Genomic DNA, 144,179 nt, shown 5'->3' with positions numbered 1-144,179 from the left:
ACATTATTTTATGTGTTTGGCTTTTATTTGTTTTGTTTCTTTTTGAATATTAAAATTATGTTTTGATTGTGCGCCGGTTCCCGCCTCCTTCTTCCCGATGAGTATGGAGTTTCAATATTATTACAAAGACAATTTTCAAATAACTATTATGATGACTTTTGTTCCACCCACTTAAATGATAAAAGTACTTGCGCTGTAAAATCTATTAATACTGTGTCTGTTGCCCGATTAGTGAGGTCAAAATATAAATTGAATGTAGGATCTAGAAAATTTTTTATTGTGATTAACACAGACACATGTAACTTAAATGAACAAAAACTATTTTTAAAGTTTGGGCTCATAAATATTAGATCACTCACACCCAAAGCAGTTATTGTAAATGAAATGATCACAGATAATACTTTTGATGTACTCTGCTTGACTGAAACCTGGCTAAAACCAAATTATTATTTTGGTCTAAATGAGTCCACTCCACCAAACTACTGTTATAACCATGAGCCCCATCAGACTGGTCGTGGCGGAGGTGTTGCAACAATATATAGTGATATTCTCAACATTAACCAGAAAACAGGATACAGGTTTAACTAATTTGAAATATGATTGATAATACAAATGATGCATTAGGACTTGCGTTTACTGACCTAATAACTTCTTTTGGAGTCAAGCAAAATGTCACTGGGCCCACTCATCGTTTTAATTTACACTAGATTTAATTATATCGCATGGAATGGATCTTACTGCTATAGATATCGTGCCTCAAAGTGATGATGTTACAGACCATTTCCTTGTATCGTGCATGCTGCATATCACTGTTATTAACTATATGTCTCAGCGTTACCGTCTGGGCAGAAATATTGTTCCAGTCACCAAAGACAGATTTGCAAATAACCTGCCTGATCTATCTCAACTGCTATTTGTACCCAAAAATACACATGAATTAAATGAAATGACTGACAACATGGGCACTATTTTCTCTAATACATTAGAATCTGTTGCCCCCATCAAATTGAAAAAGGTTAGAGAAAATCATACTGTGCCATGGTATAACAGTAATACCCACTCTCTCGAGAAAGTAACTCGTAGTCTTCAATGCAAATGGAGGAAGTTTTTAGAATTGCATGGAAAAACTCTGCTAGGGCAGAACATATACACAAACTCATAGAAAATAACCAAAACAATCCAATGTTTTTATTTAGCACAGTGGCTAAATTAACAAATTACCAGACGCCACCTGATTCAAATATTCCACCAACGTTTAATAATAATGACTTTATTAATTTCTTCACTGATAAAATAGATAACATTAGAAATGTAAGAAATGTAGATTCTACAGCGTCAAACACTTCAGTTTCATCCATTGCACCCAAAGATAAACTGCAGTGCTTTACAAATGTAAGAGAGAATATAGTATACCACGTGTCAAAATTTGATTGATGAGGGTCATAAAAAGCCATCTGTTCTGGACACCTGTTTGTACACCCCCCACCCCTCCCTGTACACCCCGGTGACCTAGATATGAACTTACGACCCTAAGAAGGAATTTCGGTGAGGGAGGGTGAAAATGTGTTGGGATCTATGTGCTTTTTTTTAAAAAACTGTGGAAAGGGTTGAAATCATTAAAATGGTATAAGGGAAGTTTTTATTAAGGTTTTAAGTACAAAGTGCATTTCAAGAAAAAAGGTTATAACACAAACAAAATGGGAACGATGTAATGATTGTTTTCGTAGTTGGAAAAGTGTAAAACGTTGTTAAAGTTGTAACAAATAAAAAAGAAAAACTACTGGTTATTTATCTAAAACAACTAAACAAGTCAAAAACTATCAGATGTGTTTTCGTTAAGCAACACGTGAAAAAGATGTGAGAGCTTGTAAAAATGTAAAAAGGTGTTTTGTTACCAGCTAGAAAAGAAAGCATTTAGCATTTGTACCTTACCTCAAACTAAAAAAGAAAGGACCCCCTTGAAAACGAGATGCTTCATCTCAAGGGGTTATCCTCAACAATAAAATTTCAAAGAAATGAATGTAAAGCGGCGATACAAACCAGAAAACTTGGTGTTTGTCACGATGTTATAAAAAGTTAAAAACAAAAGAAAAAAGATGGTAGGCATTACGCGGATCAAAAATAAAATCCATCAGACAAGATACTTCAAATCAAATCTATGTTGTACTTTACCACTAACTACAACTTTAAAAATCTAGACTATTACTGACAGAGAGTTAGACGAAAGAAAAAAAAGATCTCACAGCAAAGTGTCAAGGCATCTCCGTTGAGCGATCCTGACAGCATCGCAGACACACTTAGAATGAGGCTCGGGGGAATGCTCCGGAAAAAAACCACGCCTCCACCGCTAGAGACTGTAGGCGTGATAGCAGCGTCGAATAGATTTAAATGTTAAAATAATTAAACTAAGTAGTTTTTAATAAATAGACATCAGTCCTTAATTAGTGAAAACTTTAAATCCGTTTAAACATAAGATCAATTTGTACTTTTTAAATGATGTAGCTTTATGCGATTTTTATTTACTTTTAGTCTTAAAAAAAATACAAAATAAAAAATAATAATAAAAAACAGCACTGAAAAAAGCATTATTTGTTTTTAATGTATTAAGTTAATTACTCTAATCTACGACTAGTCTAAATTTAGACTATTGCCATCGATATATCTTTTATTTTTGTCAAGCTTAATTTCTCAAGCTATGACAATTAACACACAAACACACACAAACACACTTTCCTTCTGTCCAGTTTGTAAGTTTGTGTCGCTTTATCTAGTAAATAAAACAGACATATGTAGTTAAAAGTAGTCGGTTAACAATATGACAGGGAAGAAATATCTCGTCTCAGGTCGTGCAGCAAAACGTGACCGCGCAGGGCATCTGGTGACTGTGTGATTACTGTTGCCTGCATATCAGTTAGACATCAGCGGGTGTAAAACATCTAAAGGTTTTTGGGGGTTTGCAACTCAACTGTATTCTAATTAGTTTTCCGGGGGGTTCTGGTGTTGTAAATAGTGTGCTACAGGTCAGCTAAAGGTAAAAAAAAAAAAATTGTGTGTGATCAAATTCAGTGATTTAATTTTTATTAACCCCTAGATCTTTCAGCCTCAACATAAATGTACCGAGAATGCAAACAAGTACACAAACACAACCACACAATCATAAACACACACACACACACACACACACACACTTTCCTTCTGCCGAGTTTGTGTCGTGTTATCTAGTAATTAAACCATGCATATGTAGTTAAAAGTATCACCCATTTAACAATATGACAGGTAAGAAATATCTCGTCTCAGATTGAAACGTGACAAACTTAGTAGTGATTCTTTAAATCCTGTTTATCAACTCTTTGAGATACTTAATCATTGAAACATTTCTATAGTCACATCTTTATTTAACATTTTCTAAAATGAGATTTGGCTTATTTCTATATTAAGTGTAAGTAAGTTGTATTCTTTCGTTGTCATATCTTTTACATTTTATTAAAATAGGTTCAACTGATTCAGGAAGATCACATTTAACACAAATTCCAGACACATGTTTTTCTTCTTATAAATAATGACTGATTAAGTGCAATGTGTCCAATTCTATGGCGAGAGCTTCCTTTCTATCCCCAAAATTCTCCTTTCATTAAATTTGATGTCTGACATTTTAATGTTTTTATCTGATCCACTACCTTCTATTCCTATATGTGCAGGTATCTATAAAAAATAAATATTTGTTTTTGGTTGTATTCTGAACAAACTTTGTAAAATGAATGACAAATTGTCTTGTTGAAGATTCGCCACACTTTAAACTTGGTAGTACTGCAAATGAGTCTGAACATATGACTGCTTTAGGTATATTAATGTGTTCAACCCACTGAAGAGCCAAAAATATGACATCATTTCTGTAGTATGAACAGACGGATGATTAGATGTTCTTTCAGGTATTCTATATCTACCCACTTGGAACATATGTGTCCTGTTTCAGGATCTTTAGATACATCTATGTATATGAGTTACTTTAAAACTATATGCTCTTTATTTTTCATCTAAACAAAAGTCCTTGATGTTTTATTTTATTTTAATAAGCCACTCACACTTACTTTAGTAGCCTAAATCATTGAATATGTCTTTTATTTTGTCAATATTAACTTCTGGCACAAAATTCTACATTCATAAATGTATGTTTTTCAAAATCCTCACGTTTAGTGTCATTTAAAGAGGAATGTGATGTATTTGGAGACGTTAAAAGAAATGAAAAGTCTCAAAGCAAGATTTTTGTATTCTTCATTAAAGGACTTTGGTTTTTCTTAATGTGAAAATCTGTTACTCCCCTACTTTTTCGTTCTTTTTCTTCAGTGTTGTTTTATTTATTTTACATTTTATTTTGTTTTATGATGTACAGAGTGTGAACGAAAACTGAGTGTAATCTCAGACCGTATTTGTAAATCTACCAGTAATGTACGCCTTTATGTTTTTAATGTTTAAAGCATCGAATAAAAAAGAAAAAACACCCACTAACACATCCCCGTAACACCTCCCTAATAACGTTGGTCACAAAGGTTTAAATGTATGTTAAAAGAGTTAAACAAAGTAACGTGTTTTAATAAAAAAAAAACATCAGTTCTTATTTGATGAAAACATTCTACCTGGTTTTAATATTAGACCGATGTTTTTACTTTAAAATTAGGTTAACCTATACCATTTTATTTTCATCTCAACTAAAATTCCTTGTTGGAAAATTTTTTTTGTTTTATTTCATTTTAATAAGTCACTCACACATACTTTAGTAGTCTAAATCCTTGAATACGTCTTTTATTTTATCAGTATTAACTTCTATCATTGGTATATCGTTGCTATATCAATTAAAACATGCGTTTAGGCATACACAAATCTAACTGGAATGAAATGTTTTGGAATGTCTTTGATTTTTTTGCCAAAGAAACTTTAACAACATTACAGGAGAGGATAAATATTTCATCTCAAGTAGTGCGTAGAAACGCGTCTGGTATCTGGAATCTGATGTCTTTGTGTTTACTGTTACGACCATGTCAGCGAAGATTGTAAAACATCTAAAGGTTTTTGGGGTTTGCAACTCAGCTGTTATCTAATTAGTTTTCTGGGGGTTCTGGTGTTGTAAATGGTGTGCTGCAGGTCAGCTAAAGTAAAAAAAAAAAAAAATTGTATTTATTCAGTGATCAAAGGGTGACAATTTCAACTTTATGGCTTAGGCCTGTGATCGCAAGGTTAGCTGTAAGTTCATTTACTGGTCAAAAGGACGTGAAATCTTTTAAAAAGTCAGACCATATAGGAAGATGTAGTTTAATTCGAGTTAATTTAGTTTATTTTAGTTACATTTATAATTTTTATTAACCCCTAGATCTTTCAACCTCAACATAAATGTACTGAGAATGCAAACAAGTACACAAACACAACCATACAATCATAAACACACACACACACACACACACACACACAAATGTAAACATTACAGAAAACATGAACATGCAAACTAAATAAATACTAATATACACTCAAACAAGTACAAAAATACACAAACAAACAAAATAGGTCACAAACACGAACATATCTATATAAGATTGAAAATGAGTTGTCCTAAGTTTTCTTTGAAACCAAAAGTGTTTGTTGGTACAAATGTCTGATAGAAATGTATACAATAGATTAGACGTCCTTTTTCACTTTCCAAATGGTGTTGTTAACCATGATGTTTAAAATAGTTTTAAAAAAGTATTATTTTTTAGCTTTCATGCAGGATTCATGTCAGCACTCAAGTGTTTTTAACAAGAGTCCGGAGACAGATGAAAATAGATGTGTGAAGATAAAAAAAATGTAAGAGGTTTTTAAGGATAGACTAAATGGTTTAGATTGTTTAAAACAATTGAGTTTACGCATTTCTCTTGAATGTGTGTACGGTAACCGTTGCATACATGAAGCAGAACAAATACATAACTCATAAACGCATTGTGGTTAATAAAAAAAGACTTATTTATCTAGCGTAACTTACTTTCTTTTCATAACAATAAACATTCTTACGACTTTAACAACTGCAAACAAACGGTTTGGTTGGAAAAAAAAATAATAATAAAAATATATTGTGTTTTCTTAGTTAGAATGCTTATAGTTTGTAGTAAAAAATCACATATATAAGCTAAAAAAAAATTCTTCCAAACCATGCTGCTTTCACACACACACACACACACACACCTCACAAAACTGTCAACAAGGACCTTAAGTTTTTGTTATAACGTTTAGCTGTAGCTGAGACCTTGGTGGAATTATTTATGTACAGTTTTGGGGAGGTTACTATGAACGTTGTAATAGGTTATAGACCACAAATTAACCCAATTAAAATCTAAAAGTTTAAAAAGTAATGTAACTGATAACATTTGATTACATGTTTTAAGACTTGTAATGTTTTCAACCGTTAATCTTTTGAAACGTGTAAACAGGACAGGGGTTAACATTAGAGTACTCAACAACTAATGACCATCAGACTTTTCAAATCCTTCATCACTTAAATTAGGATTGTGATCATTTCATTTTAAAGCATAACCACCACGAAATCAGATTTGCTTGGAGATTAAATACATATTTAAAAACACAACAAGAAAGTTTAACAGCTATGATACTGTTTTTAAATCAGGTTTTTGCACACCTATGAAGGGAAATGCCATGGCATCTAACAACGGTTGGTAAATCGGTTCAATTTAACAAATAAATACACATCGGCCAAATAGGAAATAAGCATACGTCTTTAACTCATGAAACATCTGACTCATATTTTAGAGTATTTAAGGTGGTTTATGAAATATATCAATGAAATCTGTAATCTGTAAAAATATTCAGATGTAACATTTTCATAATTAACCGCAATTTAATTATTTTTCTCACTGACTGTAACTGATTACATTTATTTTTAATCAAATGATATAATTTAGCTATATGTAACTAGTTGACCCCTAACACTGATTATGCGTTCTAACAAGAATAGTTGGTGAAAGAGTTCATTACCCTCTTTAACTTTAAAAATGCGTACAATGTCCACAAACAAGGGTTTGCTCTTAAAACAAGCCCCAGACACCGACTTGGAAGCACCGTAACAAGTATAGCCATTGCAGGAATTTGTTATAGAGATTCAGTAAGTTAAACTCTGGATGCACGATTGACCGACTTACGTTTGCCATATTATTACTTTTTCTAAAGATAAAGACAATTATTTGGTTTCAGGACACACAAATCCTAACGCCCAATGGTTCACAAGATAACATGACAACGGTTGCTCCATTACAGCATAGTCAACCCATTTTAGCCTGTTTTAGCACATGTATATCGTATTATTGTTGAATATAGTCGTTTGGTCTAAATATGTGTTAACAGTTATTTTATTGTTGTTATATGTATTATATGTTCTTGTTTTACAAATTTAATATGTTTACCTAATACCTCATTCAAGCTATGTAGATCTTCAGGTCAGGGAACTACAATACCCATCACACACCTCAGGCTTCAAACATGCCCGTCGTGAATACATACTCATATTGTATGTGGCAACGCTCTAAATCATTGGACATCTGATTAAACGCATACGCAGATAACCTAAATAAAAAGACTCATATTCTTTTCTGTGATCTGTTTTAGTGATGCAAAGTTCGATTCACTTCAGAAAAATTATTTATTTGGACAGTTTGGTTCAATGAACCGATTCATAGGGTCCTTAAGTCAATGAGTCTGAACATATGACTACTTTAGGTATATTAATGTGTTCAACCCACTGAAGAGCCAAAAATATGACAAACATTTCTGTAGTATAAACAGACGGATGATTAGATGTTCTTTCAGGTATTCTATATCTACCCACTTGGAACATATGTGTCCTGTTTCAGGATCTTTAGATACATCTATGTATATGAGTTACTTTAAAACTATATGCTCTTTATTTTTCATCTAAACAAAAGTCCTTGATGTTTTATTTTATTTTAATAAGCCACTCACACTTACTTTAGTAGCCTAAATCATTGAATATGTCTTTTATTTTGTCAATATTAACTTCTGGCACGAAATTCTACATTCATAAATGTATGTTTTTCAAAATCCTCACGTTTAGTGTCATTTAAAGAGGAATGTGATGTATTTGGAGACGTTAAAAGAAATGAAAAGTCTCAAAGCAAGATTTTTGTATTCTTCATTAAAGGACTTTGGTTTTTCTTAATGTGAAAATCTGTTACTCCCCTACTTTTTCGTTATTTATCTTTTTCTTCAGTGTTGTTTTATTTATTTTACATTTTATTTTGTTTTATGATGTACAGAGTGTGAACAAAAACTGAGTGTAATCTCAGACCGTATTTGTAAATCTACCAGTAATGTACGCCTTTATGTTTTTAATGTTTAAAGCATCGAATAAAAAAGAAAAAACACCCACTAACACATCCCCCTAACACCTCCCTAATAACGTTGGTCACAAAGGTTTAAATGTATGTTAAAAGAGTTAAACAAAGTAACGTTTTTTAATAAAAAAAACATCAGTTCTTATTTTATGAAAACATTCTACCTGGTTTTAATATTAGACCGATGTTTTTACTTTAAAATTAGGTTAACCTATACCATTTTATTTTCATCTCAACTAAAATTCCTTGTTGGAAATTTTTTTTTGTTTTATTTCATTTTAATAAGTCACTCACACATACTTTAGTAGTCTAAATCCTTGAATACGTCTTTTATTTTATCAGTATTAACTTCTATCATTGGTATATCGTTGCTATATCAATTAAAACATGCGTTTAGGCATACACAAATCTAACTGGAATGAAATGTTTTGGAATGTCTTTGATTTTTTTGCCAAAGAAACTTTAACAACATTACAGGAGAGGATAAATATTTCATCTCAAGTAGTGCGTAGAAACGCGTCTGGTATCTGGAATCTGATGTCTTTGTGTTTACTGTTACGACCATGTCAGCGAAGATTGTAAAACATCTAAAGGTTTTTGGGGTTTGCAACTCAGCTGTTATCTAATTAGTTTTTCGGGGGTTCTGGTGTTGTAAATGGTGTGCTGCAGGTCAGCTAAAGTAAAAAAAAAAAATGTATTTATTCAGTGATCAAAGGGTGACAATTTCAACTTTATGGCTTAGGCCTGTGATCGCAAGGTTAGCTGTAAGTTCATTTACTGGTCAAAAGGACGTGAAATCTTTTAACAAGTCAGACCATATAGGAAGATGTAGTTTAATTCGAGTTAATTTAGTTTATTTTAGTTACATTTATCACATTTAGTTACATTTACATTTATAATTTTTATTAACCCCTAGATCTTTCAACCTCAACATAAATGTACTGAGAATGCAAACAAGTACACAAACACAACCATACAATCATAAACACACACACACACACACACAAATGTAAACATTACAGAAAACATGAACTTTTGGTTTCAAAGAAAACTTAGGACAACTCATTTTCAATCTTATATAGATATGTTCGTGTTTGTGACCTATTTTGTTTGTTTGTGTATTTTTGTACTTGTTTGAGTGTATATTAGTATTTATTTAGTTTGCATGTTCATGTTTTCTGTAATGTTTACATTTGTGTGTGTGTGTGTGTGTGTGTGTGTGTGTTTATGATTGTATGGTTGTGTTTGTGTACTTGTTTGCATTCTCAGTACATTTATGTTGAGGTTGAAAGATCTAGGGGTTAATAAAAATTATAAATGTAACTAAATGTGATAAATGTAACTAAAATAAACTAAATTAACTCGAATTAAACTACATCTTCCTATATGGTCTGACTTGTTAAAAGGTATCACGTCCTTTTGACCAGTAAATGAACTTACAGCTAACCTTGCGATCACAGGCCTAAGCCATAAAGTTGAAATTGTCATCCTTTGATCACTGAATAAATACAATTTTTTTTTTTTTTTTTTTACTTTAGCTGACCTGCAGCACACCATTTACAACACCAGAACCCCCGGAAAACTAATTAGATAACAGCTGAGTTGCAAACACCAAAAACCTTTATATGTTTTACAATCTTCGCTGACATGGTCGTAACAGTAAACACAAAGACATCAGATTCCAGATACCAGACGCGTTTCTACGCACTACTTGAGATGAAATATTTATCCTCTCCTGTAATGTTGTTAAAGTTTCTTTGGCAAAAAAATCAAAGACATTCCAAAACATTTCATTCCAGTTAGATTTGTGTATGCCTAAACGCATGTTTTAATTGATATAGCAACGATATAGCAATGATAGAAGTTAATACTGATAAAATAAAAGACGTATTCAAGGATTTAGACTAGTAAAGTATGTGTGAGTGACTTATTAAAATGAAATAAAACAAAAAAAAATTTCCAACCAGGAATTTTTGTTCAGATGAAAATAAAATGGTATAGGTTAACCTAATTTTAAAGTAAAAACATCGGTCTAATATTAAAACCAGGTAGAATGTTTTCATCAAATAAGAACTGATGTTTTTTTTATTAAAAACGTTACTTTGTTTAACTCTTTTAACATACATTTAAACCTTTGTGACCAACGTTATTAGGGAGGTGTTAGGGGGCTGTGTTAGTGGGTGTTTTTTCTTTTTTATTCGATGCTTTAAACATTAAAAACAAAGGCGTACATTACTGGTAGATTTACAAATACGGTCTGAGATTACACTCAGTTTTCGTTCACACTCTGTACATCATAAAACAAAATAAAATGTAAAATAAATAAAACAACACTGAAGAAAATGTGGTACCCGTCAAGGAGTAAATCTTTATGGTTTGACTACGCCACCCCCTGATGATGGGCAGGAGGACCCACAAGTCTTCCCTTAATGTAGTGTAGCTAACTCTATATTTTCCCCGCAAAGGGACAGTTGACAAGAGGCAGGTATATAAATGTATTTCAAATTTATTACAATTTAGTACAAAAAGTGTGGAAAAGTTATTAAAATGGCTCTTAAATACTGCTATACAATTGGTGGATTCTCCTCAGTCTAGGAAGGTCGGATCAGCCAATGCGAAACCCCTGCTCAGGTGGACCCTGGTGAGACAAAAAGAAACAGGAGACAGCAACCCAGCACCAGAAGAAGCATGCAACACAGCAAGCACCACTCATTCAAGATCTTCAGATACCACGACAAAAAAATCTCACACCGTGTTATGGTTATAAAGACACCCCAAACCAATGTCTCTAACAATGTGGTCCCTTGGCAAGAAGGGGCAAAGCATCAGTGTGGATCCGGCCTTGTACAGGGATAGCCTAATCAAAAGACATAGTTAGGGAGGAGACCCACCAGCACGGATAACACCAGTTTAAGGAACAATGCTACTACAAGTAGGGCACATGGGTGGTAGGCCCAGAAGCAAAATCACATCACACAAACAAACCAACAAAACAATAAAAAAAATGCACATTAATCACAAGAAAACAGTGGCTGGCCTGGTCCCTTTTGGGAAATAAACAATCATGTTAGTTGCCAGCCTCATTAAACAGCATATCATAGTCAACTCAAACATGGCTAACAAATATAGGCCTACTTTTCAGTATGCTCAACTGTCCCACAGCTCATTGACATATGAAGACAAAGGTGAACATTCCGTTGCTACAGATAGAAAAAGTATTTTAAAACATGTTCCAATGCAGATATAAAACACTCGATGGCATATTAAGGCATTTACCGATGCAGCCCAGCAGCTCAGGTCACAATGAGGTGATCACAACACATTTTAAAACTCCATGCAGAAGCCTGTGTCCTCCATGAAGAGTAGACACACACTTCTAGAAATTACCCTGATAAAACAAAATAAATATTAAAATTCAAATGGCAGTGATTAATCATGCTCTACCATGACCAACAGTACCTACACTGAAAAGGAAGCCCAACACGCACAACAGTGTCCAGCACCAACACAAAGAGAATCTGCCTTGCAACCAGCAGACACTTATCACTTCCTAATTGGTCATGTGACTTTTCAAAACATCATGTGATCCTGGGTGTGAACGTGATGCAACTAGGTTGTGTGCCTGCCTATGTAGATCCCCACACTCACTCCTCCCAAAAGGTGTCGTCGCCCCCGACGATCAAACCTCAGCCCCAAGGAATGCTGCAGCCCTTACCACCCCCACATTGGCACTGGATACTGTGGACCTTGGCAGATTGTGAGGATTCTTGTGTCTTCCAGCTGTTACTCGCCTGGTGCGTCTAAGACCTGGTGACCTGTTTTGAAGTAGGGGATGCCCTTCATCGCTGTCATCATCATCATCGTCATCATCGTCATCCTTGTCCCAACCCTCATCCTCCTCCACAAGTACTTCTGCAACTTCATTGGGGGCCGTTGGTGGCGGATCTGGAGTGACAGCAGCTACTGGAGTAGGTGTTGCTGCTTCTATCCAGGTAAGGACATCTTCGTCACTGCAAGTTGAATAACCTTCTGGGTAAGCAGTTTTTGTGGATGGCTGAGGGACCTTTGGTACTGATGGTATAATATCCAACTGTGATGCTCTAATCTCTGTTCTGTGGACTTGCCGGACATTACCAGTTCCATCAGCCAATGTGACAGTGTAGGGCCCACCAGGGCCAGTTGGTGTCCTGACGACTTTGTACAGTGCTGGTGACCAGACATCTTGGATCTTGCGACGACCTTGGCAGCGGTGATCTTTTAAATAGACCAGTTGGCCATCTGTAAAACCCTTATCACACACCTGTTGGTTGTGGTTTCGCTGCCGGTAATCTGCTGCCTCCTCCATGTTCTTGCGGGCTAGTTCACGAGTTACCTGAAGCCGTTCCTGATGCCGTATGACCCATTCATCCAAAGAGCTTGTTTCTTCGATGTCGTTAGCCCCCAAGAGGAAATCAATAGGGAGTCGAGGTAGCACGCCAAACATCAACGAGTAAGGGGAATGACCAGTGGAGCGGTGGGTAGAAGTGTTGTATGCCCACACCAACTGAGAGATGTACTTTGGCCACACCCGTTTCTTTTCCACAGTGAGCGATCGGAGGAGGTCATGGAGGGTCCTGTTAAATCGCTCACATTGGCCATTCCCTTGGGGATGGTATGCTGTTGTTCTAGACTTTTCAATCCCATATAGCTGACACAACTGTGCAATGAGTACACTCTCAAAGTTTCTCCCTTGGTCGGAATGTATTCGTTTAGGCACCCCGAAGCGGTTGAACCAGCAGTCAACTAGAATCTTCGCCACTGTTCTGGCACTTTGGTCTTTGGTTGGGATTGCCTGGGTGTATTTTGAGAAAACATCGGTCATGACCAACACATTTTCCCTGCCATCTGTTGCAGACTCAAGCAGGGTAAAGTCTATGGCAAGTACTTCTAATGGCTGACCTGCCAGCAGAACCCCCTGGTAAGTCTTGACTTTGGGCTGGACAGCTTTAGACAGCACACAGCGTTGGCAATTCTGACAGTACTTCTCAATTTCTGCTCCCATCCCTGGCCAGTAACACCGTTGCCTCACCAGGTCAGTGGTTCGCCGTACTCCTTGATGTCCATGTTGGTCATGGAGACCCCGGAGAAGTTCCTGGCGAAGACACTGCGGCAGGAGTAGTTGGGTATATGGCTCTCCATGAGGGGCAGTTGTCTTCCGGTACAGCAGGCCATCCTTCTCCAAGATACGATCCCACTGCCGGAGGAGATGTTGTACATCCTTGGTGAGTTTGGTCTGCTGTTCCTTGCTGGGAGGCCTTCCTAGTCTCCAAAGAGACAGAAAGTCTTTCAAAACAGGATCCACCCCCTGCAACATTGCCAGTTCGGCATTGGATCGACTTGGAAGGACTCCGATTTGGTGAGATATAGCTCCCTCAGCCCTATCAGGGATGAGGGGTTGGTAAGGTTCAACTCTCAGCTGGTCAGTCTCCAGATCTGTGGTCTCTGCCTGCATGCTGTACTGGCGAGAGAGAGAGTCAGCATTAGCCTTATTTTTTCCCGGTCGGTAGTGTACAGTGAAGTCGAAAGCTGCCAACTGGGCAACCCATCTTTGTTCAGTAGCCCCCAACTTCAGGGTCTGAAAATGACTTAAAGGGTTATTATCAGTGTAAACCTTACATTTGCTGCCAAGCAAGTACTCTCTGAATTTTTCTGAAACTGCCCATTTTAATGCTAAGAACTCCAGCTTCATGGAGCTATAATTCTCCATGTTGCGCTCCGAACCACGCAATGAGCGACTAGCATATGCCACCGGTCTCAATTTTCCCTCCTTCTCCTGAGAAAGGACTGCACCTAGCCCTTGATGACTAGCATCTATCTCCAAGACAAAGGGCTTTGTGAAATCAGCAAATGCCAAGATGGGAGCACTTACAAACATGCTCTTCAACTCAGTGAAACTTCTCTCACATTTTTCAGTCCACATACTGGGAAGGATGGCAGCTGGCCTGGTCCTACACACCTTTGCAGTTTTAATTACATCTGCCACTAGTTGGTGAAGTGGGGCCGCTAACCCTTTAATGAAGCGGCGATAATAGCTGCAAAATCCAAGAAATGATCGGACTTCGGTCACATCAAAAGGCCTCCTCCAGTTACTCACAGCAGACACCTTCTCTGGATCAGTGGCCACACCTTCTTTGGACACGCGATGTCCCAAGTACTGCACTTCCTTCCTGAAAAAATGGCACTTACTCAGCTTTGCCTTAAGCCCTTTCTGTTGGAGTCGGCTAAGGACCATCTCCAGTCTCTGCAAGTGCTGGGCCACAGAAGAAGAAAAGATTATGACATCATCCAGATATAAAAGAACTGAGTGAAAGCTCTGATCACCAAATATTCGCTCCATAAGCCTCTGAAACGTGCCGGGAGCATTACATAGCCCAAATGGCATCCTTTCAAATTCAAACAGGCCAAAGGGGGTACAGAATGCAGTTTTTGGCTTATCCCTCTCAGCGACAGCAACTTGATTATAGCCACTAGCCAAATCTAGAGTTGAGAACCACTGGGCCCCTGACAAGGCATCCAACGACTCCTCAATACGAGGTAATGGGTAGGCATCCTTTCTTGTCTTGGCGTTAAGCTGACGGTAATCGACACACATCCGCAGCTCTCCAGTTTTCTTTTGCACCAGGACAATGGGTGATGCGTAAGGGCTGCTACTCTCCCTGATCACTCTGCTGTCCAGAAGCTGTTTTATGTGGTCCTTTACAGCCTGCCACTGTGTAGGGGGTATTCGCCTATATCTTTGTCGGACTGGGGCATCATCTAAAAGAGGTATCTCATGTACAATCTCATCAGTGCAACCCAGATCTCCATCATATCTAGCAAAGACATCACTATACTTCTCTAACAGCTGTTTTGCTTGGCCCTCCTCTTCAGGTGAAAGCTCTGACCAGTGTAAAGCTGCAAGAACTTCTGAGATGGAGGCAGGTGGCCCCCCAGCAGTATGTATATTAACTAGGGCAACATCACCATTCTCCCCTTCAAACTTCAGCTCCTCTGCCTGAATGTCAACCACTGAGTGCAACATCCCCAGCACCTGCTTTGAGTGGACAGTAGCACCAGTGGCTCCTACATTTACTACAGGAACATATGTCACACCATTGGTAACACGGAGTAGCGACGGGGACAACAGCAAACCTGGGGCAAGATCGGAGCCTCCAGGTTCCAACAGCATTGTGGCAGGTGGCGTATGCGGGACTTTTGGGCAGGTGACTTTAATAAACTTAAGTGACCCAGCAGGGATGAATTCCCCACCCCTTTCTAGGACCCGCACCTGACCCTCATGAGTTAAATGGCACACATCTTGGCGGCGACAGTAGCGGAGCACAGACTCCCAACAGGCCTCTGCCTTAACAGCACCTAGAGAAGCAAATAATTCCTCACCCTGTTGTGCAAACAACTCCCTATAACACTGAGAAATGACATTCATTCCTAACAGCCCAGGAATGGAATGTTGTAGTGTGCCAGGGGCATCCTTCACCACCAAAACCCCCCGCCCTGGAAAGGTTCTACCCAGTACCTGGATATCCATCTCTAAATATCCAACATAGGGGATATTTAAACCATTTGCAGCTTTTAATGCCAACCACCCACATGACTTGAGCCTAGGTGCTCCCCAATGTTGAAATACTTCCTTAAAAAGGGACTCTGTGATTGTTGTCACCATAGAACCAGTGTCCAGTAGACACTTTACTTTAACACCCCCCATCTTTACCTCCACTACAGGGCATTTACCTACAAGTGAGATTGACTCATCTGAAGAGAGCAAGACCTGATTAGAGGGACTAGGATTGTTTGTCACAGTGCTTGGATCAATATGATGCATACCTGACTGTCCTGTAACTGCAGGATTTTCCTCGGGCTGGACATTGGGTAAACTGGCTGTTCGCTGCCTCGGTCCCTGTCGACACTGACGGAGGACATGCCCAGGCTTACGACATCGGAGACAGATGGGTTGGCCTTCTGGGGTAAACTGGTAATTGGGGTTATAAGGACGAGAAGTAGGCTGGTTTAACACAGATTCTATCTTAGACTCAGTAGTATTTTATTAATCTGTGACTGCTGTTGGTTAAGCTGTTCCTGCAAGACAGAAACTTCAAACCCTTTTCCCACCCCCACTGCATGACAAGCCCCTTCAACATTTAGATCCACCCCACAGTGGTGAAGCTCAGCTCGAGTTTGTTCAGATGGGCGCTCACCCTCTTCCATCCATCTAATTGCTTCATGCCGTAGTGCTATAAAAGCAACAGCCGGATTTTGACGCACAATGCTCTTTAGCTCTCATCTTAAGGAAACATCACGTACATGCTCCATGAACTGATCTCTGACTAACATATCTGGGTCTGTCAACCTATTAGGGTAAGCACGTTTGATTTCTTCAATTAGAGCCCACAAACAGTGAGAAAATTCTTTTAAAGACTCCCCATTTTTCTGTTTTCTGTCAAAGAATTTTCTTTGCAGGCTGACAAAGGAGGAGGAGGAACCATAAACTTCTTTTAAAATGTTTAAGATTGTATCCGGATTTTCCCGCTCAGCTAAAGAGCGGAATCTGATTTCAGCTTTTGCTTCTCCTTCCAAATGATCATAAAGGAAGAGGGCCTTCTCCCTAGCGCTCATATTCCTATCCCTCATGCATGACTCAATATTTTCTATCCAATCATAAATCAATATATCAGATTTAGATTTCGAGCCGGAGAAGTGGGGGCACTTTCTCTCTCTTTGAATATAAACAAAACGTTCTGGTCTAGGTTGTGGACCAGAAAAATTTTGTGAGCCCAAATACACCAGCAGTAGTGCCATTACCAGAGGTACCTGCGCTGGCACCTCTTCCTCTCTGAAGTTGTTCATTAGCCACTCGTAATCTCTGCACTTCTTCCCGAAGAGTCAAGAGTTCCTCAGGTACATGTTCCTCCACCTCAATCATCTTACCAGTTTAACAACCTCACTACCACAGAAGAGAATATGGAACAATGTCAAAGACATGGAAATCAAACAAACACTTCAGTTGAGATGTAGTAGTCACTGGCTGTCGATTCCCATCGATTTTATTTTTTGTGTTTTGGCCATCCACTTGTAGTCTTCTGTTGTCCAGAACCAGCCACTGTTTCTATTTTAACAAATAAAAAAAGATACAACAAAACCATGTAGACAAAACAAAATATCAATGCCTCATTTAGACCCTGCCGACTACGCCATAAATGTGGTACCCGTCAAGGAGTAAATCTTTATGGTTTGACTACGCCACCCCCTGATGATGGGCAGGAGGACCCACAAGTCTTCCCTTAATGTAGTGTAGCTAACTCTATATTTTCCCCGCAAAGGGACAGTTGACAAGAGGCAGGTATATAAATGTATTTCAAATTTATTACAATTTAGTACAAAAAGTGTGGAAAAGTTATTAAAATGGCTCTTAAATACTGCTATACAATTGGTGGATTCTCCTCAGTCTAGGAAGGTCGGATCAGCCAATGCGAAACCCCTGCTCAGGTGGACCCTGGTGAGACAAAAAGAAACAGGAGACAGCAACCCAGCACCAGAAGAAGCATGCAACACAGCAAGCACCACTCATTCAAGATCTTCAGATACCACGACAAAAAAATCTCACACCGTGTTATGGTTATAAAGACACCCCAAACCAATGTCTCTAACAATGTGGTCCCTTGGCAAGAAGGGGCAAAGCATCAGTGTGGATCCGGCCTTGTACAGGGATAGCCTAAGCAAAAGACATAGTTAGGGAGGAGACCCACCAGCACGGATAACACCAGTTTAAGGAACAATGCTACTACAAGTAGGGCACATGGGTGGTAGGCCCAGAAGCAAAATCACATCACACAAACAAACCAACAAAACAATAAAAAAAATGCACATTAATCACAAGAAAACAGTGGCTGGCCTGGTCCCTTTTGGGAAATAAACAATCATGTTAGTTGCCAGCCTCATTAAACAGCATATCATAGTCAACTCAAACATGGCTAACAAATATAGGCCTACTTTTCAGTATGCTCAACTGTCCCACAGCTCATTGACATATGAAGACAAAGGTGAACATTCCGTTGCTACAGACAGAAAAAGTATTTTAAAACATGTTCCAATGCAGATATAAAACACTCGATGGCATATTAAGGCATTTACCGATGCAGCCCAGCAGCTCAGGTCACAATGAGGTGATCACAACACATTTTAAAACTCCATGCAGAAGCCTGTGTCCTCCATGAAGAGTAGACACACACTTCTAGAAATTACCCTGATAAAACAAAATAAATATTAAAATTCAAATGGCAGTGATTAATCATGCTCTACCATGACCAACAGTACCTACACTGAAAAGGAAGCCCAACACGCACAACAGTGTCCAGCACCAACACAAAGAGAATCTGCCTTGCAACCAGCAGACACTTATCACTTCCTAATTGGTCATGTGACTTTTCAAAACATCATGTGATCCTGGGTGTGAACGTGATGCAACTAGGTTGTGTGCCTGCCTATGTAGATCCCCACAGAAAAGATAAAGAACGAAAAAGTAGGGGAGTAACAGATTTTCACATTAAGAAAAACCAAAGTCCTTTAATGAAGAATACAAAAATCTTGCTTTGAGACTTTTCATTTCTTTTAACGTCTCCAAATACATCACATTCCTCTTTAAATGACACTAAACGTGAGGATTTTGAAAAACATACATTTATGAATGTAGAATTTCGTGCCAGAAGTTAATATTGACAAAATAAAAGACATATTCAATGATTTAGGCTACTAAAGTAAGTGTGAGTGGCTTATTAAAATAAAATAAAACATCACGGACTTTTGTTTAGATGAAAAATAAAGAGCATATAGTTTTAAAGTAACTCATATACATAGATGTATCTAAAGATCCTGAAACAGGACACATATGTTCCAAGTGGGTAGATATAGAATACCTGAAAGAACATCTAATCATCCGTCTGTTTATACTACAGAAATGATTGTCATATTTTTGGCTCTTCAGTGGGTTGAACACATTAATATACCTAAAGTAGTCATATGTTCAGACTCATTTGCAGTACTACCAAGTTTAAAGTGTGGCGAATCTTCAACAAGACAATTTGTCATTCATTTTACAGAGTTTGTTCAGAATACAACCAAAAACAAATATTTATTTTGTATAGTTACCTGCACATATAGGAATAGAAGGTAGTGGATCAGATAAAAACATTAAAATGTCAGACATCAAATTTAATGAAAGGAGAATTTTGGGGATAGAAAGGAAGCTCTCGCCATAGAATTGGACACATTGCACTTAATCAGTTATTATTTATAAGAGTAAAAACATGTGTCTGGACTTTGTGTTAAATGTGATCTTCCTGAATCAGTTGAACCTATTTTAATAAAATGTAAAAGATATGACAACGAAAGAATACAACTTACTTACACTTAATATAGAAATAAACCAGATCTCATTTTAGAAAATGTTAAATAAAGATGTGACTATAGAAATGTTTCAATGATTAAGTATCTCAAAGAGTTGATAAACAGGATTTAAAGAATCACTACTAAGTTTGTCACGTTTCAATCTGAGACGAGATATTTCTTACCTGTCATATTGTTAAATGGGTGATACTTTTAACTACATATGTATGGTTTAATTACTAGATAACACGACACAAACTCGGCAGAAGGAAAGTGTGTGTGCGTGTGTGTGTGTGTGTGTTTATGATTGTGTGGTTGTGTTTGTGTACTTGTTTGCATTCTCGGTACATTTATGTTGAGGCTGAAAGATCTAGGGGTTATAAAAATTATAAATGTAACTAAAATAAACTAAATTAACTCGAATTAAACTACATCTTCCTATATGGTCTGACTTGTTAAAAGATTTCACATCCATTTGACCCACTAAATGAACTGTCAGATGACCTCACGATCACAGGCCTAAGCCATAAATTTGAAATTGTCGCGCCTTTGATCACTGAATTTGATCACACACAATTTTTTTTTTTAACTTTAGCTGACCTGTAGCGCACTATTTACAACACCAGAACCCCCCGGAAAACTAATTAGAATACAGTTGAGTTGCAAACTAGCCTTCTACCACGTTACAATCCATCATGCTCCCTAAGGTCACAAAACACTGGACTTTTGGTAGTTCCTAGGATAGCAAAGTCCACTAAAGGAGGTAGAGCTTTTTCACATTTGGCTCCCAAACTCTGGAATAGCCTTCCTGATATAATGTTCGGGGTTCAGACACACTCTCTCTGTTTAAATCTAGATTAAAAACGCATCTCTTTCGCCAAGCATTTGAATAATGTTTCTTAAATTGTGAGTATAGTTGCATCTGATCAAATGCGCATTCTTATTCTTTAGCTTGGGTTAAACTAATTAATTTTACTTTGTTGGATCAGCAGCTATGCTAATGATGTCTCTATTTGTTTCTATGTTTTGCCACGGGATTTACATAATCACAGAACACCTGAGAAGAGATGATGCTGACCCTCAGAGGACCCCAGATGAAGCTAACCCTGAATCAAAAAACAGAACTAACAAATATTGCTACAAGTGTGACTGCATCATATAATAATTATTAATTATTAAAAATATTAATAATGTTCATCATCAGGCTGACTACGTCTTGTATTAATTTTTCTAAAAATCCTGTTATACACGCACAAACTGACAGTCACCACTTATAAGCTATTACTAAATATTGTAGAAACATAATTTTCTGTGAAGTTGCTTTGTAACGATTTGTATTTTAAAAAGCGCTATACAAAAAACTTGAACTGAATTGAATTTAATTAAATTAGTTAGCAACTGCTACATAACTTTGAATTTTTAAAAGTTTAGTACAATATACATGTTTATTAATTAATGTTAGTTTAGCTAGCGTGCTTTAGTTGGTAACATTCCCCATTGACACAATCTGCTCATTTGATTTCAGAGTCTCCAAACACTGCAGCTGACTGGTGTGAAATGGTTTGTCTTCATTTGTTAATATATCAAAATATTTAAAGTGCATTGTAAATTTCACCTGTTTTGTTTTTCAGTGTTCTAGTTTTAATTTTTAGAAATCTACAATTTATTTTGTTTTATTTTGAGGTGATTTAATGTATGTTTTAATGTGTATATATATTTAATGTTTTTTTAGCAAATGTTGCCATTCTTCTGGAAAACTGCTGGTCCTTAAAGAATAGTCATCAGGTAACTTGAACACAGTTTTTTAATTACCATTCTATTACTAAAGTTATCTTTTATTCATTTACTAAATCACTTTAACTAGCTTTGTTAGTTTTTTTTTATTTTTAATTAATGGTTTATTTTAAAGTTTAGGGGAAAAAAATCAGATAATCCAACCAAACAGCATCAGAGGAAGTCTATATATCGCCGCTTTTCTCACCTCCATTCCCAGTCAACAGCAGGCCAAATGTGCTTATTCTGTCTATTATATATACAAGTACATATGTGACCGTGCTGTATAGTTCAGCTAACAAAATAACTGCCTGTTTTTATTACAGTTGCATTATCATGTTATGTTTCATCATTCTAACTTGTGTTTAAACAATGTAAACTGTACAATGTATTTATATAAAGTGTGTTTTATTATATTTTTACAGGATCCTCTGTTCCCAGACCCAACCATTCATCTGTAGGACTGTGAAACTATGAACCCTTTGAACCACCGGTGACAGTTTCCACATGATAAATACAAAGGACATGGCAGAGTATGATAGGGGTATTGACATTTCACTGACATTAAATATAATTTAATTACATTAATAGTGTTCCATGAGTCCTTTAACAGTTTAATTGACCCTCCAGATTCTTCACTTTCTCAGGTTTTCCAGCATCTTTTGCATATTTGAACCCTTCCCAGGAATGGGTTGATGAATGTATGATTTCAGATCAATTTTTTTACACTGAGGACAATTGAGGGACTCATATACAACTATTTCAAAAGGTAAACGCAATTGATTTTCAAGAAATCAATACAATTTATTAAGAGCATCTTCCTTCTGGAGCATGGGTGAATGTTTTCACCTTTTACAATAGTTCACTTAATTTTTCCTCAGAGTGAAAAGATAGATCTCAAAATTATTAGTCATTATTGGACAGGGGCCAAATATGGAGAAGAAAATAGAAAACCAAAGAATTTGCTGGACTTGGGGATTTTTCTAAAGAACAGCAGGCAGTTGAACTGCTCTGGACTCATGAAAAATTATCTCAAAACAAAAACAGCTGTTGGGCATCCAGTGTTATGTATACTTTTGAACATTGTTATAAATTCTACATTTAAATTGTATAAAATCAGTAAATGTAAATATCTATTATGAAAAATTGCTTATTCATGAAGGTACTAAATATAAATTGCGTACATTATGATCCGTCTTAATTTGTTAAAATGATTGAATATTCTGCTAGGGCACAGAGGGATAAACTCAGTCCTGGAGGTCTACCATCCTGCAGAGTTTTGCTCCAACCCTAGAAGGCCACCACATTCGTGTGGTCAAGACAGAAGCCCACCAGGGTGGCGCAGAAGACCACCACAGCCGTGCGGTCGAGACTGAAGCCCACCAGGGCAGCGCAGAAGACCACCACAGCCGTGCGGTCGAGACTGAAGCCCACCAGGGCAGCGCAGAAGACCACCACAGCCGTGCGGTCGAGACCGAAGCCCACCAGGTCAGCGCAGAAGACGACCACAGCCGTACAATCGAGACAGAAGCCCACCAGGGCGGCACAGAAGACCACCACAGCCGTGCGGTCGGGACAGGAGCCCACCAGGGCGGCGCCGAAGACCGCCACAGTGGGATTGATGACACAGGAGAGCAAGTCTGGTTAGGCAAGTCTGAAACAGATAACATGAACAGGTTAAGGGTGGCCTCTGTGGACACGACAGGATAAGTCGAGTGCTCATAGAGTTCGCCTGAGACGTGACGAGGCTCTGGAAGTTCCACAGAGATGAGGAGAGGCTCTGGTAGTTCAGCAGAGACGTGGAGAGACTCTGGTAGTTCAGCAGAAACGTGGAGAGGCTCTGGTAGTTCAGCAGAGACGTGGAGAGGCTCTGGTAGTTCAGCAGAGACGTGGTAAGCAAAGGTCAAAATCCAGGTAAGCAGTCAGAACATGAAACAAACAAGAAACTAGAACCACAAGGGAACACGAGGAAACTGGGTGACGGAAAATAAGGACTCCGTGACACAGACAGAAAACAGACCGGTTTAAATAGACAGGATAATGATGATGAAAGTGAAAACACTTGAGTGCAATTAACAGGTGTGCAATTAACGTGATGAAGGGACAAGGCTTTGTGGGAAATGTAGTGCTTGCAGTGAGGTGCCTATGGGGAAGTGAGACCACTAGTGCACACCCAGGGAAACACAGACCAGACACTGTGACACTTTGTTGACAGTTTTTATAAGTGCATATGACTCATTTTTGTAAAGAAGAACCCATAGCATTTAAAACATACTAAGTGTACAGTGATTTATAGATTTTTACTGAGACACGAGTGTCCGTTTACGTAGATTTAACTGCCTGGAGTTTGCGGAGACTATTGTCATGCACAAGGATGTACATGGATTTACCGGCGAGTGAGTAAACCTTTCCATCAGAGTCTGGGAGATTATCATGTTAGTGAGCCGAATGGAAAACTGCCGCATACAAAACAGTCCGTTTCTGTCAGTGTCCAGAAATCAGAAACACCAGAGCACATAGTCGGAAACTAACGGAAAATTTCAATACACATGTTTGTGCACTGACGTGAACAGTCTTGAAATGGACCTTTTCATGCAGTGGACCTGCATGGATGTGGCTCTTTGCCCACTGAGACAGACGGGAATTCGTATTATGAATTACCTTGATGACTGGCCCGAGCTACTGTCTCACAGATCCCTCCTCATCAGCCACTTAGAATGACTGGGATTCAGTGTTAATTTTGCGAAGAGTGCGCTGTCCCCCAGCCAATGGATATCTTTCCTGTGAACAGTTTTAGACGTGTGCTGGCCATTCAGGAGGTCACAGTCTGATTCAGAGTTGGAGCCTCTCACACTCTTAAGGTGTTTCAGAGGATGCTGGATGCTCTGTGTCTCCACATGCAGCCCCTTCAGTCCTGGCTGAAACCACGAGTTCCATCCTGTGTCTGGTGTCTTGGATGCCTTCGTGTCAAGTTAGACAGGCCCTGTGTAACAAGCCTGGCCCCTTGGAAAGATCCTTGGTGGATGGAACAGGGCGTGCCACTGTGAATGGTCTGCAGAAGAAAGGTGGTCTCGTCAGACACCTCTAACACGGGTTGAGGAGCACTGTGCGATTGCAAATCAGCTGTGGGCCACTGGTTGAAAGAGAAAGGCCTACTTCAAATCAACTGCCTGGAAATGTTGAGCCGCGTCTAAAGGGCAAATTGGGAGGTGTTGCTTCAATTTATAACAACGTTTTCAGGATTTCTCAGAGGCCAGGCTTCAAGTATAACTGGTTTGAAGTAATGGTGCTTCATGTAACATTATCCAGAGAAACAAATGTTAATGATAAATCCCCTGTTATGTTTGTACTGGCTACTGTATACAGGCCACCAGGGCACCATACAGACTTTATTAAAGAGTTTGGTGATTTTACATCCGAGTTAGCTCTGGCTGCAGATAAAGTTTTAATAGTTGGTGATTTTAATATCCATGTTGATAATGAAAAAGATGCATTGGGATCAGTATTTATAGACATTCTGAACTCTATTGGGGTTAGACAACACGTTTCAGGACCTACTCATTGTCGAAATCATACTCTAGATTTAATACCGCCACATGGAATTGATGTTGATAGTGTTGAAATTATGCGTTGATATCTCAGATCATTATTTAGTTTTGTGCAAACTTCATATAGCCAAAATTGTAAATTCTACTTCTTTTTTACAAGTATGGAAGAACCATCACTTCTACCACAAAAGTTATCTTCCTGATGAATCCAAATTCCTTAGCATATCCAAAATCTCAGTACAACTTGATGATGTAACAGAACCTATGGACTCTCTCTATTCTAGCATTTTAAATATAGTTGCTCCTTTATGCTTATGGAAGGTTAAGGAAACAAGTATGACACCATGGTATAATGAGCATACTCGCACCCTAAAGAGAGCAGCCCGAAAAATGGAACAGAGCTGGAGGAAAACAAAACTAGAGGTATTTCATATTGCTTGGCGGGAAAGTAACCTTGTTCGGGAGGGGGGGAGACTCTTGCAGTTTAAATCTAGATTAAAGACCCATCTCTTTAACCTGGCTTAGACATAACATACTAATATGCTTTTAGTATCCAAATCCGTTAAAGGATTTTTAGACTGCATTTATTAGGTAAACCGGAAGCGGAAACACTTCACATAACACCCTATGTACTTGCTACATCATTAGAAAAATGGCATCTACGGTAATATTTGTCTGTTTCTCTCTTATTCCGAGGTCACAGTAGCCACCAGATCCAGTCTGTATCCAGATCAGAGGGTCACTGCAGTCGCCTGGATCCAGTACGTATCCAGACCAGATGGTGGATCAGCACCTAGAAAGGACCTCTACTGCCCAGAAAGACAGCGGAGACCAGGACAACTAGAGCCCCAGATACAGATCCCCTGTAAAGACCTTGTCTCAGAGGACCACCAGGACAAGACCACAGGAAACAGATGATTCTTCTGCACAATCTGACTTTGCTGCAGCCTGGAATTGAACTACTGGTTTCGTCTGGTCAGAGGAGAACTGGCCCCCCAACTGAGCCTGGTTTCTCCTAAGGTTTTTTTCTCCATTCTGTCACCGATGGAGTTTCGGTTCCTTGCCGCTGTCGCCTCTGGCTTGCTTAGTTGGGGTCACTTCATCTACAGCGATATCATTGACTTGATTGCAAATAAATGTACAGACACTATTTAAACTGAACAGAGATGACATAACTGAATTCAATGATGAACTGCCTTTAACTATCATTTTGCATTATTGAGACACTGTTTTCCAAATCAGTGCTTTGACGCAATGTATTTTGTTTAAAGCACTATATAAATAAAGGTGATTGAAATAAAGGGTGTGAGAAAGCTATTAGTGTTGTAATCAAAGTTTTTTTTTAAAGTTGTTCCTTAATGTGTGGAGTTTTCTTGGGTGTCACTGGCACCACATAAATTGCACACTTCAGCTTCATAAGTCATAAGAATTGACTGGAGGGAATATAACAAAATTAAAGAAAAATCTAGACCAAATGTTTAGACTTACCAGTTATGTTTGGTTATTACTAAATTGATGCTGAAAAATGTCAAAAGCTAAAACTGTAATCCATACAAGTCCACAAGATGGGCTTATCAGAAAGGTGGTTTTAACCTGAGTAAACCTTTAACCTCTTACGCCTGTTTCACATATAATCCATCTCACCATCTGCAGTGCATATGCAGTCCGTGTGCGTTACGTATGTTGTGCTGAAGCAGCACGGACTCATTGTGCTTTCACACAGGACGTTTTTGCAGTCTGCTACTGATCCGCGGCAGTTTAAGCCACAGAACACAATATTTGTCCATTATTTTGATATCAAATCATGTAAAAAAAAAATCAAAAAAAAAAAAAATCAAAAAGCTTTTTCAGCATTGTGATACTCTTTCATCACAGTAGGCTACAGTAACAATCTTTCATAGACACATTTAAATTCAAATATAAACAACGTATTACTAATGCATTTGACTGCTAGGTTTTTATAATAAGTTGCTGAAACAAGCTGGGACACATTTAAACACAACATTACCCTACTTTTCTTGTTAGGATATCACAAACATTCAAAATTAAAACTAACCACTGACACAAACAGTCGACTCTCCTGCCTTTTGCATTTAAATCTTTATTACATGCAATCCAACGGGTCTTAAATAACTTTGTTTTTCTGCTTCTATAAAAGTGCATATATATAATGTTGCCTTGTTTCTCTAAAGTTGCTCCTTGTCTTGTTTTAAATCTAGCCAAAACCCATGTGTTGCGTCTGAAACACAGTAGGCTTTGATTAGTATACATTTATTGTGAAATGACTGCATTTCCGTGTCAATCCATGTTCATTTTTACGCTGTCACTTTAATTCAGCGCGTGCAGCACAGCAAAAATAGACACGGTATGTAAATGATTTCTGCACTGCTGCAGACGCACTGCTCCTGGGACGCATTGACGGACCGCAACCGCGTGCAGTGTGAACGCTGGAATCCGTTAACATGGGTGCGTAAAAAATACGCAATGCATACGCACCTCAGATGGAGTATGTGTGAAACGGGCGTTAGCTTGCACCCCGACGCCCTCGTCCTCAAAGCCACTCAACTCGGGGTCATATGACATTGCTAAAAAGAGCATTATGTTGTGTATTTGGTGTAATGCAATGTGTAATAGTACACAATATTTTCCACCTAATGTACATCATAATGTACTCATCATTGTGAAAAGCAAGGTGTATGCTAATTGGCCAGCTATCAAGTGTGTTGTGATTGCCTGAATACCTCAGTGTGATGGAAATGTTACACCCCTTACCACAGCGGTTCTTAAATCAGAGTCCTCAAGCCCCACTGTTGCTCTGCATATTTTGCATGTCTCTCAGGGTTAAGACACCTGATTCATATAACCAGCTCATTATAAGAGAGCTACATGCATGAGCTGCGTTCTGATTGATATGATCCTTGAGCCATGTTTATTGCTCCCTACTCCCTGAGCAGGGGAAATCCACCGAAGTTTACTTCACTTCCAAACATTCATTCATGGATTTGTGGTGCACTGCTGCCTGCAGCGTCTTCACACACATATGAGCGTGACATCATATACCTCTGTAAATATATACAATTTAAATTCATGTATCGCACACTTAATGTCCTTTGAATTAAACACATACACTTGTTTCGAACTGGAATCATGGCGGAATATCCAGTGATGTCCACTTCGCAGGGCACTTATGGTCAAGTAGGACAAACGTCATACTTGATAAAAGATACATATGAAATATGCAAAGCAACATCAGTGGTAAATTATTTAAATATGTTAATTTTAGATTTTAGATTTACACACCATGTTCCCCACTTCCAGTCCAGGAGAGGTCACCAAGTCAGCCCCACACTCTCATTTATCAACAGTGCGTATGCACAGATGTGTGATTTATCAGTGTGTAAAAACAGTTTCCTTATAGTGAAACCAACTTGTACTTATATGTAGGAATGTGTGTAAATGTAAGCACAACTCATGAGCCTGCTGAGCATGCATGAGCCCTTATGTTTAATTCCCAGGGAACACAGTTAAAAATAAATAAATAAATAATAATAATAATAATATTGATAATATATATATATATATATATATATATATATATATATATATATATATATATATATATATATATATATATATATACATAGCCTGAATGCACTGTAAGTATCTGCTAAATTCATAAATGTAATGTAAATGTTAGTGATTTCATATTTCAAGCTAAACATTTGCACAATTAGTGTGAAAAGCTAAAAAGGGCTGTTCGATTTGAAATGTACAGATGCTGGTCATATAATTAGAATATCATCAAAAAGTTGATTTATTTCACTAATTCCATTCAAAAAAGTGAACATTTTATTTTATATTCATTCATTACACACAGACTGCACCAATGCAGCATAACATGGAGTCGATCCGTCTGTGGCAATGCTCAGGTGTTATGAGAGCCCAGTTTGCTCTGATAGTGGCCTTCAGCTCTTCTACATTATTGGGTCTGGCATATCGCATCTTCCTCTTCACAATACATTTTCTATGGGTTTAAGGTCAGGTGAGATTGCTGGCCAATTAAGAACAGGGATACTGGTAGCTTTGGCATTGTGTGCATGTGTCAAATATTGTTGGAAAATTAAATCTGCATCTCCATAAAGTTGTTCAGCAGCAGGACATACCTGGTATACGGCTGCATTGACCTTGGACCTGAAAACACAGTGGACCAACACCAGCAGATGACATGGCACCGCAAACCATCACTGACTGTGGAAACTTTACACTGGACCTCAAGCAATGTGGACTGTGTGCCTCTCCTCTCTTCCTCTAGACTCTGGGAAGCTGACTTCCAAAGGAAATGCAAAATTTACTTTCATCAGAGAAAATAACTGTGGACTACTCAGCAGCAGTCCAGTCCTTTCTGAAGCGAGATGCTCATTATCTGACTCGGCTCGATGTTCATCTTCAGCTCTCTCTTCACAGCAGTTCAGTCAGTGTACTGATTGAATTAAATGAATTACTCTCGGATACTGGTTTGTTTTAAATCAGGGGGAGTGTCAGCCACATTAAAAAAGTTATCAGCTTAAGTCATTTGTGGATTAATATTGGAGACGCGAACCGTTTAAAATGATTCAGTTCAATTTGGTAAACTGGTTCAAAAAGATCTGGTTACATCGAATGATTCGTTTGCGAACCGGATATCACAAACTGCTTTGTTTTGAACTCTTTCACAACAGACACGGAGGAGAGGACAATGATGAATAAAGTAGTAATTTTTGGACCAAAGTGTATTTTCGATGCTTCAAAAAATTCTAACTGACCCTCTGATGTCACATGGACTACTTTGAAGATGTTTTTCTTACCTTACATGGACAGTATACCATACACAGTTTCAATGGAGGGACTGAGAGCTCTTCGACTAAATCAAAAATATCTTCAACAGTGTTCCAAAGGTAAACGGAGGTCTCACGGGTTTGGAACAACATGAGAGTGAGTTATTAATAACATAATTTAGTTTTTTCGATGAATTAACCCTTTAATGTGCTTGGACACAGAGCTCGGTGAAGAGCTCTTCCCCATGATTGTGTAGCCAACAGAACTAGACTGAAAGACCATTTAAAGGCTTTGCAGGTATATTGAGTTAATTAGCAGATTAGAGTGTGGCAGCAGGTGTCTTCAGTATTGAACCTTTTCACAATATTCAAATTTTCAGAGATGCTGAATTTGTGATTTTCCTTAGTTGTCAGTTATAATCATCAAAATTAAAAGAAATAAACATTTAAAATATATCAGTCTGTGCGTAATGAATGAATATAATATACAATTTTCACTTTTTGAATGGAATTAGTGAAATAAATCACCTTTTTGATGATATTCTAATTATATGACCAGCACCTGTAGTTATATGGTCATAGATGATCTTACTTTCCTGGATGATTTGGCAAAACATAGATTGCGCAAGGAACACATTTTTCAAAGAGCAGGCTGATCTTTTTAGTGAGAGCACAGAATGACTTCTCAGTCAGTACCGTTTTTTTTTTGCCATGACTTCGGTGAGGAAGTATATGTTCATGTGACAATGGGAAGTATTGTCACCATATATGGTTCATGGTACACATGAACAAGCATGGTGCTTAAGAACATGTGGGATTTATCAACAATGAATACTTACTGGTGTGCATAAAAACCGCATGCACACGTTTGATAAATATAGATTTGCTTTTGTACTTACACTCATTCTAAATTTCATTCATAGGACAAAATATGCACTCTTTATAAATGATAATTCTCTGCAGAGCCTCGATCCTGAACTATGGAGGTAAGTTTGCTTCTTTCAGTGCCACATCTGCTGGGAGAAGTCTGGCATGGGTACAGTATAAGCGGCTGTTGGTGGTACCACAAACAAATTCAATGCAATTAAATTCATTTTATTTCTAAAGCACATTTAAATTCAACCTTTGTTGGCCAAAATGTACAAAGTAAAAAATAAAATACAATTGGGTAAAAACAAGTAAACACATACACATAATCTTCTGAACTTAGCACTTACAACAACTTGGGATGTCCTTGTCCTCTTTAGTCCTGAAGTCATGGCATCCCAGTTTTCCAAAAAGAACTTCAAATTTTGATTTGTCTGACCACAGAACAGTTTTCCACTTTGCCACAGTCCATTTTAAATGAGCCTTGGCCTAGAGAAAACGCCTGCACTTCTGGATCATGTTTAGATATGGCTTGTTTTTTTACCTATAGAGTTTTAGCCAGCAACTGTGAATGGCACGGTGGATTGTGTTCACGACAATGTTTTCTGGAAGTATTCCTGAGCCCATGTTGTGATTTCCATTACAGTAGCATTCCTGTATGTAATGCAGTGCCGTCTAAGGGCCCAAAGATCACGGGCATCCAGTATGCTTGCCTTGAATCTTACGCACAGAGATTGTTCCAGATTCTCAGAATTTTTGGATGATATTATGCACTGTAGATGATGATAACTTCAAACTTTCTGCAATTTTTCTCGGAGAAACTCCTTTCTGATATTGCTTCACTATTTTTCATTGCAGCATTGGGGGAATTGGTGATCCTCTGCCCATCTTGACTTCTGAGAGACACTGCCAATCTGAGAGGCTCTTTATTTACCCAGTCATGTTGCCACTTGACCTAATAACTTGCAAATTGGTCTTCCAGCTGTTCCTTATATGTACATTTAACCTTTCCGGCCTCTTGCCTGTCCTAACTTTTTTTGGAATGTGTAGCTCTCATGATATCCAAAATGAGCTTCTTCTTTTTTAAGTAATTGTAAAAAAATAATAATTAAATATGTATGGAGAAAAAACCTTGGGAGAAACCAGGCTCAGTTGAGGGGCCAGTCTTATTCTGGCCAGACGAAACCAGTGTTGTTCATGGGTGTAGAACAATATGAGGGTAATGAATAAACGATAACAGAATTTACAGTTAAACTTTAAATTGTATATATCTGCTGTATATGCCTTTTTACTATATCTTTTTACTATATACAGAAAATGCTGAATATTTTTTTTTACAAATAAAATAATTGTTAAAAACAAATTAATAAAATAGAAAATAAAATGTAAAAAAAAAATCATACAGTGAGGACTGTTTTTTTTTTTTTTTTTTTTGAGAGAAGTTTGTTGTGCTAAACACAACTGGACTGCAACAGTGGTGAAAGGATTGTAGTTTGTAGGGAGAATATTTTGTTTTATAAGTCGTTTAAGGAGGAGAAAGTAATTATCTTTCTCTTATACTAAATGTAAAATCTAACGCTACTGTAATGGCTAATTGTTATTTTCTCTTTACATCTTTTTATGATTGTAAATCTAGCAAAATAGTTACTATGTTGCACTTGTTGTATTTCAAATAAGCCTAAATTTCTAACATCAGCATTTTGTATTTGAATTTTATCATAATTTTTTATTTTATTTGTTCCAATCTCTGAGAATAGTAGTCATCAGACAGTAGCTGTTTTGAGAAAGACTGACTGACAGTCCTCCTTTCTCAATCCTGTTTCTATCGCTTCCTGTCTCTCTTGATGCTTTCCTGTCAAATTATAGGCAAAATGTCCAAAAAAAGGCATCAAAGAAGACTTGAATAGAATATAAATCTGTAGGCTTAATAACAATTTCTTATGTTTATTCAAAAACTATATAATATTATCAAGAATAAACTAGAATCATCCACAGGTATTCTGAATAATGTATTGTGCAAAGAAATGACAAACACAGATTGCAATAAATTTGTAGAATTAAAAAAAAAGGATAACATTTGATGTTGAAATCAAAGAATGCAATTATGAATAAAAAGATAATTCATGTTTTTTGGTTTTCGCCACTAATCACTGATTAGTTCCTGTCATGTCGCCACTCTCTGGTAAATTGTTCCTGAATCCTGTCATGTCTGCTAGCGTAGGTCAGGGGCGTAGCCATCTTTTCAAAAGTGAGGGGGACAGAAATTATATATATATATATATATATATATATATATATATATATATATATATATATATATATATATATATATATATATATATATATATATATAACATTTCTGTAATTTATATAGCCTACCAATCAACAGTTTTTGAACTGTAAGATATTATGTTTTTAAAGAAGTCTCTTCTGCTTACCAAGCCTGCATTTATTTGATCCAAAGTACAGCAAAAACAGTAATATTGTGAAATATTTTTTATATATAAAATAACTTTTTTCCCTATTTGAATATATTTTAAAATGTAATTTATTTGTGTGATCAAAGCTGTATTTTCAGCATCATTACTCCAGTCTTCAGTGTCACATCCTTCAGAAATCATTCTAATATGCTGATTTGCTGATTATCAATATTTTAAAAAATAAATTTAGTATTTTTTTTTTTTTCAGTTTTTTTCAGTATTCTTTGATGAATATAAGGATCCAAAGATCAGCATTTATGTGAAATAAAAAGCTTTTGCAACATAATACACTATATCATTCAAAAGCTTAGAGTCAATATAATTTTAGTTTTTCGGAAAATAAATTATAGAAATGAACAATTATATTTAGCAAGGACTCTTTTGTGAGTTCGAGTCTCAGGGCAGCATCACCACTGCTCCCCGGGCACAGCTGCGTGTGTGTGTGCACTTTGGATGGGTTAAATGCAGAGCACGAATTCTGAGTATGGGTCACCATACTTGGCCAAGTATCCCAGAGTGCAGTCTGGACGATGGGGTTACTCTACTTGGCTGAATGTCACTTCACTTTGAATTGATCAAAAGTGATGATAAAGCAATAATTTTGTTTCTTTATATATTTTTGTTTATTAATATTATATATATATATATATATATATATATATATATATATATATATATATATATATATATATATATATATATATATAATTTTTTTTTTTTTTTTTTTTTTTGAAAAGCAAATCAGAATATCAGAATTATTTCTGAAGGATTGTGTGACTGGAGTAATGATACTAAAAATTCAGCTTTGAAATCTCAATAAATTACATTTTGAAATATATCCAACTAGAAAACAGTTAATTTAAATAGGTTACTACAAATATTTCACAATTATTCTTTTTTGCTTTACTTTGGACCAAATAAATGCAGGCTTGGTGAACAGAAGAGACTTATTAAAAAAATATAAATAAGGCGTGAAATCTAAATCAAAACATTAATTTGGCATTTGATTTAAACATAGTATAAACCAGGTGAGTTTGCAAGTTTACCTAGCATGATGGCTGGTTAGCTTTACTAGCGATTAGCAAGCAAATAATATAATACACATTCATTCATGAATATGAGTGCTATTTTTTAATGTTTAATCTTCAGTGATACTGAACTTGCTCAGCCAGCTGTGTGTCATCATCTTGCCCAAACATTGGAGTGTCCGTGCTCAACTTAACTAGCCATAAGGCAGAGACGGCATCTATGCAGGTGAACCGAACAATGGTGTAATGATTCAGTTCGACTCCCGAGACAAGACGATGCTCACCCGACTGGCCAATAGGAACGTGGCCACGCCCATGACACAATTCTCACAGTGAAAGCAAAATCCTGACACGAGAGCAAGAAATTGCATCAAGAGCAAAGAAAATTTTTTTTTTTGAGAAAATATTTTCACACTGATAGCAAAAAATATATATTTGAGAGTTTTTTTCAAAGTATTTTGAGAGAGATTTTTTTTCTCAGAAATAATTAAAAAAAATTCAAATATATATTTTTTATGTTCTATGAGAAAATACTTTCTCTCAAACCTTTTTTTAGTCTCAAATATAATTATTTTTTGCTATTGGCTTGAAAACTTTTTCTCTCAAATATTATTTTTCATATTCACACCAGCTCCTGAAAAGCTCTATGAGAACAAACTTGACCCAAAAAGTGCGGGGGACGAATTTCCATGATATTAAAAGTGGAGGGGGGGGGGGGGGGGGGCACGTCCCCCGCGTAATCTACGCCCCTGGCGTAGGTTATGCTAAAATAAAAAGAGCTATAAAGATAAAGGTGCTCCATAACGCGTATGAAAACAATTACAGCTACTTGTATTGACGCATGTTAAAGGGGCGTGAAATTTCTGCAATATCCAAAATCGTGTACGCGCATTCACCTGCAGCTCTGAACATCACCAAAAGCGTGTGTGCGCAAAAAAATAAATAGCCTAACAGGAATACGGATAAGCGGTGGCTTGCAAAGGAAAGACAAATGCTTAAACTGCGAAACGGATTGCCATCCTGAATGAAACACAGATGTTTTTTTTCGACGGACACATACAGGTTATTACGACAACGAGCGACGACTCTCGCTGATGCTCCAGATTTCGTTACATCTGCTCTTGCTCGTCTGCAGAAGATCCATCATTGAGATCTTGACAGCATTACAGCCGATGAGGGGTGCACCGGATATACTATTTATACCCAGACACACAGAGCAGCAATAATGCGAATTGTCGATTTTGTCACAGACATTAGTTGTGCAATGTAATTTCAGTCCTCTCGCCTGCTTTCTAGAACGGAGATGTAAAGGAAGCGAACGGGGTTTTTTTCACCGAGTAACAAACCTCCCATCCATTATTTAATTGATGCATGATAAATTCTGGTGTGGCAGAAAGATTGGAAAATAAAATCAAGGACGGATACCTCTTTACTGCTTCAAATCATATCAAATCTTTATTTATCTCCAGTCAGTGGACTCGCGGCAGAAGCCCATTTCTGAGGGTACCGGTGGGGGAGATAGGGGGAGATAGAGACGCCGGAAATAGCAGAAACAAATCACAGGAGAGTAGACAATTGGGAGCAATAGTGAAAATGCTTCCTTCGCAAGAAGCCTCAAAGATTTACCATGACAACTATATGCGTAACTCTCGAGCCATCGGTGTCCTGTGGGCCATCTTCACCATCTGCTTCGCCACCATCAACGTGGTAGTCTTCATCCAGCCTTACTGGATCGGGGACAGCGTGAGTACACCACATGCCGGTTACTTCGGGTTGTTCCATTACTGCGTGGGTGACGGTAACTCGAACCGGGAGCTGATTTGCCAAGGAACATTTTCCGACTTCAGCTCCATCCCGTCCGGCGCGTTTAAGGCGGCCTCTTTCTTCGTGCTGCTGTCCATGGTTCTCATTTTGAGCTGCATTGCCTGTATGGCGCTCTTCTTCTTCTGCAACACCGCCACCGTTTACAAAACCTGCGCTTGGATGCAGCTTCTGTGCGGTGAGTATTTTTTTTTATTCTGAAGGTTTTTTTTGGAAAATATATACGCCATAATTCACCTTTAGTCCTGACATTTAGTCACTTTCCAACAAAACACATGTAAACGACTGATGTAAGAACTGATGTCTGATTCTTGTTTATCTGAATGGAGCTCATTGTGGTGAGTCTGTTTTCAGGGGGTTCAGTAAAGCTGTTTGTCAGTGACCATGATACCTTCATGTTGCCTTGTTAGCCCAGAGGAAAATGTTATTACATATTTACATATACATATTTATTTTTGAAATGCCTTTTGTGGTGGAATATTACACAATGTACAGTAGGCCATTTCTCACTTTTTTTATAAAGAACAAAAAAAGGTAGGGATCAAAATCAATAAAGCTATTTTGTGTTTTCTGTGCACTTAATTAATCTCTTTATATGTTTGATTCCCATATCAATACAAATTCGATATGCATAGCTCTGTTTAGCTTACTGTTTACTATTGCCTGGAATGGGGTAATTTAACTTTCTGGGGGGAAAAGTGTTTGCTTGTGCAAAACAGTTCATCATGATGTAGGTGGTTGCTAGGTATTGCTATGTGGTGTTACAGTATGTGTTTTTATTTTAAAAGTAAAAGAAGAAGAAATAAATGTAATGTCTAGATGGAGAAAATCTTGAAGAGATGCAAAAACAGCGGGGTGAACTTGTCCTGTTGGAAGTCACATATATAAATATGTGTATATGCCAAATATTATTTTGTTACATAATGTTAAATACTACTCAAGTATTAATTAACAGATTATTGAAATGATTTAGCCTACTGGTTTTGATCATTTACTTTTATATTGATTAAATTGTACTATTTATAGTTAGAGTTATGCAGAAATATAATACACATATTAAAATTCCACTTTTTGATAGCTTTAATTCATATTAATGTATTAATAATTATTATTTAGGTTTAGCAGGAGTGACATTTGATTTTGAATTTCAGTGACTGAAAGCCTTGATAACAGCATAGGCTACCACAATTTTACCAACATAAGTGCTGCATATGAAGTTCACAACAAGGTTTTTGTAGTGCTTATATGGATTATTGTGAAACTCTATGTTGTTGTAGGTTTTTTTTTTTTTGGACTGTAGTGTCTTTTTACTTTTACATGATGGAAATAATGGGTATGAGTTTCTTACCATTATGTTTTTCTCCTTGTACACATTTTGTCTCTCTCTATCTTTGGAGACCATAACAGAATGCTAATTTGCATGGTGGCTTTGGCAGATAACCATTTGCACATTCACACAAAGTTAAACACTTACAACCCCTGATCATTTCCCTGTCCCCACATTAGGCTCTAACATTTTGTGTGGCTTCTATACAATCTATTATCTGTTAAATGCCATGCCTGCAAGTCGCTGCCGTTTCTTGTGCCTGCAGTGCTGTGAAAACAACTTTGTCCCCAATTTCTTAGTTTGTGGACTGTGGTACTGTGTGGTAGTGTAGCTTCGATGGTTAAACTGACACAACTGTTTGATGCAGAATTATCCAGGAACTCTTTAGAACCCCAGAGCAACATCCAAAGACCAGGCCTCTCTTGCCTTGGCAAAAGTCAGTAAACATGACTCTATCCGAAATACATTAGGCTTAAAATGGGATTCACGGTGGAAACCATTGTTCACCAAGAAAAACATAAAAGCTTATCTCATGTTGCACTGTAAAACCCGACAAGTTAACTTAACTCAAACCGTTTGAGTAAATAGATTGCCTTGATTTAAACCCTGTAAGTTTTAAAACTTTGCATTTAAGTAATCAAGTGATTAACTAAGTGCTGATTGTGAATTAGTGATGAACAGCTGCTGTTAACAAACAGAATCACTGAAGAAAAGAGAAACACAAGAACTACTACAACTGACTTCAGACACAGACTTAGATGAAATCAACTGAAATAAAATACATGAAATCACTCAAGATCTGATTAAACAACCACACAAACAGCATCACCAGCTTCACTTATTAATAACCAGACTGACTTTATTTCTGTCAGACGTCTACAGAAGATCTTATTGAGAATGAACTAAGGTTTAGATGTTGATTTATTGTTTCATTTGAAGTAACCATGTTAGAGATCACTGTTTGCTTTAGTTGGGCTCTTGACCCTTGACTTCTGTCTTAGTCTTTTCTCTGGCTGTTATAACCATGTGTTTCTAAAACACATTTGTTGTAACTCAAAAACCCAGAAGAAATGCCATCAGGTGTTAACCTGTACCTAGATGTAGGTTGTTATACTTTATATTGGTATAACAACCAATTATATATATAATTATGCAACTGCTAGGAGTCTAATCTCTGATGAAACATGGGTTGTGTAATTAAATTGACTATAGTAAAGATTAGAGCCAGTGGTTCTGTAATAATCAGTTAATACAAAGACTTTCCAAACAGTGTGGTCTTCTCTGGTGTCAGTTAGTCACACACAGACATCAATAATCAGAATATGAACCTCAACAATGGTGACCATAAAAGAAAAAAAAAAAATGCTGCAGAGCATGCTGGGAGCCATGGATGAGTTTTGTACTACAATAGTACCCAGCATGCATTGCAGCATGTTTTTTTGTCACCATTGTAGAGGTTCATATTCTGATTATTGATGTCTGTGTTTGACCAGTTACTGGCATAGAAGACAAAAGTCTGTGTACAAAATGTTTATGAAATCATTTTTATATTAACTGATTATCACAGAATCACTGGCTCTTAGTGTCATTTTTATTAGGTCCACTTCTACTAATTACACATTTGTTTAATCAGAGATTAGACTCTGTACAGATCAATATATGTGAATAATAATGAATAATTATCATCACCTATATAAAGTATAACAATCTGCACCTAGGTACAGGTGAACACCTGATGGCATTTCTTCTGGGCTTTTGAGTTACAAAAAATGTGTTTTAGAAACACACAGTTATAACAGCCAGAGAAAAGACTAAGACAGAAGTCAAGGGTCAAGAGCCCAACTAAAGCAAACACTGATCTCTAACATGGTTACTTCAAATGAAACAAATCAACATCTAAACCTTAGTTCATTCTCAATAAGATCTTCTGTAGACGTCTGACAGAAATAAAGTCAGTCTGGTTATTAATAAGTGGAGCTGGTGATGCTGTTTGTGGGTTGTTTAATCAGATCTTGAGAGATTTCATGTATTTTATTTCAGTTGATTTCATCTAAGTCTGTGTCTGAAGTCAGTTGTAGTAGTTCTTCTGTTTCTCTTTTCTTCAGTGATTCTGTTTGTTAACAGCAGCTGTTCATCACTAATTCACAATCAGCACTTAGTTAATCGCTTAATTATTTAATTGCAATGTATATCTTCTTTCAATGAACTCAACTGAATTAAGTTCAGAGTACTCGTAACTATTAGTTTTTTGAACTTAAATGGTTTAAGGCAATCAGTTTCCTCAAACGGTTTGAGTTAACATAACTTGTCAGGTTTGAGTGAGGCTGTGTCTGAAGTCAGCTGTTGTTCCTTTCTCTCTTTTCTTCAGTAATTATGTTTGTTAACAGCAGGTGTTCATCACTAAAGCTCAATTAATCACTTAATCACTTAATTGCAATGTATATCTTCTTTCAGTGAACTCAACTGAATTAAGTTCAGAGTACTCATAACTGTTAGTTTTTTCAACTTAAATGGTTTAAGGCAATCGGTTTCCTCAAACGGTTTGAGTTAACATAACTTAAGGATATCTGTTTACTCAAACCGTTTGAGTTAAGTTTACTTGTCGGGTATTACAGTCAAGGCAATCGGTTTACTCAAACGATTTGAGTTAAGTTAACTTGTCGGGTTTTACAGTGTGGCTAAATAGCAGCTGGATGATCCTCAAGAATTCTTGAACAATTTGAACAAATTGTGATCCATTCAATTCTAAATGTACAAAATAAAGCCCCAACCTATATCCTAATTTCTCACATAATGACAAAGAAAAAAAAATGTTGAATTAATTTCTAACATTTTAATTGCTTAAAGTTCAGTGTTACATAAATATTTTTTCTGACTCCTAATAATTCTGACAGAGACATTACACAATGGATTGGGACTTTACTAACTGTTTCATAACATAACATAACATGTTTTTACTTTTTAAAACTAAATGTTGAATTTATCAGATACTTTTCAGTGCAGGGCTGGGGCATATGGCTCAAAAAATGGCCGCAATTTCAGTCAATATCGATTATTATCACAATAAATGTAAAATCTTTACTTTTTTAAAGTTTAAAGCCAGATTTTTGCTCCAAAGTTAAAGTTGTACAAATCAGATTTTTTTTTTTTTCCTGAACAAAATAATTATCTAAATGGAAAAAATAATTTCTTAGTTTCTGCAATTTTGGCAACCTCAGTTTTATATGGTTACATTTATTCTGGTTAAATTTATTCTAAATATATAATGGTTTTATTTATTTATTTATCTATCTATCTATCTATCTATCTATCTATCTATCTATCTATCTATCTATCTATCTATCTATCTATCTATCTATCTATCTATCTATCTATCTATCTATCTATCTATCTATCTATCTATTAGGATTCAGTCTCCCATAGTAACATACATTTAAATCATGATAAACATTTAAAACCACACATATAGCTCCACGATACCATGGTATAAATGTAACTATGTTTTTTAGGTAGCCTATTTGTATGAAAAACAGTAGTCTAAAAACATAAAGAATAAATGATAGGTAAAAATTGATAGCCTGAATGCACTGTAAGTTGCTTTGGATAAAAGCGTCTGCTAAATGCATACATTTAATTTAATTTTAATTTAAATGCACACATGCTATTGCTTAATCACAAATATATACCACAATTATATACCATCAACTCCTTTAATAAAATTCAGTGTGAATATCCCAAATTTCTGCCATATAAACATGGTGCAGTTAGTGTTACTACAGTAAATCCATGATAAATGAAGGCGATGTGTATATTGAAAAGCCTTCTGACTGTCCTGTTTGGCTTTAAAGGGGTCATGTGATGCAATTAAAAAATTTCATTTCTCTTTGGAGTGTTACAAGCTCTTGGTGCATAAAGAAGTTCTGTAAAGTTGCATAGACTAAAGTCTCAAATCCAAACAGATATTCTTTATAAAATTTAAGAGTCACCTATGCCCTCCTAAAACGTCTCATTCTAACACACCCCCACATGTCTGCGTCACGATGTGGGAAGCTTTGCATAACACTACCCAAATGTTCAAACAAAGAAAGAAGGCATAACTTTTATTCTCGCTGTTGCCTCTGCCATGTTGTGGAGACTCAGTGTGTTTCATTGTGAAAGCGAAACTACTTTGTTTGGCCTTCCAAAAGAGGACACAACTAGAAATCAGTGGTTAAGTTGTGTTTACAACACTGTTCCAGAACTGTTCAACCCAAATAGTCTGATGTTTGCAGCGCATTTTACAGAGGATGAGGACTGTTTACTGAACCATAACCTACAATACTTCTGTGCACAAAGGCTGTTTCTATAAAGTGGGCCAATTCCAACTTTGCAAGGACAGTCTGGCACTTCTGACTCACAGCTTGTAAGTACATTTACATATTTAAAGAATTTGGCACTAATGATTCAAATGCAAGTTTTGAGCAGTATAAAGTAGCACTTGTTTTTTGGCATTTCTTCGATCACAAATGCAGACATGGTTTTATATTTACGCAGCACGATACGCAATGCCTAAAAGACAGTATAAGTCATTATAATCTGTAATTATGTCCCCACTGGATGCAACAAATGCCTAGTTTGTAATGGATTTTATTGGTTGTGTCTCATCATTCCGGGTGAAGTAAAGATAATGGGTAGACGCTCAGTCTAGGTGCTAATTCTGTGTTTATCACCAGGTTCACTCAGGTGTGTCGGCCAGAACACCACTTAAGGCCAGAGTATGAAATGAAGACCGGAGAAATAATTCTTATTATTCTATTTATTCCTTCCTCTTTCTTGTATGAATGATTTTAAAGGTGAGTGTAATTTGAGAGGGAAACAAATACAAATGAATAAAGGAACATATGCATACACTCATTCCTCCTTAAGCACTAATACACATTACAGACATAAACAGTAGTCAGAATATGACTATATTTCTCTTAAACTCTAAATGTAAGCAGAGAGAGAGGATTCAAACACTCCTCAGATTTTCTACCATGCATTAAGTTACCAATAATGTAGCTAGAACTTACTGTTGTCTATGGTATACTTTAAAGCCTCAATAGCGTTCCAGATAATGATATTTAACACCACTTCATATTTTACTCAGCCACAAAGTACTTAACATTCATAACAACAAGTATTGAATAAATTAAAACGTGTCTAAATGCAATATGACAGATTTGAACCCTACGTACTGAATTAAGTGGACCGAAGTTAGAAAGTAACATACGAACATGGATATAATTAACACAGCGGTCTCGTAGCGACCCTTAAACTCCTAACACTCATCCATATCGAATATCAGAAATAAAAGCTGAAAAAGAAATACAATATCATGAGTAATGCGGCAAATATACTTACTTTTCTCATTCATGCACAATCTGAGGAAAAATGTCACACAATTATAATCTAACCGACCGACGATCTCTGTCATACTGAATACTAACTGCGTGATGTCAGATATACTATACAAACCGGCACAAACTTTTGCTACCCTGTTACAAGCACTGAATAAATGGGAGTAAACGTGAAACATAAAGCATGATATGGTCAACTGTACTAAATAATAGCAACACTAACATAACTATGGGGCCTTTTCTACACCGGGAGAAGGCAAGTCACGGCATCATAGTATGGTAAGAGGCGTAACATTTCCGTCACACGCTTGAGGTATTCAGCCAGTCACGATGCACTGGATAGCTGGCCAATCAGCGAACACCTCGCTTTTCAGAACAATATGCTTTATAAAAATCTACGCATTTTAGAAAGGCAGGACAGAGGAGCTACAATAATGTACAACCTTAAACTGCATAAACACATTGCATTACACCAAATACAGAAAATGTTATTTTTAGCAACGTCATATGATCACTTTAAACTAGTTTAAATTGCAGAGTCATTTGTGTTCATCACTGAATTCAAGCGCTTCACACTGTATCTCACAACACTGCTTAATGTTGAGGAGAAAACATATCAGCTCTAGTATGCTCGCACGTTTGATCTGAGCGGTTGATTGATTACGCTCTTTCAAGTTCAAGTTCAAGTCTGCTTTATTGTCAATTCTTCCACATGTACAGTACATACATACAGATAATCGAAATTGCGTTACTCTCAGACCCCTGGTGCACACAGATAACATTAACATTAAAGCCTAAAAATCTAGATCAAAAGATAAAATGTAGATACAACTATACAATAAGTGAGTGTTAAAAAAAAGACATAATACAATTAAAAATAAAGTTAAATAAAGCAGCGCAAGGCAAAAGGCAGATAAGAGTGCAAATCAATGAAGTGAACAACAGTGCAGATAAAAGATTATTTAGTACAAAAACAAATGCTTATTAAGTCTGATTAAAGTGGCAAAGGGCTCAAGAGCAGTTATATTATTAAACTGACTGATGAGGTAGTGGAATGACATCAGTTCCATGGAGAATGAGGTAGTGAGCAGACCAAAGCTGCTCAAATTGACTGGTGCTTGTCATTTTATATTAGTGGGGGGGGGGTCATAGTTCAGTGGTGCTTGAGTGGTGGGGGGCAAGTTCGGGAGCGAGTTCAGCTTCCTGACAGCCTGGTGGATGAAGCTGTCCTTCAGTCTGCTGCCCTTGCCTGGAGACTCTGCTGTCTCCTCCCTGATGGCAGCAGGCTGAAGAAGCTGTGTGATGGGTGTGTGGGATCACCTGCGATGCAGAGGGCTTTGCGGGTGAGACGAGTTCCATAGATGTCCTGGAGGGAGGGGAGAGAGACACCAATGATCTTCTCCGCTGCTCTCACTATGCATTGCAGAGTCTTTTGGCAGGACGCGTTGCAGGCGCCATACCACACAGTGATGCAGCTTGTCAGAATGCTCTCGATGGTCCCTCTGTAGAAGGTGTACATGATGGGGGGTGGGGCTCTGGCTCTCCTCAGTTTGCAGAGGAAGTAGAGACGCTGATTTGATTTCTTGGCCAGTGCTGCTGTGTTTTCAGTCCAGGAGAGGTCCTCTGTGATGTGCACACCCAGGAACTTGGTGCTGCTCACTCTCTCCACAGTCCCACCGTTGATGGTCAGAGATACATACTGAGTTTGTGCTCTCCTGAAGTCTACAACAATCTCCTTCATCTTCTCCACGTTCAGAGAGAGATTGTTGTCACTGCACCACCTGTGGCAGGCGGCTCACCTCACTCCTGTAGTTTGTCTCATCCTTGTTGCTAATGAGACCCACCACAGTCACGTCATCCGCAAACTTAATGAAGAGGTTGGAGCTGTGTGACGGTGTGCAGTCATGGGTCAGCAGAGTGAAGAGGAGGGGGCTCAGCACACATCCTTGGGGGCCCCAGTGTTCAGTGTGATGGTGCTTGATGTGTTGCTGCCGACCCGTACTGCCTGAGGTCTTCCAGTCAGAAAGTCCAACAGCCAGTTGCACAGCGAAGTGTTGAGCCCCAGTTGGATCAGTTTGTAAATGAGCTGTTGAGGGATGAATATGTTGAATGCTGAACTGAAGTCAATGAACAGCATTCTGACATATGAGTCCTTTTTGTCCAGATGTGTGAGTGCTGAGTGGAGGGTAGTGGAGATGGCATCATCGGTCGAGCGGTTGGACCGATATGCAAACTGTAAGGAGTCCAGGGAGGAGGGGAGGGCAGACTTGATGTGGAGCATGACTAGCCGTTCAAAGCACTTCATGAGGATGGGGTACGTGCAACAGGACGGTATTCATTGAAGCAGGATGGAGATGGCTTCTTTGGGACTGGGATGATGGTGGTAGTTTTAAAGCATGTGGGAACAACAGCCTGACTCAGATATGTTGAAGATGTCTGTGAAGACATCAGTGAGTTCTGCTGCACAGTCTTTCAGTACACACCCAGGGATGTTGTCAGGACCCAGAGCTTTGCGTGCATTGATCCTGCTGAAGGATCTCCTCACGCTGTCTGGGGTCAGCGTCATCACCTGGTCGCCGGGAGGAGGTGGAGTCTTCTGTGCAGTGGTGCTGTTTTGTTGCTCAAAGCGAGCGAAGAAGGTGTTCAGCTCACTTAGCAGAGAGATGTTGTTGTCACAGTTCCGTGGTGGGGGCTTGTAGTCCGTAATGGTCTGTATCCCCTGCCACAGGTTCCTAGTGTCTCTGCTGTTGCTGAATTGATGAGCTATCCTCCTGGAATGCTGTCTTTTAGCCTCTCTGATGCCGCGGGACAGGTTGGTCCTGGCTGTTCTCAGGCCCACCTCATCTCCAGCTCTGAAGGCACCATTCTGTGTCTTCAGAAGTCTGTAGACCTCCCCTGTCATCCACGGCTTCTGGTTGGCCCAGATAGTGATGGTTTTTGCGACTGTTACATCATCAATACACTTGTTGATGTAGGCCGTGACAGTCTCTGTGTACTCCTGGAGGTCAGTGGTGTTTTTGCATGTGGCAGCCTGCTTAAACATGTCCCAGTCAGTTCTGTGAAGCAGTCCTGAAGAACCTCTGATGATCCTTCTGGCCACACTTTAATCTGTTTTTGAACTGGTTTGGCGACTTTAATGAGTGGTCTGTATGCAGGCATTAGCATAACAATGATGTGGTCTGAAGCTCCGAGGTGGGGGAGGGGGAGGGCTTTGTAAGCTCCTCTCTGTGTGGTGTAAACAAAGTCCAAAATGTTATTACCTCGTGTTGGAAAGTTAATGTGTTGGTGTATTTTTGGAAACACACTCTTTAGGTCAGCATGGTTGAAATCCCCAGCTATGATGAGAAAAGCATCAGGGTGTGCTGTCTGCTGCACACTGATGTGCTGGTACAGTTCATTTAGTGCGTCGTTCCTGTTGCTGATGATGTTGAACGGGGGAATGTAAACTGAAATGAGCAGTATAGCAGTATATTCCCTCGGCAGATAGAACGGCTGGCACTTAATAATCATAAACTCCACCAGGGGTGAGCAGTGTTTGCTGATCACAACAGTATCGCGGCACCATGCGCCATTGATGTAAACACAAAGCCCGCCGCCGCGGGTTTTTCCTCCCGCGACGAGAGCTCTGTCCGCTCGATAGCACGTCAGCTGGTCGAGCTGAATAGCGCCATCTGGAATGCTGTTGCTGAGCCATGTTTCCGTGAACACAAAAACACAACAGTCTCTTACAGTCCTCTGAGTTGAGCGTAGTAATCGAATGTAATCGAGTTTATTGTCCAAAGAGTGTACGTTTGCCAGTACGATGGTGGGGATAGATGGCTTGTGTGGGTTAGCCGTTAGCCTAGCCCGGATACCTCCACGCTTCCCCCTCTTCTGCTTCCTCTCACACAGCTTGTGGCGCCTCCGCTGTGGGCGAGATGCAGTAGTGGGGGTCGGTGATGGTGAAGGCCCCCGTAGCACACCTAGATCCCGTATCTGTTCCACGTGCTCGGAGTTTAACTGTATAAATGCGGTTCTGCCGACATCGAGCAGAAACTCGTGACTGTATGCGTGCTTACAGACAGGTACACGCGATGACGAAGTACAAAAACTCTGTGACTCACAAGACATAAAAAAGCTCCTTTTTTCCTCGATACTGAAGCCTTTTTTCAATAACGCAGTGCAACTGCACTGCCATTGGTTTAATCTGTAAACTTTTTTAAACCAATGACAGCGCTGCGTAGCTGCGCGAGCCTGTGGCGATGCGGCGCGCCAAAGCCCGCCAAAATGGGCGGGGCGAATGGCTATATAAGCAGGCAATCGCTAGAGGAAATCAGGTCATACGACTGAAGCGACGACACTGAACCCGCAGGGGTTACGTTCGTAACCGAGTACGTTCCCTTTCGATACTTCACTCATACTGCGTATGGGGAACGAATTCAACCACGCCGTGCCACAAGACTTAACTTGAACACCCTGGGGTCCAGAGGATAAGTGAGAGGGCCAGAGCCATCGAACCCTTGACGCTACACTGCTAAGAGGGAGCTAGCTCCCTGGAGGTGGTATGATGACAGAGCCTGCTAACCAAAAGAACCCGAGCATGCAAGGTCGGGATATCCAAGCTATAGAATCTGACAAAAGTGGACGGCGAGGACCAGCCGGCCGCCTCACAGATGTCCTTGATAGAGACACCACTAGACCAGGCCCATGAAGAGGCCATCCCTCTAGTAGAGTGGGCTCTAACTCCTATGGGGCACTCAAGGCCCATAGAGGAGTAACATAGAGCGATAGATTCAACTATCCAACGCGAGAGGCGTTGCTTTGAGACCGAAGACCCTTTGGTGCGGCCACCAAAGCAGACAAAAGCTGGTCAGATTGCCTGAACGGCTGCGACTGCTCAATGTAAATCCTCAAAGCCCTCACTGGGCAGAGTAAATCCAGCTCTCGCTCTCAGTCCAGCGCAATCCTTTGCCGGGGGCCCTGACGTCTAGGCGGTTTAGCGCCTAGTGGGGCGAGCTGGGTGCTGCTCCTTAGGGGGCGCCGCCTGGGGGGTAGAAGGGGCAGGTTTGCTCTGGTGCTGAGTCGGCGCAGTCCTGGGGCGACTCGGGGCAGAGGTGGAGCGCTTGGGCAGGAAGTGTCACATGGCTTGGGACGACTTCTGTGCTACAGTGAAGCGTTCTACAGCTGGTCCGAAGAGGCCGCATGGAGAGACTGGGGCATCGAGAAAGGCCACTTTGTCGCTCTCCTTAATCTCTGTTAGGTTGAGCCAGAGGTGGCGCTCCAGCACAACCAGGTTGGCCATGGATCGTCCGATGGCCTGGGCCGTGGCTTTCGTGGCGCGCAGGGCCAAATCAGTGGCGCTGCGGAGGTCGCGAAAAGCAGGTTCACTAGAGCTAGACTCATCCAGGGAACGGAGAAGCTTTGCCTGGAACACCTGCAATATGGCCATGGTGTGCAGAGATGAAGCGGCTTGGCCCGCAGAAGTGTAGGCCCTGCCAGCCATGGCAGAGGTCGTCCTGCAGGGCTTGGAAGGAAGGGCTCTCTTATTTTTCCACCCCACAGCCGCGGGGGGATAGAGGTGAGCAGCCACGGCCTCGTCCAGGGGCGGCAATTGCCCATAGCCCTTCTCCTGAGAGCCATCTACTGAGCTGAGAGCTAGAGTAGCCGAGTAGGGGGCGCGCCACGACTTTGTCAGCTCATCATGAACCTCAGGGAAGAACGGGGCAGATCGCTGGCGGGGGGCCTGGCGGCGTCCTGGCAGGTACCACTCGTCCAGCCTGCTGCATTTCGGCTCTTCAGGGGGGGCCCACTCCAAATCCGGGCACTGAGCCCCTCTTCCCCGCTGTCTTTTCCTGGCCGGCTCGCTGGAGGAAAAAGATGGGAGGGCGCGAGGGGCGGGATTGCTTTCATTAAAGAAAGCAATCCGCGAGCGCAGAGAGGCAAGACTCATGCTCTCACAAAAGCAGCATGAAGTCTCAGTGAGTGCAGCCTCAGCATGGGGTTTACCCAGGCAGAAAACACACTCACCATGGCCGTCGTCATCATGCAGAGGGGCTCTGCATGTGCCACAGCTGTGGCGCGGCATGGCCGCCACCGTTAAAATGGCGTTAGAAACGCTCTTTTAGAAAACCTCTTTTACGATCGCCGGATGGCGGCAGGAGATCGCTGAGAAGCGTCCGGAAGCGGGCGGCCCGAGATCGGCGCTGAGAGCGGCTGTCTGCGAGAACGCCGGCGCTGCAGGTGGTCGGCGGTCTCAGCTGGTCCGCTGCGGTGCCTCTTCAATGGCGAGAGCTCGTTCCAGGCGAAGGCGTTCAGCAGAGATCCAGCGAAGTGAAGTCGTCGCTGAAGGAGTAAGATCTGATTTTCTCTGGCGATTGCCTGCTTATATAGCCATTCGCCCCGCCCATTTTGGCGGGCTTTGGCGCGCTGCATCGCCACAGGCTCGCGCAGCTACGCAGCACTGTCATTGGTTTAAAAAAGTTTACAGATTAAACCAATGGCAGTGCAGTTGCACTGTGTTATTGAAAAAAGGCTTCAGTATCGAGGAAAAAAGGAGCTTTTCCCCAAACGCAGTATGAGTGAAGTATCGAAAGGAAACTAAGGATCTTCAATCAGGCAGGTAGGTGTGTGATGCGATACTGTCAATGTCCTCGTCGTCGTCTTGTAGTTGTTCCATTCGTGACAACATATGCTCTCCACTTCTGTTAGCATCTCACAACACTTGCTACTAAAACACCACCAATTTTGAAGAGATCTCTGTCTCTGAGGCTTGAAGATGTGCTGCTGCAGCGGATCGCTCCTGAGTACTTGGTCTGTGTATTCTGGTTCAAATAAATATGGTTGTGAAAAAAATTCAACGTTGTCTATGGATATATTGAAATCGTCTTCCATTGCAATTTCCTGTACGTCTAAATATGTTTAGATCTTCACAGTGAAAGGTGAAACTTCCGAAATCTGTGTAAACCATAGGCAGTAAGTGTAAACAATGAGTGATGTACACGCGCGAGAGATCGCTTCCAGCGCTTTTCGCGCTTGCGCAGACTAAGCCAGAGCACGTGCGCACGTCAAATCAGGAAGCACTCGTGCACTCAGATCAGTTGGACGTGGTTGTGTACAAGAGGTAAAAACAATATAAATACTGTTTGTTTTCTTACACAAACCACTTGTTTCGTGTCTTAGGTCATCAATGTGTACTTACGATGGGGAATTGTTTAATTTTGACTCCTCTGTGCATGCTCTTTGAGGTGGTGACCATAGACATCCATTATGTGAATCACAGACAAGAACGATTGGACGTAAAAATATCAAAATGGGAAATACTGAGGAAACAGAGAAACCTATATCTTGGATGTCCTCGAGGTAAGCTAAAACATACCAAAATTTCATTTGAGAGTGAACTATCCCTTTAAAATGTTATATTATATTCTGTTTTCAGGAAGGAAGTGGTTTATAAATGCTTAAATGAAAGAAAAAATTCTTTCTTTTTCTTTCTTTCTTTTTTCTTATTTTTCTTTGATTGAAACCTTTGATCATCTCATGTAAGACTTGAGCCTGATACTAGCTGTCATGATTGGATGTCATTTTGCATATAAAGTAATTTTGCATATAAAACCGCCCTACCATAACATTTGAGAACATAACTTGAATAACTGGGTCGTAAATAATGGCATCTGGTAGAATATAGTTGTATATGTTTTTTAAGTAGCCTAATTTATAGTGGTTGTACAGTTGTGTGGGTGTTAATAGGGTGTTAATATCAGCCAGTCATTTTTCAAATCAGCAGTAAATTATGGTTGTCAGGAATTTATGGATTTCTGTTAGAGATATGTTGGTTTCACTGACCGAGTCATTTTGACAATGGTTTGTTGTTGCTGTTAAGTTTCTTTCTTTTCACACTATGTAAAAAACACAAATCACAACAGAAAAAGCAGGCCGTTTTATATATTAATATATGAGTAACAGCTTACATGCGAACAAGTAAGCAAAGTATTAAATCAGACTGAATATGCTCTTTTGCACTACTCTAGACAGAGATCCCCCTACTCCAACAGGAAGACAAGAATGGCAGGATCATTCATAACAAAAATAAAAGAAACTTTCAAAAACAAAAAACAAATGCTAGGAAACTTGTCAGTTATACCTTTGGTAGGTTGGGTCTTCTGTCAAGTCAAGTCACATTAATTTATATAGCTTTTAACAAAACAGTTGTGGCACAGGTTTGCATTACAGTAAACTGCAAGTGCTCACCCTTGGTAAATATGATAAACAAAAAAGGCTGTGAAAATAAATCTGCATTGTTTATTCATTTGATTTTTTTTATATATAAAAAAATAATAATAATAATAATCTAACATTTCATTGGAGAATAAGAAATTAAATGGGGGTAAATCTCATTAAGAAAGAAATGTTTTTCTCTGATACACATTGTACACCTCTAATTCTCTAATACATGTAATACACCCTTTATATTCAGTATTTTTTGCATTATGCTTTTGAATAAGAAATCACAGAGGATGCCACAGTGGAGCTCTAGGGCAAGGAGGAAAGCCCTGCCCACTGCACTTCTGTTGAGGGTTAACCAAAGCTGAGCTCAGAGGGAATTATAGATGAATATGTGGACAAACCAATTCTACTACTGTCTTTTTCTGAATTCTCTGCATGTCCTGTTACAGCCAAGGTGACCATATTTATAAATGTTCTGTCAGCCCTGAACTGTCTGTTTGTTCCATCACGACCATCGAGGTCATTTCCCTGTCCGAGGCACTCCCTGTAATGGGTGTTGCCAATTTGTGTGTGAGGGCAGTATATGAGGCACCTCCATTGTATAGTGTACAACACCACATGCATTCACAGCAATGTTTACTCAGCTGTAGAGTTACATTCTCATTATTTGCATGTGCTTTTAAATGTTTCATTTGCGTGCTGGTTTGACCTGTGCTTTTTCTGAGCACCGCATACACCCGTGCCTGTATATTAGATGTATGCAGGTCTTAAAGGGACACTAAGGCTATTAAACACACAGTCTACTGTCATTACTGTCAAGGGATAGATCATCCTAAAATTTAATTTCTGATGGTCCTCATTGAATTTGATAGTGGCAAAAAAGACTATGGAAGTCACTGTGGACCAGCAACTGTTTGGTTTTCCACATTCCTCAAAATAACATATATGTTCAAAAGTAGAAAGAAACTCATTCAGGTTTAAAACCACTTTAAATGGTGGTATAAAAATAAAACACTATTACAGAAGACAGCTGACAGAATTTTTATTTTTGGGTGAACTATTCCTTTAAAACACAGAGAGAAAATTTACTCCCTGCTCTTGACTGAAGAAATTTAATACAGTTGCTTTAGGAATCAGTTTATATAGTGTTTTATTTTTATGTTTGTTCATTCAATTTCTTGAAAAGAGGATAAAACACTGTTTGTTTTATTTTTGAATTATTTGTGTATCTAATGTGTATAAAAAAATAATAATAAAGATTTTTATCTTCGCCCTCTTTGGCCTTAATATGTGCCATTCTTTTTTTTCTTTTTTTTGTTAGCTTGAAAGGCTTTGTCTTTATAATAGGGAAATAAGTTTGGCTATAATGCTCTGACAACTTGCAAAAAGTAATATCAACATGACAAATAATTGTGATAAAATTGTGAATTGTGATATATAAAAAAAAAAAAAAAACGTGATATTATATTTTTCCCATATCGCCCACCCCTACCCTGACTTGTTAGCTCTCGAACTCTGCCTTGGACCCCTCTCCCACCTGCTCTGTCATCAGCCCTTCCTCCACTATGGCTGCGGCCTGGGACCCACCTGGCTACTCTTGCTCCACTTCCCTCCTTTTTGTAGCTTTTAGAAAGTTATAACTTTTGAGACATTGTTATGATTAACTTGTATGGCCTGAAAAAAAAATATTTTTAACATTATAGATAATAAACATTGAACATTAGAACAGTGAAATTAAATCAAATGCCTTCAGAATAGTAATAGTTTGTAATAAATATCATGCATTCAAAATGAGTGTTTCCCAATTTGGAGTACCCCAAACACTGCACATTTGTATGTCCCACTAATAAAACCCCTCATTCAACTTCAACTCATTATAGAAATCTGCGAAGTGGACCTCACAGGATATTCCACCATGATTCCAGTTTGAAGCGAACGTATATGTTCCAATCAAGGCAGTGGAATGCACAGACCTACTGAAGGGCAGAGGCAAAATGGCATTATGAGGAGTTTGAAGTCTTTATGGGTTTGTTCCCCCTCGTCTAAGGGTGGACGCGATATGATAATAATATAACTATTTATTTATTTATTTTTAAATATCATGATTTTATCCCAATTCTTCTTCATGTGTAACGGAGTTTAAATAATGCTGTTAAATTCATGCATTAATTGGGGGAAACTCGACATTGGCTGGCTGTTGAGTCACTCGCATTTGTGTGCGTGATATTGTGTGCGGAGTTACGTAATTACCAGCAGAGTCTCACATCTCTCACTGCTGGTAAGTCGCATCAATAAGCGCTGCGTCATAAACGGAGTTTATATTATTTTCAAGTGCAAGATTGGACTTTAATATTACACACAAGTTTACCTCATTTGCCTGTCTGTCAGTAGAGTCAAAATATGTTAATTGCGATGATTAAATGTGATGCGTGTGTATGTTAACCTGCCTGTGAACTCCGTATCTGTTGATTTCATTTAAGATTTCTGAGCAATGTTGATGCTTTGATAGCCTACACTAACCAGCTTTTGGTCGTGTTTGTCCCAGGTATGTTTTATATTCACATTTGTCATGTTCTGTGTAAAAATATAAGCCGAATTAAGTGTTCGCATTAACACATGCCATATGCTCACATGTGCTTAACAGAGTAACGGCGCCATTTTAGTTGTTCCTTTTCTGCATTTCATTTATACAAAAATATGCAAAATGATGGTTACTTAAGGTTATAGTTTCTCTGTATTTATGTGAAGTAATGAGAACGGAGACAATTTATTTTATTTCTTTTAATGTGTTTTATTTTGAATTTTATTCCACTATATGTTCACGATCACTGTAAAAATGTAAATCCAGCAGAGTCTCACATCTCTCACTGCTGATTTCTGAGCAACGTTGATGCTTTGATAGCCTACACTAACCAGCTTTTGGTCGTGTTTGTCCCAGTTTTGTCTGTCCCAGGCCCAGTAAAGCAAGACTTGAGTAACCATCCACCTGCTCTCCGTGTGATTTGATCCACACACACACAACCAGTCACAAATGTATGGTTTTTCGATTTTGCAAGCTGTTTGAGCATTTGCACCCAAACTAATTTCCCTCTTATAAAGCCTTTTAAGGTATCAAAATATGAAAAAGTATGGCATATATTTAGGCTGAAGTGCATGGGTAAAGATAGAAAAATTTGTTATTAAATAATTAGAACAAAGATACACATTACAAATACAGATATTATACAAATAAAATTAAGTGTTTTATTTTCAGGTATGATTATTTAGCAGGAGCATTAAACAAATTGAATGAACAAATATAAAAATAAAACACTATATACATTGATTCATATTAAAGCAACACTATTAAAGTTTTTCAGTCAAGAGTATTGAGTGATTTTTCTCTGTGTGTTTGATGTTTTATCAAAAATTTTAAGTAAAAAAAAAAATGGATACCTTCATGTACTGAAAAGTTGTTTTAAACCTGTTTCCTCCTTCTGCTAAACATAAATAGGGTTACCAAATGTGCCATTTTCCCAGGACACGTCCTGGCCAGGATTTCTATATTGGCTAAAATATCCAAGTTTTGGCTTTGGTTTCCTGTTTTCATACTTAATGAAGGTTAAGTATGAAAGCTTCAGAGCTTCAGCTTTCAACATAAATGTAAAGATGGTAAATAATATCCTTAGTGTTATTATCAGTTCAAGCCCGAAAGGGGAATAGAGACACATGACAGACACAGAGATGATGCTCATATGTATTTGCAGTACGCAAGCAGCGATTATGAAAGCTGATTTCACTGTGAAGTGACCCTGCACAGCGAAAAACTCTGTATTTTAAAAGTCAATAGCAAATACTTAAACTATTAAGAAAACATACTTGCAGTAGCTGATTCAGAAGCACCAGATTGCCATAGCAAATTCAGAACTGACCCATTTTTTATTTTTTTTTATATATTTTTTAGAAATAGGATTTATAGTTTTTTTTACTCTCCATAAAATGCTTTATGCACAAAACTTTACAGAAAATGTATGTTTCTGTAATATTTAGTAGTAACTTATCAGTGGTTGTGTACATATGGCAGAAATGTGTGGAAAAATCAATTAAAGTTGTAGTTAAACAGACAATGAACACTATTAACAGCAATTATGATGCAATCAAACTTATAACAAAATTCAGTAGTTCTGTATGTTGTTTCAGGGTTGGCATCATCTGAGGGGTTGACCTAGTCTCTTCTCAGGTGTTCTGGATCCAGACTGGAGCTTGTGAGAAACAAACATTATTCACGAGTTCGCACTAACATATAATATGGTAGAGCAATTAGTAGCATATTTGGCGTGCTGTTCGGAGGGAGGGCTCCAAGCTCAAGTACAAGATTATGAGATGCATTATTTGAATTCTTGGCCAAAGAGATGTGTCTTTTATCTAGATTTAAACTAGAGATGTTCCGATACCCTTTGTCCTCTTCCCGATTCTGATGCCTGGGCTCTGGGTATCGGCCGATATCAAGTACTGATCCGATACCTGGGTGTGTATCTGTATAAACAGCTGTATATACTACTAGGCCTGTGTAAATTGCTAGAATTATGTTATGGTGTGCTTCAGACTTATCCCTTAATAAAACATGAACAAATACATGGTGAACTACTGTATTTATTACAGTATTTTTATTATCTGACATGAATTTGACAGTAATATTGTTTATTTTCTTAAGCGAAAAAGAACTTCAAATGCAGCCATAAACCTAACACTGCAAACTAAAAAAGGTATTTTAGTTTTACAATATAACTGTATAAAAAAACTGCAACAAATAAGTCTAGGAATATAAAAAATGATATATTAATCAGATAATCTCTTTACAACAAAACAAGTAAAAAACAAGCAACCGTCTAGGCATAATTATTATAATTAATAGAGACGTATTATTATTACTACATAGAGACATAGCTAAATCTACTGTAGGCTACAACATTTGTCAATTTACTCACAACTCAAAAGATTTGTCAATAGTATACTTTCAATTTACTCACGTTAAACCGAACATTTAATTTGTTGGGTTGCCATGAAGATTTGAGTGCGGGTGACGAATATACTTGGGAGTCGGTAACTTACTACCGGTGCTACAGAAGACGCTGGTATCATCACATTTTTAAACTTTCAGCACCGACTTGGTAGTGAAGTGCCAGTACTTGTGGCATCCCTCGTCGCCGTTTTACTGTCTGGTTGGTCTAGTCTGAAATACTGCTAAACAGCGGCCATACTGCTAACGCGTTTTCATTTCTTCTTCACTGCTCTAAACAGGGGTTGTATGTGGCAACACAGCACAGCTTCCTGTGTTTGCAATGCATTCTGAGCAGCGAAGAAGAACTGTGCAGTGGTTAGGCAAAGCTAGCTAAAAAGCTAGTGGTTAGGTCATAACTAGGTCTTATTTAAGAAAATGGTAACGGATCGGTATATGGGTCCATGTACTCGCCGATGCCGATGACAGAATTTGTTGTGGTATCGGTGATATTTCCGATACTAGTATCGGAATCGGAACAACTCTAAACAGAGAGAGTGTTTTTGAACCTTATTAGGAAGGCTATTCAAGTGTTTGAGAGCCAAATGTGGGAAAGCTCTACCTCCTTTATTGGACTTTGCTTTCCTAGGTACTATCAAATGTTTTGTGACCTTAGGGAGTGTGATGGATTGTAGCATGGTAGAAGACTAGTTAGGTATGCAGGAGCTAAACCATTAAATTCCGTATAGGTACATAAAAATATTTTGTAACTGATACAGAACTTAATAGGTATGCTACTATTAGTAAATATGCTACTTTCCATCAACAGGGTCATGGTGAGCCAAAATGACGGCCACATAGACCTTCAGGGTAGAAGGAGACAGCCTTCGTTCCAACCGTTCCTGAAGAAAGGAAAGCACTGACCCAATTGGGCATCTCCAGGGGTCTTCATGACATGAAGAACACCAAGTGACGAAGAGTTTCCACTTCAAAGCATAGGCCTGTCTGGTAGACAAGGCTCTAGCCGAAGTGATGGTACCTACCACCTGAGTTGGCAAGGTACCTAAACCTTCTGTGACCCGTCCAGAACCCACACATGTCAGGACACAGGTGCCAGAGTCGGGTGCACAATTGAGCCTGCTCAGGATGTGAATGGCACGTTGCAACCTCAGATGCTTCTGACTCCACAAGAGGAGATGGTGAGCGAGTGGCGACATGTGGCGGGAGTGTAGACCGCCCTGATTGTTGATGTACACTACAGTCACAGTGTTGTCCATATGGACCAGAACGTGCTTGTCCTTCAGCAGGGCCCTGAAGCGGTGCAGAGCAAGCCATAGTGCTAGCAACTCAAGGCAACCTGACTCGGCATACCCGTTGCACATGGCACCCCAGCCCGTGGCAGAGAGGAGCCCTGCCCCAGGAGCCTCTGAAACAGTTTCAGTGGAACCGCTTTCTTGCCCTCAAATTGTCTCAGGCAATTCAACAGTGACTGCACGCCCTCATTTCGTAGGCTGCGCGAACATGGCCACCGAGTCTATTTCCATACCGAGAAAAAAGATCCTCTGCACAGGGAAGAGAGTTTGCTCTTTTCCCAGTTGACCCGAAGACCCAGACGGGTGAGGTGTCTGAGCACCAGATCCCTGTGCTTGCACAGCCGTGCTCGAGAGTGGGCTAGAGCCAGTCAGTCATTGACACGGGGAGACAGGGCCAACCCGAATGGGAGAACTTTGTACTAAATGCCTGCCCTTCGAAAGCAATCCTTCAGGTCGATCACTGCAAACCAATCCAATGAACGAATGCATTTGAAAATGCTCTTAGGCGTTAGCATCTTGAACGGAAGTCTGTGTAGAGCTCGGTTTAAGGCACACAAGTCCAGGATTGGCCGTAACCCACCTGTATTCTTAGTTACTATGAAGTAGGGGCTGTAAAAGCCAGACTTCATATCGGCTGGAGGGACCAGCACTATCGCGCCCTTTGCCAGCAGGGTCGCGACTTCCGTGCACATGACAGGACCATCCTTGCCCACCATCATTGTGCGAACACCTGAAACCTGGGGGAACACTGGGCGAATTGAATCTAATTGCCGCCCATCTCAGGAATGCCAGCGGCAGGGCAGAGGCAGCAGCAGGCCACTGGCGCAGAATGTGTTTGATGGCCTCAGACTGGTTCTGGGTGGCAGAGAACTGCTGGGCAAAATTCTCCACCGCATCACTGAAGAGGCCAGCCTGGGAGACCGGGGAGTTGAGGAGCTGAGTACAAATAGGACTTACAGGCTTTGGAGGAAAGCTTGGGACAACCATGCCATGCGGAGGTGCTCTGAGGACCCCAGCATACCCCGTAACCGCTCCGCCAACGAGGTCAGTGGCCCGTGGAGGCTAGCTCATCGGGGAAGCCCACACGGTAACCCTCAAACCATATATCGACCGCACCCAGAAACACACGGGCGAAATGACATCTTTAAAAAGATGCAAGCTCAACCCGTTTACTCTTTTAGAGATGGAAAAAGCTCGTTCAGTGGTGCTGAAGCACTCAGGGGAACGCATGAGCTGAATGCAAGAAGCCCAGACGAACTGCTGAATCGTGCTGTCACACCAACACCAGCTGACTCGCTTGTAAACAGCAGCAAGCAATTTCCTCGGCTCCGAAGCGAAAACCTAAGTTGCTTGCACAGCTCCTTATATACCTGCACAGCGAGGCAGAGCTCGCTTTCTGACATAACGTAGAACGTGACCGACTGAAAGGGAACTGCAAATTCTTTTAGGAATTCTGTATGGCCCTTGTGGTCTATACACAGTAGCCAGAGGAAGAGATACAATAGATTTATTTTGCATATCTGACAGTGTAACATTAAGCAAAAGTATTTCAAATGAGTTAAACCTGTATCCTGTTCTCTGGGTTTTGAGAATATAACATTGAGAATATCACTATGTGTAAAGCACGACCGCTCCGATGCTCTCGTCGCCCTTCAAAATCACTGGTATCTACACAGAAACATTGAAAACACGAGCAACAAGGAAACAGTTAGTGTGCAATTTACCTACGGCTAATGTAGCAAAAACGAGCCAGACAATGGAGTCTCTGAATATCACAGTATCATTCCGTCTCATGGAGGAGAGCGAAGACCAGAAGCAGCAGAGAGGGAGAAACAGTTGCCCGGTGGCCTGGCTCGCATCCTTCGCTGCGGATACACCCAGAGTCTGTGTTGTCCCGGCAACGTAGTGAAGGAAATCTGTGAAGATTGCGTCCTGGATGCACCGGGCCTGTGCAAAGAAACACACGTAGAGGTGGTGGGACTGTTAGCAGTGCGCTGTATACTTGTGAGCGTCAGCCCAGGAGGTTTCCAGCATGGCTCTACGCTCTCTCAGCTGGGCCTGCTTCTGCACCAGGTCATGAATCTGCTTCTCCACGGCCTCCAGCTCGAGCTGCACAGAATGCAGATCGAACGTGTCCTCACCTGCACTCAAAGGTTTACACATCCACCATTTAATTAAGTAACAGTGAGTAAAACAATGGTAAAGTGTGTGAATAAAGTATTAGCAATGAATGCAAGGTTAGCAGCAACCACACTGGTGATGCTAACGGGCTATAAGCTAAAAGCTGAAACGGGAAATAAAAATTAAACTAGTGATAAAAAGGCGCCCCCGGATGTTTTTTGTTGAATACAACAGAGGATATATAAACAAATTATAGAAAATGAAAATTATGGTGATAAAATTGATTTTAGGATAAAAAGATGAATAGACGATAGAGAATTAACTTGACAAGTGCTCAAACTCAAAGCACACGGCAGCAACAAACAGGCCGAATAAATCCTTTTGTGGGAGTCAATCAATCACCTTTATTTATATAGTGCTTTAAACAAAATACATTGCGTCAAAGCACTGAACAACATTAATTTGGAAAACAGTGTCTCAATAATGCAAAATGATAGTTAAATGCAGTTCATCATTGAATTCAGTTATGTCATCTCTGTTCAGTTGAAATAGTGTCTGTTTTTATTTGCAATCAAGTCAATGATATCGCTGTAAATTAAGTGACCCCAACTAAGCAAGCCAGAGGCGACAGCGGCAAGGAACCGAAACTCCATCGGTGACAGAATGGAGAAAAAAACCTTGGGAGAAACCAGGCTCAGTTGGGGGGTCAGTTCTCCTCTGACCAGACGAAAACCAGTAGTTCAATTCCAGACTGCAGCAAAGTCAGATTGTGCAGAAGAATCATCTGTTTCCTGTGGTCTTGTCCTGGTGCTCCTCTGAGACAAGGTCTTTACAGGGGATCTGTATCTGGGGCTCTAGTTGTCCTGGTCTCCGCTGTCTTTCAGGGCAGTAGAGGTCCTTTCTAGGTGCTGATCCACCATCTGGTCTGGATACGTACTGGATCCGGGTGACTGCAGTGACCCTCTGATCTGGACACAGACTGGATCTCGTGGCCACGGTGACCTCGGAACAAGAGAGAAACAGACAAATATTAGCGTAGATGCCATTCTTCTAATGATGTAGAAAGTACATTGGGTGTTATGTGAAGTGTTTCCGGTTCCGGTTTACCTAATTAATGCAGCCTAACAATCCTTTAACGGATTTGGATATTAAAAGCATATTAGTATGTTATGTGTATGCCAGGTTAAAGAGATGGGTCTTTAATCTAGATTTAAACTGCAAGAGTGTGTCTGCCTCCCGAACAATGTAAGGTAGGTTATTCCAGAGTTTAGGCGCCAAATAGGAAATGGATCTGCCGCCCGCAGTTGATTTTGATATTCTAGGTATTATCAAATTGCCTGAGTTTTGAGAACGTAGCGGACGTAGAGGAGTATAATGTAAAAGGAGCTCATTCAAATACTGAGGTGCTAAACCATTCAGGGCTTTATAAGTAATAAGCAATATTTTAAAATCTATACGATGTTTGATAGGGAGCCAGTGCAGTGTGGACAGGACCGGGCTAATATGGTCATACTTCCTGGTTCTAGTAAGAACTCTTGCTGCTGCATTTTGGACTAGCTGTAGTTTGTTTACCAAGCGTGCAGAACAACCACCCAATAAAGCATTACAATAGTCTAACCTTGAAGTCATAAATGCATGGATTAACATTTCTGCATTTGACATTGAGAGCATAGGCCGTAATTTAGATATATTTTTGAGATGGAAAAATGCAGTTTTACAAATGCTAGAAACGTGGCTTTCTAAGGTAAGATTGCGATCAAGTAGCACACCTAGGTTCCAAACTGATGACGAAGAATTGACAGAGCAACCATCAAGTCTTAGACAGTGTTCTAGTTTATTACAAGCAGAGTTTTTAGGCCCTATGATTAACACCTCTGTTTTTTTCTGAATTTAGCAGTAAGAAATTACTCGTCATCCAATTTTTTATATCGACTATGCATTCCATTAGTTTTTCAAATTGGTGTGTTTCACCAGGCTGCGAGGAAATATAGAGCTGCGTATCATCAGCATAACAGTGAAAGCTAACACCATGTTTCCTGATGATATCTCCCAAGGGTAACATATAAAGCGTGAAGAGTAGTGGCCCTAGTACTGAGCCTTGAGGTACTCCATACTGCACTTGTGATTGATATGATACATCTTCATTCACTGCTACGAACTGATGGCGGTCATATAGGTACGATTTAAACCATGCTAATGCACTTCCACTGATGCCAACAAAGTGCTCAAGTCTATGCAAAAGAATGCTGTGGTCAATTGTGTCAAACGCAGCACTAAGATCCAATAAAACTAATAGAGAGATACACCCACGATCAGATGATAAGAGCAGATCATTTGTAACTCTAAGGAGAGCAGTCTCAGTACTATGATACGGTCTAAATCCTGACTGGAAATCCTCACATATACCATTTTTCTCCAAGAAGGAATATAATTGTGAGGATACCACCTTTTCTAGTATCTTGGACAGAAAAGGGAGATTCGAGATTGGTCTATAATTAACAAGTTCTCTGGGGTCAAGTTGTGGCTTTTTTATGAGAGGCTTAATAACAGCCAGTTTGAAGGTTTTGGGGACATATCCTAATGACAATGAGGAATTAATAATAGTCAGAAGAGGACCTATGACTTCTGGAAGCACCTCTTTTAAGAGCTTAGATGGTATAGGGTCTAACATACATGTTGTTGGTTTAGATGATTTAACAAGTTTATACAATTCTTCCTCTCCTATAGTAGAGAATGAGTGGAACTGTTCCTCAGGGGGTCTATAGTGCACTGTCTGATGTGATACGGTAGCTGACGGCTGAATGGTTGCAATTTTATCTCTAATAGTATCGATTTTAGAAGTAAAGTAGTTCATAAAGTCATTACTGTTGTGGTGTTGGGAAATGTCAACACTTGTTGAGGCTTTATTTTTTGTTAATTTAGCAACTGTATTGAATAAATACCTGGGGTTATGTTTGTTTTCTTCTAAAAGAGAAGAAAAGTAATCAGATCTAGCAGTTTTTAATGCTTTTCTATAGGATATGCTACTTTCCCGCCAAGCAATACTAAATACCTCTAGTTTTGTTTTCCTCCAGCTGCGCTCCATTTTTTGGGCTGCTCTCTTTAGGGTGCGAGTATGCTCATTATACCATGGTGTCAAACTGTTTTCCTTAACCTTCCTTAAGCGTAAAGGAGCAACTGTATTTAAAGTGCTAGAAAAGAGAGAGTCCATAGTTTCTGTTACATCATCAAGTTGTTCTGAGGTTTTGGATATGCTAAGGAATTCGGATACATCAGGAAGATAACTTAAAAAGCAGTCTTTTGTGGTAGAAGTGATGGTTCTTCGATACTTGTAACAAGAAGTAGAATTTACAATTTTGGCTATATGAAGTTTACACAGAACTAAATAATGATCTGAGATATCATCACTTGGCTGAATAATTTCAACACTATCAACATCAATTCCATGTGACAGTATTAAATCTAGAGTATGATTTCGACAATGAGTAGGTCCTGAAACATGTTGTCTAACACCAATAGAGTTCAGAATGTCTATAAATGCTGATCCCAATGCATCTTTTTCATTATCGACATGGATATTAAAATCACCAACTATTAAGACTTTATCTGCAGCCAGAACTAACTCGGATGTAAAATCACCAAACTCTTTAATAAAGTCTGTATGGTGCCCTGGTGGCCTGTATACAGTAGCCAGTACAGACATAACAGGGAATTTATCATTAACATTGGTTTCTCTGGATAATGTTATATGAAGCACCATTACTTCAAACGAGTTATACTTGAAGCCTGCCCTCTGAGAAATCCTGAAAACGTTGTTATAAATTGAAGCAACTCCTCCCCCTTTGCCTTTTAGACGCGGCTCGTGTTTATAACAATAATCTTGGGGGGTGGACTCATTTAAAATAATGTAATCATCAGGTTTTAGCCAAGTTTCTGTCAAACAGAGCACATCCATATTATGATCAGTTATCATATTATTTACAAAAAGTGTTTTCGTAGAAATGGATCTGATATTCAATAAGCCAATCTTTATCATTTGTTTATCCATATTGCATTTGTTTTTTATTTGTTGAACCTCAATTAAATTGTTAAACTTAACTTGGTTTGGACGTTTTTTGTATTTTCTAGTTCGGGGAACAGACACAGTCTCTATAGTGTGATATCTAGGTGAAAGAGTCTCTATGTGCTGAGAATTAACTGACCTCTGTGATGGGATGCAGCTAGCAGACGGTCGGTTTAGCCAGTCTGTCTGCTTCCTGACCTGGGCCCCAGTTAGTCAAGTATAAACACTAAGACTATGTGCCATATTTCTAGACAGAAGAGCAGCACCACCCCAGGAGGGATGAAGACCATCTCTTTTAAACAGGTCAGGTCTGCCCCAAAAGCTCGTCCAATTGTCTATGAAACCTATGTTATTCTGTGGGCACCACTTAGACATCCAGCCATTGAGTGATGACAATCTGCTATGCATCTCGTCACCACGGTAAGCAGGCAGGGGACCAGAGCATATTACAGTGTCTGACATCGTGCTTGCAAGTTCACACACCTCTTTAAAGTTATTTTTAGTGATCTCCGACTGGCGAAGTCGAACATCATTAGCGCCGGCATGAATAACAATCTTACTGTATTTACGTTTAGCATTAGCCAGCACTTTTAAATTTGCCAAGATGTCAGGCGCTCTGGCTCCCGGTAAACATTTGACTATGGTGGCTGGTGTCTCTATATTCACGTTCCTCCGTACAATAGAATCGCCAATAACTAGAGCACTTTCATCAGGTTTCTCAGTGGGTGCATCACTGAGTGGGGAGAACCTGTTTAATGTTTTGATCGGAACAGAAGAGCGGTGTTTTGACCCACGACTACGCTGCCTCACCGTCACCCAGTTGCCCTGCTGCAGGGGCTCTGCTGGAACCGGACAATGTACAGGAGTCCCTGAGCTAGACGCATCCAAAGCCATATCTAGAGCCCTAACATTCTTACTGTCCTCAATTAAAGTTTGGATGTGTGTCTCTAATTCTGAAATCTTCTCTGTCAGCCTAACTATTTCCCTGCATTTAACACATGTGAATCCCTCATCAGCGACAGAGATAGATAAACTGTACATGTGGCAAGAGGTGCACATAACAATTGTAGGAGAAGCCATTACTCACCGTGCTTGATGAAATATTCTTACTGCGGTTGTTTGATGAACTTGTGGAAAACTGCAGCGTGAGAGAGGAGAGGAGAGGAGAAAAGAAAACGCTAATGACAAGCTAACGAGTGCTAATGCTTTGCAGGTGTACTGCAGTCACGGAAGAGTGAAGGTCAAAGTTAATCTGATAAGATTGATCGGTAATATCAGAAATATGGTGTGAATTAAGTTATATTTTACAATTTAAAAAACAAACAAACAGACAGTGATAGTAAGAAAGATTATAGAGAAAAAAATATAAAATAAAAACAGCTACACGGAGCTATGATTAGCTACAGAAGGCCAACAGGAAGTAGAGAAAACACTGTCCAACAGCGACCTCTTTGAGTCTTTGAGCTTTCTAACTCTGCAGATATTATACATGAACAGATAGCTACATAACACACTAAAGAAAAGGAAAAATAGAAATCCTATCATATGACCCCTTTAAAATGAGTTATGGATCTGCCTTTGTTTAGCTGTGTATTTATAAGAAGTTAAAGTGCCGGCTTGGAGTTATACGATTTTCTACCTTTGTTTTATTGTCCATTAAAGTTTACTGCATTTTAATTATAGTGTAATGTGTGTACTTTCTTACATCTGATCTTCATCTGTCACTGAAACACTTTATTAGACAAACAAATTAAATCACGGTCTACCAAACAGCTCCATATAACAAAGCACTGTAAGGTCTAGCTACCTTGACAGCAATGCATAATCGTGAATAACCTTTAAAGATTTTTTATTATTATTATTATTTTCCTTTTTGTAATGCAGATTATTCACCAGGCTGTCACTAATGTAGACACTGTTGGACACATGTCTCAAATGCCATACTGTAGCATGCATGATCAATCATAAAATCAGTAAGGTACTAATAGTAATTCTCCACACAAGCACGTGGATTGCAATCTCTATGGGTTTTCAAAGAGAGAAAATATTTAATCTTGAAGGAAATAAAGAACCAATCCCTGCATTTATTTGTTTGTCGAATTTGAGGCTACAATCCCAAAACACACAGAAATTCTTGATGCAGGATGAAGTATTCCAGGTCAATACTTCTACTCCCAGAATTTTCATATAGACCACAGACTATGAGCTCGGTTTTTGATTCATTCAGAAATAGAAAGTTTTGAGAAAACCAAGTATTCACTTCATCTAGGCAAACAAAAAGAGATTTCAGGGCACAATGTTTATTGCATTTCAGAGGTAAATACAGTACATTTGGGTATAATTTGCACAGCAGTAAAATGATACACCATGCTTTCTGAAAATGTAGCTCAAAGGAAGTAAATACAGAGAGCAGAGAACAGGTGTGAGAATTGCACCCTGTGGAATTCCACAAGAAAATTGAGCCGGCAATGAAGAAAAGTTACCCAATCCTACAGAAAAATGTATTTTTGTTAAATAAGATTTAGACCAATTAAGCACAGTTCCCTGGCTGCCCACATAACATTCTAATTGGGATAAAAGCAGTTTTATATATAAATATATATATATATATATATATATATATATATATATATATATATATATATATATATATATATATATATACAGTATTGTTCAAAATAATAGCAGTACAATGTGACTAACCAGAATAATCAAGGTTTTTAGTATATTTTTTATTGCTACGTGGCAAACAAGTTACCAGTAGGTTCAATAGATTGTCAGAAAACAAACAAGACCCAGCATTCATGATATGCACGCTCTTAAGGCTGTGCAATTGGGCAATTAGTTGAAAGGGGTGTGTTCAAAAAAATAGCAGTGTCTACCTTTGACTGTACAAACTCAAAACTATTTTGTACAAACATTTTTTTTTTCTGGGATTTAGCAATCCTGTGAATCACTAAACTAATATTTAGTTGTATGACCACAGTTTTTTAAAACTGCTTGACATCTGTGTGGCATGGAGTCAACCAACTTGTGGCACCTCTCAGCTGTTATTCCACTCCATGATTCTTTAACAACATTCCACAATTCATTCACATTTCTTGGTTTTGCTTCAGAAACAGCATTTTTGATATCACCCCACAAGTTCTCAATTGGATTGAGGTCTGGAGATTGGGCTGGCCACTCCATAACATTAATTTTGTTGGTTTGGAACCAAGACTTTGCCCGTTTACTAGTGTGTTTTGGGTCATTGTCTTGTTGAAACAACCATTTCAAGGGCATGTCCTCTTCAGCATAGGGAAACATGACCTCTTCAAGTATTTTAACATATGCAAACTGATCCATGATCCCTGGTATGCGATAAATAGGCCAAACACCATAGTAGGAGAAACATGCCCATATCATGATGCTTGCACCTCCATGCTTCACTGTCTTCACTGTGTACTGTGGCTTGAATTCAGAGTTTGGGGGTCGTCTCACAAACTGCCTGTGGCCCTTGGACCCAAAAAGAACAATTTTACTCTCATCAGTCCACAAAATGTTCCTCCATTTCTCTTTAGGCCAGTTGATGTGTTCTTTGGCAAATTGTAACCTCTTCTGCACATGCCTTTTTTTTAACAGAGGGACTTTGCGGGGGATTCTTGAAAATAGATTAGCTTCACACAGACGTCTTCTAACTGTCACAGTACTTACAGGTAACTCCAGACTGTCTTTGATCATCCTGGAGGTGATCATTGGCTGAGCCTTTGGCATTCTGGTTATTCTTCTATCCATTTTGATGGTTGTCTTCCGTTTTCTTCCACGTCTCTCTGGTTTTGCTCTCCATTTTAAGGTATTGGAGATCATTTTAGCTGAACAGCCTATCATTTTTTGCACCTCTTTATAGGTTTTCCCCTCTCTAATCAACTTTTTAATCAAAGTACGCTGTTCTTCTGAACAATGTCTTGAACGACCCATTTTCCTCAGCTTTCAAATGCATGTTCAACAAGTGTTGGCTTCATCCTTAAATAGGGGCCACCTGATTCACAACTGTTTCTTCACAAAATTGATGACCTCAGTGATTGAATGCCACACTGCTATTTTTTTTAACACACCCCTTTCAACTAATTCAACTAATTGCCCAATTGCACAGCCTTAAGAGCGTGCATATCATGAATGCTGGGTCTCATTTGTTTTCTGAGAATCTACTGAACCTACTGGTAACTTGTTTGCCACGTAGCAATAAAAAAATATACGAAAAACCTTGATTATTCTGGTTAGTCACATACTGCTATTATTTTGAACAATACTGTATATATATATATATATATATATATATATATATAATATTCAGAAAAGATATCTGGGTCCAACCAAATAAAAGAAATTGTTTTAAAATATGTGGAGGGAGAAAATCATGGGAGCAAAAAGAGGGTTTCAAATAGTCAATAATTAAGTCAATTATTATTAAGTCAAAAATGCTCCATGTGGCTGAAGAACAACAAGAATCAGATCATACATTAGCAGATGGCTGCGGATCTCAAAAGTAGTTATCTTATCAACTAAAAATCTTGAGAAAGTGTTCATATAATTACACAGAGGGATTTGACATGACATTTACAAAAGGATTTAAAACAGAGTTAATAACAGAAAATAAAGCATTAGATCTGTGATGATTTTTTTGCAATTCAGTTTGAAAAGTTTTTAGACTCAGCAGATTTCACTGCATCCTGAAAAGCTACAAGTGAGCTTCTAAGCATTTTCATAGGTGATTTGCAATTTGTCCTTTTCCATTTTCATTCTGCTCTTCTACAAGCTTGTCTCAGAGAATGGATGTTTTAAAATGGTTAAAATGTTTTGTATGTATGTACTTCTAATTAGTTTACCATATATTACGCAAAATAAATATAATTTGTACAGTACTGTCTTAAAATGAAACAGTGAAGTCATGTAGAACTAAATCGGGTTTATATCAGCAATTAGCCACTGTACTTTTTAAGATGTTGGATTCGGCCATGAAAATATCCATACCAGTTAGTCACTGGTCTCTTTGTCACTGCTCTGTCTTGACAGCGTATTGTCCTTGCATGTAAAGTAGTAGCTTGAACTCGACTTTCCATGTCTTCTTAATAAAGTATTAATATGCTATAATATTATAATATTAATTTCATGCTAACTTCCACCTGTTAACTAGCTTCTTATCACAAAATGAGGCAGAAATTCTGTAATTTTATAGTATTGTATACAGTGATAAAGGCTATGCTGATTAACAGTGCATTGCACTGCATTATTCATTTATCTTTCTTATGAAAATACCCAAGAGGGCTTCAGGAACACAGACACAACAGTACAAAAACTGCAAAACTAGACAAAATGTCTCTGTCTACATCTTAAACAACTACAGCTATAGCTGGATGTCTTTGTCCATATTAGGGATTTCCTGAAACCTCATAAGTTTTATTACTCCCTATGAGCCTGTGCAAGGGAACCCTCCGGCATTGTGTATGAATAAAACATAAGTTACATGTGAGAGTTTAGCGCTCCATAATGCTCACATCACCCCATTTTTTGGGTAAAAATAAATAAATACTTCACTCGAAAGATATTTAATGTAAAAATATGATAATCCATAAGTTTTTATCTGATAAAAACACTTTTAGACTAAAAGCCCAGAGGAATGTAAAAATATAAAAAATAAGGAATTAACAGGATAATGTAACCTTTCTCATTTTAAGGCGAAATAATTGCAATTGAAAACTGCAAGATAATGGGTATTGTACCCATTTGTGCTCAATGTTGACCGGAAAGTCCTAAATACTGGGGTGATTCCTTCTTGGGGTGATCGTCCTCTGTTCAGAGGATCTGCCATACCTGTAACTGCATTACTTTCACAGTTGTATAATGCAGGGGTCGGCAAGTAAGTTTGGCATTGGGACAAAAACAAATTCCCCACTAGATGGCAGGCCAGAACATAGGCCTATGATGATTTAAGAAATTAACTGATGAAAAAGGCCATTATAATTCCCTGTGACTGACTGTCTATTGTAACTGGTAAAGAGCTGTTACTCTGTGTTTAATCCTGTAGTAAAAGCCACATTTGTGTGGCGGTGTTGGACAGAGTATGTGAGTGGAGTGGCAACAATTTACCCTCCGTGCTCTTAGCATTTAATAATCACTCCACTCCAGCTTCACTCCAGGAACACCATTTCCCACACCAGGCTGATTTATACTCAATGCATCACAAGTTCGCTTGTATGTTCGCAAATATGACGTAACCATGGTTTTGGCAGAAGTTCGTTAGTTCAGAAGATGTCTTTTTTTTTTTTGCATAGTTTGTCCAAGGCTATTTAATTGAAGTCCTTTTATTTATTTTTTATTGCATAAAAATAGAATTAGAATAAATGTAGAGGCTATTTATACACTATTTGCTTAAAGCTGCAGTCGGTAACTTTTCTGTGTTCAAAATTTACAGAATTTCTATAATAAGCAATTACACCATGAATCCATTTTCCAAACAGTGATTTGGGCTTGTCCTGAATCTTGTCCTCCGCATCTCAAATATGTCAGTTTTTTTTAAATATCACAATTCTGTTCATAACGTATATAAATAAATAAAATTTCAGGAGAGTTTCAATGTGGCTTATTGGAATACTAGTGTGTAAACTTTTGCCATACCACATGATAGGCCAATAACATGGTTGCCAGCATTAAAATGTATAACTGCAGCTTTTTGCAGTGCAACGTTTGTTTGTGATGAAAATAACAGTACAATTTCGTCAGTTATTTTACCCATGGATCAATGCGTTTCTTACAGATTTCTGCTCATTCAAAATCAGATACAGATGAAGTTGTACAATAAGATTACCTCGTTACTAGCTGTAAAGTGACGTTTTGGAATTGGTAAACGGAGACTGGGGCTCAGCTGTTAAACTGTCAACTTTAGATTTAAATCTGTGGCAGAAAGAAGCAGTTCTGCACAAAAGAGGGCTTTTAAAGACACTCCATTGCTGTTTCTAATTTATTTACACACTCCCGCCGTCAAACTGTTGAATAAATGTAATATCACATGAGTAGAAGTGAGATATGGCTGTATATCGGCATGGCTGTGATTCGGCCATAGGCACGAGGCCGCTGGCCTGATATATATCACTATCTTTAAATATTTTAGATAAAGTTTTGGTCATATGGCCCACTAATAATCATGTTAAAAAATCGTGACTACAATATTGATCAAAATAATCGTGGCGTTACCCTGCCTTTGGCCTAAGATGCTGGGATAGGCTGCAGCATCCCTTTGACACCACATGAAACAAGCAGTTTGGGAAGTGTATGAAAGGGTGTCTGCTTAGTACTAGTGCCCTAGTGTAAGAGACTAAATCAAACAATCACAAACTATGCTAAAGCAATGAAATACTGAAAATGTCAAAGTCTTAAGAGAGGGTTTAAAAAAAATGATTTCACACTCTAAAAGCTGTAGTGAGTCCAAGTGGGATACTTACTACAGGAGGTAGGTTGTTTGTGTGCAACAGCACGTTTGAGATTGATGAAGTACTCTCTACAGCAGTTGTGCAATTGAATGGTAGGCATACAGTAACATTTACAATAAAGTATATTAAATAAAGGATTAATAAAGACAACTGAGTAAGCTAAATACATGCAATATGCCAAGTGACAACAGGAACAGGAAGTGATTCCACTTTCTCGTAATTTATTTGCTCAAAAAAACAGAAATCATTTGTAATATTGTGAGATATTATTTCAGTTTGTAATATCGGTTCTGTTTTAATATACTTTAAAATATAATTTATTTCTGTGATCATAGCTGTATTTACAGCATCATTACTCCAATCTTCAGTGTGGCATGATCCTTCGGAAATCAATATGCTGATTTATTATCAGTGGTGGAAACTGTGATACTTTTTTCTGGATTATTTTATGAATAAAAGTTAAAAAGAACAGCATTTATTTAAAATTCAAATCTTTTCTAATAATATGAGTCTTTACTATCATTTTTATCAATTTAACAAATCCTTTTTGAATAAAAGTATTCATTACTTTCAAAAAAGAAAGAAAAAAATTTCTGACTCTAAACAGTTGAATGGTAGTTTTTATTATTACATTATTAATGTAAAATAAGATTTCCATTTTCAATAAATGCTGGGGGGGGGGGGGGGGTATTATTATTATTCATAAAAGAATCCTGAAAAAAAGTATCAAAGGTTCCAAAAAAGCATGAAGGAGCACAACAGTTTTTTGTTTTTTTTTCTCAGTTGCTTATAAATATATTCATAAAGTCTGAAAACACTGTATTCAGAACAAACTGGGCTACAATAATATATAAATAGCATGTATGTACATGGTTTCTTTTTGAGAAAACAACATTTATGCCTGGTTAGTGAATTTTTTTTTTTTTTTACGTCACTGAAATAAGGTCATAAAACACATACAGAACATTTGTTCATGAGACTGTCAAACCGGGAGCTTGTAGCCTAGAATTTTTGCCTCAAAATGATGTGAAAATCATCTTGTTTACTCACTCACAGAAAACAATAGATTGATAAAAAGACACTTTTTGTTTGTAAAAGTCATATTCGGGTTGGCGTCAACTATCATGAATATCATTGTCATTTACACCTGAGAAGACAAAGACCTGCATAATGAGCTGCATAATGAGCCTTTCAGTCAGGTGTGTGACTGAGAGGGAAGAGTTACAGGAAAGAATGTGAGGACAACATAAATCTATATAATTTTATGTTTGTAGTTTATTTAGAATATATTTAATTATCCCACAAAATAATTTAAGATTCACTTGCAAGTGCAGTTAAACAGTTTATTAGGAATAATCAAAGCTGACTTTCAAAGCTGAATTTTTAGCATCATTACTTCAGTCAATCCTTTTGATATTCAGATTTTCTACAAAAAAGTTATTATTATTATTATTATTATTATTCTTAATGATGATGAAAAGAACTGAGAAGATTTTTTTCAGTTTTTTTTTTTTGATAAATTGAAAGAACAGCATTGTAACATTTATCGTATTAATCGTTTTTATTTATCATCATGTGTGTGCTTAATAAAAGTTTTAGTTTCTATATATACTGACTCCAAGTTTTTGAATGGTATAGTGTATTATTGCTACACTGGAGTAAAGATGCTGAAAATTTAGCTTTGATCACAAGAATAAATTAAATTGTAAAATATATTTAAATAGAAAGCAGGTATTTTAAATAGTAAAAATACCTTATTGCTTAAAATTCAAAATAAATTACTGCTTTAGCAAACTGGTATTGACTGTTTTTTTGTAATGTTGAAATATACAAATGAACATCACATAACTAGCATTTCCAAAGTGTATATCGTTTATGTGCTCTCAAATAAACAAAATGATAAACTACATTATTAACATTATTGTGATGGTCACTGATACTAGTAGTACAGTAGAACGTTTAGTTCCTCTTCAGGAACTCTAGCTGTATTGTGAACGATTGGGGAATGCCTCCAGTGTGACGTCCCTGAATAATTGTGTAATCAGTCCAATGGAAGGGCAATACGTCAGAGGCAGGTGACGTCAGAGACCAGGAAGCATAAAAGCATGAGCGGCAAAGCCAGTAATCAGCCTTCTGTTTTCAGCAAGCGCTATGTGTGAGTCTTATTTAGTGTCGTTTGTCCACTGATAAACTCCATCTGTCAAAGCTTCAATCAAGAGAAGTTTTGGGCGAGAGCAGGCAGCGTTCAGGCTGTGTGTTTTCTCTGCCAGCAAAAAAAATGGGGCTGTAGGGACACACACAGCTTGTGTATTGTCTGCTTGAGAGTGAAGCGCGCAGTGTCAGCTTTTGAGGGAGTTGACGGCTGCGATGTGAGCACTTTGTTTCACTCTTAGAAGGCTCTCTTTCAGGAGGGAGCTGTCACTCGCGTTTCTCGCGGTGCCGCCCTGCTTTCGCCGAGGCAGAGCGGTGGTTGTGCTCGTGGGTTTTGATTTTGGATCTCAGCGCTGTGGTTTCTTCACCTTCTGAGACAGCTCACTGCTGCTGCATGCTCTCTCGCCAGCGGTTGCAGTCGCACTGCTGCTGAGGCATGGCGGTGACCGCGATAGCGGGAATCGCACATGATCTGGCGAACGGGTTGGAGACGGCTCTTCCTAACTCCACCTGTGTTCACTAGATCTAGAGCTCATTCTCGAGGCTTGGAAACCCGCACTGCGGTTTCTTTGTCCTCTGAGGCAGAGCTCGCTGCAGCATTCATCTTTTTCTGAGGAGATTGATGTTGTTTGTGTGACTGAGTAGCAAAAAAATAAAAAAAACGCACTGCCGAGGCAACGCGTGTATTACATAATTTCGTTTTTATGTGAGTTTTCTACACCAGACCGTGGTTGACTCATCTGGTTGTGGACTACATTTAATTCTCAGGAATAAAATTACATTTTTATCTGACTATGTGAAGTTAGATGTACAGGGGCTCTAGGGAAGTGGGAATAAACTTTTAATATAAATTAAAAAGTGAATATACATGTTGTGTTTTTGCATTTATTGTTGCATTTCCACAACACCCCGTATAAATACAAAGAGTTTTGGATTACGACGAACAGAATAAAAATAAATGGTCTTCTCCCTCAATGGCTGTAGTGTAGACGCTACCTCGGCATTACTCGCTGGTTTGAAAATGACACGGCAATATTATGCGAAGTATGGTTATGTAGATAGTCATGGAGTACCTTGATTTATATATTCAAATAATATATACATACATATATATGTGTGTGTGTGTGTGTGTGTGTGTATATATATATATATATATACATATATATATATATATATATGTGTGTGTGTGTGTGTGTCGTGTGTGTAACAAATTGTCACCAGTCTCTGAACGTCACCAAAAATATTCTGAACATTCCCTTGGCCCCTACGAAAATTTACTAAGGTTCTGCTACAGTAACTATAGTAAAACTATGGTGTTTTTATAATTACAGCTCACAGTAATTAATGTGCCAACAAATATTTTTACTACAATAAATCCATGGTTACTTTTTGCAAGGAAGGAACTATACAGGTTCTAAAGAACTTGCCCAAAAACACTTGTTACTTTCTGTTATTTGTTTTCTGAACTGCACTACTGAAAACCTCATTAATCCTCACAATCCTGTCACAACTAAACTAAGAATCCATTATGAGCAATGCATAGCAAATCATGTTATCATCAAATATGAGAAACCTTAAAGAATGATAGACTGATGTAAATGACTGAAACCTGTTGTCATGCATGTGTTTTCCATAGCTTTTTTATTAAAACATTATACAGTGCAAAGTTTAACTTTAAATTACATCAATTAATAATCAAAACCAGTTATTTCCCTTCAATGAACTTAACACACAAATGTGTTTCATGCCGCAAAAAAAAAAAAAAATATGAGAAACCTTAAAGAATGGTAGACTGATGTAAATGACTGAAACCTGTTGTCATGCACGTGTTTTCCATAGCTTTTTTATTAAAACATTATACAGTGCAAAGTTTAACTTTAAATTACATCAATTAATAATCAAAACCAGTTATTTCCCTTCAATGAACTTAACACACAAATGTGTTCCATGCCGCAAAAAAAAAAAAAAAAAAAAAAAAAAACAGTCCTTGGAACAAAATCCGGTGTAAACAAAAGCCCAGAAGATCACCACGCCGGTCTCTTCCCTGTACCCTGGTGGGTTAAACTTGAAAAGGGCTCTGCACTGCAAGCGTTCCCTGATGCTGTACATCCGTCTGAACTCGTTCCGGTCAGGAGACAGGAGGACAATTCTTCCAGTTGGCCACAACTTATAGTGTAAAGACAAAATACATGAAAGATAATAATAATAATACAAAAAAAGTTTAACAGCCTTCTACTACAAAATTCAATTGGAGAATGAGCATTAAACGGGGAAATCTTACTCTCTAGCCAGGCAAACTGTGCCGCTTTCCGAAAAACTTCGGAGCACAACCCTAAACCATCTGCAAACCAGAGAAAGTGTCAAATATGCAGAGTCACCCGCCGACAAAATAACTTCCCTGAGGATTTCCAGTGGAAGCTGTTGAATCAAAAACATACATAGGTTTATTTATATATGTATATAAAAGTTATTAAACATTATATAAACACTGAATACAGACAACCTTGCTTTAAACAAACTCTCATTAAAAACTCTATAGATTGTTGTCACAACTGCATACTCATTCTTTTATAATAACACTAATAAAATGTTAATATATACAGTACTGTGCAGAAGTATTAGTGTTAGTATTTTCACATTGAAAAAAAACTGTTTTAAGCCAATTATTTATATCTTTTGCTGTTGTGTGTCAGTAGGATATATTAGTTTACATTTCCACACATTCATTTTGCCATTAATTGTAATAATCCAGTGAGATATTTGTATATATTTGTATGCATGATCCACATGAAGATCTTTTACATTGAATATAAATATTTCTATCTTATATGGTGAACAAAATCCACATTAGATCGCAAACAGAAGTTATTTAAAAAACTTGCTGCTGTCTGAAAATGAATTAAGCTGAAATGTTTTTAAATGTCTTTGATGCTGATGTTAACTGATAGTTATATATTAAATAATCCACAGTATTGACCAATATAGTACTTGTACATAATACCAATTTCACATCTGAACAACTATGTAGCTGTAATAACTAAAATACCTCTGCATGTACACACATATGTAATTATTAGTTCTTAATGAATGTAATAACCTGCTTTGCTGGACTCTGCCTGAAGACATGGTGAATGGTGAAGTTCCTCCCCTCAGTGGTTGAGCTCTAAAAGAACAAATGTCAAGAGGTAGGTATATTGCTAGATATAGTACAGAGTAATGTTTCATGTAGCAACATTCAAACAGCTACATACATTTGCGGAGTAAAGCTGTCCAGGAGAACAGAACACCACCACCTCCTGATCATGTCATCCTGAAAAATAATAATAATAATAATATACACACAAAAATCATGCATGTCTGTTCAAATAACTTAACAAATGTGATGCCATACCTCTGTAAAATCGAACCTATGAACTAAAGCCATGTACAGAGTGTACTGTTACAATCCACAAAGAACAATAAAATGAGCAATTTATAACAATTATTAACAATAATTATTCAAATTGAACGTACCATGGATAAATAAATGATCGAACATCGCATTTCATATTATAAGATATTTACACAACCACTTTTACTCACCTCAAGCAATCAACGGAATAGCGTTATTACTCTGCTGCTGTAGTTGCCACCGTTCTGTTTGTTTCAACGCAAACTGCCCCCTGCTGGCACGGAGGAAAATGTCAAAGGTGTCGCCCCGCCTCGAAGTGTCGCCCCGCCCCATCGTCCAGACTGCACTCTGGGGTTACTCGGGCGGAGCAGTCCCAACCGTGTTCCAGCCCCTTGTGCTGGGGTTGTCACTTTTGTACTCAGCAGAAGCTAGAGTCAGAGTGGCACTCCCAGATCTAGTCTTCCTAGCAGACGACGTGGGTCTGAGGACTATCGTTTTTAGGAGATTTCAGCTACGAGAATCCTGATGCTGTGGCTCAGGACCTTGGAGAGCAGTGTACACCGCATTACAAGGTGCCCGTCTCTCCTCAGTGCCCTCAGGAGATCAATCTGCCAACCCTGCCGGTGTTCCAGGGCACAGCGATCTCCGGCGAGCGCTTCTCTCCTTTACCGCCCGGAAACGTAGTGGTGCTAAGAGGCTTGCGACCTCTTGGGAGGTTTCCAGAGCAGCTAGTTCGGCCGTCTCCTGCCAGTGCACCGCTTCAGGGAACCGAGCTAATTGCTCTGATGACACCAGAGATCAGTCTCCGGGTCCTACAGCCGGTACTTCACTGTTTCGAGGAAGGATGAGGTGTTGTGTCCTTTTTTAGATCTGTGCTTTTTGAACCGCTCAGTAAGTGGACTGAAGTTCAGAACGCTTGCACAGGCCAAGTGCGAGGACTGTTGCGTCACAATCTATTAAAAAGATGCACTCATCTCCATCCTTTTTCATCGGAAGTTCCTGAGGTTTGCTTTTGGGGGCAAAAGCCTACCAATTCGGATCTTTCACTGGCCTTGCACTCTCACCCCACACTTTCACAACTCACCCACATTGATGATTGGTTGATATTAGCTCAATCAGAGCAGATCATGGTTTGGCATTGAGGTGTCATTCTCGCTCACATGAAAGAGCAGGGATTAAGACTTAACGGCAAGAAAAGTGTGCTTTCTCCAGTACAGAGACCAACTTATCCGGGGCGTGTTGTGGCACGCATGTTACCTGCTCGGATAGAGTCGATCCTCACTGCAGTCGTGAGAGTGAGAGAAGGCTGGTCACTCACTGTCAAGCAGTCTCGGAGACTGCTGGGTCTGATGGCAGCTGCGTCCAACGTGAATACTATTGGCCTGCTGTACATGAGACCACTACAGTGGTGGCTCAAGACCAAAGGCTTCTACCAGAGGGGAAACCCAGTTTGCATGCTAAAGGTCATGCGCCGGTGCCTACGTGCCTTAGACATGCCTTATTTTTTAAATAAAGTAAGCAGCATCAACAAATATATTTTAGTGTAAACCTGGTCTAAACATACACAAATTTTTAATAAAGAGGTGAGAATATGCCTGGGTAATAATGTAATCTCCGGGTTATACTATTACAGGAATATTGCAGACATTAAATCAGATACTTTATTATCTTCTTGTAGAGTATGGTCTTGAAGTGGGCATACACACCATGAGGTATTCATTACTTGAAGTGCTCATATATTATATTTACATTCAATACAGGTTAATGATATCTAGACAAAATTGTATTTTTCATACATGTGTCTTTTTCACACACTATCCAATTACTAAAAACAACAACAACAAGAATTACAGACTTTTCACATAGCAGACATCCCAAGTCTCCCGGAAGTTCCGGGAGTCTCCCGCATATTGAAAGCGGCTCCCTGAGACCCGCAAATTAGTTAAAACCTCCCGGAATCTAGAACGAGCGAGCAAAAGCGCGCATGCGAAACAGATACTGTGTTTCAAACCGTGAAGCGCACGCACGGCAGAGAGGGAGAGGGAGCGAGAGACCTTGCTATGCTAAATGTGCGTGTGTGCGAAGCGCATGTAAGACAGAGAGCATCCTAATTGGCCTGTTTCTGCAACTCAACCAATCAATTGTCAGTGTGGGCGGGCTTTTATCTCTTTTATCTCTTTCTCTATCTTTTAGGGACCACAACATGTTAGGGAGGCTAAGCGCAGGGAAGGCTGCTCCAATATATCTCAATTCTCCCATTCTGAGAAGGTGACTACAGCTGAGATGGGGGGGGGGGGGTACCTCCCTGAAATGACTTTTTGTCGGATGTCTGACACAGCATGTCAAATTCATATGAGATCAGATGCTTACATGTTTTGGGTTAGTTTCATGTGGAAAGGTCTGTTCATTGTTCAGATATTTTTACAGATGGCTTCGTATTTAAATGTAACGTTATGATTTGGCAGGTTTACTGGGCCATGAATCAAAAATACCCCTATATAACAGTCTCACCACCTTGTTTATGTTAGACATGACGTGTAACTGTGGTAAGACATCTAGATGTATACTAGATTTATAAATGCAAAGGACATTGTTCCAAAAGTCCTGTTTCTTATAGGTGATAAATTACATTTTGAAAGCAGACACACCCATGTATGGGACATATTGGAATTAATGTTAAAACAAAAACGAACAAAAAAATCATCATGAATATCACTATAGTCCAGACATTTTAATTAGAGGTTTAGTCTACTTTAAGACTTAAGTGTAAATTCTGTGATTGTGTATTATCTTTCCTGTCTATCCATATCACTAATATGCGCCAGTGGGTCAAAGAGACAAAGATTAAGAAGTAGTTATCGATCTGTTCCTGTGCAGGCAGTCTTGCACTGATGTATTCATCTTTATGACATCAGATAGGAGTAGAAACAGTAGAACCTCCAGGAAAATTTCAATGGAGTGACCTGAAGGGGACAGTAAAAATCATAGAGAGGCACATTAACTCTACCTGCATTTAAATGATCCATTTCTACATGATCTATCCCATAAAAATTTTGCCACTGATGAAATTTTTCAGTTTAATTTAGTTATTAAAGTGCATTTATCGACATCAAGTTACATTAAATTTTAACATGCATAAAACAAATAATTTATAACATAATATATAAAGCAATTAAGATGTTCTCAGTGCATGACTTTGTAAACTAATTTAATTAAAGATTAATTAAAATAATGAATCTGGCACCACTTGCAACCTTTGCCATATTCAAAAAATAGTTGTCCGAGTTCCTAGTCACCAAAGTATTTCTGGATTCCTGCTCTGCAGTGCAAACCCATATTTTGGGAACAACCTGAGAATTCTATTGTATTTAGACGCATTTAAGCACATTTTTCTAACATTGGTAGGACTAGGATTGTATGAGCCCCAGTGCAAAAGCACTACCACCCCCACAGCTTACAAAAATAAATCTTTGTATGAACACTTTAATTTTGTGTTTACAATCTTGAAAGTGTCTTTGCTGTCTCTTCTTAAATTATCTTTCAATCAATTCCACACAACCATAGGGCTCATAAAGCATTTTTTTGGGGGGGATACAGTGAAGAAAACATTTATTTTGTTCCCCTGCTGATTTTGTAAGATACCTACTTTGTAAGATGCCTACTTACAAAGAAATGAAGGGTCTGTATAACTATCATGGTAAGTAAATTTTTTTAACGTATAGAGACATTATAAAAACACATTATATAAAGGTTAGAAATTGATTTGTATTTCAGTGAGTAGTATTTAATCCCCTATTTACCAGCAATAATTCTGTCTCCCACAGATTGATTATTTCAATATGGACCACTTCCGAGCATATTTGAGCATATGAGCATATTTATGACAATTATAATGGCATACATTTAGGGTTGGTGGTATGGTTATGTTCTGGGCAACACTCCACACGCCTGTCCATGCAGCCATGCTTGGACAGAGCGGGGAGAGCAGCAAGACAAACCGCCCCCCTAGGGTACAGAACAGAACCATTATAAGCATATATAATTACAATTCACAATTACATGAGTTGTAAACAGAATGTGATAGAGACTGCTTCCAATGAAGAGACTGTAAAGAAAGAACAAAGTTAGATCGGATTACAGGTCCAGTTGGTGGAGTTGGGGTTGGAGGAGGGAGTTAATTGCAAGCAGCGATGCGATTGAAGAGACACTGAAGAATGGGAATTTAAATAGACCGCAGGGGATAGGTGTCAAGACTGGATTGGTGCACGTCAGGAACGGCTGACCATGGGCAAGACCAAAGAGCTGTCAAAGGATGTCAGAGACAAGATTGTAGATCTGCACAAGGCTGGAATGGGCTATAAGACCATCTGCAAGAAGCTTGGTGAGAAGGAGACAACTGTTGGTGCGATTATTCGGAAATGGAAGAAATACAAAATAACCATCAATCGGCCTTGGTCTGGAGCTCCATGCAAGATATTGCCTCATGAGGTAATGATGATCATGAAAAAGCTGAGGGATCAGCCCAGAACTACACGTGAGGAGCTTGTTAATGATCTTAAGACAGTTGGGACCACAGTCACCAAGCAAAACATTATGCCACAATGGACTGAAATCCTGCAGTGCCAGCATGGTCCCACTCCTTAAGAAGGCACATGTACAGGCCCATTTAAAGTTTGCCAAAACAACATCTAAATGAATCAGAGAAGGCTTGGGAGAAAGTGCTGTGGTCAGATGAGACCAAAATTTTGCTCTTTAGCATTAACTTAACTCAAATCTCTGTGTTTGGAGAGAGAGAAATGCTGACTATTGGTGCTTTTCCACTGCGTGGTACGACTCAGCTTGCTTTGGGGCTGTTTTTTTTTTTTTTTTTTTTTTTTGCTAAGGGTACAAGATGACTTTACTGCATTGAGGTGAAATCTTGAACTAGAACCTCCTTCTCTCAGCCAGAACACTGAAGATGGTTCATAGATGGGTCTTCCAGCATGACAATGACCCCGAAACATACCGCCAAGGCAACAAAGGAGTGGCTCAAGAAGAAGCACATTAAGATCATGGAGTGGCCTAGCCAGTCTCCAGACCTCAGTCTTATAGAAAATCTGTGGAAGGAGCTGAAACTTTGAGGTGTCAAACGGCAGCCAAGAGACCTTAAGGTTTTAGAGAGGATCCATAAAGAAGAGTGGAACAAAATCCCTCCTGAGATGTGTGCAAATCTTATCTCTGTGCTTGCCAACAAAGGTTTCTGCAACAAGTAGGTACTAAGTCACGTTTTGCTTAGGGATCAAATACTTAATTCACTAACAAAATGCAAATCAATTTCTAACTTTTGTATGTGTTTTTTTTTTTTTTGGATTTTGGGGCTAGTATTCAGTCTCTATATGTTAAAATAAATCTACCATAAAAAATATAGACCCTACATTGCTTTGTAAGTGGCCAAACGTACAAAATCAGCAATGGAATGAATAAATATTTTCCCAACTGTAAATTCATTCTACCATGAATTCAGTTTTACCATGAAGCCCTAGCACTTTGTGTTCTGCATTGCAATGCTGTGAAATTCTTTTGTGTGAAGAACAGGCCCACAATTTAAGCGATTATTAATAGAAAGTCTTCCTCTCTGCTCTGCCTGTTCAGTTTAAAATACACCCCAAAATTTTCCATTCATGTGGAAATGCATCACACTCATCACCATAAGGAGAAAGGAAGAGAAAATGCATAATTGGTCCTCATCTGCATTGTTGTAGTGCCAAATTAGAATATATATATCTCATAGGTTCATAGGTGAATTAGGTGGAATGAGTAACTGCCTAGTGTCAAGGTTTGGGTAGAGGGATGAGGCGAGGACTCAATGATGCAGAGAGAAGGGCTCTTTAATAGTAATAAAAATAAAACAAACAAACTACCCCGTGGGGGAAAACAGACAAACTTGACTGGCAGGGCAAGGCAAGGCACAATATACACAGACAAATATTAGATGACGAACTAGCAACCAGACTGCAAACACAAGGACAATAAATAGGGAGCTAATGAGGAGGGTAACGAGGGAACACATGTGGGGAAAATTACATCAATAATCAGGTAACAAGATGGGTGGGGTCAAGACAATTGACGAGAGCACATGAAACCGACACGAAACCGAAACTCAGCAAAGACATGAGTGCCGGGATCCGAACACCACGCTCCAACATGAAACAGGACACGCAGACAAGAGCGCACGGCTCAAGCAGTCTCGAAGCCGCGCACTCACATGAAAACAATGACATGAGGAGAGTATCAGGGCTCTGTCACAAAACCATGAATACCACTAGACTGAAGTGACAGAACCCTGACACTAGCCCCCCTCAAAAGGGACGCCACCTGGCGTCCCTAACGAGGAACACCCAAAAACAAGACGGGAACAAGACAGCACAGGCATGGCAACACAAAACCGGTACACAACAGAACACACGACATGGAAATCAAAATACAGACAAAATAGGGGAGGGAGGGAAGGGAGCCCAGTCAAGCAACAGGAAAACCCAAGCAGTTATTAAAAGAGACCAGGGAGGGGCAGGAGGGTTGAACCAAGGAGACTCAGGCAGTCCAGGAGTCCCAGCAGTGGTCCAGGGTGGAGCCGGAGAGATGAGCCAGCGAGGGTCTGGCCTAACAGAAACCCCGACAGACCACCAGGGCGGTGCCGGAGGGACAGACCAGCGAGGCTCCGGCCTAACAGGAAACCCAGCAGACCACCAGGGTGGAGCCGGAGGGACAGACCAGCGAGGCTCCGGCCTAACAGGAACCCCGGCAGACCACCAGTGCGGAGCCGGAGGGACGGACCAGCGAGGATCCAGCCTAACAGGAACCCCGGAAGACCAGCAGGGTGGAACCAGACGGTGAGACCAGGAGGCCTCCAGCCAAACAGGGACCCCGACAGATAGGAAGGGCAGAGCCGGCATGGCACTCATCAAGGGCAGAGCCGGCATCAGGGCAGGGAGCTTAGACAGAGCCGGCATCAGGGCAGGGAGCTTGGGCGGCGCCGGCAGGGCAGGGAGCTTGGGCATGACTGGAATGGCCTCCAGGCCAGCAGTGGGCTCCTGAATGGCCTCCAGGCCATGTGGGATGGAGGAAGCCTTTCTCCTTCTCCTCCGTCTCCGAGAGTGGGGCGCTGCAGCCTCATCAGGCTCCTCTGGGGGCACTGCAGCCTCATCAGGCTCCTCTGGCAGTGGCGGAGTAGAGCCATTCCTCTTCTTACCCCTCTTCCGTCTACGAGAGTGAGGTGCTGCAGTCTCTTCGGCCACCTCTAGGGGTTCTGCAGTGTCGCAAGTCGCCTCAGGGGGTACTGCAGCTCCTTCATCCACCACAGGTGGATCTGCAGCTTAAACATGCACCACAGGCAGCACTGCAGCCTCCTTAGCTGGGGAACGTGCCACAAACTCCACAAATTCCCCAAACGACAGGTGGTCCAGCCCCCTCATTCTCCACCAGCTGAGAGGCTCATCAAGGGCATAATTGAAGAGGTCCTTGAGGGCCGCATCATTAAACTCCAATCCCTCTGCAGTACCACTGAACTCCAGGGCAAAATCCCTCACACCAGTCCCTTGTTGATGAAGAGAGATCAAAATCTTAAACTGGAGCATATGCTGGTAGTGGGGGCTGGAGAGGGTGGAGGCTGGTGGACGGTGCAATCCCTTCTTCCGCTGAGTCCTCATACTGGCTAGTTCGTTCTGTCAAGGTGTGGGTAGAGGGATGAGGCGAGGACTCAATGATGCAGAGAGAAGGCCTCTTTAATCGTAATAAAAATAAAACAAACAAACAAAAACTACCCCGTGGGGGAAAACAGACAAACTTGACTGGCAGGGCAAGGCACAATATACACAGACGAATATTAGACGACGAACTAGCAACCAGACTGCAAACACATGGACAATAAATAGGGAGCTAATGAGGAGGGTAACGAGGGAACCCATGCGGGGAAAATTACATCAATAATCAGGTAACAAGATGGGTGGGGTCAAGACAATTGACGAGAGCACATGGCACATAGGAACAAAGACAAAAGCCATGTGCTCACAAAAAACAAAAACAAGCACATGGCCAGCAAACCAATCGCAAGCCATGTGCTTGAATTGGACACAAACACACAGCTAATGAGCAAGCTCATAAACTGCGTGTTCACACCAGACAGCACGCAGCCAGTAAAAACTAAGCTGCGTGCGACAGCACAAGACAAAATATAACAAGTAAGCACACAGCCGATAACTCGAGCTGTGTGCAACAATACAAGACAACACAATAAAACAGAACATGGAACGCGAGTGTTCGGTCCCCGACACGAAACCGAAACTCAGCAAGACATGAGTGCCGGGATCCGAACACCACGCTCCAACATGAAACAGGACACGCAGACAAGAGCGCACGGCTCGAGCAGTCTCGAAGCCGCGCGCTCACATGAAAACAATGACATGAGGAGAGTATCAGGGCTCTGTCACAAAACCATGAATACCACTAGACTGAAGTGACAGAACCCTGACACCTAGGTAACTTATTTTTGTTGTTTTTTTCATGGGCTTCGTTTCATTTTTATTTTTGATATATGTTTTAATGTTATTTGTAAAAAGTTTGATGTTTTTTACTAAAAATAACAGAACAATGTAGTACAAAAACATATGGTATGTATATAATTATGTATATTTTTACGATTAAGTTATTACAGACTTTTTTATTTGTAAAAAAATTAATATTATTAGCTCATATATATATGAAATATTCTCATTTTTAAGTGACTTTGGAAAAAGGTTAATGTATGAATATAAATGATGTCCTTTTTTTTCGTCATGCAAATATGTTACAAAGGAGGGCATGACCAAAAAAACACTGGTTGCGTGATCTACAGGCAGTACACTGGATTGCACTTGTTGTCTAGAAATCTAATTCCCCCCAAAATTAAAAATAAATAAATAAATAAATCTTGCATTTTTTATTTTAATTTTTTCTAATCTATAACCTTGGATTTATAATGTAAATATATTCCAAATTGTTACTATAACTTACAGTACGTGACCCTTTATAAATGAGAAAAGCCTTGATGAAATTTTGCACATCTCTTTTTAGGTTGTTTCTTACAGGTATAACATTAATGCATCCTTCCTAATTATTTAGGAAGGTTTTGAAGTGGACCTTTTGTCGTGTTAGTCATTTTCAACCTTGTTCTGCTCTTTTTGGGACTAAAAAAGATTGTCAGCAAAAAACAAAAACTAATATTTTTATATAGACTTGCTGTTTATGTCCTTTGTTTTTCTCACTCTCCATCTAGCAGATGCAGTTATGCTAGAACATTGTAACACTTTATATCGCAGTTCCTGTGTGGTGTACTGTTATTAATTAGTAGTAATACTAAGTATGAAGTACAAGTAGCTGCAAAAAAAATAATAACACAGTAAAAATGTAAACATGTAACACAATGGCACAGTATTTGCTAAGTTACTTATTACTCACTGCTGTGTAGATGTACAGCAACATGAGCACTGTAAAATAAAAGGTGACCAACTTTTCTATATGGTACTGTTTAGATTTATGGTTAAATTATTAATTTGTCTTAATTCATATGTGACTATTGTTTGTATACTTTACACATGAACTCTAACCACTGTATATATATATATATATATATATATATTACTTTTTTTTTTTTTTTATACAGTCCTTTGTCTCAGTCTCTCAACTTTGTCTCTTGGCAGCTGTGTGCCTGGTGCTGGGCTGTTTGATTTTCCCAGATGGCTGGGATGCAGAGGTAATCCGGGATATGTGCGGAGAGGAGACAGGAAAATACACACTGGGAAACTGTTCAGTGCGCTGGGCTTACATACTGGCCATCATCGGAATCCTAGATGCTCTCATTCTGTCCTTTCTTGCTTTTGTCCTTGGAAACCGCCAGAACGACTTTATGCATGATGAAATCAAAGCTGAAAATAAAGGTGAGAGGTGGCCTACAGTTTTTTTAATCAATTAATTAACTGGTTATTGTTTGATGTGACAAAACAGTCGCATGTTGCTGGGGATTTTTTTGGGGATGCCATCATTTTGTTAGCTTTGTTTTGGTGACTGATATGATGAGTAAGTAAGCTTGAGTGACTGGGGATATTTACACTTGGCCATCATATCTAATTTGTCATGAAAAGTCCAAGTGTAAATGTCTTCCAAGACACATTCAAGATGAACTGCAATCAAATCTTCTGGATGTATTTCAGATGCTACTCTTTCAAATGGAAAAGCATCTGCTTGTTCATGCAACATATGCAAGTTTATTCCTTCCAACTGGGAGTATGTCGGCATATGGAAGATTGGTAGCCCTATAATCCACACGAGTAAGCAATGATGGGTGAGACAGATGTAGCAACTGCAAAACTCAAATTAACTGCCATATGGACAGAAGAGAGTGTTATTACTACAATGGAAATTAACTATTTTTAGGTAAATTAGCACAGAAAGAAATACGTTTATGTAGCTAAACATCAATGGAAAAGGCTCTATCAAAAATGCATGAAGTGGCCAGGTGTAAATACCACTCTGTACATACAGACATATACAGTATGCTCATAAATATTTGATATCTTAAATCCAACTTTTTGACAGCATTTTCACATGTTGTCATCCTGTCAATGCTTTTACAACAATCAATAATTGGCAAAAGTAAAAACAGAGAAAATCTGAAGAAGAAAAAAACACCCCCAACTCCTTTATAGCATCCCAAATCAACTGGGGAAGTTGTCATGGTTACATGTCAGATTCCAGAAAGATAAGACGATCTGCTGCTTTCTCCCCAGCAGCTTGGCACTCCGCAGCTGTCATGGCACATACATGTTCTCCATCAACCTTGCTTTCTGCTAATTAATTTGGAAAGAAGGTACATAAGCGATGACGACAGGAAGAAGACAAATGTGTGAATTTGTGTGCACAGCATCTGTGATGGGGCATAGGTTCTGAAAAAATCAATACAAACCTTGTGGGAGGTTACTAAACCTCCCCCACTTTCCATGTGTTCTCTATGCCTTAAATCCATTCTACTATACTCCACCATCTTATTTGACCCCCCAAATTTAAATTGACTCCCCCAGATTATTTGTCATGTTCCACTATATGTATTCTGTTGATCTAATGTCAGAAAAGACTCTTCTTGGGCTTTTAATATGCACACTTATATAAGGTGTATTAAAGTGAGATCCTCCTGTGAACATAGCATTAACATCATGACAAGAGTATAACATGCCCATGGTGCAGGACACAGAATCTTACCAGTATAGCAAGTGGAAATAAGATTAACACTGTATGTTAATTGTTAATGTTATGTTAATTGTATGTTAACAATTGGATATTACAAATATTAGCCTTCAGCTTTCAAAGCAAGTAACTGTGTGTCATTGGCAATTCAGTATATACAGGAATGTCAGTGTATTTATTTTAATTTTTTAAAATGGCAGTGTATTTTATTTATTTATATATATATTTTTCACAATGGAGAGCAGTCTATTGATGTGTGATAGAGATGTGGACTACGCACCTGAGAGCTGTGTTGCTTGATGTAATCTATGGTTGTCCACCACTGATCATATGAGGATAATTCTTATAGTGAAATATAAGACATTTTTGAGGGAGTGTGCTGACTATATGGAGCCAGAATATATGCAATGGATTAATCTGAAATGGAGCAAGCAAATACAAAATGGAATGGATTGACAAACAAACTTCCATTTTCCATGAATGGAAACTTTGCATCAAATTTTGTGGAACTCCATCAAATATTGTCTTGGCTCAATTTAACTATTGTAGGTCTGCTTTGATGGGCTCGGTAAAATGTTCCATTAAAAAAAAAAAAAAACTGTATCGCTGATATACTAAAGGCGAGTGCTGGAGTTTCTAAACTCAGAGCAAAACCACCAGCACTTGCATACAATTAATCAATATAATATAAGGACAATACAAAAGATATTGACAGTTATTTGGACTGCATATGATAATGAATAAACAGGATGGTTGATGGCACAGTTAACATGACCAGAATGAGGAGCAGAACAGGAAAGTCAAGAACACAGAAACTAGTGCTTGAAAAAAGCAATGACTACAAGCACTGATACATTGATATAGATTTCCACTGTCTTTGTGTTCTTCTTTTAAACGCTTTTGGGGGAAATCCAGTATTAAAATTGGCAAACAATGCAAACTCTTTACACAGCACACACCTTACTAAACAATCACTTCTATTCTGTCTTCACAGATTTGGCAGTATCCAGGGTAAGTTGTTCAGCTGCTGTGACTTTTGTGCTTGTGTGGTCATGTAAAGTTGTTGTGGCACAGACTATAGTCTTGTAATATCTCCCTGACTATATGTATTTTCTGTTGTCATGGTTAGCAATTAGCTTACTTTATAGAAGTTCAGTTTTGCAGACATATAATTATTTATACATTTCATTCATGGATAGACATTAAAAACACAAAGAATTTATTATTCAAAGCAGGTAAAAAACTGCATGAAAATAGAGCATGTGTCAAAAAGCTATGTTGGCAAGCATGGAAGCAAATATATGGCCTACAATGTATTACAAAACATTTTAAACTGAACTCTGATATAAGAACACGTTTTCCATGCTAATCAAAGTTGGGTGTTTCTTTACAATAAATCTGGAGAAAGAGGCATTAAAAACAGCACGCAGTTAACAACTCTATATTATGCATAGTTTGATTGTTGGTGTATGCAGTCAGATGTGTATGAACAGTTGTAGTGTTATCAGAATGTTATGAACAGCAGTTTACCTCCACAGCAACTTCTACATTTAGGGTCATCTCTTTCCTGTAGATGGAACTCTTAATATTGAGTACAGTTTAAATTCACTGTTTTTATTACTCCCTAAAAACTATGTATGCAATCATAGCATGTAACTCTAATCTGATATTACCAAGGGGCTTCACACTTGGAATATTTTCTGATCCTGTCAGCTATAATGCTAATGAAGTAATGGTGTTTAACACTCCCTTGTCGTGTCCTTTTGTGTGTAATTTCCTTGGCAGTGTTGCAACTATCTGCAGTTCAGGTAGAGTAGTCACAGTTTGGCCCACAACCAAGCCCTTTCACATTGTTTTACATTCACATTCAATCCAACTCTGTTACTAGAAGGATCTGAAAAAAAGGTCTGATTAGTGGTGTAGTCATAAAATAATTACTATCATCCAATCCCTTTAAGTCAACATTTAATACTAAGGATTGTAAAGATAAAAAAAAAAAAAAAAAAACATTCACATAATATTCAGTGTTTAATTTCACTTGTTTTTTAATTGAAAATACATATCATTGTCACTGAAAAGAAAACTACTGGCCATGTACACACTACTCTTGAGAATAAGTGCTTTTATCCACTTCTGTACAAAAAATCAAATAGTGACAACAGTATTTACAGAAAATCTGCAGAGTGTGTATGAAGCCAAGTTTGTCAGTTGTTTCTCTTCTTCAAATATAGTCTACTGCATTCAATGAATCCTGTTAACTTCCCAAAAATTTCGGGATAATTTTTTATTTTGGGTGGAATTTTTCCCCCCACCATGTTACACTCATGGTTTTCCCAGTCCAAAATGACTGGCCTAAAAAAAGCTAATAAATCGCACATTATTCTGGACTATCACCAAATTTTTTATTAAATATTTTTACTTGCTTTCATTCAGTTAGTACAGTTTTTGTAATTCTTTTTGTAACTAATTATCCATAAGCTTCTTTGATATTGGCTTATGCACTTCAGTTTGTTAGTGAAATAACCATTATCTGTGGGTAATTTGTTCATGTTAAAATATTCCCTGTTTAAAGCTGCAGTAGTTAACTTTTGTAAAAATGCATTTTTTACATATTTGTTAAACCTGTTATGTCCTGACAGTAGAATATGAGACAGATAATCTTTGAAAAAATCAAGCTCCTCTGGCTCCTCCCAGTGGTCCTATTGCCATTTGCAGAAACACACCACTCCCGGTAAGAAACAACCAATCAGAGCTGCGGTCCGTAATTTTTTTTTGTGTCCAAAATGTGCAAAATGTATATATTAAGCGAGTACACCATGAATCCATTTTCCAAACCATGTTTTTAGCCTGTCCTGAATCACTTGAGAGACCTATAATAAGTGTATATATTCAGACTATTTTAGATTGCTTCAGCATGCAAGCAGTTCTGTTTATTAACCGCTAGAATGTCAAAAGTTACGGACTGCAGCTTTAACCAGGAAGTTTGTTATGAAATTTTGACAGATTGATTACTACCAAACAAGAATGACCCAGATGTTTTTGAAAGAGCTGCATGGTGCATACAAATTCAGCTGAATGTCTACTGAAATTTGATTTAATCACACATTTTGACTTGTCTTGACTATGTCCACTGTAGTTTTAATATAAAACATACACAAATATTTGCCAGGTTGGTAGTAACTGCTAATTATATATGAATGTAATAAACACTACAGAGTAAGACATCCTTGATATATATAAAATAAGTGCAGTTTCTGTCCTGTCATCGGTCAACCCCACCTCGTGTGAATTTTTAAGTATGTTAGAATGTGCAATTATATATGAATTTGCATGATCTTGTTTTTGGAGGGAAAAACGTCATCATGAATGTTTTCTCCTAAACCTATTAGGGAGCAGATTGCACAAAAATATTTAAATGAGATGACAATACTTTCATACAAATTTGCAACCAGTTCACCAAATTGTAAAATACTTACAATTTCTGAAAATTATACCCCAGAGAATGGAAAGCAGTGGGTTCATTTGGACCATATAACAGACTAAAGCTAAAGTTGAGATGATCTGGCCCACAGACATAATAAAGCCATTTTAAAGAAAGTTTGTAATATCTGCACCTGGCTTTTCATGCACGAATGCTGTTTAGAAACTGATCCTGAGTGAAATTTTTAGTTTAAGAAATGTGACCTCTGGTAATCCTAGATATACTTAATTTAAGAAAGGTGTATTATAAGGGTTGCAGGTTTAACACATTGCCATAGAGTAAAAACTGTAATATGCATTGTATATGCCAAATTATTGTGTGATCCATCTTTACATTAATGTAAATTGCATTCACTCCCAAAACCCACAATGATTTATTATGACTTGTGTGTGTAATCTTATTTGTTAAATTGGCTGATTCTTCCACATGAATCACAGAAAGTGCTATTATTTAAACAGCAAACAAGACAGTGAACCTCCATAGAGGCCCAGTCCAATGAATGTCTGTTTTTTTTTTTTTTTTTTTTTTTTTTTTTTTTGTGGCATACTTTGATGTAATCATAACATATTTGTCATGTACTAAAAACAACAACAATTACTACTTGACAGTACTTTCAGAATAGAAAAAGGTTATAGCATTCAATAGGGAAGTGGTTCTCAAATACAGTTTCGGGGGTACGTGCTTAAGCACAGATTTGATCTTAGAGCGTCTGTACAAAATCCACACAAACATTCAGATTTATAAAAATTATCTTTGGATCTTTGGAAATTATCTAGTGAAAAAGTGCTTAGTGTCACGTCAGGGTCTAAGGAGACATACACAGTTTTCGTTGTTCTAGTTCTGTAGGTATTTGTACATTTAAACAATTCTTGCAGCTCACCATTCTCAAGGAAAGGATTCATACTCTGTTATGTTGATGACATTAATTAGGGGCAATTCACAATGCAAAGATCTGAAACCATTCAGCTCCACACAATTTCAAGATCATCTGCGATTTATAAATTACACACCTGAAATATGGGCATATGTATGATTATGTGCGTACAATTGTTCTTTGAATCACACCTACACACATAAGTAAATTACTGTAAAATCAAATGTAGGAGAGATTCTACACAACTTTTAAAAAATGAGGCCCATGGTGTCCCACCAAACTGCACATTTTATATGTCACTTGTCAGTTCAGTTCTTCACTACATTAAGAAGTCTAGGGGGTGGAGGATTATTGTGTCTCATGCATTTATTTTTCCACATGGACTCCCAGCCTTCCAGTCAATATATCATTTGTGGAATCACTGATATCTGTCTTGTTTAATATGTCTTGGCATTCTTCCTCATTTACCTGTTGAATGCTTTGTAGTAATATTTTGTTGGTTCCTGAATTCTTCTGTTCTTTGACTATGTTTTTCCTTTGCCGACTTCATGTTTATTTGCCTGTATTGCTGCCTAACAGAGACCCATTGCCAGCTCTGTTTATCTGCCAGGGACTTTCTGTTAGCTTTTTTCTGGATAATTTTCCATTAGAGCCTAGTGATTCCTCATTCAAACATGCCATTACAATCTAGTCAGCATGGAGTCATCTGAAGGTGATCAGCTCTGGGTCAGCAAGGCGTACTTTTTTGTGTGGAAAAAACACAAGTATCAGCTTTCCCAAATCCAGCCCTAAAACTTGGTATAAACCCTGTCTTCTCTGAAGCCCTGTCTTCTTTCTCATTAGATCTTGAACCCCCCACATATGCAGCTGCAGCTGTTTCTTCTCCCAGTGTTTGCATCTTCCAACTTTCCAACCCTCCAACTTATATATCCAATAAAGCAAAGATCACTAACGTCATTATCCATGTTACTGCTGGGGAGTGGCTGTGTGAGAAATCTGCACCCCATTTCTGTCAGCTTTTTGCTGAATTCTCCAGGGAGATGAAAAGGTATTATCATTCAGTCTACAGCAGGGAAGCACATCTACTTTTTCACCTTCACCAGGGGAGTTGAATATGAGCTTATACCATATTGGACTTAAGTCTGCATGGACGGTTGTTGGAAATAAAGGATGAGATCCAACACTGTAATTGACTTGTGATTTGTATTCTGGTAAGCTGAGTCTTTATTTAGCAGCATGTCCAGTAAAAGCTGATGCTTGTCAGTAGCTGCAGTTCTATTGCTGTGAGCAATACTGCTTTCTACTCATCAGCTCATTAGTAGCAAGACCTGAATTGGTTGTGTCTGATAATGGAGGAATACAAAATATGTAATAATGCTGGGGTCCTCCAGGGCCAGTTTAAAAACACCTGTCCTAGGCAACCACTCCAGGGAATGCTTTCCGTTCCTGTAACCACTGAAAGTAAATTTCTGGTTGCCTCTTTATCTATGCCAGAGTGTAGAGTCATGAAAAAAAAAAAAAAAAAAAAAAAAAACAATCCAGGGTGTGTCTCATCCTTCTGCAACCATCCTGTCTGGAAGATTCTAGTGAGTCTAATTCTGCTTTGGATGTCTTTAATTAGGGTTAGAGCTAAACTGCAAAACAGTGGCCCTTGTATATCAGTGTGGTGCTGCTCTTGGGATTTATCATCCAGCCTGAATGTTCAGATGGATTCAACAAATAATTGGGTTTGTCAAAGTCTTACCAAGGATTGTCTTGAACTACAGTCAGGTGCCATACAAATTCACTTTCCAGATACCAATGTCCAGTTTATCGCAAGCAGTCCTCTTTCAGGTGAATCTCCGTCTCTCCACAGCATAGAGAAACTGTGACATATGAAATCAGAAACTGTTGGCTAAGTTGACTTTGGCATGAATTACGACCAGATGGAGCAATCAGTGTGAATTACTGCAGAAGCCTAGAATACATCCAAGAAGTCAAGAGTTTGAATTACCATCAGACCAGACGGACACTGTTCTACTGTATGTTTGTTTCCAGTTTTCCCTCACTCATTTAGATGTTCTGCAAGCTAAAATGACATCCTAGGAACTCAAGATCAGGGATTTAATAGAGACAGAGCCAGAACATTGGAAAGGGAAAACTCAATTGCTTTCATACCCTCCTTCACTGAACAGTTTAGTGCTTTCCCAAAACCAAAAAGACTGACTTGATTGGAGATCACTAACATGTCATAAGTAAAATATCTCAGCTGTACACACCACATGCTTGTTCACTCCCATCATTACCAAACAAAGTTTTTAGTTGAATTCGAAAGATTCTATAATATATTTTAATGATGTGAAAACTAACATCTATATCAGAAGGATTATTGCATATTGCCAAATGTTTGGAGGTATGCAAACTTTCTGATATATATGTTAGTTTTCACATCATTAAAATATATTATAGAATCTTTCAAATTCAGCTAGCTCCTGCTCAGGACCATCATATGACCAGCCAGGACCAGGTTAAACCAGCTCAAACCAGCAGCCATGCTTCAAAACATACTGAGCCAGTATATGCTGTTTTTTTCAACAAGGAAATGTTTACATGAAAATGTATTTTCTCCAGTATAGATGAGGCTATAGTAAAATAAGAAAACTGATCATCCTATTAAATAAGTAATATATACATGTAAGAAACAAACAAACTTTTTTTTTTTTTTCTTAAGGCAGAATTTCACCGAAAATTAATTTGATGAAACTTCTCATATTTTATTGGTGGACTTGAAAAAAACCAGCAGCCATGCTTCAAAACATACTGAACCAGTATATGCTGGGTTTTTTTTTTTTTTTTTTTTTTCAACAAGGAAATGTTTACTGGGAAATGTATTTTCTCCAGTATAGATGAGGCTATAGTAAAATAAGAAAACTGATCATCTCATTAAATAAGTAATATATACATGTAAGAAACAAACCAAAAAAAATTTTTTTGTTAAGGCAGAATTTCACCGAAAATTAATTTGATTAAAAACCCTCATATTTTGTTGGTGGAAAAAAATATAATGATTTTAAATGTATGATGATATCAAAAGAAGATATTTAGGAGAATGTTGGTAACTTTTTTTTTTTTTTTTTATCATAGTGAGTTCCAATTAAGTATACTGCTTTTTGTATAATTTTCTCTCTTTTTGTCCCTTTTTATTGTCTATTTTAGATTGAGATACGTGATACGAAGGACCCTCGATTCGGTGTCCAGCGGTTTCCGTGAGGAGACGGCATCCTCCATCCTTTATCTTCTCCTCCATTCCTCTCTCCTTGTCCTCAGGCCTGTGTCTCTTAACTCAGTCAGGATGCTGCTAGTTCAGCTCTTTGTAATATAAAAAAAGACTGGAATACACTTCAAGAAGAGAACATATTCAACATATACCTATTTAAAAACCATGAGAATTTAAAATCAGTAAAAAGAAGAAAAAATCAGCTTTACATAAACCAACAACTCTGGGAAAGTAACATGTTACACATATTATTATTGCTATTTAATAATGCTTTGATGACAATTATGATGATAGTCATGATTATGCTTGCAACAGCGATATAATGTTCAGACTTTCATATTTTATCTAAAATGGGGAACATATTTCTAGCTTTAAGAAAATGTAATGAATCAATGCATATGTACAAGAGATTGGGTGCTACTCTGGACACGCAGATAAAAAGGGAAAAACATCAAGCCAAAAATTTAAAGAAAAAAAAAAGAAAAAAAAAAAGAACAAAAACATTTTGTACAGCACAAGATGTAATTTTAAAGACCATCTTTTTCTGACAAATTTTTAATTCCCCTCTTTGTACATGTGGTCAGCAATCAAAGTTAAATGATTAATTAAATAGTTAATTTGTAAATTCTATATTTATATTGATACAGGGTACAGCCATTAAGCATTTATTCACCCACATCATATTCCTTCTACAAACTGGAGTGGACTTAGAAGATTTATTAATTTATCTCTCAGTTCACCTGAAGGTACCAATAATCACTCTATGACTGTGCAACAGAAAAGACTAACAACAGTTAAATGCACAACTATCCCACAGACATCTAATTTGACATGCAAATCTCTTCTTACATTTCTTTTAATCTTTTTTTAAACATTTTTTTTTTTTTTTTTTTTTTTTTTTACAGGAACAATATTTCCTTTTTCCCTGAACCTTTTAGAGAGAGTGAGATAAATTTATCAATAGGGAATAGCATGTGAACATTCTTCAGACTCTGTTACATTAATTTCATAATTTGTCATTTTCTGCAGCTTTTTGTGGTCATTATACCAAGGTGAATTTTTCTTTCATTGTTTTCATTAATCATTTGTCTCGAGGAAAAGCCCTGCATGCTGCATTTTACTCAGGCCCAATATGTTCATACCTGCCATCTCCCACATTAGAGCACAGTGGAACAGCACAAAGTTAAAAGTAACCCATCTAGGTCACTACTGAGCCCTACACAGTCATGAATATGACTACCTCTTTCCAAGGAAGATGTGTAGCACAATTATTCACACAATTTCTCAGCATAAACTCACCATTCATTCAATGGACTTATGTGACTTTATATGCAAAATGCAACAACCGATTCTTGTAATGATGATATCAACAGTCCCAACTGCAAATAAGACGAACATTAATATTTTGTTATAAATCTCTTAAATGTCTGCACCATAGTGCACCATTCAAACGAAATCTGAATTTGTGCAGAATCAATATTGGTCGCAGGTTTTACTATGTTTCAGTTCTCTCCACTTTGTGTTAAACGATCTTGTAAAGGCATGATTTCTGCTATGTGGCAAGATCCAACACAGACCTGCAATGTGTACTGGACAACACCAGTTTGGATCACCTTAAGAGGAAAGCCCTGTTGGGGTAGGTCTGGCCCCTAGTCTGTGGCCCCTTGAGTGGCGGATTTTGGAGATGACATGAGAAGGACTCAGAGCTGAAAATAAAATGTGATGGACTCTATGGTGCTTAAACCCTTTTCACCCTTAGATAAAGACTGCTTTGCTGCTCCCCATCTACCTCAGCCTTGAACCCCTCCTACTCTTGATATGCGACACTGGAAAACAAGCTTAAGAATAATGCTGAGATCAGACGGAGAGTGGGGGTATGAGGACCAGGAAGAATAGTCTGCATTGGACTTTGAGACTAATGGCTTTCTATTCCATAACCTTAAAATGCAGCTTCTGCATAAACTCCTTGCATCTCATCAGTCACTACACTACTGTTAAAAAGTTAGGAAATACTAAGACATTTTTTGTTTGCTTGTTTAAACAACTTGAGATTTTTATTCACCTAGGATGCATCAAATTAACCAGAAATTACTGTAAAGAAATTTACAATGGTGTATTATAAATGCGGCATTATTAAAACTCTGTTCATCAAAGAGTCTTACATGTGCATCATTCAGTATTCAGCAGCTTATTAAGGCATTCTCCTGCTTTCTGCAGCCCTTACCATACGTGTTTTGACTTGTTTTGGTAATTCCCATTAACCCCAGTTCAACACTAGAAACTTAAATTAATTTATCTGTAATACCTTTTTTGAAAATAATAATAATCACAATAATAATTTACAATCCATTCTTTATGTTTTCTTGCCCATTTAAGCACTTTCTTCTGCCAGAGTCATTTTTGAAATGCCAACAGTACCTCTGTTTCACTGTGGAAGTTCAACTTTAATGTGTACAGTTCATTAAAGGGTTAGTTCACCCAAAAATGAAAATGATGTCATTAATGGCTCACCCTCATGTCGTTCCAATCCCGTAAGACCTCCATTCATCTTCGGAACAAAGTTTAAGATATTTTAGATTTAGTCTGAGAGCTTCCTGTTCTTCCATTGAAAATGTATGTACGGTATATTGTCCAAGTCCAGAAAGGTAATAAAACCATCATCAAAGTAGTGCATGTGACATCAGAGGGTCAGTTAGAATTTGTTGAAGCATGGAAAATACATTTTGGTCCAAAAATAACAAGAACGACGACTTTATTTAGCATTGACTTCTCTTCCAGGTCTGTTGAGAGCACGTTCATAGCACTGCAGTTTAGTGATATCCGGTTCGTGTAAGAATCATTCAATTTAACCGGTTCTTCTTGAACCAGTTCACCAAATCGAACTGAATTGTTTGAAATGGTTTGCGTCTCCAATAAAGCATTAATCCAAAAATGACTTAAGCTGTTTTAACGTGGCTGATCACTCTCTCTGAGTCAAAATAAACCAATATCCCGGAGTAATTAATTTACTCAAACAGTACACTGACTGAACTGCTGTGAAGAGAGAACTGAAGATGAACACCGAGCCGAGCCGAGCCAGATAATGAACAAAGGATTGACTCGTTCTCAGGTCAAGAACCGGTTGCACAGAACTAGAGACAAGTTAAGCATCTGGGCTGTCCACTTCTTTCTGTGGTAGTTAGATCCAGTTTTTGATTAATTAACTGTAAATTAATTAAAATAATTTTCCTGTAGCTCAATTGGTAGAGCATTGTGATATCAAGGTTGGGGATTCAATTCCACGGGAACACACGAAAATTGATAGCCTGAATGCACTGTAAGTCGCTTTGGATAAAAGCGTCTGCTAAATGCATAAAAAACAAATTTTTAATGTGTAATGCTTGGTAAACAGAAGGAGGAATTTCTTTCAAAAAACATAAAAAATGTCTTGGTTTGACCAAACTTGGTAGTGTATTTCTGTATCCATCATTCATCATTCACATTTCATTTTGTACAGTACATCATACATTCAAAGCCTGTAAAACTACAAACAAAAAGTATTTAATGGTTATTTCAACCTGGGTGCACTGTGCTGGTCAACCTTTATTTTACAGGAAAAACACAAAGCATGGACGTACATACACAAACAGTACCCCCAATGACAACTAGTTATTAAAAAAAAAAAAAAAAGGCCACCTCAGAGGCAGTATATTTTTGCAGTAGGCTACTGAATATAATTTCTTCTCAAAGCTATTTAAATTCTTTTTTCTAATGCCTGTTGTAGCACTAAGCAATTGTTACAGCATACCAACTTTAATTTATACAAAATGGTATGTTGCATTTTCAGATAATTCCACCTTGCACTATATATGATGGGTTGTTAACATCCATCAAACATTACCATAACCAATGCCCAGCTGTTTTGGGGGGGGTTTATTTTTTTAATCTTTTTTTTAATTGATTTATGCAACATTTTCATCTCGACACAGTGTAGATGTAGAAAGAAACTTTTCAAAGAAATGTACTGGATAGCCAGTATTCAAATCATGTAAAACTAATTTGATATTTACGAGTATGTCTGTTATCTTCATTACCACACAACATCCATTCAATTAATCTCATTTGAAACAACATTCTCATCCAACATCCAGTCATTAACATTTAAGTTTAAAAACAAGTGTTTATAGGCCCATGTTACTGAAGGCTTAGTGTTTCGTTTATTTTTGTTTTAGTTTCTCTTCTGTCTTAAAACACTTCTTTTATTGATCAACAATTTAAAAATATATATATAAAAAAAATTAAGAACAAGACTACTGTGGAAAGATGTGACATGGTTGATTTCTGATGTTCACATTGTCTCTTCTTGTGCTTCACATGTGTAATGCCTCTCTTTTAAAGTTTATTGCTTTTTGCTCTAGTGGTAAATGTTTTTCCCCCTCTGATCTTTCTGGAATGCTGTAATCTCTAAACTAAACAAACATGTATACAAATATTTCTGCAAGTCATAGGGGAGTGCAAATTAACTGAAATCGTCACCATCACTGAAACATTGTTGGTGTTGTTGTTTAAAATATTAAAAAACAAAAAACATTGAGTACCATGTTATGGGTTTATTTGGAGAGAAGGTACAAATTGTACTTGGGTATACAAAAAATAATAATTATAATACATGCTTTTAGAAACTGGAAATATTCCTTATCAGTGCTTCAAATAAAAAAAATAAAAAAAAAGACAGAAAAAAAACAACAACACAATAACGTCTCATTTAAGAAAAAAAAAACAAAACCTAAATGTTCAAACACCTCATTTAATTGTTTTGTTTTTCGGTATGAACTTGTGTTTGTGTGCTATATTTAGCTGTATCTGAAAAAGAAAAATATGCCGCAAGCCTGCTTGCACATTACATAACAATTATGGAAAAATGTTGTATGTGTGTCCAGTCTGGCAATTGATGGCAGAAAGCCACTTCCTGTAGCTCTGATTAGCAGCACCAGGAGAATGAAGGGCTAGATCAAAAGGCTGGGCACTGACCAACACAGACAGGATGGGCCATGGCCAGAATAGGTGCCAACATACCAGCAGGCATTAAACAGCATCTTTGCTACTGCCAGGTGCAGCAAGCTGTGCTACAGAGAGAAACACCTCCACCCTGGGAGTAATAGTAATTGAAGTTGGCTTCACCATAAATTAAAAAAAAAAAGTGACATATTGTGTCCTGTTTTTGCTATTTTTAATTTGTCATACATTAAACAATCTGTCATACATGAGATGCAATTTGTATAATTCACATGGAGCTATTTACAAAATATATATTTTTTTTTTTATTCCATTAACTAAACTCATTAACACTCGATTGATGTGAAATATCAAATACTAATAATAAATATAATGGGCCTAATGTTAATTCTTGATTTATAATTCTTTATTACAAATTTTCAATATCGTGATGAAAGAATTTTGAAACAATACACTGTGATATTCTTGTTCTAACTTTTCACACTAGTGGCTGTTATATATTAAAATGCTATTACTAATTTAAGAAAGCAACAATTAGGGGAAAGCTCAACTGTAGAAGGGGTGGTCATCAAACAAGAATTTTGTAAATTCTGATGTCACATGTTAATTAGAAATTGGAGCCAGTTAAAACTGTAGAAAACATTGGGTTCTTTACAAGTTCTCCAGTCATGTTAAAAGTTCTATTTAGAACCATACCCTTCTCCTTTACGGCTGAAACAGTTCTTGATTTGTTTGTGTTGTTTTGTTTTGTTTGTGTGTTGTTTTGTTTTGTTTTGTGGGGGATCTTTCAGAGCCACCTCACACTTGACTCCAGGCAGCTCAACCATCCTGTCAACAAACTCTTCACAAGGCAGGTACACATGATATTCTTTTTTTACGTCTTTACATTTTTAAATTGTAATTAAACTAAAAACTAATATATATATATATATATATATATATATATATATATATATATATATATATATATATATATATATATATATTTAATAATACCAGAGTTCATCTTGTACCAATGTTCTTATTTTTTATAGCACGGTTAAAGTTGTAAATAGCACTTTTCAAAGTTTGTTCTTGATGGAATCTGTAAAAAGCGTTCTATGCCAGCATAAAGGGTTGCTATTCTTATTGCTATTTACTAGAAATACCCTGAGAGTTTAGGTCATATTTCTTCAAAAAATGAATTAAATTGTACTTGTCTGCCTGCAACATATTTCTGTTGTTATTTTTGTTTTTACATCTGTCACGGGAAAAAACACATTATATTATATTATATACATCTATAGTATAATGAATTATTATATAGTGATAAATATGTTGCTTACAAAAACAATTGCTCAGAATGCACACATACTTTGAATAAAAAATCATGGCTTTTCAAGGGATGTCTTATGTTGTGGAGCCTATAATAGAATTTTCATCAAAATATATGAAAAAAAAAAAAAAAAAAAAAAAAATATATATATATATATAAATAAACATGCAAACGGTAGCATACATTAGCTTCAAATTAGTGTTATGGCCATATGTGTGTATGTGTGTGTTTATTTAAAACATTTAACAGACAACTTGACCTTATCCAACATTTAGACAGTTTTGAAAAATACCCTTCATATGCCCATAGTTGTCTTTGCCGCATTATAGCTGGTGTGAATTTACTGTGTTCACGTTAACCCGAAATTATAGAGAAAAAAAAAAGGTATTTTTATTTGGATTTATTTGCATTTAGGAGACAATTCTATCAAAAGTGGCTTACAAAAGAGAAAAAGGGATGGTTAAGTGGTTGTGAAAGTTCTTGCAGAATAAGTGTCTTCAGCTGCTTCTTAAAAGTTGTGATGGTCTGAGCAGTTCTGGTAGAGATTGCCAAAAGAGAAGAGAAGTGGAACAGAGAAGGTAAAGGTTTAGGAGAGTGACTTTCATTGTTGTAAAGGAACAAAGGTGTTGCTCGAGTGACCAATTCAAGTGAACTGAGTCCTGAAAGCCAACATCAAAACCTTAAATTTGATTTTGGCCATAGATGCACTGCAGATTCTGCCAGGAAGGGTTTGAGAAACAGGTGAGTGCCACCAGAATACCAATGCTCCTCCAATGAAGTTGACCCCATTATCCTGGACAGAAAGAGGTCAGAGTAGGTAGTTCGTTTGAGTAGATAATTACTTAGCTATTGTTAAGAAAAGTGCACTCTATATATTATAAATGTTTGTAGTACAAATGTAATCTGAATGTACCATGTGCCACAATGTCCGTGTCATGTGATCTATCAACATCAGTTGAGTCAGCCTTTCACAAAATCCTCTGCAGAGCCTTCCGATACAGTAAAGTGTCCATCAAATGTGCACTTCAGAATCACACTGGAAGTATTAAGTCACTTTCTTAAGTACTTTTCGGCCTGCTGTTTGATGAATGGTGTGAATTCCAACATTCTACTCTTATCACTTACTGTTTTTCACCTACTGTGTAGTAGGAAATTATGGGTTCCCTTTCAATACTTCACTCGTACTGCGTCGAAGACGCATATGGGAAAAACCCCTTTTTTCTCCTGAACTGAAGCCTTATTCAATCACACAGTGAAACTGCACAGCCATTGGATCGTGCAGTGCTATTAAAACAAACCAATGGCTTGGCAGCGGTGCTGCACGAACCTATGGCAGCGAAGCCCGCCAAAGCCGCCAAAATGGGCGGGGAATCTGGCTATATATTGGCCGCTTCGCCACAGGAATTCAGATTATTTCTCCTTCGCTGATCTCCGCTGAACTGCTCGCCGTTGACACGCCTCGCACTGGAACGCGACTGCCGGTCCCCACCGCAGATTCATCGCTTCCCTGCGGCCATCCGGTGAGATATATTGAAAGAGCAAATTTCTCAAAAAAAACTTTTTCTACGGCGTTGTTGCAAATGCCGTCTCGTTGATGACGGGCACAGCGAGTGTGTCGCGTGCTTGGGGAAACCCCACGCTGACACAGCACTCTCGGGGAATTCATGTTCTCATTGCGAGAACATGAATATCGCCTCTCTGCACTCGCGAATCGCTTTCTTTTCAGAGAGCGATCTCGCTCCTCGAGCCCTCCCTTTTTCTTCCTCCCACGAGCCGGCAAGGAAGAAAAGGCGGGGCAGAGGATTAAAGCAGCAGGATGAAAGCGAGCTCACGCCGGCTCAGCCCCCGCGTGCCTTGTTTTCTCCGCCCAGAGGGGATTCCCCAGTCCTCTTTGTACAGCCAGACCAGTGTCCCTCTGCTGCCGCGAGTGATCTAGTTTTGTTTGGAGGGACTGAGGAGGAACTGCTAGAGGACAGCATGTCTCTAGTCGCTTCAGATGCTGAGGAGCTGTCGGGCTCGCCGGACCCCGCCCCCTCGATGTCATCTGAACCAAACCGCTCGAAACTCGGGATGGACGCCGAGCTTATCCGCGTTCTCTCCAGGGCAGTGGATGAGCTGGGTCTGGATTAACCCGAGCCTCGACACCATTCTCGCTCGGCCACCAGACAGTATCAGTTTCCTAAGCGCATGGGACCCCGGCCCAAGATAGTGCTGGACCCTGCGCCGCCGCCGTCATCCTGATCAACAGGAAAGAAAGAGGAGGGGGCTAAGTCTCGCCACAGCCGGACCACCCCCCAAACTGCCCCATGTGTTCTACTGTCCATCTCCAGATGTCTACAAAGTTGTTCCTGCTGCAAACAATGGGCCCTCGTTAGCGCCCAGACAGCAAAGCGCTGTTATAGTGCAAAAAATAAAAAACACTCTCCTTCACAAAAAGAGCAGTTTTCCTCACACAACACTCACGAGTGCTATTTCCCCCCACGGCGGTCAATCACTCGAGTTAATACAACCTCTATCCATCCGGGCCTCACAATGGCAAGCCATTCCCGGGGTATCAGATTGGGTCATGGGAGTAATGGGAGTAATAAAACACGGCTATTCCCTTCAGTTCGCCCGACGGCCACCACGCTTTCGTGGTGGCCGAAAGTAAGCGTCTGAAAGACGCTTACTTTCACATCCAGATAGCCCCCCGTCACAGGCCATTCTTGAGATTTGCCTTCGAGGGCGTGGCTTACCAATACAAGGTCCTCCCCTTTGGGCTGTCTCTGGCGCCTCGCACGTTCACAAAGTGCATGGATGCGGCTCTCTCCCCTCTCAGGCAGAAGGGCATCCACATTCTCAATTACCTCGACGACTGGCTAGTTCTAGCTCAGTCAGAGGGGGAGGCATTGGGTTACAGAACTGTGCTCCTCAGCCATCTGGAATGCCTGGGGCTCAGGGTGAATTTTTTCAAGAGCTCACTGTCCCCCAGCCGACGGATATCGTTTCTGGGAACAGTGTTAGACTCAGTGACGATGAGGGCAACAATGGTGAAGGAGCGCGCTGCGGCTCTACATCGACTTGCGGCCTCTTTCAAAATAGGTACTTCTCGACCCCTAAAGACATTCCAGAAGCTGCTGGGTCTTATGGCGGCGGCATCACCGGTGCTGGAGCTCGGGCTGCTTCGTATGCGCCCCATCCAATATTGGCTGAAACCGCGTGTTCCACCTCATGCATGGCGTCACGGACACTTGAATATCAAGGTGAGCCAGGACTGTATTTCGGCCCTGACCCCTTGGAGGAACATGCAATGGATGGAACGGGGTGCTCCACTTGGTATGGTTTGCAGAAGGAAAGTGATCTCCACAGACGCGTCCAACAAGGGTTGGGGCGCGCTGTGCGAAGGGAAACCCGCTTTCGGCCAATGGTCGATAGAGGAGAGCAGGCTTCACATCAACTGCCTCGAGATGATTGCAGTTCAACGAGCCTGCCAGAGCTTCCTGTCAGACCTAAAGAGCCACCACGTGCTGGTCAGATCGGACAGCATGACGGTGGGCTGTCATCGACGTGTCTCTTCAGACTAACGTCGCGACTGCTGGAATGGACCCAAAGCAATTTGGGGTCCCTGAGAGCAGTGCATCTTCCGGGCAAGCTGAACAAGGGCGCGGATATGCTGTCAAGAAGCGGAGTCTCCTCAGAAGAGTGGAGACTCCACCCGCAGATGGTTCAGAAGATATGGAAGGTCTTTGGCAGAGCGGAAATAGACCTCTTTGCCTCAAAAGACAACTCTCATTGCCCAATATATTTTTCCAAGATCGAGGACGCGTTGTCCCAGGACTGGCCCAACCGTTTTCTTTATGCTTTTCCTCCGGTCCTTCTGATTCCCCAAGTAATCAGGCGGGTCAGGGACCAGAGATGCAGGGTTCTGCTTGTAGCTCCATTCTGGGAAAATCAGCACTGGATAGCCGACCTGTCGCAGATGCTGACTGCAGTCCCATGGCCCGTTCCCCTGAGACGGGACCTCCTTTCTCAGGCAGACGGGACAATTTGGCATCCACACCCAGAGAATTGGTCTCTGCAACTTTGGTCGCTCGACGGGAGCCCGCGGGACTCCCTGAGCGTGTGCTAGACACAATTTCACAGGCTAGAGCTCCGTCTACACGACGCCTCTATGCCTGCAAATGGTCTGTGTTCTCCACATGGTGCTCAGATCATGGTGAAAGCCCGACCTCTTGTGACGTATCAGTGATACTGTCATTTTTGCAAGAGCTCTTGGAAAAGGGACGATCCCCCTCCACGCTTAAGGTCTATGTAGCAACTATAGCGGCGTCACACGCCCTTATAGCATCCCAGTCGGTGGGCAGAAACGACTTAGTCGTCCGATTTATGAGAGGTGCCAGACGGCTTCATCCGCCTTGCCCTCCCACCGTCCCTTCTTGGGACCTGCCCACGGTGCTGAGAGCCCTGAAGGGGGCCCCCTTTGAACCGCTACAGTCCATAGGCCTTAAAGCTCTGTCGCTAAAGACCGCTGTGCTATTGGCACTAGCATCTGTTAAGCGTGTGGGTGATTTGCAAGCACTTTCGATAAGCCCTAATTGCCTAGAATTCGGGCCTAACGACTCGAAGGTCGTCCTGAAACCTAGGCATGGCTATGTGCCAAAGGTGCTCTCCACACCCTTTAGAGCACAAGTGGTCACCCTCTCTGCGTTACAAAACACAGAGGAGGATCCAGGGCTGAATCTACTTTGCCCAGTGAGGGCTCTAAAAGTCTACATAGAGCGTTCTGCGCCAATAAGACGATCAGAACAGCTCTTCATATGCTTTGGAAACCGCACCAGAGGGTTACCAGTCTCTAAGCAAAGACTTTCAAGGTGGATTGTTGATGCAATCCAGCTAGCCTACTCTTCTTTGGGCCTGCAAAGCCCAATTGGAGTAAGAGCCCATTCGACGAGAGCAGTGTCTTCGTCTTGGGCATGGTCTAGTGGTGTGACCATTGCAGAAATTTGTGAGGCGGCTGGCTGGAGCTCGCCGTCCACATTTGCTAGATTTTACAATCTAGACGTCCCGGCGCTTCATGCTAGGGTACTTTCTGTGTGAAGGTCACCTTCTTGTTCCTCATTTGCATGCTCTTGGCCATTCTTGCCCTAGGCTCAAACTCTACTCGTATGCACTCGGTCCCTTGGCTACTGAGGCGATACGAACACGGGATGATCAGGCTAGGCCAGACGTAACCTCATTGAGCTTATTCTGCCCCTAGTTGCTATTGTCATATCTTGGTTAACAAATCAAGTGTGATTGCGTTGGTCGTCCTCCCTTCTTAGCATGGCGTGATTGAACTGGGTCTTCGACGCAGTACGAGTGAAGTATTGAAAGGGAACGTACTCGGTTACTAACGTAACCTCGGTTCCCTGAAATACGGGAACGAGTACTGCGTTCCTTGCCATGCTAAAAAGGCTGCACAACTCAGTCGTCGCTTCAGTCGAAGTAACCTGAATTCCTGTGGCGAAGCGGGCAATATATAGCCTGATTCCCCGCCCATTTTGGCGGGCTTCGCTGCCATAGGTTCGTGCAGCACCGCTGCCAAGCCATTGGTTTGTTTTAATAGCACTGCACGATCCAATGGCTGTGCAGTTTCACTGCGTGATTGAATAAGGCTTCAGTTCAGGAGAAAAAAGGGGTTTTTCCCATATGCGTCTTCGACGCAGTACTCGTTCCCGTATTTCAGGGAACCGAGGTTACGTTAGTAACCGAGTACGATTTCAGAAGCAGCCTATGATAAACACCCAAACCCAGAGGGCTTTTACACTGGCAGTTTAGTGCGGAACGAGGCACGGTCCGCATGAAAATCACTAATGTCAACGCTGTCATCGGACCCTGGTGCGCACTGGGGTACCGAACCTGAGGGTGCTTTCACACTAGCACTTTTGGTGCGCACCCAGGTTCGATTGATGTCAGAGTTCAGTTCGTTTGGATGATGTGAACGCTGTCTTCCGTACTTGGATGCCGTACCCGAGCTTAAAAACGGTGGTCTGGGGTACGCTTCATGTGAACTCTGGTACCGCTTTTAATGACAAATTATTTGATGAAAATGTGTTTGTGTGTGTGTTTCACTCACTTTCCTGATGAGCGTGGCTGACACACTGCAAGCAGAGAGCTGTACATTTCATTTATGTTCGCCTTCAACATTCTTTAGAGCATTTTCAGTACATTCGTAAGGCAGACGGGTAACACTTTAGAATAAGGTTCCATTAGTTAATGTTAGTTAATGTATTAATTAACATGAACAAACAATGAATAATACATTTATTACTGTATTTATTCATCTTCGTTAATGTTAGTTAATGAAAATACAGTTATTCATTGTTAGTTCATGGTAATTCACAGTGCATTAACTAATGTTAACAAGCACAACTTTTGATTTAAATAATGCATTAGTAAATGTTGAAATTAACATGAACTAAGACTTATAAATGCTGTAGAAGGATTGTTCTTGCTTAGTTCATGTTAACGAAAGTACTAACATTAACTAACGGAACCTTATTCTAAAGTGTTACCGGCAGACGCAAGTGCCGTCATGTAGCGAAGCTTTATAAACAAAACGAACAGTTCAAAAAGGTAATACATAAAAGTGCAGAGAGTAATGTTATGCATTTTTCCTCCGCTGTTGTTACCAATTAACGGGGTAAACAGCTGCTGGCTTGACGATGCAAGCGAACCGCAGTTCGGACTCAAATATTATAATACAAACACAGTGGGGGCAGGGGGAGGGGGGAGCAATCGAACTCGGGTTCGGACCAGGCAAGTGAACCAAGTGTGAAAGCACCCTGAGACTACCTGGAGAAGGTGGTCTGAGTTCAGTTGCTTCCGAGCTGTGGCGCGGTTCGCGTGAATGTGCAAGCAACACGGACTCGGGTGCGCACTTGTTCAGAAAGTAAAGTATTCTGCGCATGCATAACACTGTCGATATCATTGTTTCCTCAACACATGAGAAAAGGGAGCCCGGAGATCTCCAAATAGGAGCGGGAACTCCAAAAAGGTGTGGGATCTCAAAAATAGGGCGTGGCTTCCTCCCTCCCACTCCCGCCCCACAGCTGATTCTGAAGTTTTAATTGGTTGTGTTAGTTAAAGTGTTCCTACACTATGCAACAAAAAATGCTAACCCCTAAACCTACCCCACACCTTACCTTAACCAGTGAAATTGACTGAATGGCGGAATTGGCGCTGAATAGTGTAGTAAAGTTGCAGTTCAGGAGATTAACAGTTAATAAGATTATGCGATATGAGACCGGACAATGGCACTTTTTTAGTTAAACCCAGCATCACTACCCCTCGGGATGGCCCTGTTGCTTGGAATAAAATTATAGAATAAAATCTTTCCCCTCCACTGGGACAGCTCCTGAGTGATTCCTGTTTACATTATGAAGCAGAGGTTCAAACTTGGGTCCAAACACCACTGGCCACAAGCTTTGGTCTCTGCTCCCATGGAGAACATTTATTTATATAACATTTTATTTTAGAAGAACTAGAAACAAAAGTTTAATTTATAAAGTTTTATTTTGAAATGTAAGTGTCAGTAACAGTTGGCTGAAGCCACAGCCAATGGTGAAAGTCTTTGCGAAAGGAGACCCCACCCCATTTTGGAGGTTCTGCCCTCTTTTGGAGTTCATGCCCCATTTTGGAGATCTCCGGTCTACTCGGAACACGAGAGAGCCGAGGTTGATTCCGCACACTCCCAAAAGTATACTGTGCATAATAGCACCAAAACAACAACAAAAAATAAGGTGACTTCAAATGCACTTGGGTTTGATACAACTATTGAGTGTGAAAGCTGACCAATGCTGTGGGCGGCGCTGGGAACAATCGCACTCGGGCTCGGATCACAGCAAACGAACCCAGTGTAAAAGCCCTCTTAGTCTTAGCCACTTGAGAGTGCACATACATCACAGACAAGTGTACAAGGCTCAGGGTAGGGAAAATGGCAAAATTCATTATCCTTATTTCAGGGTAAGCGTATCCAATCATTCATGTTCTGGAACTCACATCTCCAAAGATCTTTAGATTCCAAGGAAAACTTTCCATTAAGTTAAATTACTTTGATATCCCATATCATTTGGTAGTATAATATAATGTTGTGACGAGTGGGGCGGGGCCGAGAGCCATGGGAACAGAACAGAGCAAGGCCGGTGGAATGATTGGGAAATGAGCGACACCTGCTCCAATCACCGGTCTCGAGTCCCACAGAGGAGATGGAAGGATACAAAAGAGGAGCGACGACAGTGAAGGACGATAGAGGACCAGGCCTGGGTTTCATTTTGTGTTTTGGTTTTGTTTGTGCACTGCAGTCGTCCACGAGGGGCTGTCACGTTGTTTTGTGTTTATTTTATCATTAAAGTTTCATTTTGAATGTCCACCGGTTCCGCTTCCTCCTTCCCATGATTATGAAGTTTATATACACACTAAAACTCAAAGCCAAATACAAAAACCATGACAACCAAGTGGTCAAGTGCAGAGACTGCAAGTGTGGGTAAAAGGACAGGCCCTTGACTCCATGGGAAGGTGTCATTACCATCTTGTTTTAGTGTTTCTCTTCAGCTTTGTGACAGTACCTTCTAGAGGTCACAAATCAAAATTACTTACATAAGCTTACATAAGCTTTTTTATTTGCGCTCAATAACGAATCTTGAATTACATGCAGCTCAGTCAGTTAATTTAGCCAACTACCTGTTTTCAACTTCAGATATGCATGACCTGTTAATGCATGTTGATAGTAAACATACTGAATTAGTTCTGTGAAGTCTTGTGTGTTTATGTAAGATAATCTGTTAATCCTGCATGTAACCAACAAATTGCATGCCCCTGATTTGTGCGAGTAGGTGGTAATTTACTGCTTTTCAAACACATTTGCCTGTATCAGCTTTTTTAGTATGATTGCCACGTGGTCATACTCATTTCTTCAAATGAAAGTAGACAAAATAAATAATTTGGACATCATTTAGACTTGTATTGAGCATTATACACTTGTGATAGGATCGCCCAAATTCACATCTTAATAGCCAGTTTAAAAAGGGTAATGAGTACAACGAGGCCAGAATTTTACATTTTTTTAAGGCCTACCATAGACCTTATTTTGCGCTTACTCCATAAATTGTTTTATATGAATGGATAAATGGAAACAAACCTTTGTTATCACTCACACTGAGCTCTCTTTCCATGCAACCAATGTTAAGCAAATGCTAAAACTAGTTTTAAAAATGTTCACAAACATTTTATTTAAAAAGCCAAATGTGATGCATCTTATGTCATGAAAAGGGAAAGTGTTCAAATTAGGTAAAAAATAAAACAATACAACAAAAATATTTCTATGGATACTAGAAAAGTGCCAGATGTTTTTGGGTTTAAGAAGAGGCGAGTCTCAACCAAAGCCTTTCCCAGAATCCCAGAAACCCAACCCTAAACTGTTAGAATGACACAAAAGAAATATCATGCAGCAAATTTGGTGTACTATATTTATCTGAGAACAGAATAACACTTAACCCAAGTACACATGATCATGTATTTCAGGTGCTGGTAAATTTCAGATCACATAGTCCTTTTTTCCTTTTTGAGAGACATTCCTATAAACAGTGAGCTAAGACTCACCACATTAACCCGTCATCATTTAAAGATCTTTTCACACTTGGCCAAAACAAAACGGACTTAATCTTTTCTATTGTTGGACCCCGCTAGAATAATCCATCAAGCAGACAATTTTTATTCTCTAAATGCAACAGGGGGCATCGGTTTTGTTTGAAGTAGGGTTTAAATATCCCACTACTGTGTATATCATGGCACATGACTTGGTAACCTTACTGTTTAAAAAAGGTATCATCCAAGGGAGGTACAGCACTGTGCCTTTTCTGTTAAAATGACTGCCCTGTGAGCAGCTTGTAATTTAAAAAAGGGGGAAAACATTTTAGAGACCACAGTAGCAGCACACTTGCTTTGTCTTATATTCTGATCAAACCATTTGGCCATAGCATTTTTTTTCCTTTCTAAAATAATGTCTGGAATGCAAGGACTGGTCAAGGAGAGAAAATCAAATGAAGAGAATGAAGTGAAAGAAATTAAGTATACACTTAGGATTAAAGGGCTTGGGAGGGTACACATTTATACAAAACATTTCTGCAAATTCTTTTTGGCAAAGTCCTGCGCTTTGCGAGTCACAGATGGTCTTTAACAATCATTGGAAACAAGTTAAAAAACTAAATTTGAACTTGCAATTGCATGTTTTTACCTTAAGAGGCAACCGTGATCACACTGGTAAACAGAATAAACAATTCAACTGGACCAACTGAAGCACCATAAGATCTGCTTGTCAAGTATTATATATCAAGTGAATCATGATTTTATGACACTAACAGTAGAATTCAACAGGCTAGAGGCCCGTCGGACCCTAACGACAGCTAGACACTGGAATGATTCAGAGTGAGAAAATAACTCACTGTTCACAAAGAACTGCTTTCATGTGCATTCAAAAACACTTTGCTCTGAGTCAAGCGTGCCATCCATGAACACCATAAATGGCTGTTCTGATGACGACTTCTGATAAAACAAAACAGGAGAGTGCACTCCGAGTCAAGCGTGCAAAGCATCTTAAAGAGTGCCATTTCATACGGTCATGATATCATTCATTATACATAAAAAGTTGAAAACTCATCTAAGATCAGGATGATCAATTTTACTCTTAGATAAGTCTTAAACATGAGAACCTTACTTTTAGAGAAACGGTTTTGTTTCAGCACTTGTGCTCAACTGCGTAATTTTTCTCTTACTCTTAAATACTTGCTCTTCAGTGTGAACACATTGTAGCATTTGGGTGAATTTTCAAAATACATTTAAATCTGGTTATATACTCCAAACTAGTTACTTTAATGTTCCATTGATTTGATTGTTATGACGTCCACACTAAGTTACATGTAACTGCAGAGATTCAGTTTCTGGAAAAAGATAAAAGGAACTGGGGAAAGTAAAGACAAAAATATACCATCCATACAGAACTCAATACATCAATTCCCTCTAACAATGCATATCTTCTCCACAGGTAAAAGTAAGGAGGATGGCACACACTTCTCTCTCTTGACACACACGCACGCACGCAACCATACACACATACACAGACATATACATGCACACTCTGGGTCCTAAAAGGTCCTCGACTGTGTCCATACCCCCGAACCCTGTAAATTTCTTTGTGGATAGTGCTGTGCTCCAGAAGCTGTGAGATGTCTTGAGTTAGCCTGACTGGCTCTGTCTGTTCTCTGGCTGTGGACTCTGGACGACTGAGTCAATCTGGAGCCATGAGCACCTTGTGTGTGTGGTACTGCAGCACTGTCCATTTTCAGGTGGCCTCTGGCGGGTAGAGAGAGAGCAGCAGACAGGGAGCTGTCCAACAGTTTCGCTTTAAGGCTTGAGGTGTCCATTCCACCTCCACTGCTGCTACTAGGATGTGGTGCACACATTGTTGAGTCCACTGAGGAGATAGATACTGTAGAAGAGGATGGGCTCTCTTGGGTGAGTGGGCTGTGTGTGGTCAGCTTTGAAGGATAGTAACCTGGCCCCCCAGAGCTGCAGCGGGGAGGTGAGGGACTTACAGACTGACAGAATGGAGAGGAGGAGCTCTGCTGGTCATAGGCTGGGCTTTCCAAATGCTGATGGGGTTCTGGCTGGAGAGGCAGCATCTGCTGGATGTCCATTAAAAGACAGATTTAGTATACAGTTTCCATAAAAACTATTAAAGAGGACATCAATTCTCAGCATTTATAATAATACCGTAATAATAAATGTTTCTTGAGCACCAGATCTGCATATTTGAATGTTTCTGAAGGATCATGTGTGTGTGTGATATGTGAGATAGATATATATATATATATATATACACAGACCAAAAGTTCGGACACACCTTCTCATTCAAAGACTTTTCTTTATTTTCATGACTATGAAAATTGTAGAGTCACACTGAAGGCATCAAGGGCTTTTGACCAAGAAGGAGAGTGATGGTGTGCTGCACCAGATGACCTGGCCTCCACAGTCACTGGACATGAACCCAATCGAGATCGTTTAGGGGTGAGCTGGACCGCAGACAGAAGGCAAAAGGGCCAACAAGTGCTAAGCATCTCTTGCGGAACTCCTTCAAGACTGTTGGAAGACCATTTCAGGTGACTACCCCTTGAAGCTCATCAAGAGAATGCCAAGAGTGTGCAAAGCAGTAATCAAAGCAAAAGGTGGCTACTTTGAAGAACCCAGAATATGACTTTTTCAGTTGTTTCACACTTTTTTGTTATGTATATAATTCCATATATAATTCCACATGTGTTAATTCATAGTTTTGATGCCTTCAGTGTGAATCTACAATTTTCATAGTCATGAAAATAAAGAAAACTTTGAATGAGAAGGTGTGTCCAAACTTTTGGTCTGCACTGTGTGTGTGTGTGTGTGTGTGTGTGTGTGTGTGTGTGTGTGTGTGTGTGTATATATATATATATAACACACACACACACATAGATACGATCGATAGATAGATAGATAGATAGATAGATAGATAGATAGATAGATAGATAGATAGATAGATAGATAGATAGATAGATAGATAGATAGATAGATAGATAGAGATTACTTGAGCAGCAGTCTTTGTTAGCATATGAGATATCTTTAAAAACAAAAAAACTCAATCTTAATCACTCCAAACTTCTTTTGACTGGTAGTGTATGAATTCCATTTTCTAGAATACATGAAATACATATTAAATCTTTTTTTTTTTTTCTCTGTTGTGCATCGTGAACATTCTACCTGATGTGGACGAAGCGAAGGACTTTTTAAGGGAGAGGCCAGAGATGAGCTTTGAAGATCAAACCTGTCCATTTCAACAGCATCTGACAAGACAGAGAACTAGTCAAACTCTTCTGCTAACAGCATACTTGATGGTTATTGAACAGAAAACAAACACAATAACAAATTCAAATCATACCAGAGCTCTTGTCACGACTGCTGATTTGGTCATTAATTCCAGCATCTGGAATTAATGACTCTGCCCCTCTTTTAAGGGCACGCTCTATGTTCAGATTACCCCTCAGAACATACTCCAGAGCACCCTGTCCCTCCCTCAACCGCTCAACTGATGTAGGGACCATCCTGATAGACACACACAGAAAGTCACAGCTGGTCACATTCACGATGACCGTTCATTAGCAATCTGTGAGAACGAGTATGAAGAGCTAGTATTTAAAGCTGCAGTCGGTAACTTTTGACACTATAGCGGTTAATAAACAGAACTGCTTGCGGAAGAACATTGTAGCCGGAACTACTACTCTCTGTTTATGTCTATGAAGAATCACAAAGGTACCGGGTTACTCCGCCGCGGTACCCCCCGTAGCAATCTAAAATAGTCCGAATATAAACACTTATTATAGGCGCACCCTAGCGATTCAGAACAGGCTGAAAACACAGTTTGGAAAATGGATTCATGGTGTACTCGCTTATTATATACATTTCTCTACATTTTGAACACAAAGTTACAGACCGCAGCTCTGATTGGTTGTATCTTAACGGGAGCGATGTATTTCTGCAAATGGCAATAGGCCCCGCCGGGAGGAGCCAGAGGAGCTAGATTTTTTCACAGATTATCCGTCTCATGTTCTACTGTCAGGACAGGTTTAACAAATATGTAAAAAATATATTTTTACAAAATTTACCTACTGCAGCTTTAAATGGAGCAGGTTTATTCAATTAAAATAAAGATAAAACAAGCTATATATATTTGATGGAAAACAAACTGAACTCCTGAAAAACTAGAAATCAATAAAAACTCAAATAAAAATATTAAACCTTAATAAAACAAAAAAATTAGAATAAAAATGAAAAATGCACATAAAATCCACCTAAAAACAATGCACTGTGAACAACAGCACCAAACACTTGAGGTTTATGCAATCACAGTTCTCTAGTGTGTAGGTCCAAGAAAATAGATCACAGTAAAAATGCACAAAAATCACAAAAGCCTTTACACAATGTCCTTCAAGAAAAATTCTTCAGAAGTCTTTATTCAGAGGCCATTTTATTCATTATTTTTATGAATAAAGGCTTTTGAAGATTTTTTTCTTGAAGGATATTGGGTGTGGGCTTTCATGTTTTTATTTAGAATAAAATAAAACTGTAAATGAAAATGTAAATTTAAAAACAAACTAAAAATCAAAGACCCCAACAGTGTGAAAGCAATAAGATAACACTGAGCAGAAATGTTGACATAGGTTGGCATGAATCTGTGTTTTTTTCCCCTCACCAGTGGTTGGATTCTGGTCCTCCCAGCACTGTGGTCTGTGTGTGGTTTCCAGATCTGATGCCAGGAGGACTGACCTCCTCTATCTGTGGGAAGGCTTGTCGTTCTGGAGAAAACGAATTGTGCGGTGAGACTGAAGGATGAAATTGCGTGCGCGGCTGTCCTGGAGACTTGCAAACGGAGCTGAGGTTTGTGACGTGATGCGCTGGGTCCCTGGGTCCTTTCTTTCTTTCCCTGTACTCCAGCAGAGAGACCTACACGAAAATAAAGTCTGTAAGTGTGACTAAAAGATGCACATGGATGACGAATAGGCAGGCAATTCTGTCCTTCAGTATAATTTCTTAGTTCGCATGCAGCATAACATTCATGTTCACATAATGCAACTCATGCATGACACATTTGATGTAGAATGACATCATCTATAACTTCAATGGGTATGATAAAGACAAAGCATGCATTATTACCCAACACTGCTATTCAGAAAAACACCACATTAAATGCTTGTATTATCCCAATAAAAAGCTGTTTAATAAAATTAAAAAGTGTTTTCTTTCAGCTAGAACAAACTGCAAAAATAACATCAGACCATGAGAAAATATTTTTAAACTAGGATTATAGACTTCATAACAACGGCAAAGAAAACCCAAACAAACATACAGACATATTCACCATGAGAAAGCACTGGTGTCTTTGAATGAATACAACCGACTCTGCAGCAGTTAACCTTTTTTTTTTTTTTTTTTTTGCTCAGTTTGATCAATACAGATGAAGGAGTACATCATCTGGAGATGCAAATGTTATGGACATGCACACGTCTAGATGGAGGCCACTTATTTGATATTCACCATGTTCTGCTCTGGCTTGAACTGGCCCCTTACAGCTAATGCCTGGTACCCAGACAAGCCAGCCAGCTGACTACCAGCACTCACCATGACCCTCTGCCTTAAGAGAAGGGTGAAAAGAAAGATTTTGCAAGAGTTTTAAGAGCGAAGAGGAGGAAGAGAGAAACAGGGAGTTTCGTGCAAGATAGAGGACCACCCTTCATGATTTTAAGAGAATAAGGAATTAACCCGCCTAGATTTTTCTAAGCTTTTAGAATAGTTCTTCTTGAATAAACTGTTTCAGTTTATAGTCCAGCAGTTATTTATTTACATTACACAAAGTCAAAAAATATCCTCTCTTAATTACATTTGTAAAGATGAGATGACGCTCAGGGACAAGCACATTGGTAGGTAACAGGGTAAGAAGAAGATTTCCACAAAATATTTGACTTAGATAGTATTGGGTAGAAAAGTAAAAACAAAAAAGAGAGAGAGACAAGTTAAAATAGACCCTTAGATGTCCCAAATGGAATAATAAGGATATGTACCCATGTTGGTTATCTTACATCTGTAGCTGTAATGGGGCAAGATGGTCAACTTTTATTTATTTTTATGTTGTGTTTTAAGAACTAAATTAACAAATTCTTTTTATTTCCACAATAATATGCTGGATGATACATTATCATCACCGCGCACATACTAAAGGAAAAACAAACCACTTGTAAATGGAGGATGTGGCAGTAGGACTTGCCTTCTTCTTCTGTGGTGGATTGCTTGGGTTGGGGGATGTGCTGCGCTCTGAATATCCACCACCAAACTGTGTGTCCAGATACATTGAAAGAGAGCCAGAGCTAGACCCCGCTTCCATCAGCAGCCCCTGGCAGCATATTGTGCTTAAGTCTGAGTCAACCGTGGACAAGCCTCCCTCTGATTGTGGGAAGTGTCTGTCACTTACTGGACCAGTGGGTAGACTGGCATTGAGGGGAGAGCAGGTGTAAATGAGGTTAAATTCTGTCCTAAAGGCCTGTTCTCTGGCTTGTGCCTCACTGGCATGTGAAACCAAGGAAGAGTCACATAGACTGGAAACAACAGCTGAGCTATGGGGAGTCCCACCACCAGATCCATTCAGAGAGTCTGGAGCAGCAAGTGAGAAGTCATCTGACATAGGAGCTGGGCTTCCCCGGCTTGTGGAAAAGTCCGGGAAGGCAGTGACCCGTGAAGTGAAGTCTGGTCGCAAACAGGGCTGAACAGGAAAAAAAAGTGAGATCATTAAAACAGAATGTACAACTTTCCTGATGTACACTCAAAATAATTTTGATGGGTAACACTTTACAATAAGGTCTCATTATTTATTGTTATTTAGGTAATATTATTAAATGTACTAACAATGACCAGCACATTTTTTGCAGTTTTTAATAATCATGTTAGCTCGGGTTCATCGAATAATATTAACACATGGTTATTGGCACACTGTTTTTTTAATCTACAAGACTTAATTTAGCAGGTATCATAATTTTCTACTTCAAAGTACTTCATAAACACATCTTCAAATCCAAACTTGAACATGCTACTCTGCAATTTTTGTCTTTTATAGTATTTGCTATGTTTCTAGGTAAAATATCTAAATTCTTAAATTAAGGTTCATTCACTTGGTAAGCAAAATGACATAAGATATTTAGTCTTGTTTCTAGGAGAAGAAGAAAAAAAAACTACATTAAGAGAATTTTGCTTAAAATAAGATAAATTATCTGCCAGTAGAGTAAGTAAAAGTGTCTTAAAACAGGAGTATTTTACTTACCCCACTGGTAGATAATTTACTTGTTTAAAGCAAAATGGACAATTTTGTTTTTCCTTCCCTGGAAACAAGACTAAATATCTTGTGTCAATTTGTTTATCTAGTAAATGCATCTTAATTTAAGAGACAAGACAAAAATACTATAACAGTTTTAGGTATGTGTATGAGAACTTAAACTTACTTCTGGAGTCAGAGATTCTGATCTGTGCACAGGAGAGGCCTCAGGTGAAGAGATGTTCTGTAAAAAAGAACCAAGACATATACTGCTATAATGTTTTCTATTACAACAGCAAATCTCTAAAAGCTGCTATACTGAGAGAGAATTCCATTGTGTGTTTGTGTGTGAATTTTTTCACCTCAAACTGTAGAGGTGTATTGCAGCGGCTGGCTGGTCGGGATGTGAGAGGAGAGTAAGAAAGCATGGTAGAATTCAGCTTCTCCAATTCTCCACCTAAATAAAGCGAGCAGGGAGTCATGAGCGGATGAAGAGGTGTCATGGGAAGTTCAGAGGGCAGAGGTGGGGTGATGGGGGACAATGGTCGTAACAAGAGTTCAGAAGGTGGAGCTGCCGTTTCTGATGAACACTTCAATTTCCTCTTCTTAAATGGTGCAGTCAGCTCTGAACAATGGGCAACATAAAAAAAAAAACACTTGTTAAAACCCCAAATCTATGATACCAAGGCTTGTAATTCACATTCTGCAGTCTAAATGGTGAAGTAAAAGCCATTACCAGGTTTGAATGGTTGAGAGCTGCTAGTGCTGCTGGTGTTACTTTTGTGGGACGAATTTGACTCCGTTCCATCTTCCAATAGGCCAGATAACATGCTCTCATCCATCGCTTGTTTCATCCACCTCTGCTCAGACAGATATACATAAAGCCATGCTATGCAGCAACAATAACAAATATTGTTATATAGAGCCAAAATACAAACTTAATGTCAGACAACCAAGTCTTTGAACAATTCAGCAATTTAATCTACATATTTAAAAAAAAAAAAAAAAAAATCTACACTAGAGAAACCAAAGAAATTTCTGGGGGAAATTTGATTGCCACTGTAGAGAAGCATATTAACGTTAATTAACTTATTCAGTAACTCATTCTAACCTTCTTGCAAGAACCATAAGCAGGGTCAATCATACAGGGTCGCCGGCGTCTTTCTGGGTTAAACGGTGAACCAAAACGAACATAGTGTTTGGGGGTAGTACAGATGAGAGGTGAATGAGATAGTCCAGGCAGCATGTTGAGGGTGGTGGCCAGAACTGTAGGGTCAGTGGTGATGCGTAAAGGGCGTTCCAAAGACTCCTCCACCCGCTCTGGAACCTTGTCATTTAACCACTCCGTTACCAGGTACTATAAAGAGAGAATAAAGACATAAATAATACATTACTACATTTGCAGCTCTGAAACATAGCCAACCACAGTCAAGTCACATTTATATTTATATAGTGCTTTATACAATACAGATTGCACCAAAGCAGCAAAAAGCAGTTAAAAAGGAATAATATAAATAGTATAAATAAATATTTTTAAAAAGTCCCCACAAAATAGAATTTAATGAAATATTTGAGTGTTAATTATAAAAGATTTATTCATGCACATACCGCAATTTTAATTTATGTGCCATTTTTCATAAAAAAATAAATAAATTGCCCTCCTCATCGCAATAACATCTCTGATAAAGTGCACACTTGGCTCAATACTGGGCTACAATCCCTCCCTTCAAGAAACATGTCATTCACATGACATCGCAGGAGTCAGCAAATGACAATCCCAACAGAAAGAAAAAAAAAACTACTTCCATTTTTATGCCGATTTTAAAGTCACAATGAAATCAAAACAATAATACATTTATTTTATATGAAAACATTTTTTTTGAATTACTGTAAAATTCCCCTCTTGCAATGACTTCTCTTCTCTGATTAATGTACACCAGTGAATGAGATCGCAGCAATAACAAATGTCAACAATCTAACCAATTAATGGTGGACAAAATTGTAATCCAGCCCCAAAAAAATAAATCATAACTTCCATTTTATGCCGATATTAATCAGTAGCATTGAAAAAGTACTTGCACTCTGGCTCATCTTATTATACTGTGTTTAAACTTTATAAACTATAAACTATAAAAAAAAAACTATAATAAGAGCTAAAGTGTTTCCCTGCCTATATCTCAAGACAGTGGGATAGGATCCAGCATCCCTACAACCCTACACAGAACATGCATTTGGAGCGTATGAATGAATACATTTTATTAAGTGAACAACACCGCAGTTCTCCTCATGAGTTATGGCAAGAAAAACATGACAATTACCCTGTGTAGGATTTACAGTGCAAGATGAAATCACCTTTTTGGTTTTTGGGTATCTGACATTAGTCTTACTACCCATCCCTGAAGAGGCGGCTCCACATAGTTCTCCATCCTGGAGATTCCCACAGTTTGGAGCTCCCTCTCCCTGGCCCTGCTCCCTGAGGCCTGCCCCTGCACTGCCTTCTTCATCTCCCACTAAAACTCCCTCTGCTGCTTGCTGAGAAAGAGCCTGCCGCTGTCTTCGAGCACGCTGGGCTGAACTGGAGCGGTACCTGGAGATGCGGCTCTTAGGACGTGGTTTGGAACTGCGGGCAGGTTGCGCTTTAGGGGCAGGACTGGGCGTAGCAGGGGGCTTTTCAGAGTCAATATCTGTTGTTTCCTAATGAAGAGACAGAGAAAGCATGTAAAAACACACAACTATTATGAAACACAACCATGTTAAAGTTGAGAAAAATTGGAAAAAAATTAACTACCACAGCAGCAAAGGAGGTGCGCCTTGTACTGATTCCTCCAACAGCTCCTGTATTTGGAACACAGTTTCCTGATGTAAGGGAGGGAACATCTGCCTCCCCTGCTTCCAGTTTGGTTTCTTCAGGTGTAGCCTGCGCTGTGCCCTGACCACGTTTCTTTCTCCTATCAAGGGTCTCAAACATGTGCATTATGGCCTCTGCCTTGCGTTCATCACGAGACTGAGGGGGACAAAAAGAATAAGAGGTTGATATGGTGAATATAGGGTAAAATCCAATATTCCAATATTTGTAAAATCCATATAGTATAGAATAGTTACATTTTTCTGGATTCTTCTTTATTGGCATTTAAACTTTCCTGGATTCTGTTTTAATTATTAAATTAAATTTTAGTCATCAAAAATCATGGCTAATTAATTGAAATTAAACTAAAAACGATACAGAGTTTAACAAAAATAAACATTTTACGTGCATTTTGATTAATACAATTACATTTACAAGACCAAAAGGCATGTCTAATCCATAATTTATTAACTGTTTCACAGTAATAGGGCCCTATGAAATGTTTCATTTTTTCAGATATTCTGTTGTCTTTATTAATCCAGAAAAAAATAATGAATCAAAAACTGAAGTTATAAAACGAAGGCACAAAAAATTAACAACAAAAAAAAAAATTATTCCTGTTCTTTTTTAAAATAAATTAAACAACATTTATTGATTCATCACTGTTTTCCTAAATAAAGCTTACACGTCTGTTTGGTATTAGCGCTCCATTCTCGTCTAACTCCTCTTCTCCATTCTCCAACTTCACTCTGTCCATAAGAGCATCCTGTAGCACATAACAAGATCAGCTTCATCATTATGTGAGATCATCATTATCATTACATGGCAAAGCAGCTGTAAAAAGCAAGAAGGCATTAACGATTGTTGTTCCATGAACACATACCTCTGTATCGGTAACTCCCTGTGTCTCATTTGCATCTTCCAGCAGGTGGTTGCTTTCATCAGATACACCAGTTACGAGCCTGTCCTCTTCCATTTCTCTGCGTCGGGCTCGTCTCCTCCGTGTTTCTGCTCCAGGCAGGGCAAAGTTTGAAGACTGGGGGGAAAGCAGTTCAAGGGGGTGGAGATTGTGTCTCTGCACAGGACAGTCCTGATTGCCCTTGAGACATGCACAATCCACTTTATAATTACTGTTGGGAAAATTAGAGAATAAGTGTCAATAAACACTTTTTCACACATATCACCTCATATCACCATTTATTTAGAATTAATAATAAATGTCGATAAATTTAAGTGACTAACCAGCAGCTAAATTCATAGTCAAAGCCGATTGTGACTTCAGAATCTTTTGAAATTTGAGCAACAGCGTAGATACACAGGTGAATCATCCCCTCTGCTATCATGTGCCGCACCTGCGAGTTAGCGTATACAGGAGAAAAGTACTAAAATATTAGAACTGAGCAAAGAAATTATGAAAAGATATACTTTAAGTGAAGCAAACCTAAGTTAAAGCCCTGTTCACACCAAGAACAATAACTATAAAGATAACTATAAAGTTAATGATATTAGCGTCCACATCAGTGAACAGCATCATCTGTTTATTCTAAGAGCACATGCGTCTGCCGCTTTAAATTCTCGAGGTCATTATAGCAGGATGGATTATGATTGTCTGTCAATGTATCGTTCATCAGCTGGCAAAAAAACTCTGAAAATGATTCCAAATGATATTGTTTCTTTGTGTCTTTATCGTTTATAGTTGTAGTGTGGACTCCGCTACTCTTTAATATTGAGACCGATTTGCAGAACTATATTTTTATCGTTATCTTTATAGTTACCATGCTTGGTGGGAACATGCCTTTAACAGTTAGCATTCAACAAATTAGTCTCACACCTCAGCATTGGGTGTGCATGATCTTCTGATAAACCGTGCATCATTGCCAAATGTTCGGGCATCCACACACATCTCCACTTCGTTGAACTTGGAGTAGAACAGGACAAATGGATATGGCCTGGAGTTGAGTCAACAGAAGGAATTAGGAAAGACTCTCAATTTGCAATACATGTTTTGCAAATAAGATACATTTTACTAATTTTACAAAATGTACCGTGATTCAAAACTTTTAAGATCAACTAGATGTTCAACAGTATATACAGATGCAATCACACATACATACATACTTTTTGAAAAAATGTCCATTGACTTCAAACTGCTGTCTGAGCATGACTTTGCCTCTGTATTCAATGACCAGCATTTCTGGGTCCAAATTCCGTGCTGCTCTGAGAATCTTCCTATGTTTCTGCACACGTGTTACACGACCCAGCTGCAACTACACACATTAACACATTGTTGGTAATTGCAGTAAATAAAAATAATTATTAAATAAAAACAGCACTCTACTTAATATTTGAACAACAGTTTTCAATTTAGTAAAAAATATATATCATACAATTTAGTAAAAAAAAAAAAATTATAATAATAATAATAATAATACAGAGTTTTATTAAATTTTTTAAGTCAATAAAATTAATACTGTGAATACATACAAAAAATTGATATAAACAAATGATCACAGATTATTTTCATAGATCGTCACAGAGTAACAGGCCGCCACACATGTTCGTGGTCTTAACTCTTGCTCATCAGTAAAACAGTGTTATTTGTTATTTGTATTTTATAAAGTTTAAAATACACAAGCTGTTTTCCAGTGACAGTTTTCACACTACTGACTTATAAGAGTTAATGGAAGATTCATATTTAATTTTATACTAGGGGGCTGTTGAATGCTTGAATCTGATTGGCTGACAAATAAAATATTGCAAGGTGTGCAATATTTTTCAGGGAAACGCATGGCAAACGTATTTCCAGGCAGATCTTGACCACATTACTTATATAATAATAATTATAAAAATAAATGGTTACATTTACATAGTGCTTTTCTGGGTACTCAAAGCGTTTTTACATGAAAGGGGGGTAATCTTCTCAACCACTACCGATGTGCAGCATCCACATGGATAATGCGACAGCAGCCATGTTGCGCCAGAACGCCCACCACACAACAGCTTTATTGGTGGAGAGGAGACAGAAAGATGAAGCCAACCAGCAGATATGGGGAAGGTTAGGCCACGATGCCGGGGTTATACCCCTACTCTTTTTCGAAGGACATTCCTTTAATGACCACAGAGAGTCAGGACTTTGGTTTTAACATCTCATCAAAAGGATAGTTTTTTTTACAGTATAGTGTACCTGTCACTATACTGGGTAAGCACTCCTTGGTGGCCTCAGAAACACCTCTTACAGCAGCAACCTAGTTTTCTCAGGAGGTCTCCCATCCAGGTGCTGACCAGGCTCAACCCTGCTTAGCATCAGTGGAAAACCAGTTTTGGGCTACAGGATGATACGGCTACATGTCCATATAACTTCACCAAACGAAACAGTTATTACAAATATCCTTAAAGCCTAAAACAGCAAAAAAAAAAAAAAACTAGGTGCGCCACAATGCTTTAAGTCAAATGAACAAACAAACACGTGAAAGCGATTTGAAAGCATAAGGAGCCGTCTGCTCTGCTCTTTATAGCTCTCATGAATGTTACACAACGATTAACCTGCACAATGCAAATAGCCAAAATCTGGATATTTTAGGCATTATTAAAATCCTGGCTGGGACGTGTCCCGTATGAAGGCGCATATGGCCACCCTAGTTAGTGGTGGTCATGTTTCACAGACCTTTTCTGCAAGTTACATTTTTACACCACTAGGTGGTGACAACCTGTCTTTAAAAGTAAATCACTGACTGATTACTGATCCATTCAGGAACAAAACACCACTAATGCGGTGATGCTCATACTTTGGCTTTGTTCAGAATCATTTTCACCTGCGTACCCCCTCCCCAACACAATAATTAAACATTTTCATTGTGTTTAAGAAAAACAATTTATGATATTTAAAACACGATGCAGTCTTAAAGTAAATTTAACACCTTAAGACTTTGAGGACCTGTGAAACCCATCTATACCTGCATTTGTGAGCCCAACACAGTGTTGTTGTAAGCTAGTTCTGTTCTGTTAATGGTGTCCATGGCGACAGTAGATGGGGTGGGGGACGAGTTGCCATTGGCACAGTAGTGTTTGAGGAGGTTCTGCACGTCAGCACTGTACTGGTTAGACAGAGCTTCTTCATACTGATCCGTCCACTGCTGAATTCGAGTCTCCCATCCTTCTGTCGTATTCTCATCCAGAACACTAGCCTCAGACGCAGAATTCTGCAACAATCAGAGAGTGTGTGTGATTAAATATTCATGTGGTTGATTTTCATCTTTGTTAATGAATAGTACTAAAGCTTATTTCCTAAGATGAAGAGGTAGATCTTTTTTTTTTTTTTATTAGATAATGTGACATTTTTATGTCCATACCTTCATTCTCATTGATTTTCTGGAACCCTCTCTGTAAGCCTGTAATGACAATATCTTTTATTGTAATATAATACAGAGATGATGGAAAATTTGTGAGACCGAGTGACATGAACATGATTCACAGTGCCATGCCAAAGCTTCAACACAAGTGAAAATTCAGTTAAAATTCAGGCTTTTCACATTTTTGTTGTCTTTGTCATATGAACAGGGTTGTGCATGTATGTGTTGTTATACCTTAACCTTCTTGGCTTTAGGAGTAGTGCGTGCTTTCTCTGTGCTCTTCTTTCTCTTCTTGACTTTGTTATGTTTGACTCTTTTGACAGTGAGGGTGATGCTAGTGGGTGTGTGTTGAGTGGCCGTGTATGACACAGCAGCAGCTGACATGTCCTCATCTCCACTCTCTGTAGCGCTGCTCTCGCCAACTGTAAATGCAGATATAATATAAATCAAGCTCAAGACCCAGCATGATTAACCCATCAGCAGATGAGAGAACACGGACACTGGTAAAATTGAGACAAAAGCATAATTTCTCTCAAACTGTGATAAATTTATAAAAAAATAAAACAATACCCAGAAAAACTTTTTTAAACTAAATTTCTCTTTTCAAAACTGTCAGAAAATACAACAAATATAATACAAGTATTACTGTGAAGAAAAATAACACATGAAATCAGCCAGTGTTGAGTAGTAATGGGCAGATTTTATCTGGATTATGTATGGTTGATAAGTCCATCCATCCATATTATTTAGGTTTAGAGGTTCTTCAATGGGTTCAGTCAGTGCTCCATTCTTAGGAAGCCCAAACAGCACTTAAATAACTATGCTTCCATCCAAAGTTATGAATTAAACTTCTACACAAAATTTGAATATTGTATAAAACATCTGTAAATAAAGCACCGTTTCCATCTAGGGAGTTAAAGAGAACAAAATCATCACTTTTCATGAATAAAATGTGCTAAATATCACAGAGAAAACCTACATTTGCTGCAGTAAGAGTAGGCACTGTATATAATAATTTGTGTATACAATAAAATACGAGCTTCAAAGTGCACTGATGGTATGTGGCCATATTATCATATTTTCAGTGTCTGTTGTTTGGGAACGCAGTTCTTAGAGTCAATTTTTTCTGTAAAAGTGTTTTAATCATAGTTTATGCGTATGTTTTCTTATCGGATAAGAAAAATTTTTACTACTTAGTTGAGCGCATACATTTTTCATGTGCATTTTTAGAATCTATGCGCATCATTTATGCATTTTTTTTTAAAGCAATATCCCAAAATGAGCATAAAAATAGGTGGATGGAAAGATAGCTAATTATATTAAATAAATAAAAAAAGATCTTTCACCTTTAAAACTGTTTTAAACTTTGAGACAAGGCTTTGTCAAGCCAACATGAAGGTTTATGCCACAGGTTATATAGAAGCATAAAACTGAACGGAGTCAACATAATTTTACCTGAAACATTCTCTGCTTTTCTGCGCTGCCCATCCAGACCTTTCTTCTCCAGACCCCTGCAACAAGAACTCTCCTTCAGTACACATTTTCTATCCATTACAGCAATAACTAATTGCCATAATTCAGAATATAAAGCTACTGTTTTTTTTAAGGCGAACCACTGCCTCTGTTTGTCCTTGGCCATTTATTTGTTCAAGAGGTGAAAAATAAAAACTATACCAGCCAATAAGATATAAGCTTTGGGAAACATGTTGACATTTCCTGTAATTATTGGTTTTATTTCGGCAAAGGACTGTATTTGGCATTAAATCAAGTGATATCAGTATTTTCTGATATTAAAGGGGTTAAAGCATATAAATCACCAGAGTGTATTTCACTTTTTTTTCAGGTATGCAAACTGTTCTCAGAGAGTGATGAAACGGTGTCATTCTTAGGATGAATAGTTTTGATGAAAAACTATTTGTGATTTAGATACAACTAAAGCACAGCACAATCTGAAATTTGATATTTCAGAAAAAAATCACCCACCTGCAGCTCTCACACTTAATGAGGAAGCCATCTTGCATTAGACGGCATTGACACCAAGAAGGTGGAATTGCGCCTTCCACCACCTCCTCCTCCTCCGATGAGCTCTCACTGTCAGCAGAGTTGTCTGGTTCATTGGTGGGAAAACAGGGTCGCGATCGTCCCAGAGTGCCATTGCGTTCCGAATGGGAGAAAACGGTCTGGGAGAGTGGGGAGGCAGGAGGGGTGGGACGGGGTGGAGCTCCATAGTTATGATCCTGACAACACACAACGGAAGACTGTTGCATCTTCAAACAACGGTGTTCAGGCACAACAAAAGGGAAAAGGAAAGAGAGAGGGGGAAGAGAATGAGAGGTGGGGAGAGGGGAAAAGGGGCAGGAAGAAAGAAGAGGCGGGAATGAAAAACTAAAAAACGTTGCATTCATAAGTAAACAGTATTTAATGTAGCTAAGAATGTTTTAGCTAAAGTATCTCAATTACAGTACAAGCATAATTCTAAATAAACTTAAGTAAAAAAATAGTTTAAAAAATAAGGAACAGCACTACAATAAGACAAATTGCTTATGAAGTTCCTCATTTTAAAGTTGCATTGGATAATAGCATCTAGTAAATGATTAAATGCAAATGTAACATGTCCAGGTTGATTTGCAGTTCTGTTCAAGTCAGGTTTTGGTTTTGGGTGTTAAAATAAACCCAGTTTAGTTCATGATAAATTCACTTCAATTTTACACAACACACAAAGGATAGTGCAACTGCAATTACAAATATATCGGGTTGCATACATTTATTTAATATGATTCAGCACCATCCATTATTGAGATGCTATTAGGCTGCACACTGACTAAAAATGATCATAGGTTTTAACTATAAATTCATAAAAAATAAAAAAAGAATAAAACAACTTACAGCATAGGGAAGACCCCCATATCCATGACTCTGTGTGTTCCCACAGCTGCGACTTGAGTAATTCTTCTCATTTACTGCTGGGCTCGCTTCAACTGACTCAGGACTGAGAGAAAGATAGATATTTGAGAAGCTTGCAAATAAAATGCTAGTTATGTATGTAGATGTGGTTCTGTAAACTCCAGATGACCGCCAGAAGCAGTGCTAAACAGTAGTGGATCATCACAGAGTCAGTCAGATAAGATAGACTGAGAATATATCAATAAAAAAGGTCACAAAATAACCTCTGAGAATTCAGAGTGACAGAGAACTATGATCATCTGGAATTCACAGAAGAGCAGGGCTCACATGCTAAAACGCAAAAGCTAAATTGATGCAATATGCACATTCCACTATGGAAACTCCTTGTAAAAGTAACCTAAGATGAGGAGGCAGCTCTAGTGGAATAACAAGTGACTACACCAGGCTATGTGCCACTGAGCCCTTTCTGTAGGCTAGAGTGATAACTTCCACAATCCAATAAACAGCCTCTGTTTTGACATGGGAGGACCTTTAAACACATTGTAACAAACATCTGATCCGTCTGAGACTGGTTGCATCTAGAGAACAAATTCCAACCTGAAGCATAGTGTTATCATGTAAGGTAGCCCTAGTGCTAGTATTGGTGTGAACAACAGCAGGTTCACAATCCACTAGAACAGTGACTTTCAAATTTAAACTGGGTCAATTGGCGGGAGCTCCAGGAACATGGTTGAGAACCACTGTACTAGAATAAGTTTGGACCCAAGGGTGAAACTCAGGTTGTTGGCGGAAAAAAACACAGCCATCCATTTAAATTTATGTGGTGAAGTTGACACATAATACCCAGTAAAAGACTGAGGAAGAGAGGTAACTATGGATCATCAGTCCATCAAGGTGCCACAGAGATCTCTGTGCTTGTACAGAAGATACTATGTAATTTAATAAAAGACTAAATTTAAAAGTGTGACAGGGCTTAGCAGAGTAGGAAGTTAAGTCATTCAAGAGACAGTAAATTCTGCCTCAGCTGGCTAGACTCCTTTGCCATCGCAAACCACAAACAACACTGAGTAGTCACTTCAGATCCACATCTGCCTCACTGCATGAGTGAAACATCCATTCTCCAGTTTGAAACTGATTTCTGTAAGAAGAAGCTGCTACCTGATTGCCTGACACTGGATGTCAGAAATTCCAACTATTGCAACTATCAATGTACAAATTCAACCCTGCTCCTTTGCATTCTTTTGAATCAGTTAAGAGAGCACCCTGTGACATATCAATCTTCTCTTGGTGAAATGTCTTCATGTGATTTGATTTTGCAGGGCAGAGTTCACCAAACATGATCTTGCATTTCCACGCTCCCGCATTCGCTTCAAAAATAAAAGAATATAAGCAAATGTTGGTGTTGGTGAGCAGGCCATGCAGAATCACTGAAAAGGCATAGTCATTATCCTTATAACTTGAGCAAGAAGCTGCGAGACACAGTAAGAAAATTGTACGGTATCCCAATTAATATGGCATGGAAACAGGCACTTATTGTCTCATTAATAGATTGACACATCTTCTGAACATGTTCCGCCTAGTGTTACATACTAGGGTTGGACCAATAGACGATGCAATCGTCCATCGCCGATGGCTGATAGACATCATGATGTTGTGCCGGCCGGCATTGTGATAAACCTTCTTGGCTTATTTTTAAATCCTCTGATGTTTTTCTTTACAAATCCTCGTTTTGTGCTTCTAATTCATGACCAGCTTTTTGTTTTGTTCTCGCTCGTCACTAACCACGCAGTGCTGCCGAACTACAACATCTGCCTGCATGTCTTCCGGTTTCCCCAAGTCAGCAGAAGTGAGAAAAAAAAACATTTTTATTACGTTTGAAATTTGGATATTTTTCTTACAAAAATGCATGGATTCACTACAGGGGCCCTTTATTTACACCCTGGAGCAGTATTTTATTACAGATGCACGCACTTCATTTCACGTCTTCTGAACGGTTGACAACAAACACCCGCTTACTTATTGAAAGGCTTGGAAGGGCAAGGACACAATTTTACATAACTACTATTGGATTATTCTGAAAGAAGAAAGTCACATACATCTAGGATGCTTCGAGGGTGAGTAGAAGATGGAAAAAGATTGAAAGCTTGTGCAACCTTTTAAAAGAAAGAATGGGGTGAAAAATAATTTATGCATTAACGGTAAACAGAGAAATCCGATCTAGAGTTTTTGACATGCCATCTGTGAATTTGTAGCACTGATTGATTGATTGGCCATTTATGATTCAGTATATTCATGCAAAACAAAAATGATTAGGTCTATTTTTCTCAGTCTAAACTAATTAATTTGTCTTTGCCTTATTTCTCTCTGTAACGGATACTCTTAACCATGGAGAAAAAAAAATGCACTAAATAAACAACTCTCATTACCCCCATCCACCGAAAAAATGCATGTTCTGGTGCCAGATCTCATTCTTGGCCAGTACTCAGCTGGGTGGATTAAAGCCCGTTTCAAACTGACTCTGCGCTTCGCAAGAGACTTGACATAACAGGTTTTATTGTAGTGTGTTATGTGACAATAGTCCAAAATACACTAAAACTAATTTTCTGCTGTGGAAACCCATGTTTTGGGTTGAGAATAGGCATCAACCAGGAACCTACAAAGGCACCATGTTAAAGGAAGGGCTCAGAACAGAAACTTACTCTGATCCAGCGGCCATATCGGTGTAAGGTGTCTCGGGTGTGGTGACTCCCAATGTAATTACTATGCTCATGACGTCAAGTGCAGCAACGCAGGGAAGGGGGTGGGGGCGGGGCGGGAAGGGGGTTAGGGGAGGGAGAGGGGAGGGAAGAGGAGAATCAAGGGCTCCTAATGGCAGCAGCGAAGCACTCCTCAGATGGGGCGCTGCTATACCACACCACGCACATCAGGAGTCCTGAAACCATAGACCATACAAAAGAGAGGGAGAGAGGATTAAGTATATATCATGTGTAAACCCAACCTTAAAGGAACACTCCACTTTAAAAAATAAAATAGGCTCATTTTCCAACTCCCCTATAGTTAAACATTTTAATTTTACAATTATGAATCCATTCAGTCGATCTCCAGGTCTGGTGATAGCACTTTTAGCTTGGATTAGCATAGATCATTGAATCTGAATATACCGTTAGCATCTTACTCAAAAATGACTCAATGACTCAATGACACAGTGCTTGAAAATAGTCCCTGACTTTAACTTATATTAACTAACTAGTATTGTAAGTTAAATTGGGCTGACTAAGTTAAAGAAACAGCAGATAATGCAAAAGATGATTCATGTCACGCTCAATTTACTAAAAAGCAGTGCTGTAGAACTGAATATAGAATTATTTTCTGCACACACAGAACAAAAAATGGTGCGAACCAGACCTAATAATACCAATCTCGCAGAACATCCATCTTTTGCTCATCCTGAATTATAAGAGTTTAGATTTCGAGATCAACAATTGTAAAGCAAGCTACATAGGTTGATACTCCTCAGCAAATACAAAATTTTTATTTACAAAAAATGCAAAATGTTCGTGTTGAGACTAACTTTAGCACAAAGGATGCATTGTGCAATATTACATAAGCTTAAATATACTGTGATCATTTGGATTGTAAAGGCAATGAAAATAAGCATAATTATTCGCACACTAAAAACAAATAGTACTGGGTATTGTGATAAAAAAAAAAAAAAAAAAAACTCAACTAATACCGTAAACTAAACAACTATACATAAACGTATAGTTTACGTATAAAATTGACGTAACTTGTCAACAAACACTGAAATTATACACAAGGCAGTTTTTATAATGAATAAAAGAAGTGTATAATAAAAATGTGTTATATTCATAATTCTACTCAAGGTTGTGGTTTAAATATAAACAGAAACAGTGGATATCAAAAGTTTTTGTCATGATTTATTCAGACGTTAATGGTGCATGGTATTTCACATGAGCTGTGGTGTTGCATGTTGATATCCACATAATTTTCTCCCTTGGTCAATAATGATCTTGGGTAGTAGGCTAATTTAGACGTGTATGAACAGCAGCCTGATAACTGACAAAAGAGAAAAGTCTCACAAGTTTCTAACAACAATGCTGTATTACAATATAACTTTCAGTGAAGCTATATTAAAACCAAGTGTATTTTCAAAAAGCAATATTGAAATGTAATATTTGTCTTGAAATATAAAGTATATGCTGCAATACTGTATACATACCACACATCTGCATACTTGGAGTCAAGAAGCAATTAGCTTATTGCATTAAGTACTCTTATGGCACAAGAATTTGGGCAATGAATGTCATATGTGAACAGCCAGTCCGTAAGTTGAATAATGCCTCACAAAGCTTAAGTATATGAGGCGAAGTAGTGGCATGCATTTTTAAAGACCAAGTCTATCCCTCATAGTCTTGTTTTCATCTGTGTAATATTTAACATATCATTCACACTGATTTAAGGTCTATAGCTTCCATGGGTTTTAACTGATTTAGACTGAAAGGTGCATAACATTGAGAATTCAGAGCAATCAAGATCATTTTATCTGATTGCTTTAACCCAAAGGCTGCGTAACAAACAATCATTATCTGTCTTTAGATGTCTGTACATAATCCATTACTACAAAAAAAATAATAATAATTTACTGACAAATGTGAATTAGGAGAAATTTGTTTTAAATTTTTTTTTACAAAACACTCAATATAAAAAAGAAATGAACCTTTTTAATGGTTAAATTAGTTTTATTAATAAAAAAAAAAGTAAAAAAATAAAAAAATGGCACTAAATGGTTTTTTTTTTTTTTTCCTCACCATATGTTTTATTGTTACCAAATTATGTGTTTTAGCATGACAAATCATTAACATGCATAAAAACTGAATTTATTCAAATGTATATTTAAAATAGCCTTATGATTTTTTTTTTCCTCAGAAATGCTGTGTTGTGTATTTACAATTTTCTGGTTATCAAATGAAGGCATAATACATTCATTTCATTTATCTTTTAATTACTGAAAATTAATAAAACTTAATTTTTTGGCAAACAAAGAGGATTTAATATTCACTATAAAACATGGAAGAAATGTTGTCTGATTATTCCTTAAAAAAAAGAGTTTTAATAATTTTAGTAGTACTAACAGTATTAGTAGTACTATGTACATTCTACTGAATAATATTTCTGCCACAGAGATAACTAGTTTAACTCGTTTAACTAGTTGAACTAATATGAATCGGTAAAATGCTCAAGCAGTGACTCTCAGAGCAGTTTTGGAGATGATGTTCATGTATTTATCTCCTCATTTAGTGAGAAGATGGACTCTGAAACCACCGCGAGCGTAACGCATGACTCAGTATAGTAACCACGTGTCATTGACACAGACACGCAAAGCATGCAGGATTCATGTATAAACAGCCTTTTTATGCCTTAATATTTACAGATATACTAGTCCATATTTAAGCGTAGCAGACGGGCACGCAGGGTAAAGCAGTGTTAGAAAGCTCCGTCAGTTTCTTTCACTTTCTCTATAGTGAGCAGAGGAGAAAAGACAAAATGTGTGTGTGTGTGTGTGTGTGTGTGTGTGTATGTATGCATGTATTTATGTATTTATATAATTTTATTTTGGCAGGAATGTGGTGTAAATACACACACACACCAAAATAATGGTTACACCATTTTCCCTGTCAGTACTGCAAAGAATGCAGTGTGCCATTTCGAAAATCACAGACATCTGGCTTTTCTAGCAGACAATTCTGCATCTAATTCAAACTTCTGTGATGTGTTTTGAGCCAAGATAGTGCAGTTCAAACAAGTGAACTAGTGCTGCTTAGCGTGTTGCAATTTTATTTTTATTTTTTTAAATGTAAAAAATGACAGCTAACAGTTTTTTTTTTGTGGCACCATTTTAATTTTTGGCTCACCAGAAAGAAAAAAAAAAATGTCTCAAGACCCTGACAACACTGAAAAAAGCAAATTACTGAGCAGATAAGTTTTCTTGTTTGGCACTCATTCACTTAAGTCTGTGAAATTTAACAAAGGCTTGGTTGCCTGGACAAAATTTTATGCAAATAAAATATTTTTTTATGCAAAACTTTTTAACATTAACACTAATAGCAATGCACCACTTTTTCAAAATACAACACCATTACTTTTCCTTTTGTTACTTTTTTTGTTACAGACACCTGTATTTTTATTGCATTAGTAATTGTTTTAAATATTGGTACAGAAACAAAAATACAATTAATCATTAGTCAGTGTAATTTGTTTTGCAAACAGAGATTCCCTTTAGTTATTTTTACACTTAATTATGCCAGTTAAAAAAATATTATTTTCACTGTTTATTGTAACACTCATATTTTATCTGTAATAGCTCATAGGGTTGGCGGTATATCGAGTTTGTATCGATATACAGTAGTTTGATACGAGCGCATCTAAAATATAGCGAAGGACACAGACTGATGCGGAGAAAGTGCATGCTCCAATTTGTTCTTAACATATGCCCCTAGCGGACGACTGTCGAGCACAAATAAAAACCATACACAAAATAAAATCCAGGCCTGGTCCTCCCTCGTCTTTTACTCTCATCGCTCCTCTTTTGTATCCTTCCGATCTCCTCCATGGGATGCGAGACCGGTGAGTGGAGCAGGTGTCGCTTATTTCCAAATCACTCCACCGGCCTCGCTTTGTTCCAATGGCTCTCGGTCCTGCCCCACTCATCAAATACCCCCATCGCCCCTCGCAAGCCGGGGGGGGTACCCACGAGACTTCGCTCTACTACCCCCCACCTGTCTCCAGGGGACTGCTCACGGTGACCTGTGGGAACCTGGGGGTAGGACAGACGGGGCAAGAGAAAAGGAGATGGAAGGATGTGGAGTGACAGAGAAGATCTTTTTTTTTTTAATTGTTCCGGTTCCCAGACGCACTGCCACTCGGCCCTCCAACAGCTGGGTGAACTCCTCCGCTGTGCCTGGCGGTGGCACTAGACGGCTCTCGGCGGATGCCACAACGGCTTCTCTGGTTTTGGGCAGCCAGCAGGAGTCCCCTGTTCCCTGCTCCTCCCCATCATGGCGGACGGCAGCAGGCTCCGGCTCCCTGGCAAACGGTGCCGACTCTTCCACTCCTTCACGGATGGCAGCCGCTCCTCCACGTCGCAGGTGGCCAGCAGTGAGTTCCTCCATCCCCGGCAACTCACTACAGCCCACCGCCTCGAGCTTCCATAGCGGCACACTCGCTCACCCTGCTCGATGGCACCGCTGGTTCACCACAGTGGCGAGGGATCTTTGGCTGCGCACCCCTCCTTCCTCCTGGGTTTCAGCACCAGTGTAACAATATACAAACTTCACAATCGCAGAAAGGAGGAGGCGGGAACCGGCGAACATTCAAATCAAACTTTAATAACAAAATAATCCAGGCCTGGTCCTCTCTCGTCCTTTACTGTAGTCACTTCTCTTTTGTAACCTTCCGATGTCTCCATGGGACACTAGACCGGTGAGTGGAGCAAGTGTCACTCATTTACACATCACTCCATCGGCCTCAATCAATTCCCACGGCTCTCGGCCCCGCCCCACTCATCACAGTTACAGTTTCATTTTGCTTATTAGTTTAAGGCTCGACCCGTGACAGAAAGGCTGTGTGTGCCGCTGACAGAGACACTGCTATTTGCGCTGTTTAATGTGTTTGAGATGTGCCGTCTTCCTTCCTTCCATAACTTATTTTTCACAGGTATATTCTCCATCTGCATAGGTTAGAAAGCTATAAAGAATTTTTCATTCATTCAGAAGTGAATGAGACTTCTGCTTTGAGGTTCTCCTCTAAATTTCACTTTAGTGAACGAGTGCTACAGTGCGCATGCGCAACAAACAGACAGAGCTCAATTAAATAGGACTGCAGAAATTCTGACAAAAATATACATTTTGCAGAAATATTTGTAGTTTGACAATAAACGTGAAATGTAGAATTTTAAACCTACAAGTAAGTCTATTTTTTAAGATGGCACTGACTGTAAAGTGACTGAAATGGGGTAATCAAAATTGCCTAACATTTATTTCTAATTTATTTCCATATTAAGTTTAGTGAATTTAACTTCCGCTTTAAAAAAAATATTTTAGTTTTTAAATTGCAGTGTTACGATGTTAGAAAGAAATGTGATTTTAAGCTTTTTTTGCACCTAATATCAAGGCTTACATGTTTACGTTCACTTTATTTGTTTTCATAGCCTTTAATATGTTGGCCTATTGTTTTGTTGGACAACATTGGGAGGTAAGTGAAATACATATATTAACCCTAAAACCGTATTATGCACAAATGTGGGCAAAATAATTTTGATTTATTTTTAAAAAATACTTCCCTTGATCTGAGCGGTACAAGACTTGGTTACTTTTCCTAAGTTTGCCTCCTGAACACACACACATTTTTTTGATTCAATTCTACAATGTTAAGTGGGTGAAAAAAAAAAAACTCCTTAATCTTGTATTTGGGTCAAAAATGGGCACCCATAGAAATGAATGGGAAAAACTGTAATTTAGAGCATTCTTCTTGTTTTTTTTTTGTAAAAATAAATTAATAGATCCAATACAATGCATATCTAACATACACTCAAATGAAGAGCTGATCCTGTACAACATTGTCATCATGGCAAAAACTCACACTCATACACACACACAAACAATGTATTCAATGAGCCTGTGACAGAGCTGGGCTAATGTCTGACCATGTTTTTTGGTATGATCCAATCATCCACCTGGCTCATCACCCTCTCTCTCTCTCTCACACACACTCACACACACACAGACACACACACTGCATTCAATGAGCCTATAACAGAGCTGGGCTAATGTCTGACCATGTTTTTTGTTATGATCCAATCAACCACCTGGCACCTGACACCTTCAGAGTCAGATCAAACTGCTACTGCAAGGTTTGTTGTTACTTCCAAACAAAACGTTTATGTAGCATATGCTACCTAAACCTGCAGTGGCAGTTATTTTCTCAGTTCACTGCAAGCAGCACAATGAGAAGGAGGTTTAGTGCAGCAGAAACCCTGGATATTCTCCTGGAATCCAGTGGGGAAGAAGGAGACCAGGCAAACTGTGGTTTGGAGTCAGCAGAGGATCAAGGATCCGAACAGTGATACAGTGGTTCATAGAGTTCAGCCTATATATGCAGCCATTAAGTACTATAGCCATCTAGTGGCTATTGATATTATTGTTTTTCGTTAATTTAATACCAAAATGAGACACCAGGTGACAGCAAAGTCACTTCATCTTTAGGTTTTAGCTCTAAGAACTTATTGAAATGATATTTTAATGTAGTTAAAAAATTTAAAAACATAAAAATAAGCATAATTTACATAGAAAATATGGTACTTTTGAGGTAAATAAATTCAAAAATAATTTTTTTTTAAAAAAAAGCACCATAAATGGATAGACAAAACTTTATCGAAGACAGTGATATAACATTTATAATAAATAAAAAATAGGATCACACCTGAGTCCTCTGTGCCCACATGTGTCCACAATTACAGGATTAAGGGCTATAAAGTGAATACGGTTTGAGGGTTAAAAACAGATTTTTTTTTAATTAAAATACAAAAATATATATCGCAAATTGGCCAAAAATAAAATACAGAGACATTCATTTTTGCCCATATCGCCCAGCCCTAATAGCACAGCACACATACAGAGCTGTTCACATTTCCCTGTAATAATTTAGAGAACCACTGTTTATACATAAATCACATAACAGCTAAAGTTTTTTCTTACTTATAAATGTTTAAATTAAAATGACGTATGCTAAGTGAGCAATCAGCACTGAAAATAATTCAACAGAAATACACACTTCTCTCTCCTTCCCTTTACCATCAAGTAATGTTAGTAATATATGCATCCTTTTGCTTTCTTTGTTATTTGGCATATTGGACCAAACTACAAACTTTCCAGCAATGTCTGTGTGGAAAATAACGCATCTATGTCTTGGCTTGCCCATCTATTCAGTGTCGTTTGACTTATCAGCTCACACACTGCAGCTATACATGATGAATGAATATTTAATTTATGTTTAATATTCTATTAATTAGATATAGACATCCTTAATCTGATATCTCTATTCTTCTCTATGTTTGTTCTGTTGTCTGTGTTTCTTTGTCTAGACACAAAGACTGTAAACACACCACGTTGTATCGGTTTGTGGTAACAATGTGTTTTAACAAGAACGAGTACATGTGCAGAATATTGTACATGATACCGATAACAGTAATTGATATCATTGGATCTCTCACACAAATGTAAAATATAAGTTTTGAGCTGACAAAGGGGGGGGGGATACCACACTTATGTCATATAATATTTAATAAATAAAAAAGCTGTGCTTGTTACATTTTGTGAAAATTAAATTTTTATTTTTGTGAAAACTGAAGATCACTTTCTTTGACAGCAAAAAGTCTATCTCACCTGGAAGATAATATTGGTTCTTACATCCATTGACCACTTGTCAGTTGCTTTGGAATAACAGAAAACACAAACAAAAAAAGCAAGTATGTCCATATGAATTCACAAAATCAAACATGAGGGCATGACTAAGTTTGACATAGGCTAAAAATTGTTACATGCAGGAAATACCCTTATGTAGCCTGAATACTGGAAATATTCCATCCCCATGACAACATGTTTAAGCATATATAGTCCAGATGTTATTTTCCAATGCAATAGGATACTTTTTTTAAGCCATGTGTACCTAACAAACTAGTTAAAAAGGAGAGTAGGGGGTCATCCACTGTTGTGTGGTACACATCAAGAACCATTGGGTTTACAATAGGGGTGCTCCGATCACGATCGGCCGATCATTATGCACATCTCGTCAGTAAAGCCGGTTCTCTAATCAGCGGTTCATTCCATCAGGTGCGTGATTTCACATAGAGCAGCTGTTAATACACAGAGCCGTTGTTAATAGAGAAGATGCGCAAATCCACTTCATTTTCAGCGTTTTTTGGCGCATCTTCTCAGTTAACAACGGCTCTGTGTAGTAACAGCTGCTCTATGTGAAATCACGCACCTGATGGAATTTACCGCTGATTAGAGAACCGGCTTTACTGAAGAGATGCGCATTAATGATTGGCCGATCGTGATCGGAGCACCCCTAGTTTACAACACAAATGGGACTCACTGTGGCCATTTTCAATGATTCAATAACTAAAACATGAACCCTTCTACTAACTTCTATAAACATTGCTGATCATTTTTGACTATCACCACAGAAAAAAAAAATGAATGTATTTTATTTAAATACATTCTCTATGCCAGCTTGTTTTCAAGATGACTGATTCTGTGATCCACCCTTTCCAAATACAGAAGGAAAAACTGTAAAGGAGCTAAAATGGCTGCACATGGCTCACAGAAACGGGGAAAAAAAACCTTGACTGGCAAAGTGTGTATGGATACCACATTATATTCAGCTGCCTTTTGAAAAAGAAAACATTGTTTATGTTACTAAAAGCCATTTTAAGATTGTGCATGTAGATGTTCCAAAGCACTGATTAGGGAGGGAGGTAAGGAGGAATATATGAGAGAGAGAGAGAGAGAGAGAGAGAGAGAGAGAGAATGCACAGGCAAGAGAGACCAACAACACTCAAACGCATCTGATTGGCAGAGGCTCTCTGAAACCACCCACTCAGGAGGCAGAAGAGGAGCAGGCATCTCAGCAACTGTTTTTTAGTCTCAGTACATATTATAGCACAAGAGCTAAAGGCCACAGAAAACCAAAAGCAAACTGTATGTATTTTCTCCATTTAAATTAAAAACAAACAACAACAAAAAATCAATACACAGAAATACATATTTTCCTTTTAAATTGCATTGATCACAATGAGCTCTAATGTGTGTATGCATGGATTCAAGAATAGAAACCACATCTAAAATGAGGCACAACAGAGCTCATGTATACAATAAATATCTAATTAACAAAAACTACAAATTACAAACTACAAACATTTGGCCAAAGCAAACGGATTCTATGTTGTTTAAAAAAGGCATCACAACTGCAGATTGCATAATAGTCTTTTAAAAGCAATGCATGTCATAAAAACATTGGAACTGTTGCTGCCATCTTCATGATCAAAAATATAAAAATTATGTTTTAAGTCATAATTTTTAAATGCATTACTCTGGCAAAAAAATATTTATACATTATATATTTATACACACACACACACACACACACAATAATACAAACATATACATATATAGTTGTGATAAAAAAAATACCTCGCATGTTTGCCATTATGTCTTGATTTCTGGTACAGTTTCACTGAATTAACATATTCAGTTAAAACTCCACAGCTTTCTACATTTTTATACTAAAATGCTTCAGTGCATTTACACTATTTTCATACATGCTAAACTTAAAAAAAAAAAAAAAAAGTTTTGACTTTCAATGCTTGTCCTTTGTCTCTGGACAAAGACACACGTTGACTTTAGATAACGAGTTGGGTGAGTCACAGAAAGATCAGGTTTCACATAGTTCAAGGCAGACGAAAATAAAACCTGAAAACATACTAGGAAAATGTCGGACAGCTCCAATCTTATGCTTGCAGTTGCCAAGCTCTCCAAGAACTAAAAAAAGAAAAAAAGAAATTTCCTTTCTGAGGTTTCCTTCAAACGATAACCAGATACACACACAGACTGTTTTTTAAAAATATGTTTATGTACATGGCCAGTCTTCATTTTTACTGAAGCTCTCAGACTTCCATTCGACCACCATTTAATACAAAATAAGACGTATCCACCCGCCCCCCTCTATTTTTATACAAATAATTTAACACTTTCATTTACACTACAGTCATGTATTATCTAACCCAGTCCATGCAAATAGCAGGTGGATACCATTTCAAGAATGTGTGAATTATATCAGGCACTGTTATGGACAGTCTTTGTTTCGGGTCCTGATGATATCAAATTTTTCAGCGAGCAGACAGGACAGTATGCTGCCAGAGGACCTCTAAAATAATGTAACGTGTGTATACGTAAAAGTAACCCAAGTATGGAGTGCGCGGCCTTGCTACAACAGCAGGCGTTTCCTCGCGGTTCATTTTACACAAATAACAAACAAATGTTTTGCACACACATATACGTGTGTGTGTGTGTGTGATATATATATATATATATATGTGTATGTATATATATATATATATCCGCAGTAACGTGAGCGAATCATGTCGAGTTCCACTCGCTCGCGGTTGCCTTCTCTTCCTTGTCGTTTCCACTCACTTGTTGTTGAAATAAAAATGGAGGCTAAAAAAGGAAAGGCGAGTTCCCCTTAGAAACACCACCCATTTCTCATGGATGGAGTTGGGGGGTTGGTTGATGGGGGAGGCGGAGGTGAAGAATGAGAAAAGCAAGTCACGGTTCTTGGGGTTCGCATTATTTTCGCTTCCAAACGAAAACAGAGACCAGATCAAGAAATTATAAACACATCATAAACTTTTCTCATAGTAAACAAGATGAAAGCAGTCTACATCAAAAACAGACACATACACTGCTCAACAGGACATCTGCTTATCCCGACAAACTATCTTTTTTAGAACATAAAAAAATAATTCCAATTTGTAAGTCCAACAAAGTGCCTACATAAAGTTAAACGAAGCTAAGCCATACAGTTAAGCACCTTAATACACCATTCATCCTCTGCATGCAGTTGATACATTTTATTCTGACAAGCACGGATGTTGTAAATACAAACTGGCATATAGGTTTTCACACAGAAACTTCGTTCAAGTAAACTAACATTAAAATGCCCTGAGTCAGTTTCTTACAGAAAACCCTTATCGTTTGTTTCTCCTATTATTTTCAAATTAAGATCACTGACGAAGAACGATTTTAGCATTTTAAAGCATTACTTTACCGTGCTAGCTTTTAAGACAGCATCTTTCGGCTAAGCTAACGGCTAACTAAAATGATACCTTTGCTCACTTGGATAGATAATTTATGTTGAGGGACACAAATACTGTGAACGTGATAAATGTGCAAACCATAAGACCATAAGCAGCATAACATTAGGCCGATCACCGAGTGTTCACAGCGAGAGAAAAAAAAAACAGTTCTTAGCACGAGGTTCTTGTCAAAGTGTGATTGTGATTATGGCTACATCAAGCTAACATGAAGATCAACCAACACGGTGTTACATCATTAAAATAATTTGATTTGATTCATTAACGTGACATCAGAAACAATCAACCAAAACAGTTGGAACAGAAAAGCTACAGTGCGAGTTGATAAACGAGCTGATAAACTGAGCTCTCAACTTCTGCATCAACTTTACCTAGTTGATTAAAAAAACAAGCTATTGCACTCAAAACCTTCGTAGAAATAACAAAATGCCTTACCTATACCGTCCTTCCAGCGTAACTGAAATTCAAATGCCTTTTAACGTTAAAGGTGTTTAGTGTTTGAAAAAAATCCAACATCGATTCGAGGCAGAACAGAAGGCCTTCTCTTGCGACCTCGGTGTTTCCTGTGAACTGTAAACCGCGAGGCTCTCAGGCTATCTTCAAAACTTCTCAGTGTCCCTTACACAAGAGTTGAAAGTTTCACATTTTCTCCCATTTAAGACACTGTGCGGTCTTCAAATGTTAGCGCTAAGTTGCTAAATAATACATCAATATACAATGTTATTTTACAAAATTATAGTCGGTGTTTATATGGGTATGTACAGCACTTGGTGATTCAAGACTGTGATTCAATCTCATGTCCTTTACATTTGCAGTATTGCCCATCCCCCTCTCTACACCGGCATCGACCGCTGCTCCCAGCGAAGCCTACACACAACCATAATACAGGGTTTCCTCCACAGCGGAGCAGGGGTTCATTACGAGGGTGGACTTCCAACTCTAGCCCGCGCCCTCTGGTATGCTATAGGGTAGAAATGTGTCAATCGCTGTAACAAATAGGAACGCGCATTTGCCGTTGGATCGCTGCTTAGCTAACTGTTGTCGTAGACCGAAAAAAGGCAGAGCCTCATTTTTTGGAGGTGGCTCACTTCTCTAGTCAGCATTTTGCAGCGTGAGATGGCGATGAGAGGCTGCAGGAGTTTTAAGTTTGGAAGACTAACAGCTAGTTAAAATGGATACTCAAAAGAAGGGACCGAGGATTTGTGGAAAGATGTTGTGTTACTAAATAGATACGCCGTGGAGTTCAATTGTCTTTCATATAAGGAATTATTTTTTCTTTTATCCGTGTAAAAGGGAGTAACAGTGTTCTGTTACACTGCTGTAGCAAGCAGCACGGGGTCTCCTGGGCGCTTTCGCATGGAGTGCGATACTAGAGCGTCAGCAGTTAACGTTACTGTGAGGAATATATGAGGCATCCAGGACTGGATTGAACGTTTGATTTGGTGCAGGATTTCATTCTATCCCAAAATATGTACCCAGTTGGCGAACTGTGGTTCTTGATTTTAGAACGAGGAAGACGAGGGCAAACAT

The 144,179-nt window shown here is 38.7% G+C and overlaps 2 protein-coding genes across 7 annotated transcripts; one reads left to right on the top strand and one right to left on the bottom strand.

Annotated features, from left to right (window-relative positions):
* The first annotated feature begins 35,103 nt into the window (after positions 1 to 35,103).
* On the top strand, positions 35,104 to 97,919 carry lhfpl4a (LHFPL tetraspan subfamily member 4a). Its single transcript, XM_026262609.1, has 4 exons — positions 35,104 to 36,314; positions 86,240 to 86,476; positions 88,774 to 88,790; positions 95,330 to 97,919. Exons 1-4 carry the CDS (start codon positions 35,687 to 35,689, stop codon positions 95,381 to 95,383), a joined length of 936 nt encoding a protein of 311 aa, XP_026118394.1. The 5' UTR covers positions 35,104 to 35,686; the 3' UTR covers positions 95,384 to 97,919.
* Positions 97,920 to 110,656: 12,737 nt separating this feature from the next.
* LOC113097308 (SET domain-containing protein 5-like) lies at positions 110,657 to 143,541 on the bottom strand. 6 transcript variants are annotated; one of them, XM_026262565.1, is made up of 25 exons: positions 143,085 to 143,541; positions 131,398 to 131,630; positions 128,681 to 128,783; positions 127,778 to 128,061; positions 127,250 to 127,305; positions 126,029 to 126,216; positions 125,795 to 125,833; positions 125,399 to 125,644; positions 123,564 to 123,712; positions 123,277 to 123,394; positions 122,688 to 122,797; positions 122,329 to 122,575; positions 122,131 to 122,211; positions 121,389 to 121,604; positions 120,953 to 121,294; positions 119,712 to 119,957; positions 119,337 to 119,460; positions 118,963 to 119,225; positions 118,788 to 118,844; positions 117,563 to 118,054; positions 116,836 to 116,928; positions 115,994 to 116,244; positions 114,683 to 114,846; positions 114,505 to 114,587; positions 110,657 to 113,396 (listed from the first exon to the last, which is right to left on the bottom strand). In XM_026262565.1, the coding sequence occupies exons 2-25, from the start codon at positions 131,466 to 131,468 to the stop codon at positions 112,860 to 112,862; spliced, it is 4,560 nt and encodes a 1,519-aa protein (XP_026118350.1). In that variant the 5' UTR covers positions 131,469 to 131,630; positions 143,085 to 143,541; the 3' UTR covers positions 110,657 to 112,859. The 6 variants fall into 6 exon arrangements, with proteins under 6 accessions (XP_026118350.1, XP_026118359.1, XP_026118366.1 ...); XM_026262574.1 differs by having other exon boundaries at positions 110,657 to 113,399; positions 127,778 to 128,031; XM_026262549.1 differs by having other exon boundaries at positions 112,860 to 113,399.
* Positions 143,542 to 144,179: the final 638 nt, after the last annotated feature.

The sequence above is a fragment of the Carassius auratus genome, chromosome 6 (assembly GCF_003368295.1).
Source record: "Carassius auratus strain Wakin chromosome 6, ASM336829v1, whole genome shotgun sequence".
In the NCBI taxonomy this organism is placed as follows: domain Eukaryota; kingdom Metazoa; phylum Chordata; class Actinopteri; order Cypriniformes; family Cyprinidae; genus Carassius; species Carassius auratus.
This window is presented reverse-complemented; position numbering and strand designations above follow the sequence as displayed.

Bases quoted from the DNA above. Each gene is read 5' to 3' on its own strand.
- lhfpl4a (XM_026262609.1), top strand. From the start codon at position 35,687: ATGATAAATTCTGGTGTGGCAGAAAGATTGGAAAATAAAATCAAGGAC. The intron at 36,315-86,239 runs GTGAGTATTTTT...GTCTCTTGGCAG, and splicing joins TTGGATGCAGCTTCTGTGCG to CTGTGTGCCTGGTGCTGGGC.
- LOC113097308 (XM_026262549.1), bottom strand. From the start codon at position 131,468: ATGAGCATAGTAATTACATTGGGAGTCACCACACCCGAGACACCTTAC. The intron at 123,395-123,563 runs GTATGTATGTAT...ACTCAACTCCAG, and splicing joins AATGGACATTTTTTCAAAAA to GCCATATCCATTTGTCCTGT. The intron at 118,055-118,787 runs GTAAGTTTAAGT...TTTCCTGTTCAG, and splicing joins CAGAATCTCTGACTCCAGAA to CCCTGTTTGCGACCAGACTT.